This window comes from Meriones unguiculatus, chromosome 5 (assembly GCF_030254825.1).
Source record: "Meriones unguiculatus strain TT.TT164.6M chromosome 5, Bangor_MerUng_6.1, whole genome shotgun sequence".
In the NCBI taxonomy this organism is placed as follows: Eukaryota; Metazoa; Chordata; class Mammalia; order Rodentia; family Muridae; genus Meriones; species Meriones unguiculatus.
In genome coordinates this window covers 40,462,553-40,604,555 of record NC_083353.1, presented here as the reverse complement: position 1 = coordinate 40,604,555, position 142,003 = coordinate 40,462,553, and the positions used below count along the sequence as shown (strand labels likewise).

The window sequence follows — 142,003 nt, the reverse complement described above, 5'->3', positions numbered from 1 at the left end:
TAAAGGAGCTGGGTTCAGTTCCCGGCACCTATACAGCAGCTCATAGCTGTCTGTAACCTCAGTCTCAGGGGACCCAATAGCCTCTTTTGGCCTTTGAGGGCACTGAATACATGTGGTGCACAGACATACATGCAGGCAAAACAACAGGTGTATACAGACAGACAAACAAAATAATCAATTCAGATGTTTATTTTGTTTTATTTTTTACATGTATGGATGTTTTGCCCCCATGTAAAGGCAGCATATGTCTGCTCAGTGCTCTTGGAGGCCAGAGAGAGGGTGCTGAAGTCCCTAGAGCTGGAGTTACTTGCAGAGTTGAACACTAGCTCAAAACCAGCCAGGTATACATACTTAGTGACAGTGTGAGCTGCTTGAAGTAGGTGCTAGAAATTGAATCAAGGTCCTCTAAAAGAGCAGAAAGTGCTATAAACCACTGAGCCATCTCTTTACCCTTATATTTGTTTTATTTTTGTGTGTATGTGTTTTTTCAAGGTCAGAAGACATAGGAAATCCCTTGGGGCTGGAGTTACAGGTATTTGTGACCTGCCAAAGAGAGTCCTAGGATCCAAACTCATGTTAGAGTAGCAAATACTTTCTTTAACAGCTGGGCCATCTGTCTAAACTAGCAGAATTTTGAGCATGATTTGAACCTGAGGGACAGCAGAGACCTCAGCTACAGTGACTCCACCAGCTGCTGTTGTTTATGTTAGTAACACAGCAAGGAAAACACGCAGCATTTGATTACCTCTGCATGGTTTCCCACCCCTGAAGCCCCTTCTAGGAAGGGAAACTTACCTTGCCTTTTCAATGAGGAAGCAACCACAGGCTTTTTCAGGCCACTCTTCCTTAGACTGCTGCTTACTGCATCTTGCGGCATCAGTGTGCTGTCCACCTGTGCACCTGTGTCACAAGTAGGTTACAACACTTAAGACATGCCTAGGGAATGGGGTGCTCTTCAGCTGATGGAGTATATGCCTACCATGCACTGAGCACCTGTGCCCCAAAACTGAGGGTAGAAGTGGCACAAGCCTGTAATCCCAGCAATCAGGAAGTGGAAGCAGGGGAATACATCCAAAGTCATCCTCCACTGCAAGCTAAATCTCAGGCAGGCCTGGGCTTTCTGAGATTTTGTCTCAAGACAAAAACAAAACAAAACAAGATGGAGCTGGAGAGATAGCTCACAGGTTAAGAGCACTGGCTGTTCTTCTAGAGGTCCTGAGTTCAATTCCCAGTAACCACATGGTGGCTCACAACCATCTATAATGAGATCTGGTACCCTCTTCTGGCCTGCAGGCACACAGGCAGGCAGGATTCTATATAAATAATAAATAAATATATCTTTAAAAACAAAACATAACATCATGTCTACAGCCAGGTATGTAATCCGAGCAAATGGAAGGTAAAGGCAGGAGGATCAGGATTTAAAGGTCATTTTACCCACGTATAAGAAAAAATAACTTTGTTACATTTTAATTTATTTTTAAAGATTTATTTTTATCTTATGTTCATTAGTGTTTCTGCCTTTATGTGTGTCTGTGGGAGGGTGCCAGATCCCCTGGAACTAGAGTTATAGGCAGTTGTGGGCTACCATGTGGGTGCTGGGAACTGAACCTGGGTCCTGTGGAAAAACATCCAGTGCTCTTAACTGCTGAGTCAACTCGCCAGCTCCTGACATTTTTATTTATTTTATATATGGTAAGTGGGTGTGCCAGAGAGCACACATAGAAGTCAATGGGTAAAGGCTTCTGCTATCCAGCCTGGACAAAAAAATAATCTTAGAAGAAGTCTGCGAGACTGGGACTAGAGCAATGGCTTCACTGCTAAGACCACTGGCTGCTTGTGCAGAGGAGCCAAGTTCAATTTTCCAGCACCCACATGGGGGCTCACACCTCCTATAACTCCAGTTCTGGGGGATTCCATACTCTCTTACCTCTTCAGGTACTAGGTACATATATGGTGCACAAATATGTATGAAATACATACATGCAAGTCCATACATACAGGTAAGACACATAAAATAATTTTAAAAGTAATTTTTAATTCTATAAAATTATAAAAACTGATTTGATGGTAATTTTTAAAGTATCTGAAACATAAACAGTCTGCTAATATCCAATACAACTTTATAGTTTCTAGAGGAACCGGTATTAACCTTTAACCACAGAATTTTAACTTCTGCTGTTTATGAGAGATTGGGACTGAAAACAGAAGTGAAAAGAAGGATCTAACCCTGTTTTTACCTCTGTGTAACCAACATGCTTTCTGGTAAGTTCTCGTCCATCTTCTTCTCTATGAATATTTTACAATATTTATTTATTGGAATTTTTGCTTTTGATTTTCAGACATGGTAGCCTGAGATGGCCTCAATCTTGCTGTATAGCTAAGGATGACCTTGAATCTTGATCCTCCAGTCTCCACCTCCAAGTGTTGGGTTTACTTGCATATATCACTACAGCCAGTTTATTTACTGTTTGGTGTATGTATGAGGTGGTGGTGGGGTGAGCACAATTGTGTGGGAGAATGTGGTAGCCAGAACAGTATTTTGGGGAGCTTACTGTATTGCTTCCCCGAGACAGGGTCTCTCACTGTACCTGAAGCTCTACGTTTTGGCTGGGTTAACTTGTCAGCAGACTACCAGGATCCACCGGTGTCCACCTCCCAATGCCTTACAGGCACCACAGACATGCCCAGTTTTTATCTAGGTGCCAGGAATTCAAACTAATGTGTTTATACAGCCAGACCTATTACCTGATGAGCCACCTTGTTGACCCCTACTCCAAAAATCCTTGTACATGACCACCTGACCCACTTTTAGAAGGATGCTTCTATAAGCATCCTTCAAATGCTTATAGAAGGAGCATTTGAGAACTACAAATTAATATTTGTATGTGTGTATGTGTGTGTGTGTGTGTGTGTGTGTGTGTGTATGTGTGTGTTTGAAACTTAGAGGACAATTTTATGGAGTCAGTTCTCTCCTTCCAACCTGTAAGTGGGTTCTGGTGATTGAACTCAAGTCATCAGACTTACAAAGCAAGTGCCTTTACTGGCTAAGCCATCTCCCTTGCTCACTGAGAGGTACTTTTCAAAGTGTGTATGACAATCTATATTAGCCATGCTTCAGAGCCCAGATTCTACCTGCTTATCATTAAAACAAAACAAAAACTTTACTAATTTGGTGCCAAAAGTATTATGTTCTAATTTTGAATTTTTAAAATGTTGATAACAACACTGTTTGTTACTGAGTTCACAGCTAGGTCTACTTGTATGAATTAGGTAATATTTTAATTTTGTTTTGAGTCTAGCTATCTTGATTCTTCCCTCCGAGGGTATTTTAAAATTTTCACTCCAATGCATGTGAGTAATTGACAGCATTTCCTTCTTCTTCTTTTTTTTTTTTTTAGTGTTACATGCAGGTAGAATACTGTATAAATAAATAATAAATAAACCTTAAAAAAAAACCCTCAAACAAACTCTATTCCTAAATTAGAGAGGGAAGGCACTAACCATTATTATAAGTTGTTTGGTGCTGGGGATGTTGTACATGCTGTTGTACATGCTAAGCATGTACTCTGCCAATGAACTACATCCCCAATACACAATAGGTTTTCTTTTGTTTGAGACAGGGTTTCTCTGTGTAGTCCTGGCTCTCCTGGAACTCATTCTGTAGACCAGGCAGACCTCCAGTTCACAGAGATCTGCCTGTCACTGCCTCACAAGTGTTGGGATTAAAGGCATGTGCCACTACTACCCAGCTTTATTTTGTTTTTGATACATGGATTTATTATGTAGCCCTGGCTGGCTTAGAATTTTTTAGGTAGACAAGGCTAGCCTCAAACTTGCCTCTGTTTCTGGGGTGTACCAACCTTGGTCCACCAACCTTGGACTTATTTAAAAAAAAAATAATAAAATAAAATTATATATATATAAAAAATTCAAGAAGGGTCCTTTCTCAGGCTGGAGAGATGGCTCAGAGGTTAAGAGCACTACCTGCTCTTCCAAAGGTCCTTTGCTCAATTTCCAGTAACCACATGGTGGCTCGTAATCATCTATGAGATCTGGTACCCTCTTCTGGCCTGCAGGCACAAATGCAGGCAGAACGCAGTATACATAGTAAATAATCTTAATAAAAATAAAAGTCCTTTCTCACAATTCCTCAAACTCAGCAAAAGACAAAAGACAATCTCTAAACACCAAAGAAATAAGTGAAACTGTCTCACCAGACATTTCATCCTTCTTCCTCTTCCGTGGCTTAGAAGCAGCAGACTCACAAGCTGAGACAGATGATTCTGAGTGGCAGCCTAACTGAGGCACAATTATCTCTTTAAGACCTTAAAAAAGAAAGGTTTCTGAATTACCACTACTATTGAAGAGTAAGAATGGGCCCCTAACTAAAGGAAAAGATCTATAAAAATCTGATTCCAGAAAAAAAAAACAAAAGATAGATTAGTTGCTTGATTTAAATAAGGTACTTGAAAGAACTGGGAGTTCAAACATTTTGCTCTATTTAGAAATAGGGAAGTGGCTTTCGAGCTTGCCTAGAATGCATGTAAGGCTCTGGGTTCTACCTCTAGCATCTACACACACACAAAACAAACAAACAAACAAACAAACAAACAAAAAAAAACCCCACATACCCAAGTTAAAAAACAATAGTGTTGGAGTAATGGGATCAGTGGTTCAAAGCACTTGCTGCTCTGACAGAAGAAAACTGAATTCAGTCCCCAGCATCTACACTGGGTGACTCGTGACTACTTGTTCTTCAGCTCCTATAGGAAGTACCTCATGCCTCTGGCCCTTACCTGATACCCACACACAGATACACACTTCTTCCAAAACCCATGTAAAAATTCAGACATGAAAGTGGAGAGATGATTTGGCATTTTAGAGCACTTGTTGCTCTGCAGAGGAACCAAGTTTGGTTCCTAGCACCTACATGCTAGCTCAAAACCACTTATAACTAGCTCAAGAGGATCCAATGCCTTCTTCTGGTCTCCATGGGCAGCAGGCACACATTCGGTGTTCATACATTCACATGGGCACTACTCATACACATAAAATAAAAACAAATTTTTAAGAAAAAAGTCAGATGGAACTAGGGAGATGGCTTAGTGGTTAACAGCACTGTCTGTTCTTTCGAAGGACCTGGGTTTGATTCCTACCATCTACATGGCAGCTCAAAACTATCTGTAACTCCAATTAAAAGTGCTCCAATATAGTCTTCTGGCTTCTGCCGATTACCAGATACATGTGTACATGCAGGCAAAACACATAAAATAATTTTAAAAAGTTTAAAAGAAGGCCAATGTAAAAAGTTAAACATAGGCTGGGTGTGCTGGCACAGGCCACATAGGAGGCAGAGGCAGGCAGATCTCTGTGAGTTTGAGGCCAGCCTGGCCTAGAAAATGAGCCTAGGATAGCCAGGGCTACACAGAGAAACCCTGTCCTGAAAAACAAAACAAACAACAGAAAAGTTAAGCATTAACATTCACATGGTAGCACGTCTGCAATATCATCACTCTTAGTGTAAGATGGAAGGCAGAGAATCCCCTGCGAACTTACAGGCCAGTTAGCTTGGAGTAAGTGCATGAGAGACCCTACCTCAAGAAAAGGGAAGGTGAGGGGGTGCGGATTTAGCTCGGTGGTAGAGCACTTGCCTAGCAAGTGCAAAGCTCTGGGTTCAGTCCTTAGGTAGGGTGGGAGGATAAAGTCAAGGACTGATAGCTGACATGAATACACACACACCTATACAAAAGTAAATTTAAAAAACCAAAAAAGATAAAAACACTTCAACGACAGAGTTCTGAAGAACACTGGTTGCTTTTGCAAAGGTATGGATTTGGCTCTCTGCACCAGCATGGCAGCTCATACCCAGCTACAACTCCAGTTCCAGCAAATCTGATGCCCTTCCTGCAGGCTTCTGCACATAGATGGTGCACAGATACACACTGAAGCATGCACGCACACACACACACACACACACACACACACTTTAAATCAACCAATAAATTAACGCCAGTTAAAAATAGGTCAATAACAAAAAAGATAAAGGTATTTTGAGCAAGGTATCTTCATTTTTGGAGATTTAAAAAAAGTTATAATAAAATATTTTTTCTGTGTAATTAAAAAAATCTAACTATGGGCTGGAGAGACAGTGAAGTGGGTAAGTGCATTTGGTATGCAAGCACAAGGCCCTGGCACTCACATAAAAAGCTGGCATAGCTACAGTGCCTGTAAACCCAGCACTGGGCAACAAAAATGGGTGGACCCTGGGAACTTGCTGGCCTACCAGAACTTGTGAGTTTTTGGTTGAGAGACTCTCTCTTAAAGTGTTAACACAGTGATGTCTTCCCCTGGCCTCTGCTTGTATGCTCATAGTTGTGTGCACCTCACATTCAAGTGTGTGATACTGACCACAGACACACACTTGCTAAATCCATTGTCTCAATAAAAATGTTCAGCTCTCTTAAAAATTAGTTTCAACCATTTAACCAAACTTTTATGTACATATGCTGAGCTTTGAGAATTCAAAGCAGAAATGCTAGCCAGGAGTGGTGGCTCTGGTCAGTAATCCCAGCAAAAGAATTGAGGTTGAGGCCAGCTGGGTTACTTTAGAAAAACACTATGCTTGCTCTATCTATCTATCTATCTATCTATCTATCTATCTATCTATCTATCTATCTATCTACCTACCTACCTACCTACCTACCTACCTACCTATCTATTCATCCAGGGGATTTTTCAAGGTAGGGCTTCTCCCTGTAGCCCTGGCTGATCTGGAACTCACTCTGTAGACCAGGCTAGTCTCAAACTCAGAGATCCACTGATCTCTGCCTCCCAAGTGCAGGGATTAAAGGTACGTGCCACCACCATCCATCTAACACTATGTTTTTTTGTTTTTTAAGATGCACTAGTGAGATGGCTCAATAGGTAGAAGCACTTGCCATGGTTCAATCTGTGGAGCCCTTGTAGATTTATAACTGACACCACCTAGTTCTCCTGAGGTATGTGTGAGGTACATGTGTGCCAATGTACATACATACCTACACACACAGACACACACACAGTTAAAAAACAAAACAAAACAAAAAGACAGTGCTTTTCATCTGTACTATCTAGCACCTGAATCTAAGGATATCAGGACAGTTTCCAAATGCATCAGTGGAATGCCTTCACTGTCACTTTAGAACCGAAGTAACTGTCAATCTTCCCACGTACCGCTGGCATCAAAATTTAGGAAGTCCGAGAATTCCTGAGCCAATGTCTCATCACTGGCAAAGGCACAGAGGCAAGCAAAGAAGTGGATGCACCTTGGTGCTGCCTCAGCCTTGGGGACGTTGGACTTGTGTGACTTCAGAGTCTGGCAGGAGCAGAAGAAGCGGCGCTCCGGCAAGCTTCTTGAACTGATTTTCTGCATGAAGGACGTGTGCAAATAGCCCAAGCTGTGCTTTTGGCTCACCTTGCATTTCACTACCATGATGTTTTTAGTGACTCTCTGTACAAGGGGACCCGTAGGTTCTGTGGCCAACTGCCAGATGGTCTGTTTGGTTTCTGGGGATGCCTGCATAGCATTCAGAACTGAACTCTTCAGGGTCAGAGGGGTGGCCTCTGCCTGGCAGTTCACTGCTAGCTTGATGTGCTGACACTGGTTTTCCACGATGCCTTGAGTGGCAGCTTTCAAACATGAGGGGACATAACACCGACCAGAGCTAAGTTGAGTAATGATTGTCCCATCTACTGTCTGGATTGTCGTCTCTGAAACACCTAGCTCCACAAAGCATCGGTAGTCAGGACCCCGGTCTCTTTGCCGCACAGAGTAGACCTGTAGCTCAGAGCCTGTGATGATTTTGACAGCTTCAATGCTAGGCTGCTTCCGAGCGCCATAGCGAAATATGGTTCCACATGTCTTGTTCTTACAGCTCAACCCACGGGTTCCATTGTATGTCCCACATCGGGGACACTTCCTGATTCCCCTCAATGTGGCCTTCCCCAAATCAGATAAGAAAGCTGGGACTTTAGTCCTTTGAGAGTTTGGTTCCATTGTTCACAGCCCCTAGAAAGAAAAGACCATCAGCAGGAGAATACAGTCTCACAGAATTAACACTGAGAGAAAGAGAGAAAAGGAGATGGAGGGATTTTCATTTATTTATTTATTTTTGAAATAGGGTCTCACTTTGTAGCTCAAATTGGATTGTAAAAATGGTGCTGTATTGGCTAGTTTTATATTAACTTGACACAAGCTAGAGTTACCTGATAAGAGGAAACCTTAATTGAGAATGCCTTCATAAGATGTAGCTTGTGGTGGTTTGAATAAGAATGGACCCCATAGACTCCTGTTTGAATGCTTGGCTACAGGGAGTGGTACTATTGGGAGGTGGCCTTGTTGGAGGAAGTGTATCACTGTGGAGGCCGGCTATGAGGTTTCATATATATGCTCAAGCTCCGCCCAGTGTTGTCAGTCTCCTTCTGGCTGCCTTTGGATCAAGATGCAGAACTCTCAGCTCTTTCTCCAGCACAACGTCTGCCAGCACACCACTATGCTTTGCATTATGACAATGGACTAAACTTTTGAAACTGGAAGCCAGCCCCAATTAAATGTTGTCTTTCAGAAGATTGGCCATGGTCAGATGTCTCTTCACAGCAATAAATCCTCAACTAAGACATGGCTATAAGGCATTTTCTTTCTTTCTTTTTTTTTTAATTAAATTTTTAGTAAGGCATTCTCTTAATTAGTGATTGATGGGGAAAGCTCAGCCCATTGTGGGTGGTGCCATCCCTGGGCTGATGGTCCAGGGTTCTGAGAGCAGGCTGAGCAAGCCATGTGCAGCAAGCCGGTAAGCAGCATCCCTCCATGGTCTCTGCATCAGCTCCTGCTTCCAGGTTCCTACCCTATTTGAGTTTCCTGACCTGAATTTCTTCAATGATGAACAGTAATATGCAAGTGTAAGCCAAATAAACACTTTCCTCCCAATTTGCTTTTTGGTCATGGCATTTTTTCTGCAGCAACAGTAACCCTAACTAAAACAGGAGCCTAGGGTAGTCTTAAATTTTCACAGATCCTTCTGTCTTAGGCTCTCAATTGTTAGGACTAGAGTGTTGCTTCAGCATCACATAAACTGGAGATGGTGGTACATGCCTGTAAACCCAACATTCAGGAGGTAAAGACAAGAGTGTGGGGCCAGGAAAGCCAGGTAACTGGGGAGCCAGTCTGTAGCAAGAGTGAGGTCAACGCATGACCAAATTCTGAAAAATCTCATTCTGAGACCGGCAGGAGTAGAATTATTTCTTCCCTGTTCTAGGCCTGCACGTGCCAGTGCATGTAAACCTTATGATTCCCACCTTGAAGTAGTCATGCAGCGTGGTGGCCAGGTTTCAGGTTAAACTTCCTCTCAAAAAACAAGCCCAGCAAACAACTGAAATTCTTCATGCAAATGAGGTATTCCCAGTACCTCAGGTCCCAGTCAATAATGTACACTTCCCGAAAACCCCTATCCACTCCCCAAGGTTTCTCCTGGGCTCATACCTACTGAGATCCTGCCTAACCCACTCACCCAGGCTAAGTTTCACTCCCTCCAGTCCAGCGCACTGTGCAACTGTGCCTGGATACTGCAAGGGGAAAAGCAGTACTGGGGCAGCAGTGAGGAACATGAATTCAGTGTCATCCTCAAGTACAAAAAAGTTCAAGGACAACCTGGACAATATGAGAACCTGTCTCAAAAAGAAAAGACTAAGAGGCAGGTGGATCTCTGTGAGTTTGAGGCCAGCCTGGTCTATCTACAAGGACAGCCAAAGTTAAACAGAGAAAACCTATCTCGAAAAAAAAAAAAAGAAGAAGAAGAAGAAGAAGAAGAGGAAGAGGAAGAGGAAGAGGAAGAGGAAGAGGAAGAAGAAAAAGAAAAGACAAGATAAAACCAGAGAACAAGAAAGATGAGTTACTTCACTTCTACTGGTCCCCTGAAGCCCAGTCCAATTCCTCCCAGTCCTACCTGTACTAGCTGCCAGGGCACCTGGAGAACAGTGGAACTTGTGTCCATAAGACCTAACGTGTGTTTCATTAGTTTGTGAGGCTCATACAGCACAAAGACAGGCATGCTCATTTGCAGTGAGATATGCCACTTGGCCTATCTGAAGGCTGAACTTTGATGTAACAATGCGGACATTCCATTTTCCCTGGCAAAGCTCCTGCTCAGGGTTCCAGTCAGATTCCAGCTCCTGTAGGTAGAGATCTTGGCAGCCTAAAGCAAAACAAGAGAAGACAGTTGTTATACGACAAAGATAGATCTTTCTACTTAGAAACAGGCAGAATAGGGGCTGGGATAGCTCAGTAGCAGAGCGCATGCTTAGCCCACATGAAGTCCTGGGGCCAGTCCTCAGCGCCAGAACAGCAACATAAGCAACAGCCCCTGTGGGGTCTATATCTAAATTTTTGACAACATTTGAGAAATATTTGAGAGATATTGCTATAGAAATTTAACCTTTTATACTTTCAACAAGAAAATAATAAAGCAACAGTAATGTTTTTATACAGGGTTGACTGGAGCACAAGCCACAGTATAGAATTTGTCAAACACTCCCCTTCCCTAATGGTAATACATAATTTTTTTTTTAGTGTCTTTTTTTTTTTTTTTTTTTTCATTGAAAAAAAATTCATTTGTTTTATTTTCAAGACAGAGCTTTTCTGTGTATGCCTGGCTGTTCTAGAACTCACTCTGTAGTCCAGGCTTTCTTTGAACTCAAAGAGATCCACCTGCCTCTGCCTCTCAAGTGCTGAGATTACAGGTATGTGCCACTACCACCTGACTTTCACTGAATAGCTTAAATTTCATTTTTACATATATGGGTGCTTATGTGGCCTTCCTGTATATCCCTGCACCAGTTGCATCCCTGGTGCCTATGGAAGTCAGAAGAAGGCACCAGGTCCCTTAGAACTGGAGTTATGGACTGTTGTGAGCAACCATATAGGAACTAAACCTGGGGCCTCTGAATAAAAGCAGTAAGTGCTCTTAACTGCTGTGCCATTTCTCCACTCCTCCCCCTTGATGTCCTAGGATGACCTAAGCTTATCTTCCTGCCCCCAACTCTGGAGTATTAGGATTATAAGGCACTCCCCCTCCCCACCACTACCTTTTTTGAGACACTGTCTCATTATCCCAGGCTGGTTTCAAACTCTCATGTTGCCTATGATGACTCTAAACCTCTATCTTCCAGCATCTACTTCCAACTGCTGAGATTACAGGTATGCGCCATGATGCTCAGTTTATGCAGTGCTGAGGAAACAAATCAGAGCTTTGTGAACGCTAGGCAATTGCTCCACTCACTAACCTACTTCCTCAGACTCTTAAGTTCCATATTTATAACACTATTACACTATTTTTTCTTTTTTGAGACAAAATACATAGCCCTAGCTGGCCTGGATTATAAGAATATACTTCTACACTTTACTCTTTTTTTTTTTTAAACATAGGGGCTTGTCTCAAAGCCTGTAGGGTAGTGAGAACTTTTCTTTTTCTTCTCCTTCACCGATTTATTTATTTTTATTTCCTGTAGTTACAGACAGTTGTGAACTGCCATGTGGGTGCTGGGAATTGAACCCAGCTCCTCTGGAAGACTCATATACACTGAGCCACCTCTACAACCCTATACTGGACTCTTAATACTTCTGTGTTTTATATAAAAGAAGGTCCAAAAAGGATGCCAGAGCTTGACAATGGGTGTCCTCAATTGCTTTACACTTTTTTCTTTTGAGACAGGGTCTCTATCTGAAGCCCTGGCTGTCCTGGAGCTCAATAAATAGACCAGGCTAGCCTGGAGTCATAGAGATGTGCCTGCTTTTGTCTCCTGAGTGCTGGGATTAAAGACCTGTGCCACCACACCTGATCAATTTTTTTTTTTTTTAGATTTATGTATATGAATGTCTTGTCTGCATGTATGTATGTGCACTATAAGCATGCCTAGTGCCTGCGAAATTTTAGATGGTTGTGAGCCACTATATGGGTCCTGGGAACTGAACTCTGGTTCTCTACAAGATCAATAGGTGTTCTTTACCACCGATCCATCTCTCTGGCTTTACACCTTAGGTTTTGGGTCAGGGTCTCTCACTGAGTCTAGAACTCACCAATTTGTATGGACTGGTAGGAAAGCAAAGCCAGGGATCCTCTTGTCTCAGGCGCTCAAGCACTGGGATTACAGGTATGCAATGCTGTGTTTGGCTCTGTATGTGGGTTCTGAGGATCAGAACTTAGGTCCTCATGCTTGTAAGGCAGGAACTTCACCATAAGAACCATCTTCTCTGCCCCTTAATGCTTTTTTATTAAGAGAAAAAAAGGCAACTGTTTGTAATTCTTGAAAAAAATATCTAGGTGCAAATCAGAATGTATAATGCACTGCCATCTATGCATAAAAATAATGGACAAATAAACTTACAAACACAAATATACACGAATATTCGTATTAGCTTGAAAATAAACACAATGCCTTTTGGTTTTGTTTCTGGGACAGGATCTCACCATGGAGCCCTGGCTGGCCTGAAACTCACTGTGTAGACCAGACTGGCCTGGAACTAATGAGATCCACCTGCCTTTGCTTCCTGATGGCTGGGACTAAATTCTTAAATGAATGAGCTACTACACTCAGTTATTTAAAATGTTTTCAAATATTTATTTATATATCTTTCTGTATATGCACATGTGAATACCAGTGCCCATGGAGACCAGAAGAAGGTATAGGATCCCCTAGAGCTGGAGTTACAGACAGTTGAAAAGCTGCCTGATATGGGTAGTGGTAATCTAACTCTGCTCCTCTGAAGAGGAGCAAGCACTTTTAACTGCTGAACCATTTTTCTAATCCCTGTAAAATCTTATTTATTTTTTTTAGTGCAGTATTTCAATGTATTGGTAAGTCACGTTTTATTTATCCACTGATCAGCCAACAGACACTTGGCTTATTCCCAAGTTTTTGGCTACAATACATAGTACTGAGATCATCGGGACAAGTATTTGTGTAGACAAATGCTTTCACATAAACTTATCCCAGGCTGGTGACAGTACAGCTAAGTTGTACAGAACTGACTCAACATGCATAAGACCCTTGATTTGGTTCAGAGTAAGAGCCCTGCCCCATGTATGTATTTAGTGGGTACCACATACTATTTCTTTTTTTAAGATAAGGTTTTACTCTGTGACCTGAAGCTTATGTAGCCCAGGCAGGGCCTCAGCCTCCTAAGTGATAGCTAGGACTATAGGTATGGACCACAATGCTGGGCCATATACTTCAATACATGTAAACATTGCGTAATGTTCAAATCACAGTAAACTCGGCTATCTCCTCTGTACATCTAACATTTTCAGAACCTGAAAAACTGTTTTCCAAAGGGGCTGTACCCTGTATACGCCCACAGGCAACGTAAGATTTCTACTTCTTGATTAAAGCCATGACTGTAGTGGGGATCATATGGTACCTTAATGTGGTTTTATTTGCAAATCTTTACTGAATACTTATGTTGAGCAAGATTTCTCATGACTAAGCACTTAAAATAGTACTCCATATGAAAGGAGCTATAGAAATAGCTATAGAAACCCACACATTGTATGATTCCATTTAAATGAAACATCCAGAACAAGAAAATATGTAAAGACAGAAAGACTAGTGGCGCAAGGCTGGACAGAGGAGGAATTTAGTAATGATGGTTGTAAGGTTTCTTCTGGGGTGATGAAAGATATTACACAACTCCATGAAAATTTTTCAACTCTGCAGATTTATAAGATCTCTTCAGCTGTAATTTTTAAAAGGTCAATTTTATATGTATAGCATTTCAGTAAAACGATTACTATCTTTAAAAAAGAGAGGTAGAATGAAATTCAAATGCTAAAGTGGTAAAGAGAGAGGGAGCTCTGGAGATGGTTCAGTGGTTAAGAGCACTTGTTGCTCTAGCAGAGGACCTGGTTTCAATTCCCAGCACCTACACAGCTATGCGCAACCACCTGTAACTTTAGCTCCAGAGGTCCAATTCACTTTTCTGGTCTCAGGAGGCACCCAAGTGATGAACAGACATATATGCAAACAAACATTCAGACACATGAAATAAAAACAAATCTTTTAAGAAAAAGTGCCTTTAATCTCAGCAGTCAGAACTATAAATGACACTCAGAGGTAGAGTACTTGCCAATATGCTTAAATTTGGGAGTTTAATCCCTAGCACTACAAAACAAAGTAAAATTTCAGTAAAGAATATAAGAGATAAGTTATTGCTTATTAACGGAATGTGAACTATTCATTGTTACATTGTTATTGGGCATATATCTCACAAGACTATTAGAAAAGATGTAAATAAAGTATCTATGCAATAAATACTTTGCCTTAGCAATTTCATTTCTAAGATACTTGGCCATTGTGTCATCTTTCCAAACTCCACCCCCCCTTTTTTTTTTGAGATAGGGTCTCACTATGTACAACTGGACTGACCTTGAACTCATGTAGACCAGGCTAGCATCCAGATCACAGAGATCCCCCTGTGAGATTTCATGACTGCAGAATAGGAAAAGGACTTGGTAAAGAACTGAGCAGTGTAACCAAGTAATATGCTACTGTCAAGCCACTAAAAGCAAGTGAGATCTGTGAACTAGCAACTAGTAAGTATCAACATATATTGGGAATGAAGAAAGTGTAGTGCTTTGTGTATGCTATTCTTGGTTTTGAAAATAAATTAAGGGGGGTATCTTTTTTAAAAAAGGTTTAAGGACACAGTATAGCTCTCTATTCCCCCAGCAGTGAGTGACTTGAGACCTGAGAAAGGAAATTTACATTTCTTTTTTACTGTTTGCATTTGAAAACATGTACTACTACCAACTCATTACAGACTTCTTTCTTCCTCTTTCTTGAGACAGGGTGTCTCTGTATAGCCCGGGCTGTCCTGGAATATACCAGGCTAGCTTAAAACTCAAGAGCACCACCAGTCTCTGCCTCTAGCGTTCTGGAATTAAGGAACTGGCCACCACGCCCAGCTTGTTTTGCTTTATTGAGACAGGGTATGCTAAGTAGCCTTGCTGTCCCATAACTTGAGATTCTCTGGCCTCTGCCTCCCGAGTGCAGGGACGACAGGCAGCGCCACCACTGGCTTGCGACTGGCTTAAAAGGATACACAAGGAACGCGACTTGTGAAGGAGCTGCGATGGAAACCTGAAGGGTCTCCGGATGGTCGTCTCTCCTCAGCAAGAGGATGAACAGCGCCTGGCGCTGGAAGAGGGAACCCGGGACGCGGTAGGTTTCGCCCTGGTTCCACCTAGCCGCAGAGCTGGTTGGTGTGGGGACGCTGTTTTGGGCACGTGAAGAGCGCCCCGGGTGAGAAGAAAATACTCGAGTACGCGCATTCATTCAAGGGATCCTGTGGAGATGCTATTTACCCATTTTAGGAATGAAACTGTCGGGTTGGAGCTAAGCGCCACAGCCCGCAGGCCTTTACTGAGTGTGGAATCAACCTGGCTGCTGTCAGACCAGAGTCCGGGCCACAGTCCCACTGTGTTATTTAGGAGAGCGCGCCTAAGCACAGCTTCCGGGAACGGACAGCTGCAAAACGCACTTCCCATGCGACCCGCCTCCTGGCACCCACCGCGTGACTCACTTCCGGTATCAATTGAGCGAGCAGCAGAAGTGTCACCACTCCGCTACGCAGATCCAGGAACATGTTCTCCACCTCGATTCCCGCCCCAAGCCGTGCCCCGCCGCCGCCGCCGGGCCTTACCCACAACGGCCCCCTTACCTCCCTCACATCTTCAGGGACTTCTCGCGGGCGACCACCCTCGCCGCGTCTCTTTCCTTGCCGCGGCCTTTTACAAACGCGGCCAAACTGTTCGCTGTAACGACAGTAGTTATTGGTCAGAGCGGCCCACGTGGGCCAAGGGCCCGCCCACCCTCCTTGGAGTGGCATGACGGGATTTGTAGTGTTTTCAGAGGAGAGCGCCGTCTTTCCAACATAATCCAGGGGTGGAAGCTGCACAGGTCTCCCTAGCTTGACCTAGCGGTACAGAAAATACAGGGCTTTCCAAGAGTCGCGAATACTTCGAGCCGGAACAACTCAGTACTGAAACACAGTTGTACTGGAAATGGAAGCAAAGCTCGCCTGAGTTACTCCATTAGCAGAAGCAACTGATTTTCGACTTTGCTACAAGTTCTTTCATTTGTACGGTTCTTTCCTTTTTCGACTTTGCTACAAATTCTTTCATTTGTACGGTTCTTTTTCTCCTTTGGCACTTGCACATTATTATTTGAACACTTACTCCTTGGAATGAGCCGAAACAACTTTCTGTATATTCGTTCTTTAGAGTCGGGTTTTTGTTGTTTTAGATAAAAACAAAACAAACAACAAAAACAAACAAACAAACAAACAAACAAAAAACAGGGCTTCTCCGTGTAACCCTGGCTGTCGATTTGTAAACCAGGCTGGCCTCGAACTCAGAGATCCGCCTGTCACTGTCTCGTAAGTGCTGGGATTAAAGCAGTGTGCCACTATCACCCAATCATTCTTCGGAATCATACAGGATAAGTTCTTCAGTAATTTTTATTTCCTGAATACTGCTTTTGTTGAGGCCTGTGTGTTGGAAATTTCTCTAGCCTGGCCACTTACTGGTGGTGGCTCTGTAGGAAAACCGATTTACTCTGGCCAAATTTTACTCTTTTCGGTTGAAGAAGTGATCTTTTCTGCGATCAGTTTTTCCAATATTGTTTCAGAAACTGTAAGGAGTTAAAGAGACATTCCCCCTCTCCACAATTTTTGTTGTTTCATTTAAAAACATTAATGTTTATACTTGGATCATCTGGATGATCACCTTTTAACAAAAACATGGCTTTTCTATGGCTAGTTTCTAGCAACTGGCTCAAGTGGTGACCAGAGAACCCCAACCCACATTTCTCTGCCTGGCATTGGGAAGTGTTTCTCCTTTGTTATATTCAATTTCAGGCTGTCAATAGAGACACAGGCAGACATTTTCTTTCCGGGTAGTTTCTTTTTCATTTTCAATGCACCATGGTTCATGAACGACCCTGTGATTCTCACCTCCCTGTCAGAACCAGCTAGCTGCATCCATCCCCACACCATGCTCTCCCCTCTGCAGATTTCTTGAAAGGCCTGGCTGAACCAGCCAGCATCTATTTCCAACTGACATAAAATACTGTATGTCTCTGTGGTATCTGGCAGCCCCAGCTGCCTCCTACCTGGTGGAATGCTTCTTCACCTCTAGTTTGCTCTCGGAGCAGCATATTACTTTTCTTGTGTTAACTGGGCTCCTCCAAAGGGTTAGGAGCTCAGCTGTGGCTGTGTTTTCCTTTACCCTTTTTCCTTCTGTCCCTGCTGTGTCTACACATAGTAGTTGCTTTCTGTACACCTACTACATCTTTGACTATTGTCTCCCCATTAGTCAATAGCCAATGTTTACTTTGTTCCAACCTTTATTAGTTAACAAACCTTTTGTCATTTCTCTTAAAATTAAAATAATTTTTAAAAATGTAGATGGGTGTTTTGCCTGCACATACATACCTGGTGCTTGTGGATGACAAAGAGGGCATCAGATCCTCTGGAACTAGAATTACAGATGGTTGTGAGGTGGGTGCTTGAAAGCAAGAACTCTTAAAAGCTGAGCCATCTCTCCAGCCCCAACATTTCCCTTTGGATCTCTTGTCTCCCACCTGATAATAAACTGTTCATTCATAAATAGGTCAGTGTGACACTAAAGGGTTTATGGGAGAAAAGAGATGGGATTCTATGATGCTGGGTAAAAGCTAAACTATCACAGACATTACAAGGCTTGTTGTACTTTCAGTTACTTCCTATGTGTCATTTAAAACAGTTAAATGTAGCCCAGACCAATGTGTGAGGGCTGGAAGAGCAGAGAGAGGTGGTGTGAAGTCAGTCCCTGGGCTGCAGCTACACATTTTAGGAATCAAATTGGAAGACAGGAGCTGGAGTCCTTTTTGCAGTAGATGAGGGAGCCCAGGGAGGTTAGGACTAACAAAACTCTTTCCAAGCAGGTAAAGTCCTGTGGGGACTGAGGGTTAACCTCCTCCAACCATTGCTAAGGAGTGAACTCAGGGTACCAAGCATGCTAAACAAGGCCTCCTACCCTTGAGCATTAGCCTCCAGCCCCTTTTGTTTTTAGGATTAACATTTTACTTTATATGGGTGTGTTTGCCTGCATGTACTAGTGCACATGATTGTAGGGCCTGCAGCGGCCAATCAGATCCCCCGGAACAGGAGTCAACAGATTGCTGTATATTACCATGTGGGTGCTGGAAACCAAATCAAGAACAGCAAGTTCTTCTAACTGCTGAGCCACCTCTCCATATCCTCCATCTGCACTGGGCTTCTTTAAGAATTCATTACTGAAAGCGTGTTGTGGTGGTACATACCTTTAATCCCAGCACTTGAAACAGAGACAGGCAGATCACCGAGTTTGAGGAAAGCCTGGTCTACAAAGTAAGTTCCAGGACAGTCAGGACTATAGAGAGAGACCCTGTCTCAAAAGAATAATTTATTACTGTACCAAGAAAGGAAGGAGTTATGAAATCTGAAGAAATTCCCTCACTTGAAGGGGGTGGAGGAGGCCCTGAGTGTGCGTGAGTTGTAGACATGGTTATGTCAAGGGCTCCACCACAGATCCACGGAAGAATGGCAAAGCTGTCTCCCAATCCAGGTGAAGCTCAGAGGGATGGCAAAGCCTTCCTTGGGGATCTGAGTGCAAATGGTGACAGCGTGTGCAGAAAATGTACATCGTTAGATCCCCACTCCCATATGTACAGCTTGAAGATTGCTCCCGTAAAGAGACTACTACTGAGGTTACCTAAACCTGTCTCCTTGACCCTCCCTGTAAACCACAAATCCTGCCTTTCTGTTCAACTGCATATAATAAACACCCTGAGCTGCTGGGGTACTAAGATTTCTCCATTAGTCCAGTCCACTAAACAACCAGCTTTTCTGTGCATCTGTATCTGTCTTTTCTTCATTTTCTTGCAACCCCAGTAAGCTTCAATTCTTGGAGCTATGGCAGCACCTCCCTTTCATATTCCTGCTAGTACCTGCTCAAGTTAAGTCAACTTTCAAATAGGAGTAAACAGATGGTAGTGAAGAGTACTTGTGGAAAGATAAACTAATAAAAGTATGGCAGCACAGCAAAACCTACCTACAAGGTCCTTGGAGAAAAGCCCAACAAACACATGCCACAGGGCTGGGATGCAGCTCAGCTGATAAGACCTTATACCTGCCTTTGATCCTCAGGACTGTAGAGGACAGGACATGGAGATCTACAGATCTACATGAGGGCTGAAGGGCACTGCTCTACTTTTTGAGAAACCCACAGATGTTTTTCTAGTAAAAGTATATAGGAAGTATACTGCAAGTATAAGAACAATGCCGTAATTCCTTTCTGACCTTTTTTTTTTTAATTTCAAAATAAGAGTTTTTCTGTGTAGCCTTGGCTCTTCTAGGCTTGCTTTTTAGACCACCAGAGTTCTGGGATTACAGGTATGCATCACTTTGCCTGGACAAACAAACTTCTTTAAAATAGTTCTTTAAAAAAAAAAAAAAATCTGAAGAGACTCAAATGCTCTGATCCTCCTGTCTCAGCTTCTTGAGTACGGGGATTACATATGTGCATCGCCACGCCGAGCTTCTTTCTAAAACACATCTTTCTACCCCACCCCCAAATTTTATGGTACGGTGTTTTCACAGCACGTATGTCTACACACCATGTGTATGCCCTGCAGAGGTCAAAAAGAAGGTGTTGAATTCCCTGAAACAGGAGCTATAAATGGTTGCAAGTCACCATATGAATGCTCCCTTGTAAGAGGAGCCAATGCTCTTAACCACTGAGCCATCTCTTTACCCTGAAAAAGTACCACCTCATACACACACACACTTAACTTAATAATAAAAATAAAAACAGCAACAACAACAAACCAAAGAGTTTAATTATGTGCATGTCTATGTGGCTATGCATACATATGTGCAAGTGCCCATGGAGGCCAGATCTAGAATTCGTGGTCATTCTCCTGCCTCAAATTCTTGAGTGCTGTCATTACAGGCATCTATTACTATACCTGGCTAAAAAGCAGACCTCCTTTACCATACAGTCACATGACTAAGGTCTCAAAGTAAAGGAAAAAAATCCTGTTCAGCTACAATGCCTTCATTTCATTAAGACTGAAAACTCAAAGTTTTGGAAGATGGTTGTCAAACCCTAAAAATAACATTCAGACTACAGTGACTGGAATAGCTCTCTGTGTCAGTTTGAATGAAACTGGCTCCTATAGACTCACATATTTGGTTGTTTGGTTTCATTAGTGAAATGTTAGGAATAGGTGTGGCCTTATGGGTAGTGTGACTTTTAGAATGGGCTTTGAGGTTCAAAAGCCCATGCCAGGCCTTTTCCCTCTCAGCTACTGTCCCAGCATCATGACAACCTGCCTGCCTGCCACCACACTCTTGGCCATGGCAATAATGAATTTAATCCTTTGTAAGTAAGCTCCAATTAAATGTTTCATTTTGTAAGTTGCCTTGGTCATGGTGTCTCTTTATAGCAATAGAACAGTGACTAAAACAGTCCTTTAATCCCAGCACTCAGAAGCAGAGGTAGGTAGATCTCTGAGTTCCAAGCAAGCCAGAGCTACACAGTAAGACCCTATCTCAAAACAAAGTGAACAAAAACAGAAAAGAGAGGTTAGAAAGAAGGCTCGGTGGTTAAGAGCGTGTAACGTTCTTGAACAGTTCAGATCCTAGCACCTACGTCAAGCAGCTCCCAGCCACCTGTAGCTCCAGGGATCCAACGCCCTCTCTTCTGGAATCCTTGGGCACCTGTACCCACAAACACACACATTTTTGATGCACATTATTAACAACAGTTGTAAGCATTTATTTGTATATGTGGCCATGGAGGGAGGCTGCACACATGCTGAGGTAATAAGACAACTTGCTGAGGGCTAGTTCTCTACTTCTACCCAAGTGCGTTACGGGAATCACACTCAGGTCTTCAGGCTTGGTGGCAATCACCTTTACCTGCTAAGGCAGGTTCCCTAGACCAATAAATGAAAGTGTTTAGAAATAATCACTCAAACTGAGCACGGTGGCGGACATCTGTAATCCCAACACTTGGGGAAGTAGGGGCAGGCGGATCTCTGCTGAGTTCGGGGCTGGCCTGGTTCACAAATGAAATCAAAAACAGACAAGACTACACAGAAAAACCCTGTCTCAAAAACAAAACAAAACAAAACAAAACAAAACAGAACAGACAAAAAAGAAATCATCACTCATTTAAAAGGTTTGCTTTTTAAAATTTCCTATAAACATTTTGTTTCTCTAATTCAACTATAATCTCAGCAGGAGGTGTAGCCCTTATTAAGTCTATCTATGCCCTCTGTAGATGCTATCTAGTCCTCTGAAAATGATGGGGACTCTAGTACGAATATAAAAGGAAGGTGAACACAGGGATAAGAGAAGAAAACTTAGACTGTTGCGTCTCATTTTCAACAGGGAGATTAAACTCTGGCTTCACAGTTAGCCAAGTCTGCAGAGTGCAGAGCTTCTGGAACTCAACACAGACCATGGCTTCTGGGATACGGTGAATGAACTCTTAAGAAACACCTGAGTGAGGGTTAACATGAGTACACCAGAAAAAAAAAATCTTAACACACAATAATTACTGCAAAAAGACCCCACAGGTCATAGAAAACATAAAGGAATTTTAATATCCAAACAGTCAGGATAAAGAATACTGGTTCCGTGACCCACTGAGAGTCACTCCAGTTCTTTACAGTACCAGAAGGTAAAACCTGAATGCATATTGCAAAGAAGTTCACTTTTAAAAACCTTCATTTTCTTACCTGATACTTATACCAGGATGAAAATTTTTAGTTTGAGAAATGATCTAAACCAATACCAGCTATGTTCCTGAAATGTCATCAGGAACAAAGCACCACCACCACCTCAACAGCAAATCAATGTGAATTTTAAGATCTGTGCAATAACAACATGCTGCAAATAAAAGAGCTCAGGACTTGAAGGAGTCAAAAGAGAGAAATTACACTTTTGCACAAAATAATTACTTGTGCCCAAAAGATCCTGCCTAAAACTGCAAAAGAAGTAAAATTCTTAAACAGAGAAAAATACTGAGGATGCTAAAATAGAAACAAATCCAGAAAAACTAAAAATATCTTCCTGATGTGTGGGCTTTTTGTTTTTAGTATTTCATTTAAGCTGGTTTTATTGCTTGTCCTGATCTGTAGAAGTTTACAAAGAAATAAAATTTCCAAGTATTTAAAAAATTTATTCATCTTCATAAAGCAAATTTCAATGTATTAGTACTTAAAAATACACAGTGACTTAATGAAACATTAGCACAACTGCATAGAACTGAGCTCCAAAGAAGCACACATTTGTCTTCCTGGGCTCTGCTTTACAAGGGAACTGGCTTAGAAAACAGGTTAGAGTCATGTGCTCCTACCTGGAAGATACAGGCCAGGAAATGCTTCCAATTCCACAGGCCTAAGTAAAATGCTGGGAGCTCTCTGCAGGTCTCAAAACCCACAATTCACAGGGACTCCTTCCTCTCTGTTGTCAAGGAGGAGGTTATGGTCATCACTGAAACCAAACCAAACCAAGAGACTCTGAAATATACTAGAAACCCCAAGGCTAGAACAATGCCAGCAAAGAGAAAACCTCAAAAGTAATAATGTGGGAGCTCCAAGAGATCAGGTACCAAAGAACCAAAGTCACGTCTGTGCTGAGGAGCCTCTTCCTGGAAGGCTACTTAAGGAGGTAGGATTTTTAAGGGTTTGTTTGTTTGTTCATATTTTGGCCTCTGAATATTTAAAAAAATGTTTTGTCTGGCTGATTTTGGAGTTCTTAATGAATCCCAAGCCTGACAGAGGAATATTCTACAGTTTCACAGCTATCATTTATACATATTAAAGTGGATTTACTTTTTAAAGTAAATCTAACTAGAAAACATCAAACTAATATATTCCTTTACATACAACTTTGTGTCTCAAAATTCTTGAAAAACAAGAGCAGATGAGTTTGTATCAAAGACTACCAAAGTATGTATGTGATATTCACATGCAAATAAATGTAAAACCTCTCTCACGTCTACTCTTCATGACACCTATAGGAAGAAAATGACATACAAAGTTTGCTAACTGCTGAAATATTTTAGAAAATAGCACATATAAACGTAGACGTTGACACATGAACTGATGTAGGTGACCACTTATCACATTGCAGATGCTCTTTAGTAACAAATCTCTTGTTCTTCTAGTTCCTAGTACATGGCAAAGTTTATCACAGAAGATAAAAATCCTTTTAAACAAATCCAAAAGGGAATCCTTGAGGCACCTTCTCATATAAAAACAAGATGAATGCAATTATCAGTCCATCTGAGAAAAGTTTGCAATCTAAGTGAACATCATTTCTTTTCATTTAAGAATATTTTACAGAATTTTCATAAGGCAGGACAAATTTGTGAAAAAAATGTAGATACAAAATTATATAAACTAATAATTTACATTTAAAATTTTCAAAGGGATAACAGTGGAGATGGTATAGCTCACACAATGCCTACTCTTTAAACCTAACACAGAACTGTGCTGAAAGTCATAAAGAACTCTTAGACTTTGCACAAGTTTGGCTTTTCTTTTTACATCTATATTACATGTTTTAAATCATCAGGAATGCAAACTAAAACTGCACGCTATTTTAGTGGAAAAAAGTTCAACATTGTGCAATTTTCTGCCTCTTATTTTTTTAAAAAAGTGGCAGCAATCCCTGCATTTGTCTTTGAAACAAGGATCTGAGAAACCTTATCAAAAAAGATAATGAAGGCAAAAATTGGCAGACATCCACCATCTTGTTCCTTTTTAAAACAATGTGGATGAAAAGTAATTTCATGATTAAAAGAATTTAAATAAATACATTGTATCTGGCATTTGTACTGACTGATTTGATAAATCTTTAAGTAAACAACAACTTTCCTACCCTCCCTGTGGCTTCATGCCACTGGCTTCCATTCTGTGGTCTGTTTTCACTGGGTCTCATACCCTGCCACTCGATACCCAGCAGGCTGATTAGGTAGCATGCTGCCATTCTGCCCTTGAGGTGGCTGCACACTGTAATTGGGTCCCATCCACGGTGCAGAAGACTGGGTCTGACTGTTAGAGAAAGTGAGAGAAACAGAGGGGAGAGGAATCCATTGTTAAAAAGTGTCAGGCTAGGAGTGAGTAACAATACACAAGGACATACCTTTTCTTAATGAAATGTGGGAAAAACTGTTAAGCCAGGAAAACAAACATAAAAGTATTTTCTCTTAAAAATAAGCATCACTCGTCAGGTGTGGTGTCGCACGCTTTAAACACCAGCAGAGGCAGGCGGATTTCTGAGTTCCCAGCCAGCCTGGAATATACAGCTGGTTTCAGGACAGCCAGAGCTACATAGAGCCGGGAAAAAGCATCCCCATACATCTATTTGGGTAGCTTTTCTAGAAAATTTTTTGGAAATCATAGCTAAGAAAATCTTATAATCTATAAACATTCATCCCTTTGAACTTAGAAAAACCATCCCTCCACTTAGGCTGAATACACACAGAACAAGCAGCACTCAAGAAGCAGAGATGGCTGGTCTTTATGAGTTTGAGGCCAGTTAATTCCAGAGGCCAGTCAGCTACACCATGGGACCTTGTTTTAAAGCAAAAGACACACACACACACACAAACCTTGATCACCAAGTATAATGAGAACTAACATCTATAATACTCAAGGAAAACTTGAAAGTAGTTTTTAAAAGAATATTTCTTTCTTTTCTTTTTTACCCCCCTTGGTTTTTTTGAGACAGAATTTCTGTGTGGCCTTGGCTAACCTGGACTCACTTTGTAGACCAGGCTAACCTTGAACTCACAGCAATCCACCTGCCTCTGCCTTTCTGAGTGCTGGGATTACAGACATGCGTTATCACACCTCACAAAAGAATATTTTTTAAGGATTTATTTTTACTGTTTTTATTTAAGATTTGTTTTTATATGTTTGAGTCTTTTCTTGGCCTGCATGTATGTATGCGTACCACATGTCTGGTGCCTAATAAGAATAGAAAGGGCTACTGGATCTCCTAGAAATGGAGTTACAGATGTGGGTGGTGAGAACTGAAGCCTGGTTCTCTGCAGGAACAGCAAGTTCCCAGTTCCAGCACCTTTACTTTTTTTTTTTTTTTGGTTTTTGGTTTTTTGAGACAGGGTTTCTCTGTGTGTATTCAAGAGATAAGGAGCTATAGTAATAAGGCTTAGAAACTATCAAGCACTTCACTAGGAAATTGGGTGTGGTGTTGAACCCCTATAATTGGGAAGTAGAAGTAGTATGATTAGAGTTGAAGTTCAAGGCCAGCATGGGCTTCACATGTCTCGAAAACAAAAAGTAGGAACTGGTAAGATGGCACACTGTGTCAAGGTGCTTGCCACTAAGCTGTACAACCTGAGTTTGATCCCCAGGACCAATATGGTAGAAGGATAGAACTTCTTTCCACAAGTTCTCCCCTGGCCACCATGAGCAAATAGTGGTGCATGTGCCACACAAATAAATAAAATGTATTAACTGTATCTAGGCAAAATTTTATCTTAGGTAAAGTCCTTCAAGGTTATCATCATGCTTAACACTGGGGCCACATGATTTACTTAATACTTAAAAGTTTCTTTCTGACTTTTTCCAAGATTAAGAAAGGCAAAAAGCAAGAGGTATGGTGGTGCATGCCTTTAATCCCAGTACGCAGGAGGCAAAGGCAGAGAGGCAGAGGCAGACTCAGGTGGGTCTCCTTGAGTCCAAGGACAGCCAGGGCGCTATTATTCAGATAAACCCTGTTTTGGGTTTATCTTGGGGGCTGGGGGGGGGGGGGAGAAAGAAAAGAAAGGGCAAATGTACTTACTTGAATCCCTGCTGGCTCCACGGCTGGCCATACATTCCATAGGCAGGTACTTGCCAACCATTAGGCACATACTGGCCAATCTGTTGTGCATTTCCATACCATTGGCCCCACTGGCCATATGCTGGTGGGTATCCAATTTGATTTTGCTAGCAATTAAAATTACAACAGAAAATTTAGTATTACTTGAAGTTCTTTATATATACCATACAGCCAAGGCATAGAGCCATTACCACAACTGAAATAATAGGATAGGCCTGGGGAGAACATAGCTCAGTGGTAGAATGAATGCTTACTAAATCTATGTGAAGTCTGGAGTCAATCCCCAACATCACTCTCTCTGTCTCTGTCTCTCTCATACACACACACAGAGAGAGAGAGAGAGAGAGAGAGAGTGAGAGCACTAAAAATAGTGACATTATACTACTGTAACTACATGGTGTTCTAAATAGCAGTCTTTGTAAGGCTCAAGCAAGACTAATGATAAAGACTAAACTTGCTGTTTGTTCCTCCAGATTGAAAACATTAGAAGTCTACATGTGTACTTTAAGGTTTTATCTCACTGGCACCTCTATGCTCCTTTTACAACTCCTTCATAGAAATCTCTGTCAGGTTTTGGATCACTAAAGTTGCCTAGAAAAAAAAAGCAGCAATACTACGCTTACATATATTTATAGCTTTATTTTTTTGTTCAGTTGGATCAAGCATGCTTGTGAGTTCTCCAAATCAATGTGAAATATATCTACCAAGTATTAAGAAAAGATTTAATACCCTGTTAGGTTTGGCGGAGCATTTTAAAATCCACTGTGTGAGCATGAGTCAACTGAGGCGGTTACATTCATCATGTCACCACTGCAATCCATGACACACCATTCCGGAACTATAATACATGTAGGAAGAGCCCTTATATACTATGAAGTGAGCTAGAAACTCGTTAACAAGGTTTATCAACAAGTTTCATTTTAAAGCAACCTCATTACTAGCCTGGCAATTCTATCCCAAAGTCAAGGACCCTCTCACCTGTTGTACGGGATTTATCATATCAAGAGTCTCTTTGCCCCAATAGCATTTCACCACATGCCCTTCAATGGTAGTACCATTAACAGAAACAATCGCATGTGCTGCACTTTCATGGGAATTGAACCTATTGGAAACAATTAAGAATTACTAATACAAATTCTTTTATTTTTAATTTACTTATTTATTATCTACAGTTTTCTATTCTGCCTGCATGCCAACAGAGGGCACCAGATCTCATTATAGATGGTTGTGAGCCTCCATGTGGTTGCTGAACCACCGGAAGAACAGCCCATGCTCTAAGCCATCTCTCCAGCCCTCCAATATAAATTCTTTTAAGCAGTGATTAATACCAACTATTTCTTTAAATTAAGAAAAAAAATTTGAATGTTTAAGGGAAAAAAAGCAAAGCAAGTATGGAAAAAAAAAAAGAGGATTCTGAGCATACCATTAATCTCAGCACTCGGTAGGCAGGTGGATTGCTATGAGTTCGAGGTCAGTCTAGTCTACAAAAAGAGTTCCAGGACAGCCAACGCTACACAGAAAAACATTGTCTCAAAAAAACAAACAAAACAAAACATATCAAAAACCAAAAAAAACCTGAAATAATCCCCATTTACCCACCAAAAAAGTAGCACATCTCGTTTGCTGTATTTTTCAAAGATCTTATAGCTGTGGAAATTTTTCTTTTTCTTTCTTTCTTTTTTTTTTTTAAAGACAGGGTCTCATATAGTCCAGGCTGACCTTGAATTCTCTAATGAAGCCAAGGATGATCAGGAACTTCTGATCATCGATCTCTCAAGTGCTGTGATTTACGGACCTGCACCCCCACACTTGGCATAGGAATTGTGTTTTAATGGAGGACATGTTTTATTGGTATTGTGCTGGAGAGAGGAAGTTATAAAAATGTATCAGTAAGTAGCTTTTAATTCTAGCACTTGGAAGGCAGAGGCAGGTAGTGTTCTGTGAGTCTGAGGTCAGCCAGGGCAGCACAGTGAGATCTTGGCAATAAAAAGTAAATAAAAAAAGATCATACAGCTATATGCTAAAGACATTTTTCTCTCTGGTTTCAGCGTTATCCAGGTAAATATACTTGAGCTGGATCTCAAGTGATCAAGCTGAGACAATTCTTAAGAAAATCACTATATTAAGGGTTCAAAATTATTTCTGAAGAAAAAAGCTTTGAAAGAAACTACCCCTACCGAACAAATGAATATCCTTTATCTGGGAAGACTCGAATTTCCATTATTTGTCCAAATGGAGAAAAAGTTTGACGCATTAGTTGTTCTGTTAGAAAACAAAAACAAAGAACATAATAAGAATTCACAGTTTTGAAAACCTATATATATGAAACTTCTCAGTTTAAGCTAATTTCAAGGTGCCACACAGGTAACTCCCATACCTGTCAATCCTGACGTCACCCCTCCACAGTACACAGTGCAGTTGCTGGGGCTAGACTGACTTACAACCTCATCATATGACAGCTGTTTGGTGTTCGCTGGGGAGAGAGAACATTTTCTATCTTCAAATCATTACCCATATTTGGAAGGATTAACTCATTAACTACACTACTATAATGGCAGTTTTCCTCAATAAAATGCCTATAAAACACATTACATTTAATTTAGGATTAAACCTCCCCCCAAAATGCATAAATATTACCCCATATGCTCTATTTAAGAGGAGACTTGACATTAGAGATAATTATTTAAAATCACAAAAATGAAAACTAAGTACATTTTGAACAGCAGTCTTGATCTCCTTCTCATCTATTTCTGCATTAAGTCTCCAGGAACAGCTCTAACATTTAAAATCTAGTGTATTTTCTCTCCACAATTCCACATTGCTTCTCTTCTCCAATGCACCTACACTCATATGTACTCTTTGGAGCTGGAGGCTTTCGGGTTGCCCAGTTAGTTCTGATTTGTCTTCCACCAAGCCACTGGCCACCCATCTGCTGAATGGCATTTTCTGCATCCTGTTTTCCGCATATTAGAGACAACAAAGAAGCTGCAATTAGTTGACATTACAACAACTTATAGCAATAAAGAACATGTGAGCCGGGCATGGTGGTGCACGTCTGTAATCCCAGCACTCAGGGAGGCAGAGGCAGGCGGATCTCTGTGAGTTTGAGGCCAGCCTGGTCCATAAAGAGAGTCCAAGACAACGCTGTCCAAAACCAACCAACCAAACAAACAAAAAAACCCAACACAACAAAAACCAAAAAAACTCAAACATGACACTTTTGCAGATTTTGAAAAAGGAAAAATGCATTATGAAACACATAATATCTAACAGCTTTCCAAAATTGCAACATTGCTTTTAAGTTCCATTTCCTGGATAACAGGTTTGAGGAATGCGAAAAAGAGGTAAGGATACATAGGTGCAGCAGGATACATTTCTCATAGTTTTGGGGACACCAGCAATTACAAATTGCCAAAAGTACCTTGACATTTTGGGCTTTTGATCTGGTTGTAAGCATGTTTACTTTGCCTAGTTTGAAACATAATTATCAGTATTGCATGTGTTGGGTGGGGCTAAATGACTAAATAACCAAATCTTTTAATAAGAGTATTTTCTAGGAAAGATGCTGATTATCAGTGAACTAAACACACAGTAAATAAAAAGACTAAAACAACCTGAGTGTGTTCATCTTCTCTAGAGCATTGTTACATGCATTTCTGATTGTGCTCACCCATTTGTTGAAAAAGGAGACAAAGCCATATCCCTTAGACTTCCCCGTAGCCATGTCTTTTACCACGCGGGCATCTCTGAAACAGAATCCAACAGAAACTGAGTTTTGTAAACTGTCCTCTGAGCATAAAATGAGAGCCAAATATAATTCATTCTTACATTTCACCTTTACTAACAGTAAACCATTAATATAAATTCACCTTTTATTCTATAAAACTTATTTATTGGCTAATGAGGGTTAATTTTAGACATGCAAATCAGTAATGTCTCAAATATAAATCTGTATTATAAAGAAAGTTTCCCACTTCAAAATGTTTTATGAATATCTAAATATTAAGCATGGTGAAAGCAGATGTTCCTACGAATTACTTAGTAATTATAAGGTTCTTAGGTACAATACATTGGCTTTCTTTAACCATGCAATTTATAATTGGCTTTTTTGGCACCATATGCTACCTAATCATTCAAAAAATTAAAATACAAAACTAAAAACTAAAGGATTAAAAAGCTAAGCTAATTACTTTATTTTCTCAGATGAATATATATCCCCATTCTGGGCTAGGGTAAATTTTGAAAATTTGACATTTTTCAGAAATGCTAAATCATTGAAGAATACACAAACACATTTTACTTTTAAACTATATAAGAAAAGATTTTATACTGAATTTCATAACAGCATTCATATTAAGATTGATTGGAAACTACAAGATATGAAACAAAGTTTTAAAAAGTCAGAAAGTAAAAAAGCACGCCAACATTTATCCACTGTGAACCGTAGCTTGTAGTTAGCCAGGGCAATTCTGTCCATTCTTCAGAGACACTCTGCAAAATAACCAGAGCCCTATTATTTGAGATTGAGTAAAAACCCAGCCACGATAGCTAAAACTCCATACCTCAAAAAACTGGACTCAAATTGTGCTTCACAGGCAATCTATTTTAAATTAGCCAGGTATGTCACAATGCTTGTTCTCTCAAGACACATGAACAAAACAGGCATGTTTACAACAAGAACCCAAGTAAGAGAGCCATGCAATGTAATTGTAAGTATACACAAGCATATTTGAGATCAGTTTAGAAGTAATTTATTAAGTGCAATCAAAATGACAGATTCTGATGATTAGGGAAAGCTATTGTAAGTCACTTCACAGTAACTATTATCTACATGGCACACATGCATTTAATTTGGTAGTTGAATTATTTCTATATCAAAATTTGCTCTATGACCCTAAGCTCAAGAAACAGGAGGGGTGTAAGCTATATAAATTAGGAAAAATAATATTTTATTAAATAATTAATAGACCACCATATACTACACATCTTCTATAAATCAAGCATGGTATAAACTACCTACAGAGACATCTCCTGTAAAAACCCTTCAACACAGCTATCAGACTATTCTTATCCTTACGACAATAAACAACACAAACAAAAATAAAAATGTGTTATGTGTTGCCAATTGCCAAATAACTTTTTTTCAATTTAGGAAAGCTAACTTCCTATATAAGCTAATATTCAAGCATAGATTACCTCAACAAAAAAGCCTTATTAAAAAAAATATGCTTACAATTGTAGGCCCATAAGAAAATTCAAATACTGGGGCTGGGGAGATGGCTCAGCAGATAACATGCTATCATACAAGTGAAAGGACCCAAGTTCAGATCTCTAAGCACCCACATAAATGCTGGGACAGTATGGCAGCTCACCTGTAATTTCAGTGCTTGGGAAGCAGAGACAGGGGATACTCAAGATTAGCTGGCTAGACTAGCAAGATTGGTGAACTCTATGTTCCAGTGAAAAATTCCACGTTAATGTAATTAGGTGTAAAGTGATGTATGAAGACACTTGATAGTAACCTCTTATCTATATACACTTGCACACACAAATACACCTACACACTTATAAAATACATATACAAACAAAAAATCCAGACTAAAAATATGATGTAGTCATATTTAACAAAAATACAGACTAGTTTATAACTATAATGTCATGAAATTACTAAATTTGAGCCATTCAACCTTACCATTTTTTAATTTGTTGGGATTAGAGGCGTGATCCACCACACGCTATGAACTTTCTGAAGATCTTTCTGGTGGAGGATCTTTGTAAAAGTATTTACTAAGAAATTCTTTCCTTCCTTCCTTCCTTCCTTCCTTCCTTCCTTCCTTCCTTCCTTCCTTCCTTTCTTATTTTCTTTATTTTTTTCAGACAGGGTTTTTCTGTGTAGCCCTGGCTGTCCTGGAACTTGCTCTGTACACCATCTTAGCCTCAAACTCAAGAGGTCCAACTGCCTCTGCCTCCTGAGTGCTGGGATTAAAGATGTGTGCCACCATGCCAGGCTGGAATTATATTCTTCGCTGTTGTTTTTTGAGACACGGTTTCTCTGTGCAGGCCTGGTTGTTCTGGAACTCACAAAGATCTACCTGTCTCTGATTCCTGAGCACTGGGATTAAAGATATATGCCACCACCTCTTTTTTTTTTTTTTTTTAACATTTTGTGGGTGTGTGTTTTCAGGAGTCAATTTTCTCCTTCTTCCATGTGGAGTTTTGAGATTGAACTCAGGTCATCAGGCTTGGCAGCAAGCACCTTTACCTGCTGAACCATTTTATCAGCCCTTCAATAATTATTAATAATCTTTGTCTACATCTCAGACTAAAATTCTCATCAGAAAAGGTAATTCAATCAAAAGTAAAAATCCACCAAAATAGCCACTTCATTTGTTCACAATATGAGAAAAAGCTGTGTTCTTTCTAATGCCTCAGAAGTGTCAGCCCTGAAATACACTCAACCCTTCCTTCCTTCTAAAATGACTCACACAGAGAGCAGCAGCCTGGATCAGAACAGAGCACTTAAGCCTTCTGTGACTGTCACTACTCTGAAGATAGAAATGAGACTTACCAAGATTCTCGACACCAAAATGAAAACACACAAGATTCTGCAGAGAGGGGCTTTTAGAGCTTGAGAGAACAAGACCTGTCTACTCTAGACACTTGAAAGCTAACCAACCACTTCTGAAATCCTAAAACAGCTTATTAAACAAACAAACAAAAACCCCAAGAAATTAAAATCTCACTATTTTCTTAACAGTTCTCACAAAAAAAAAAAAAAAAAAATGTCATGTAACAGAAGAGTCTGTTTATAAGCTCAAAACCTGTCCTACCTTCAAGGTAATTCTCTCACCAACCAAGTACTCCTCTCAACTGAAAAACTCCCACAATGTTATGGGCATCTACTTTCCAATCTCCTTACTTTTATCTGCTGTTTGTTCAAACCAGCCATTGCTAGAATTCTCTTTTTATTTTTGTTCTTGGGACACAATAACAAAGGAATCAGAAACCCCACACACTTTCCCTGAACTCAACAACAGCTCCTGTGTAAGTATGGAAACTGTTTGTTATTCATACTGTTAATATGGCACGCTTTTCAGACTTTTAAAGTTCTTCTATGATGAATGCTCCCCTGAATAAATACTGACAAAGAGCCTAAAATGCATGGCTACTAAGTTTGGTTGAAATTTAAGGAAGGTAGTGTTTCACAAAACCATAAAACTATTGTTAAGTTTTAAAGGGGAAGAGGGTTTAAATGTCAAGGAAGAAATATTTAATAACCACTTTTTTAAATCACAACTGTTTAGGTTTTGTTTTGTTAAATTAACATAAAATGCATGGAATCATACAAGTGCCTGAGTAACTCCTTCAGTTAGAGCACACCACCTCTAGGAGTTTGAAATGTACATGACAAGAGCCTGAGGAACTCTTGCTAAAAGATGACTGAACATCAATTACTCATTAGTGGGACTACAACCTCCCATCACTCTTGGATGATCTCTAAACATGGAATATGTTATATTTAAAGTGTTAAATTAAGGCTCCCAGTCACAACAAAGTTATAATTATTACATAAAGTCACTTCTAATTAAGTGTTTTATTTTTCTTCTGTTACTTACGAAATTCTTCCAAATGGTGCAAAAGCTGCTTTGATGTCTTCAGTTGTGATTTCTGGACTGAGGTCACCAACAAACACATGGAAATGATCTTACAAAGGAAGGAGGGGAGTGAAAAGAAAAACACAACTTCAGAACTTAAATACTACAACTGATCCAATAAAGTATTCTTAAAATAATGCACAGACTATATAATCAAATATAAATAAAATACTAACCTCGCTATAAAATCCTATCAATCTTAAACATAACAAATCAAAGTTAACAACACAGGAAAGTCTTCTAAAAAGACTGAGAGCTACCAGAAACTGGCAGTCACTGTCTAGTTACAGTCATTACAAGGGTCTAGGAAACAAACTAGGAACATATAAAAACTTTCAGTTCTGCAAAAAAAAGTAAGACTTAGTTATCATTCTAATAGTAATTATTTACTGTTACTCATTTTATTACTACATCTAGGCTTTATAAATTACAATTAAATAATGGTACTGAGAGTTATGAAGACTAGATTTGCCTTACTTAAGGCAATTTACTGAAGCTAGCTACATGAAATACTTGGTTTAGCCATTATTTTGTGAAGAACAATCAAAGAAATACCTTGCATTGCAACAGTTTGATGTTAAAGTATTTGACAGTTTTCTCAAAAGCCAACAGTTTTGGTTGCCCAGACATTACACCATTCAGTTTATGTGAATCCATGTGCAAGTGAACTAAGACTGAAGGCAACAGAATGAAAACAGTAATCCCTTCACTTTAGATCAGCACCATTTAAAAAAAAAAAAAAAAAGCATTGGCGAGAAATAACCATCCCATTTGTGAAGCTTTGTATTTTGTTTTTTTAAAGACAGATCTCAAAAGACACATTTGAAAAGCCAAACTTGCTGAGGAACACTTTAAAATGGACATATACATTAACTTTGACAAAGTAGATTTGGAAAGAGAAGTTACCCCTATTTGCAGGCCTTAAGCAACACACTGGGTTGCTTTTCTGGAAACACTGTTTCAGGAGCAACTTGAGCACTGGAAGATCTGGGTATGAAGCCCAGGTGACCTCAGGGAAGTAGGGTATCTTGCCCTTTAGGTGGTGAAAGTATTTCTAAGGCATCAGCTGCTACCAAGGGGACAGAGAGCTTGAACTAGCAACAAAGTTGTGGACAAGCCACACTTGGTCAACAATGGGAAGAAGGGAAAAATATTGCCAGAAACAAACAAAAATACTACATTCTTCCACCCCGCTCCCCCCAACCATTATCAAATTAAAAAAAACTTGAGGTGGTTAGTGAATACCCTTTCAAGAGAGTTCATTTTATGTTTAAGAAGATACAATTACCTTGTGAACGCTGTGTGCTGACAACGGTACTACCTGATGACAAAGATTAGATTTGTTCTTAAATTTATTAACACAAACACATTAAATCATATCAGGATAATGATCAAAATATTACTGCAAACAGGTATGATGTTATTTGTTTTACAATAGAACTATGGGGTATAAGACAATAAATGCCCACAGGGCATCAACTGTACTTACTGCTTGTATCTTTCTTTTGACTGCTGGGGGTTGTTGCCCAATTCACTTTGACTTCCTTAAAAAAAATTATATTCCATAAAGATAAAGCTCAAAATTACATTGACACAACAAAGAGAGGCAAAGTGCAGGACTCCTGAGCTCTTTATAATCTTAGCACTCATCTGCACTAGTTTGACAAACTACAGTTCTGCTCTTTAAGATTTCTTTTATTTAAGTGTATAGGTGTTCTGCCTTCATTTATGTCTGTGCACATTTGTTCCTACTACCAGATATACACACCTGTACAGAAGCCAAAGAAGGCAAAGGATCCCCAGGAACTGGAGTTACAGAAGGTTGTGAGCTATCATATGGGTGCTGGGAATCAAATCCAGATCCTCTGGAAGAGCAACAGGTGCTCTTAATCACTGAGCCGTCACTATAACCAACATGCTTTTCATCTTTTTTTTGGGGGGGGGGTTCTGGGGATTAAACATTGAGGCTCACATTGATAGAGAAGCAAGCAATCTATCACTGAGCTGTATTTTTGGCTCTGCCTCCTCTACATTTTATAAGATGAGTCACTAAGTCAAGCTGAGCTTGAATACACTCTTGAGCTTGAATTAATTCTCTTGCTTTAACATCCACACCCAGTTAATGTAGATATGTCTGACAGATCCTAATCTTTGCACATTTCTGGTAATGTTCAAATAACTTTTTTAGCTTTTTGGCTATTTTGTGTTTTCTTTTGGTGTTTTTTTTTTTTTTTTTGTTATGTTTTGTTTTGAGACAGAGTCTCTTCATGTAGTTCTTGTTGTCCTGAAACTCATTATGGAGAACAGGCTAGCCTCTAACTCATAGAGATCCACCTGCCTCTGCTCTCAAATCTGCAATTAAAGTTGTATATTGTTTTTGAGACAGGGTTTCTCTGTATCCTAGCTGTCCTGGAATTCACTCTATAGAATAGGCTGGCCTCAAAGATCTACCTACCTCTACCTCAGGAGTGCTGGGTTAAAGGCATGTGCCACCACCTCCAGCTACAATTTTTTTTTTTTTTTTTGGTAAATCAAAATTACCCATACATTTCTCCTGGATACCTCTCCATTAGTACTCCATATTACTGTTATGTTTCTTCCAAATTTGAGTAGTTCCATAACTATCTTGTGCATAGCAGTTTGGAGAAAAGGAGTTAACAGGCCTCTGGTATCTAGAGACTACGTAGCCTTGGCTGAACTGGAACATGCTATATATATATTGGGCTGACCTTGAACTCATACAGTCGTGCTTGCCTCTGCCTCCTGAGTGCTGGTATTAAAAGTGTGTGCTCTCAGGACAGTGGCCCCCACACCTTGCCTGAGTAGTGAGGTAGAGCTGATCCTGGTGGGCGTGGGAGCATGAGAGTATGAGAGCAGAAGAGCCAATCCCACCTCTTGCTGGCTGCATAAGCAGGAGAGCTGGCCCTGCCCCTACTCTGGGCAAAGCTGGAGAGCTGGCACTAGTGGAGCTGGCCCTGGTAGCTCTGGCAAAGTGGAACTGGCAGGATGAACAACACAGAAACCACCGAGGCTCTTATCCAGGGCCTTGAGTGGTTCCACCACAACATCTACCCCATCTATGAGCTGCTGGAGTGCAAGGCAAGAAGAAAACAAGCTCTCCTAGGACTGGAGTTACACATGATTGTGAGCCACCAAGCAGGTACAAGGCTCAAACCCAGGTCCTCTGGAATAGCCAATGCTCTTAATGCTGAGTCATCTCTCCAGCCCTATCCTACCATTTTAATACAAATACAAATAGCTGACCCTTTGCCACAAAGAGAATAAAATGGTTTTAAAACAGAAACAAGGTAAAATGCAATTTAAAACTTTCTATTCCAAGAGCTGATTATACAGCTCTGTTGTAGAGTGCTGTTCCAAGTCCTGGTTCCACCCCAAGCATCACATAAAATTGGGTGTGATGGCATACACTTGTAGTTCCACCTAGAAGGTGGAGGCAGAAAGAAAAATATTTTCTCCAGTGCAAGTCACCTTCTATAATTCTGACAGCTTACCTTACCCATTATCTTCCTCCCATTCATAGCAGCCAGCGCTGCAGCTGCATGACGATGCTCATGGAATTCCACGAAACAGTATGGGTCATTTCCTGCTGTCTATTGGAGACAAAATACAGAAGTCAATTTTCAGCTTTATTCTTCCACTTAAATTATTTTTCCTCTTCACCATATAGAACTTCAACAGTTAACAGGCCATGAAGGATGACTCGCTCATTCCACAAGTAAATTTTCAGATAAAAAAAAAATTAACATCAAGTATGATTTTTCTGTAGCTCCCTTTCTGTTTCTTTTTGCAGTGCAATGGATAAAACCCAAAGCCTTATACCCACTATATAAATAAAAGCTCTACTACTCCCACCCTGTATATCACTTTTTATTGCTACAAACTCACATATCTTACTGCTTCTAATTTGTGATATACAAACATTTTCTCTCTTTCTTTTTTTTTTGTCTTTCAAGATAGGGTTTCTCTGTGTAGCCTTGACTGTCCTGGAACTCACTCTGTAGAACAGGCTGGCCTCGAACTCACAGTGATTCATCCGCCTCTGCCTCCCAAGTGCTGGGATTACAGGTGTGGGCCACCACCATCAGGCAGAAAATCTTAACTAATCTTCTCCAGCCTGTTCTTAAACTAAGTTCTGGACACCAAATAGGCTCTGATAATATTTACAATAGGTTTTAGAATGTGGACTTATAATTCAAGTTCTTTGCTTGCGGAGAAACATTTAAAAAAAATTTTCCCCTTGGGGGCTAGAGAGTTGGCTCAGAGATTAAGAGTACTTGTTACTCTTGCAGAAAAACCATGTTTGTTTCCCAGCACTCATGTGGTGGCTCACAAACTCCAACCTCAGGGATCTGACACTTTATTCTCACCTGCATGGGTATGAGGCATGTAAAACACTCAGGTTATATAAAATAAAAAATTTTAAATCTGAGAAAAAAAAATCTGTCTATCTGTAATCCCAGTACCAGGAATACTGAGGACATCCTCAGCAAGTCAAAAGACAACCTGGCATACTTAGTAAGAATCTCACTGGGATACAACAAGCAAGATCTGAATCCCCAGTGTTGGAGCCCAAAGCCCAGGGCCTTGTGCATGCTAAAGAAGCACTCTATCACTGAACATACCGCTAGCTCAAAGCAAGATGCAGTCTGTTTATTTATTGACAGTTTTTTTATGGAGCCCTTGGCTGGTCTGGAACTTACTATGTAGCCTAGAGTGGCCTCCAACTTGTAGTGATCCTCCTGCCTCTGTTTCCTGAGTTCTGAGATTACAGGCATGCACTACCACACAGGCTTCAAGATTACGGTAAATTAAAGCAGAAAAAAAAATCTAATAGTCTGGACTTAGCAGTGTGGAATAATAAATTATTTTATAATACATTTAATTTTAAGGCTTTTTAGAAAGTATTAAAGATTATTACTTCAAAATTTCAGAGCATAGAGTAAGCATAAAATTCAATAAACACACTTTTATGCTAGATTCGTTGAGATAGTCTCTATCATCCTTCCACTCAGGAAGCTAAGACAGAACATTTCAAGTTTGAGGCCAGTCTGAATTACACAGACCCTGCCTCAAAAATAAACAGACAATCGCCAGGCTATGGTGGCATTCTATAGCACTTGAAAAGCTAAGGCAGGAGGACTGCAGTCGTCCCAATCACATAACAAGTTCCAGATCATCTTGGATGATAGTATATAACCCTGTTTACTATGTATGCATGAGGAACCACCAATATTAACATCTGGCCTCCACACATATGTCTGTTTACCTGTATACATATACAATAAACTTTGTTTTAAAAACTACATATCTGTTTGCACTGTCTGTTCTTCCAGAGATCCTGAGTTCAATTCCTGGCAACAAGGTGGCTCACAACCATCTACAGTGAGATCTTGCATCCTATTCTGGCATGCAGGCATACATGCAGATAGAGCACTCCTATATATAAAATAAATAAATCCTCTAAAATAAATAAATAAATACATACATACATACTAAATATTAGCCAGGCGTGGTGGCTCACACCTTTAATCCCAGCACTCAGGGAGGCAGAGGCAGGTGGATCGCTGTGAGTTTGAGGCCAGCCTGGTCTACAAAGCAAGCCCAAGAAAACTGGGACTGTTACACAGAGAAATCCTGTCTTGAAAAAACAAAACAAAAAAATAGGTATCATTTAATACCATATGAATATGTTTTCTACACATTAAGGTCTGATAGATATTCAAGAAAACCTTTAGAAATGAAGCTAAAAATGCTTTTCATTGTATAAGTCTACCCCAATTCCCAATCTAATAACTGAATTCGTAAATCATTCAACCAATTAACACTTCATAGAAGATAATTAGGATGCTTCAATAGCTCTTATAAGGACAGTGCATTCCCACACAACCCATCCTTTCTAAAAATGTTTAATTTTCTTCCTTCACTTAGCAAAAAAATTATACTTGGTTGCCTACTAAACAGATGAATTACAAATTCACTAAGAATCTAGACAGTAATGAAGTTCTGCAATTATAACAGTTTTCATTAGTATGTTAAAAAAAAAAAGAAGAAAATGACTGAGTGAAATACCCTTACATCCATAATCATTTTGCAGTTTTTACAAGGTCCAATTTGGCTAAAGAGCTGGAGGATGAGAGCTTCTGTCACATCCCGAGAAAGGTTACCGACGTATCTGAAAGACAGAGGGGAACAAATTATCATCTTAGATTTATTTTTTTGCTAAGCATGGTGCCTCATACCTATAATCCCAACCTACAGATTCAAGGCCAGTCTAATCTACATGCTGAGAGTTCTAGGCCAGCTAGGGTTACAGAGTGAGCTCCTGTCTCAGGAGGAGAAATTCCTTTTCATGTTTCTAAAACTGCTTGTTGAAAAATATTGGTAACACACAGATACATCTTTGACTTCTTTCTTTCTTTCTTTCTTTCTTTCTTTCTTTCTTTCTTTCTTTCTTTCTTTTTTCTTTTTTTTCTTTTGAAAACAGTGTTTCTCTGTGTTTCCCTGGATGGCTGGAACTCTGTTTATAAAGCAGGCTGGCCTCAAACCCAGAGATCTGCCTGTCTCTGCCTCTACACCCAGCTTCTTCGTTTCAAGACCAAACATGCACTTCTACATGCACATAAAATTTAGTTTCCTTTTTCTGCTGTTCAGCACAGAGCCACTGTGACTATGAGGATCCTGTAGGAAGAGGGGAAAGGGAGAAGCCCTGAGAAACATTTAAGGAGTGGGTTAGAAAAGGTGTGCTTGGAAAGACAAGACCATATTCAAATGGCAATTTCTTAATGATGGGAGCTTACTCTCCGAAAATGAGAATTACAAGGGGAAAGTGAAGTACTTACCCTGCCTTTTGAGCAGGAGCTCAGGACAATCAAGGTAGGTAAGCCTTAGGGATTGAGGGGCTGCTACTTTTTATAGAAGAATGCTTGTTAAATAAATGTAGAGCAAGCTTTAACAATGCAGAGTCAAAACTCGCATGGAATTAGACATTTACAATATGATGAAAGATCAAAAATTCCTTGTTGAGGTCAGTCTGGGATACACACAAGTTTGCTTCAGAGAGGAAGGAAGAGAGGACAAGAAAGAAAAGGAGGAGCCAGACAGCCAGATTTATTTGGCACATGCTTATAATATCAGCTCTTGAGAGGCTAGGGTGTTCAAGTGAGTCTGGGACACATAAGGAAACGCTTGTCTCAGATGTGGGGACAGGGAGAACAATGAAATAAAAGGGCAAATCTTCCTTATACAAATAGCATAAGAACTGAACTATTATCTCAGTAAGTTAGTCACTACTGTTGCCCTCAAGTTTTTATAACTAGTGCTGTTTTAAGTCTATTAGCTAAATAAATACTAGTTCTAAAAGTACAAACAAACGTGCAAACTGCAGATCCTTCCTATGTTGGACTAAAAAAGTAAGTTCTTTGGACTTTCGCTTTCCTCTCTCTCTCTAAGACAGGGTCATGATATGTGGACCATTATGTCTTCAAGCTCCCATTAATCCTCCTGCCTCAGGCTTCTGTGAGCTAGCTTACAGGTATGCCCTAACATATCTGGCCTAAGGATTTTATAGTTTATATCCATATTCTTATTTTTACTTACAAATGTTTCTTTAGGCCAGGATGATAGCACAGACCTGCAATCCTAGCACTAAGGAGGCTGAGGCAAGAGAACAATGAGAAAAACCAATTTGGAATACATAGGGTGTTCCAAGTCTTAGTGAGACCCTGAAACAACAAAGAAACAAGCCTGAAGAAAATATATTTGGTGGCAAATAACAATGAGAAGCCTATAAGCAACAACAGGAGCAGCACTGAGGTACCTGACTCCAGTGGAAGATGTGATGGCAATGTCCTTCCAGGGATGGAATGAGATAGACTATGATTTGATTATGAATGTGGGTTAAAAGTGGTAGGGCATGCCTGCAATCCCAGCACTCTGGGAGAGAGAAGCAGGTGGATCTCTGTGAGTTCGAGGACAGCCTGGTCTACAAAGTGAGTCCAGGACAGCCAAGGCTACACAGAAAAACCTGTCTACCCCTCCCCACCAAATCTATCTGCCTCTTTTTCTGAATGTTGGTAATAAAGGGTGTGCCATTATACTTGATTCTAATATACTTTAAATAAATTCCTCATATGCTTACACTACTCAGTTTTTTTCTTGTGACTTGTATTTACTATCCTGACACAAAACTTACTACTTGAGCAGTTAGTTACAAGCCAAGATTTTTTTTTTTTTTTTTTTGTGAGAACTGAACCTAGGGCCTTTGCCATCCTCAGTCCTTTAAAACTAGTTCCGTAATTGTAAGATGGAGTCTTATTAAGTTGCCAAGGCAGGCCTTGAACTTGCAATCCTCCTGACTCACTTTCCAGAGTAGCCAAGATTACAGGCTATACCACCAGGCTTGGCTCCAAGCACACCAAATACCATACTGGCATTTAGTATAACCCTTTTGGGGTCATGTACCAATCTTGTGCAGAACTATAAAGTCAAGACAGGTGTAGAAAAAGCTAACTACTAATGTCAGTGAAGTGAAAACCGCCATCTTTAGACTGTTGTGCTCTTCTTAACAAAATATGTTAGGGTGAATAACATCCACAGGTCGGTTTGACCGATGATTCTGATGGCTGGAAAGCCCAAACATGACAGTGGCATTTTTGAGACTTCTTGGCTGCATCATGTGTTGAAGTGGAAAGGTCACATACAGAAATGCCCCAGCACCTGGGTTGGTTTTGCTGTTAACTCAGTCTTGGAAGAACCCGCTAATCCTTTTCCAACATAGTGTTCCTATGACTTTACAGCCTTTCACTGAAACTCACTTCTTTTGATTTTTTTGAAACAAGGTCTAGACTAGTCTAGAGATCCTAATCTTCCTACCTCCACTTCTGAAATGCTGGGGTTACAGACACATATATAGGACTCACCTCTTAAAGGTCTACCACCTCCTAACATGATCACACAAGGTTCCAAGCTTCCAGGGCATGACCTTTGGGCGAAACCCCACACCCCTTATATCCTGTCTTCTTTGGCAGTTAACACTGTATCTGGAGCTGAGGATGTAACCAAGCTGGGAAAGTTGGCACTACTGGAATCTCTGGTTTTGAGTGTCATCAACACACACACATACACATGCACAGTGTATGAATGTAACCTCACGGTGAAAGCATATTATGGCTACCTAAGAGAAACACTTATTCTTATATAGTATTTGAGACTTAAGTGTCACTACTTAAGTGTCTTGAACAAACACAAACATTTTAATTAAAGAGCAAAGAAAGAGGGCTGGAGAGATGGCTCAGAGGTTAAGAACACTGAATGTTCTTCTAAAGGTCCTGAGTTCAATTCCCAGCAACCACTTGGTGGCTCATAACCATCTACAGAGAGATATGGTCCCTCTTCTAGCATGCAGACATAACATTGTATAAACAATAAATAAATATATCTTTAAAAAAAAGCAAAGAAAGATTAAAATAAAACAAAACAAAAACATGGTTAGCTGGGTATGGTAGCATATGCCAGTAATTCTAGAACTTCAAAGCTAGCCTATCTCAAAATACCAAACAAAGAAGTAGCAAGACAACTCAGTGAGTTAAGGCACTTGCCATCAAGTCTGACCAATTTGAGTTTGATCCTTGGGACCCACATGAAGAACAGACCCAACACAGTGTGCTTTGACACCCCCCCCCCCACATATACTAAGCCATGTGGGTACCACACACAAATAACTAAATGAATTCAATCTAAAAATTTAAAAACCAAACAAAAAAAAAACACATAGAAACATAAATAATGTACAGTTGGCTAAATGGTGGGAAAGGCAGCTAGTTTTCAGTGCACCGTTTTTGTTATTTTTCTATAACTTTTCAAAATGACTATCACCTAACAAGTGAAATTTGATTGTAAGGGCATCAATACTGCAAGTGAAAATGTAAGGACAGAGTTCATTCAACTCAATTTATAGAACTGAAACTAGGATGTGCTAGACAAGCAACTGTATCCGGAGTAATACTGATTTTTGAAGTGGACAACTAAGTTTCCAAATAGTTGAAAAAGCAGGTATGGTGTAGGAACACTCCTGTAATCCCAGCATTTGCGAGGCAAAGGTAGAAAAATCAGGAATTCAAGGGCAGCACCAGCTACATGAGACCGTCTGAACACTCCCCATTCCCATCTAAAATCAAAGTTATGATTCCAAAACTCTTGAAAACATTCAATTTTATTAATACAGCTCTCGACAGTTAATTTACAGAATTTATAAAGCAGAACGTTAGAATGAGTTTGTTTGCAGCTACATCATATTAAAATGTGATTTTATAATGGAAAAACTGAAAATCAGAGGGAATGGCTTAAGTAGATTTTAATTTTAACTAATTTAAATTTAACTAATGATAAAATTCTTTATAAGCAGAGATTTTTAAAAATGTATTAGGAAGCCTGGCGTGGTAGCGCTCATCTTTAATCTCAGCACTCAGGGAGGTAGAGGCAGGCAATCCCTGTGAATTCAAAGTCAGCCTGGTCTACAAAGTGAGTCTAGGACAGCCAAGGATAAACTGTCTCGAAAAACAAAAACAAAACAAACAAACGAAAAGTATTAGGCCACCAGTATCTAGAACAGCAGTTTTCAGTTATGATTCATAACAGTAGCAAAATTAAAGTATGAAGTAGCAATGAAGATAATTTGATGGTGGGTCACAGCCTTAGAAGGGTTGTGAGCCACTGCTCTAGGAGAACCCCTCCTGGACTCTATCACGTGTTCTATAACTGTCCTAAAGAGGGGCTAGAGAGATGGCATTTGTTGCTCTGGCAGAGGACACAAGTTTAATTCTCAGCAACCACATGGTAGCTCAAAACTATCTGAAGCTCCAAACCCAGGGGATCCATTGTCCTCTGCAGATAACAGGCCTGCTTGGGATACACATAATGCAGGCAGGCAAAACATTCATACAAATAAAGTGAAAGTGTTAAAGAAATCAATGATTCCCTCTCCAAGATTTTTTAATTTTATTAGTTCTTTGTAAATTCTGTAAACTTTTCTGAGACAAAGTCTCTTGTAGTCAAGGCCAGCCTTGAAACTTTGATCTTCCCAAGCCTACCTCTGAGTGGGACACCATACCTGGTTTTTATGCAGTGCTAAGAAACCAGGGTCTGATGCTTCTAATCCTTAGAATAATGCTTGAATATTTACAATTTGCTAGAGAATTTATTTTGCCTGATTATTAAACTTCAGGAGAATTTTTTTTAGTTTTCTTCTTAAGAAACTGGGAGTGGCACATGCCTTTAATCCCGGTACTTGGGAGGCAGAGACAGGATCTCAAGGAGTTTGAGGCTGGCCTGATCTACATAGGGAACTCCAGAACAGCCAAGGCTACAAAGTAAGACCCTGTCTTAACATAAAATGACTGGCGGCCAGGGCTGGCAAGATGGCTCAGTAGCTAAGGGTACTTGCTGCCAAGCCTGACATCAGCACTGGAACTCATGTAAAAAATGAGGGAATCTGCTCCACCAAGATGACCTGACTTCTACCCCAATTCCAAACAAAATGTCTTTAATCCCAACACCTGCTAGGCAAGAAGATCACAAGTTTCAGGCAACCTTCCCTACAAAACTGAGACTTTGTCTAAAAAAGAAAGAAAGAAAGAAAAGAAACTGTGAAATACTGGACTAGAATGTAAGCTTTTTTTCATTTTGTTTTGATAAGGCATGAGCCACCATGTCTATCTAATCCTTAACTAAGAATAAACAAGTACAAGGCCAGGGCAGGCTATATAGTAAGCCACAGTCTCAAAAGAAGGGGGGCGGGGAGAAATGGAAAAAGACAAGCCAATATAACTCAACCAAAGAGATGCTGGCTCATAAGGTCAAACTCTCTGGAGAGAAGAGGGGTGGACAAAAATTACAAATACACAGGGTGGTGGAAAAAGAAAGCCCACATTAGCATCAACAATTAATTAGCTGCAGGTTGTTAGTGACACTGTAAAATTTATAGACCTACATCTTAGCAGCCATAATGGCCACATAATTACTACACAGCTATCGAAAAAGAGTAGCCAATTGCATTTGACAGTAAATCACACAAAAGATGTTAGGGTGGATCTGGGGAAATCCATCAGCTAACATTATGTTTTTCCAGTTTAGTACACAGTTTTTAATTCACAAATCCAAAGTTTTAAAGTGACCAAAGCCAATTCAGACTCACTATACATATTTTTATTTATTTTTTATTATGGACAAATTCAAACGTATACATGGGAAGAGTAATATGTGTACATCAACCAACTACTCACTACAAGTGTTTAAACTTAGGTATAGGTTGAATACACCTCAAAATTATCTTGCTGTATAAACATTTGATTTTTCTTACAATATGTTTTCAACGTATCGCTGACAATCTCTAACTTAACAAAGTGATGCTAAAAACTAAGCAAATGAAGATGTTCCCTCTTGAGTAATTTAGGAACACACATGAGAGTAAAACAGGCTACTCTCAAAGTAAAATTCTGACTGACTCTAAACTGTGCCAGATTTTTAAAACATGTGATTACTTACCATAGAATACACTGTGGCTAAGAATATACATTAAAATAGAAAACCCTGACTTTCAGAGTCACTATGTTTTTAAAATGTAAAAACACTGGCCATCATGGTGGTACAGAGGCTGGAGGATTGCTGAGAGTTCGAGGCCAGCCTGGTCTACAAAAAAGTTCAGGACAGCCAGGGCTACACAGAGAAACCCTATCTCAAAAAACCAGATAGATAGAATGGGTGGATGGATAGAAGATAGATAGATCATAAATAAAAAATAAATCAGACCAAAATAAGAATTTCATAAAGAATGGCTAGAGGGATGGCTCAGCAATAAACAGCACCTGCTCTTGCAGAGGGCCTTGGTGTGTTTCCCAGCACCCACTTGGTGGCGCACAACCATCCCTGACTCCAGTTCCAGAAGATCCAATGCTTTCTTCTGACTTCTGAAGATTCACATATATTATTCACATATATATTACATGCAGGTAAAATACTTTTTAAAAAAAATATTTATTTATTCTGTATACAATGTTGTCTGCATGTGCACCTTCACACCAAAAGAGAGTACCAGATTTCATGACAGATGGTTGTGAGCCACTATGTGGTTGTTGTTGGGAACTGAACTAGGGACCTCTGAAAGAGCAACTGATGCTCTTAACCTCTGAGCAATCTCTCTAGCCTGTAAAATACTCTTACAACTGAAATAAAGCTTTAAAAAGTTTTTCAAGTATCTTATAAAGACACCACCAAGAAAGTATAGCAGTATGAATTCCAAAATGCTAAGAGAAAAAAGAAAAAGTTTCCTATAAATATATATAAATAATACAATCTTTCCAAAAACAAAGGGTCATGCTCTAAGTATTGCATCCTTACTAAAAAAGCTCCTTCAAAGTCCCATAAACTACTATAATATTTAATATATCAAGAAAATTGTAAGTTTGCTATGGTGGCACAAGACTGTAACCCTTACACCTGGGAACCAGAGTCAGGAGGACCTTCACAAGCTTGGGAGCCAAAAGGGAGTTCAAGTAGGCCAACAAGGGGGGGGGGGGGGGAGAAGAAGAAACAAAAATATAAACTGGGCACAGAAGACTCAGAACTAGAAATCAGAACTGAAAAATAACTGGTAATTCTGAGCCACTGTAGTTAGCAAGTTCAAGGACAACCTGAGCTACATATAAGGAGACCCCTTTTCAAAAAACAAGATTTCACATATACATTTAAAAAAATGCCAACTTGAAATTGCAAACTGGGGCTGGGTGTGGTGGCACACACCTCTAATTCCATTTTTCAGGAGGCAGAGGCAGGTAGATCTCTGTGAATTCTAAGCCAACCTGGTCTATAATAGTGAGTTACCTGGAGAGCTGGAGCTGCATAGTGACATCTTGTCTCAATAAAACCAAACAAAAGAAAAAAAATTGAAAACTGGGAAGGGGATAACAATTTATCTATACTTTATAACAATTTTAAAAAGAGCCCTAAATGTACATAGCTCTAAAAGTACCAGGGTTCTTGAAGAAGGAAGAAGAAAAGCAGAGGAGGAGGAAGAGGAGGAGAAAAAGTGATGTTAGGAACTAGGTGTAAAGTTAAAACTGTGAGATGATGCATGTTAAATCGACTTCATTTTTGAACTGTGTGCACGGTGCAACAAGCATCAATTTGCAATCTTCAAATATACCGAAAAAAAAAAAACCCAAACAAAACCAACCCACAATCCCTTTAGCTTTTCCTTTTGCCCTGTGCAATCCAACAACGGCGAGATAACCTCATCTAGTGAGGTGGAAAACAAAGAATGCAGAGGCGAAGTTACAAGACAAAGAAAATATCCTAAACTCGAGTTACTTAATACTCACTAAAGATGCTTAATTAAGACTTGACAGACTACGGTTGCTTCATTATTAAAAATGTCAATCACTATTAGCAAATGGTAATTATGGTGGTAAGTATGTTTTAACTAAATCACTTTCCCTCCGTAGATGCATTCCTCCGAGTGGGATTTCCATTTTTAAAGAACAGTTTCAACATCCTTGGGTGTCCAGTTAGGTTTTTGGTCGAGGGTCAGCGGAGTGCTACAGAGGGAAAGCCAAAGGCTTTCAAGAAAGATGTCTGGCTTTTTTTTTTTTTTTTTTTCCAGTTCTCAACTGCAAGAATAAAGTTTTACCTCAGTTTCAAGGATTAAAAATGAAAACAAATCCTACCAAAAGAAAGAGAAAGGAAATTCCAGAAGGAAATGGGAAAAGATTCCTCGACAAGAGGGGGCGGGGAAAAATGGGCAGCAAGCAGGGGCTACAGGAGGATGTGCGGAGTCCTGAGGAGAGCTTTGAATGAAAAGTCCTTCCTCCAGGTCTGGGGGCTGCGGGGCGGCCAGCCGAGGGGCTGACAGGGTCGAGCCCCTCTCCCGCCATCGTCCTCTCGGCCCGTTCTCGGCTCTAAGCATCCTGGCGTGCGCACGGGAGGGAGGAACCACCACAGCGCGGCGTCCACGGAGAACAATAGACTGCGGAGAGGCGCAGGGCCGCGGCCTCCCTACGGGGCGACCACCATCCCGCCTCCCTCAACGCTGCTCCAGACTCACAGAGTCTTGGGCATCTCGTCCTCCATGGCTGCTGCGGTCGCGGCGGCACCTCAGGGTCCAGCTCCCTGCCCTTCGCTACCTCCCAAGTTGTTGAGGCGGCTATGGCTGCGGAAGAGCGGCCCTCCTCGCTTGACTGGAGGTTACTTCGCTTTCTTCTTTGGCGGCAATTACACAAAAATGCCCGGCCCACCGCGAACAATGAAGGCCCGATCCAAGATGGCGGCGAGCCGGACGCCTAGAGCGGTCCGCCGAGTGACCCGGCCGCGCATGCGCACAGCTGGCCTGCGGGCTCGGGCCCCCCCAGCAGCCGGCCTAGGCTGCGAGCCTTGATTCACTTGTTGCGCAGTCGCTCTTCCACCAGGCAAGGGACGGCTCAGACTGCGCAGGCGCAGTGCAATAGTTCGGAATTCGTGTAGTTCCCGAGCGGACTGTTTCATTAGTGATATATGGTGAAATAAAAATCTTCTAGGAGGTTAAAAAAAAAATAAAATAACAGGTGTTCTCATTGCAGGAAAGATTTTTTTTTTTCAAATTATTTTGTTTTAAGAGAGGAAAAAGGCATGCGCCGCCCGGGAATCGAACCCGGGTCGCAAGAATGGGAATCTTGCATGATACCACTACACCAGCGGCGCCCTTGGTAAGCTGCGCCTCCAGAAACCCATAGGAGACGTGTGAGCGCTGATTCCTAGTCCTTGATTTATGCACGTAAAAAAAAAAAAAAAAAAAAAAACCAAAACATATTGATACTTGTGTCTTTTTCGTTGCTCATGAAACAGTTCATCTTTTCTCATCCCAATGCTGTTGACCGAGTTTTCCTCTACTTTCAGAAATATCTCAATTTTCATTTTTAGAAGAGTTTCAGTAAGAAAGTAATATCTACTTGACAATAACCGACTTTTTTTTTTTTTTTGCCAGTAGTAATCGTATTTTCACACTCTAATGTGTTTACATCTGAATTTCTTTTGTATGCTCAGTATAATTGAAAAGCTTGTAAGAAAGCTACCATTGCAAATTGGTGAGAAGAACTTCAAGTCAGTTCTTGCTCAGGGTTCATAGTCAGAGGTCTAGAATGTGGTTCCTGTACTCCTTCTCTTTTCTTATTACTCTTTACACTTACAAGAAGCTTTTCTTAAAGACGTGAAGTTTATGTATCCAGTGTTCTCAAACTTCTAATGCTGCGACTCTTTAATCTAGTTCCTCCTATTGTAGTGACCCTAATCATAAAGTTACTTTTGTTACTACTTCGTAACTGTAATTTTGTTATTGTTATGAATTGTAACGCGAATAGTTTTGGAGCTAGAGGGTTGTGGGGGGTCTCGACCCACAGGTTGAGAACTGATCGTTTATAATATCATGTTTGGGACTTTCTCCCTCTCTCTCTCTCTCTCTCTGTCCCTCCCTACCTCCCTCCTTCTCTCTCTTTATCTCTTTTTTTCATCTTTCCTTTTTTCCTCTTTTCCATTTTTCGAGATAGGGCTTCTCTGTTTAGCCCTGGCTGTCGTAGAACTCATGCTGTAGACCAGGCTGGCCCCAAACTCATAGAGATCCTCCTGCCTATGCCTGGGATTAAATTAGCCATTATGTCCGGCTAATTTTTTTCTTTTCTCTTCCTTCCTTCCTTCCTTCCTTCCTTCCTTCCTTCCTCCCTCCCTTCCTTTCTTCCTTTCTTCCTTTCTTCCTTTCTTCCTTTCTTTTGCTTTTCTGAGACAGGGTTTCTCTGTAGCCTTGGCTATCCTGGACTCATTTTGTTGACCAGGCTGCCCTCAAACCTGACTATTTTTTTTTAACTACATCTAATTATTAAATTTTCAGTACAGATATCCATATGCATTGATCTCTCTCTATATATATATATTTTTGAGACAGTACCTTGCTATGTTAACACGGTTTCTTAAAATTTAATCCTCCTGCCTCAGCCTCCTAAATTTTGGGATTACAGTTGTGAACCATTACACCTGGCCAAAGCTAGTTTCTTTCTTTGTTTCTTTTCTATAACTTTATTTTTGTAAGATAGATTCCTAAACATAGGATTACTGAATTATACATATGTATAAAAATCATAGTAGGCAAAAAATTATGTCCTCTGTGGGGACTCACACATGTAATTCCAGCATTTCAAGGAGTGAGGCAGGAGAATTATTTTGAGAGCCAGCCTGGGTTGCAGAATAATATCCTGCCTCAAAATAAATAAGTAGATAGACATATAGATAGACAGACAGATAGCAGACAGACAAGCAAAACCCCAAACAACCAATCCACAACAACGAAGGCAAAGGTTGTAGCCATCATTCACATCCCACTGAGAATGCTTCAGGCCCTAAGTACCTTCCTCTGCTCCCTCTGTTTTGCCTTAGACTGCGATATTATTAATTTTATTAGTTTTTGCTCATATAAGAAATGAAAATTGGTGTCTCTTTCCACACACAAACACACACTCATACACTCTCTGTCTTACTCCTCCTTCTGCCCCCCTTTTGAAACATGGTCTCACCATGTAGCTTTGGCTAGCCTGGAGCTTGCTCGGTAGATCAACCAGGCTGGCCTTGAACTCACAGAGATCCATCTGCCTCTATCTCCCTGAGTGCTGGGATTAAAGGCATGCACAAAATTCAAAATTGTTTATGAAAATCCTGTTCCAAATATTTCATAGCAGCTGTCATACAGGCCATCCCTTTTGATCCTTAGGCATGCCCAGTGTTGGGGGCCTCTGTGAGGGTTGCTGCCTCTTACCAGAGGCCCTCGAAGGTGGAGTTGTTCTAGCAGCAAGTAATCTCCAGGTGGCGCTCAATCTGCATTACAGCGAAAACTCTTCCCACCAAGGCCCCGGTTCAGAACCAGACCTGAAGATACAGAGAGCCACCAGGCTTGAATAGCCTGGTATTGCTATTTCTGTTCTGGTCTCTAGACTACGGACCTTCTCCTACGAACACTCAGCTCAATGACATGTACGTCTTTCTAGAAAGATCTTAAGAGAAAGGCACAAAGGAAACAGCTCAATCATGTGCTCAAGAACTGTGTACTTGTCCTTCCAAAATCTAGGGCGGGCTTTTGTTTTTCAGACCGCTGCATTTTCTGCAGGGCTGGTTTCTGCAGGGCAGAGCTCTGTGCACCTGCACCGCGATGCTCAAGTGGCAGCAGCCAACTTGATATTCAGTTGCAAACATTTGGACAAAAATTTGCAAAAGTAGAGAGATGAAGCAATGTACCACTTCCTGTCAATTGATAGAACTCTTTGCATTTTTGGTAAAATTAACAACAATTCTACTGATTGATCTATTATAAGAAAATCCTTATTTATGCCTAGTTATTAATGTTTTCAGTTTTAAAATTCTACTCTTGTCTGGGTATGGTTCTAAATCCCAGCATTCCAGAGGCAGAGGCAGGAGGATCTCTGTGACCAGGGACAGAATTTTGGGTCTCTGTGCTCTCAAAGACAAACTTGGCAGTACACAAACTAATAGAGACAAATTTTAATCAATAAGATATTGCAATAGGGAAAGTTCCAGCAACTCAAATTCAATTTGTATAGGGGTGACCAAATATTTAAGGGCAAGAATGAGGTAACGGGGAAGGAGCTAAGCAGAGGATCAGTAAGGCAAGGGTATTAAAAAAAAATCATAGAAAGAAGGAAGTCAGTCCTTGTGCAACCTGTGAGTGTTTGCTAATGGCCTCTTCGTGGGGTTAACTGCCCTGAAGTAACCCTGTCTACAAAGGCTGGGAGGGGATCCTGAACTGCAGACATTGGTTGAAATCAACAGTAAGTTCTTCCTCCGTCCCCCCCGCCCCCCACAGAGTTTCCCTTTATAGCCCTGGCTATCCTAGAACTCTGGCCTCAAGCTCAGAGATCCACCTGCCTCTGCCTCCTAAGTGCTGGGATCAGAGGTGTGCTGACACCACACTCGGCTCCGTATGTTCTTTTTTTTTTATTTTAATTATCTTACTGTTTTATTTTATAAGTACCTGGTCTCTGAGAAGGCCAGAAGAGATCCCCTGGAACTGGAGTTACAGACAGTTACCCTGTGGGTGCGGGGAATCAAACCCTGTCCTCTGGAAATGCAGCAAGTGCTCTTAACCACTGAACCTTCTCTCCAGAGAATTCTTGGTGGCCCTGAGTTTTCTGAGACTGCTTCTTCAGACAACATTCCTTTGAGGGAATGTGTGGTATGTAACCCTACGGTTCCGCTTCATAAGCTGGGAGTGCTGGTACATTTTAGGAACCCTGCACTCTGGGCTGAGACAGGAGGATTAAGTTTCAGTCCTGCCTGGGTTACATAGAGAGATCCTGTTCCCTAAACAGACAAAAATTATGCTTTATGTCTGTGGTAACATTTTCTCTGTTGTTATTTTATTGTTACTGTGTTTTGTTCTGTTGTTATTTAAAAAAAACAAACAAACAAAAAACAGGGTTTTATGTAAAACAGGCTGGTTTGACCTCTTGGTCTTCCTGCTTCCACCTTCCAAATGCTGTGATTACAGAGGACCACTGGCTCATCTGGCCCTTTCTTGGTGTGTTTTTCAGTCTGAGTATCATCCAGATTGTTCTTCCAGAAGGATGAGGGTGTGGAATGGGAGGCCTCTGCTTCTACTTAGCAGAGCACCTCAGCTGCTTCCCACTGAACTTCCTGTAGATTCTTTCACATGGCTTCAGTAGTAGAAGTCAGTTTCCTAATATGACAGACACTAGGCTCAAGGTCAGTAATAGGACCAATCCTAGTCAACGGCTTGTTGAATTTAATGCACTGAACTCCCGTAGCATAATGCACTTTAGGAAACAAAGTAAAAGCCACAACTCTTAGTTCTGTTTCCTTTTCAGTGTATAGATATATGGAAGGAGTACTCTCTAAGTTCTGTGATCCTACCTGCAGCTCTTGCATTTCAGTCCCTAAGCACCTCCACCCCTATCTGGAACTGATCCACCCACCTCTCGCACGCGCGCGCCAGAGCATTCTCTTTGCTTTTACGCTATTACCTACACAGCCTTGCGTCCTCACTTTGTATCAGCTTTTGCCTGAGTTCTATAGACTCAGTGAGGCCTGTCCTGGTGCAGGCTGAAGCACACATGTGGAAGTCAGAGGACAACTTTGTGGTTGTTTCTCTCCAACTTTTGTGTGGATTCAGGGTATAGAACTCTGGTCACTAGGTTTGGGCCACAAAGCATCTTTCCTGGCTAAGCTATGTTGCCAGCCTCAAGCTCAACCTTTCTTTGTATCCAACTCAGTTTCCTTCCATTATTGCTGTTCTTTATGTCTATATGCTGTTTCATTTGTGTTTGTTTTGGGGGGGCAACAGAAATGGGATAATGTTAGAGCCCATAGCTTTTCTCACAGAGGTCAACACTGAGTATTTTCCTCAAATTTCTTTCTTTCTTTCTTTTTTCTTTCTTTCTTCCTTCCTTTCTTTCTTTCTATTTATTTATTTATTTATTTATTTATTTATTTATTTATGCCTTTTTGAGACAGGGTTTCTCTACGTAGTTCTAGATGTTCTGAAACAGCTTGCTCTGTAGACCAGTGTCACAGATCTAGAGGCATGGAACCTGGGAGAATGGAGCTAAAAAATGAGGCGGACTAAAGTCTCATGCTACAGCCAATTTTATTCAAAGCACCAAACAATTTATATAAGGGTTAATAAAAAAAAGTCACATATGGCCAAAAAAAAAAAAAGTTTTTCTACAGAGGCATATAAAGGCTAGTTTAATTGAATAGCAACAACAAGCAATACTTAGTAATTGAAGTAAACTCTTTTATATCTGCCTTATCTGGGAGGAGCATGAAAACACGTTCCAAGAATAATTCCATGCTTTGAAGAAACCGAGGTCACAAGGTCTTGTTTTCTGGGCGTGTTCTCACCTGCACTCAGAATTTCCCTCGCAAGACTCCATTTCTAGACTGTGTTCGGGCAGACCAGGTTAGTTCAGACTCGGAGATCTGCTTGCCTCCGTCTCCTGAGTGCTGGGACTAAAGGTGTACCACCACTGCCAAGACTGACCAGCTTTCACCTGAGTTTTTGAGACAGGGCCTCTAACTAACCTGGGAGCTTGCCAATTAGGTTAGATAGCCTGGCCAGCAAGCCCTAGGGGTCATCCTGTCTCCCAGCATTAGGATTACAGTAGCATGCTTCCAAATCCAGATTTTTACATGGGTTCTGGGGATCTGAATGCACATTTTCATGCTTGCAAGCCTAGCACTTTACAGCGTGAACCATCTCCTCAGTGCCTGCCCTTTTCACTGTACGAGTGTGTTTCATAGCATAACATCAATTTAGGAGAAAGAAAAAAAACTTTTTTCTTCATTTTTATTAATTCTTGTTTAGTATAGACCCATGTAACAAAACCACATTAACAAGAGCAAAATAGCCTAAGTGGTGGCATATCCCTTCAATCTCAACACTCATGAGGTAGAGGCAGGCAGATCTCTTTGAGTTCAAGCCTAGCCAAGGATATATAGTGAGACTTTGTCTCAATAAATAAGAGAAAAACAAAGAGAAATTTGGAAGATGTTCCAGGTAAATAAATGACTCTCTAGAAGCTGTCTTGGGATACAAGATGTCTTCAAAGAATAGTCCAATTTTAGAGAAATGATAACGCATAAGAGGAGGAAGAAGAGTTTGAGTTTCTAGGGCTGGGAACTGTGAGAAGGCAAATAAATGTCACAGAAAGGCTCCAGAGTCAAGTTTGTTTTGTGAATTTCCAGCTGGTGAAAGCTTGTCAGGTCCCAGCACACAGAAGGTACAAGGCAGGAGGATGAAGAGCTTAAGGTCAGCTTCACAGCAAGTCTGAGACCAGCTTGGGTTACTTGAGATTCTGTTTTAAAAACAAGATCTTTGAAAAAAACAAAACTACAGGAAATTGACAAGTCTCAGTTGGCGTCTGTATGCTGTTAGAATTGAGAAGTACCTTGTTTTATAAAAAAGTATAGCTCTTCCCACATCTGGTGGAGAAGCCTGGCTCTCTTGACTGACAAGGGCAGAAGAAAGCGAAAGCTGAAAACCAAGAGCAGACAAGTTTCCAAGTTACTCTCCTTGGGAGGGTTGAAGCAGAGGGGACACCTTTATCTCATCTGCCAAGGAGAGGCATTGGTGCTTGGAGCACTGGCTCTCTTTTCTAGCAGGGCCAATCAGAAAGCTTGGTAGCATGCAACTTCTGCTGTGATTCCTCTTTGACTTGGCATGCTGTTCATCCAGTTTAGGAGCGCAGGCCAAACTAATGGCTGCCTAGGAAGTTTACTTAAATGTCTAAAATTGCCTTTGGTGATAAACCCACATCCCTCCAGGTAGACAAAGAAGGGAGGAGAGACGCCTTGGTCTTTTTGTTGTTGTTCTTTTCTTTTTTGGTTTTTTGAGACAGAGTTTCTCTGTTTGTAGCCTTGGCTGTCACAGACTCACTTTTGTAGACCAGGCTGGCCTCGAACTCACAACGACCCACCTGTCTCTGCCTTCCTGAGTGCTGGGACCACAGGCCTGCGCCACCACACCAGGCCCCCTTGGTCTTTCTGTATATGTTTATTTTTATTTATGTTTGTGTGTGTTCTGGGAAGGTCAGAAGAGGGTGACAGGTTCCCTGGAGCTGCTGTTACAGGCAGTTGTAAGCCTTTCAGAAACTGAGCTCAGTACCTGCTCTTAGCTACGGAGTCACCTCTCCGATCCTTTAATAATTTTTGCTATGCTTAAGGGTGTGCGTTTGTGGGCACCGGCAGAGGACAGAAAAAGGTATCAGATCGCCTAGAGCTGAGTTACAGGCTGGTATAGCCACCAGGATGTGCATGGTGCTGGAAATCAAACTCTGGTCCAGCGGAAGAGGGAGAAATGCACTTAACCGTGAGCCGCGTCTCCAGCCGCCCCTCGTGTTTTGCTTTTAGGAGGAAGGTGGACAGCATTTCTAGTATTCGTGCCTCCTCAATTGTCTCCAACTTGGAAACAGACCTTATATGCGAAGCTCCTTTTGGTGTCTGAATTTTATCTGTAAGGGCGAGTCCGGTGCTCTGCTCCCATTACGTCACAATACCACATCTCCCTTCTTTTTCTTATCACGCAGCTAAGGAGTCCCTGGAACAAAATGCTCACTTCAGAAATATTAGCGGCCGGTTTGCTTGGCTTTCGACGGCGATTGGCAGGGTGCATTCTCCGCAAGCACGTGATTTGGGGGACTGCAGAGGGCATTAGTGAAGAAGGGTGCATCTTCAAGAGAGGCGGGAAGGAAGGGGGAGAGCTGAGGTGGGCCTTAACCTGAACCTGGATGTGGGCTGCCAGGGACAGAGCGGACTTCGGGGACACAGGGTCCCAGCGTTGGGACTGCAAGGTAGGGTGAGCCTGGGGAGCAAAGGACCTGGGTGGGGCGGGTGGGCGTGGTAGTGGGCCCTGGGGCGGGGTCTGGGTGGGGCGAGCGCGCGCAGACGCACAGAGCTCCGCGTCTGCTGGCTGACCCGCCGTCAGTCTGCAGCTGCGGGAGGCCATGGGGCGCGAGTCCGCGGCGCTGGTGGGCCCGCTGCTCGGGCTGGGGCTGCTGCTGTGTGGTCTGGGTAGCTTGGCGAGCGCCGAGCCCCGCGCTCCGCCGGACAGGATCGGTAGGTGCAGGGGATGCGGAGGCGCGGCGATGCCTACGTCCGTCCCCCCGCGGCAGGGTGGAGATCGAGTTCCCGAGGATCGAGCCGTGGGCTCCACGCGTGGAGCGGTGACACTGGAGGCGTGTGCTAATCCGGGATCCCGAATCCCTGCAGCCCCAGCCTTGGAGGCCCTCGACAATAGGAGCTGGACGCTCTCAGGAGCCCGCCTCCGGCTGTCCCTGGAACCGAGTCTGTCTGTCTGGCGGATTGAGGCGTGCAGATGCCGCACAGGGACCTGTCTGGTGTAGCCCCCCTCTTCTGCCAGTCCCCTCCCCCGAGGAGGGCTAGGACCGCCTCCCCGCACCTGCGCTCTGCTTGCGAGGCCGCAACTGCTCAGCTAACCGGAGGACCGGGTCTCTTCTGGCTTTGCTTGCCTCGGGTTTTTACGATCTGGCGTTCCGCTCCCACCTAAAATTGTGTCTTTCGGGATCGTTCCCGGAGTTGGGGCTTCAGGGAGACAAAGAACAAAGCTGGGCGAAGATGGCGGCCACTTTATTTAAAATGCGTGCAGGAGTGGCCCTTTCGTTCTTCCCCCGGGATTGGGCACAGGAGGGTCCATGGATCCCGTGGTGCCTCCTCAAAGACCTGTGAGGATCTTTGGGCATCTTTTGACTCACTGTCAGTTCTTAACTTCATTTACAGCCCCTATTTAGGTACAGGGAATGTGTCTTAGAGAGAAGCCTGCCCTCAGGTTTCCCCAAGTTGTTGGTTATGTCTTGGGTAGTGTATTATTAGTTAATGGCCTTTCAAAAACAAAAGCCACACTGCCACCAGGAGAAACAGACGGTTCCTCTTTTCCCCCTTACAGCAATCGTTGGCGCCGGAATTGGTGGCACTTCCTCGGCCTATTATCTTCGGAAGAAATTTGGGAAGGACGTGAAGATTGACGTGTTTGAAAGAGAAGAGGTCGGGGGCCGCTTGGCCACCATGAAGGTGCAGGGTCATGACTACGAGGCAGGGGGCTCTGTCATCCACCCTCTAAATTTGCACATGAAGCGTTTTGTCAAAGAGCTGGGTATGTGGTTTGGACTCAGGGCTAAGCAGATTTCTGGGTGACTGGCCCTAGGTGTTTCCATAATACAGAGAACTGAGATATTTCTGCTTTGTTTGCCTTCTGTAGAGAAGTTGGTGAAACTTTGCTGTGGGGGTTAGCAGTTGGTACCAGCTTAGCCTTGATCCACTCTAATGAGACTCTAATTATCTGCCTGTCATCAGGTCTCTGGAATTACAGCCATTGGGTGGAGTGAGGGTGGCTGTCATTGTCAGTTCTTTAATTTAAAAAAGTTATATTTTAGCTTTTCATTTTGTGTGGCTGTGGGGGTGGGGCTGTTGGGTGTTGGTCTGAATGCCACAGTGTGTGTATGGAGGGCAGAGGGCAACTGATCTAGTCAGTTCTACCATGTGGGTCCCAGGAACTGAACTCAGGTCTTAAGGCTGGCAGCAAATGCCACTAGGGGATAAACCATCTTGCTGGCCCCCTAATTGTTAGTTCTCTCTCTCTCTCTTTGGTTTGCTTTTTGACACTGGGTTTCTCTGTGTAGCCTTGGCTGTCCTGGACTCACTTTGTAGACCAGGCTGTCCTTGAACTCACAGACATCTGCCTGTTGCTGTCTCCCTGAGTCCTGGGATTACAGGCGTGCAACACCACAATGGCCTCTTGTCAGTTCTCAAACCTTGGGGTTTGGGCTGAAGGATCAGAGAATTTTAAGGTAGCAGAAACCTTAGCCCATTCTGCAGATGAGAAAATGATCTCATTTTGAAGCCTTGGGCTTCAAACACTGTGCTTGAAGTCATTCAAACAGGGTGCAGGATGTGTTCACAGAGACACATAGCATACATTGCCAGCAGGACTGGGGCATGTTCTGAGGCAGTCTGGCAGGCCTCTGCAAGCCTTTTCTTAGGGAAGAGTGTGTAACTTTGGCCTTTTTCCGTTTACCTGAATTTCCCAGTTTTGCAAGGTAATATTTGAGTAGGAATGGGATAGATCTTACTCCTCAGCTTTCCTTTTAATCCAGGAAGCAGGTGCTCCCTTCTCCACTAAAACTAGTGAGTTTAATTTGCTACATGTACCTGACCTCTAACCAGTCTTCTAGTGTGTCAGTTTGTGGATTGAGCAATTGGTAAGTGTCCACACTGTTCTAAAAATAGAACTGCACTGTGACTCCTGACCCTTGGGGATGGCCCATAGGTCACTCAGTCCAGAAAGTCTCTGACAGCTCCCCAAATTCCCTTTTCCTTGGGCCAATGTAGAAACCACTGGCATACCTTTCCTCTGTATATGTTTGTCTTGCTTTATTTTTAAGATTTCTTTTCTGTTTTAAGTTCTGTATCTGTGTGTGTGTGTCTGTGTGTCTGTGTGGGGTATGTGCATGTGAGTGCAGGTGCCCACACAGACCAGGAGAAGGTATCAGGGTCCCTGGAGCAAGAGTTATCAGTGAGCCAGGTGTGGTGGTGCATGCCTGGAATCCCAGCACTCTGGGAAGTAGAGGCAGCAGGATCTGTGTGAGTTTGAGGCCAGCCTGGTCTACAAAGTGAGTCCAGGACAGCCGGGGCTACACAGAAAGACCCTGACTCAAAAAATGGAAAAGAGTGACAGGTTGTGAGCTGCCTGACATGGGTGCCAGCACCCGAACCCAGGTCTTCTACAAGAGCAGTGAGGGCTCTTAAGCACTGAGCCGACTCTGAACCCTTTACCCTGTTTTGGCAGGTCTCTCTAGTATTCCGGCTTCAGGTGGCCTGGTGGGTGTGTACGATGGAAAGTCTCTGGTGTTTGAGGAGAGCAGCTGGTTCATAATCAACATGATTAAGCTGGTGTGGCGCTACGGATTTCAGTCCCTGAGAATGCACATGTGGGTGGAAGACTTGCTGGACAAGTTCATGAGGTAACTCTCCGCTTCAGTTGAAGTTAAGACCTTCTGGTCTGACGAGCATTAGACTGTTAGTTTTCTGGTCTGGTTCTACCCAATCCCCACCTGGTTAGGCAAAATGTTTCACAGGAAACAGGAAGATCACTGCTCCATTTGGGAGGCAAACGTGTCATTTGTTTCGATTCTAAATTGTACTTTGCAAAAGTTGAGAATTGAGATGTGGCATGCCTGACCATCCCATTTAAGGAGCTGACTTCTGTATAGAATCTAACTGTCTGGCAACATTAAAGAAACATTGGCAAAGCACAATTTGGAAGTTGGCTTTGGAAAAAAGACGAATGAATTCTTATGGCAGCTGGTTGTGGCGCCGATGCTGTTGGCTGCTGTCTGCAGATGTGGAAGATGGAGATGTCCAGGTGTTAAGTGTGGAAGGCCACCCACTTAGAAAGTGGTAAGGCTGGAGCTCCCACCCAGGCTGACTCAGTCAGGAGTCAGCCTTCATTGTGCTGATGTAGAGTTACTAAGCACAAGATCTTCCAGAAAGTGTCAACGTGAAGGAATTTGGTTTTGGGTTTTGGTGTGCACGCATTTTTGTGGATATGCATACATTCTCCTTTGTGTGTGCACACACCTAAGTCATAAAGAAGTAAATCACTTCTCTCTCTTTTGAGTGTGTGTGCACAAGTGTGCACACTACATCCTGCATATGGAGGACAGAGGAAAACTTTGTGAAAAACTTTCTCCTTCAGCCTTCAGGGATTGGAGTTGGATCTCTAGGCTTGCATAGCCAACGCCTTTACCCACTGAGCCGTCTCCCCTCAGAGACTGTTTTTTTCCACTAAACCTTTCTGTAAGATTTTTTTTTTTAAATCTTACACACACTTTTTTTAAAGTGTGTGTGTGTGTGTCTGTGTGTGTGTGTGTGTGTGTGTGTGTGTGTGTGTTTGTGTAAGTATGTGCCACAGCCCCTAGAGGTCAGAACAGTGTATCAGATCACCTAGAACTGACGTTCAGGCATTGGGAATTTCTTTTTCTTTTTTCATAACTTTAAAAGATTTGTTTATTTTATGTATATAAGCGTTTTGCCTGCCTGTATGTAAGTACATCACATGCAGAACACCTCCAAGTGGAGGAGAGGGAGTGTGCTCCCGTGAAACAGGAGTTGCGGATGGTTGTGAACCACCACATAGGTATTGGGAAATAAACCCTGGTCCTCCACAAGTGCAGCAAGTGCAGTTTTGTTGTAGTTTCTAATTTTTATTTACTTATTTATTTTTGCCAGTTTTGTTCTTTATCTGCAGTTAGAACAAAAGTTTTTAATCTATGAATTTGAGACCAGCCTTGTCTGCATAGTAAGTTCCAGGCTAGCCAAGGTGGCATAGTGAAACACTGCCTCTAAAAACAAACAAACAAACAAACAAACAAAAAGTAATGACTCAACAAGCTGGATGTGAAGACACACTCTGTTAATCCCAGCACTTGTAAGTCAGAGGCAGGCAGGTCTCTGAATTCAGGGCTACTCTGTTGTGCTACTGAATTCCAGGCCAGCCTGGGCTGCATACTGAGGAGACCATGCCTTTAAAAAAGACAGGAAAGAAAATGAACGTTATTTCTCATCCTGGATCTAGTAGCACAGACCTGTAGTCCTAGAAACTTTGGAGGCCAAGGACTAAGGCATTGTAGGTGGGCAGCAGTGAGGCCAGGGTCAACCTGGACAGCCCAGAAGTAAAAATAGGCTGGGGGGTCAGATTTGGCTCAGGCCTGTAACCGCAGTGCTTGGGAGTGGAGGGAGCCTTGGCTCAAGGTCATGCTGAGCTACTTGAAATGAGGAGTCAACGCTCCCAGTTAAGTCCCAGTTGGAAAGTGGGAGATTGTCGTGCTAGTGATACAGCTGAGTTCCCCAGGACAAGTCTTTTTTCCTTTTTAAATTTTATGTTATGACGAAGACAGCTTTTGTGAGTCTCTTCTCTTTCCACCGTGGGCTTTGGGCATTAAACTCAAGTCCTCAGGCTTGTGAGGCAAAATGATTTTTACCTGCTGAGCCATCCCACCATTCCTGTGTCCTTTTCTTTTAATGTCACATCAGGTATTCTAGACTTTAAGTGAACATATACTGTTTTGGTTTTTGGTATAAATAAGTAGAAAAAAACTTTTTTTTTTTTTTTTTTTTTTTTTTTTTAGGGCTTGGGGTCACGAATATTTTGAAGAAATAAAACTGAAGTGGGTAGATCAGGAATTAATTTTACTGGTCTGGGTATAAGCCCTGTCTTCGGTCATGGCAGTGGGAATGGATTGATGAGAGACTTCAGAAAGCTCCATGAGCTTGCCCACTGGTGGGAGAAAGAAGCTCTGTCATGGTTAACGTGGAGGCTGATGGTTGGTTGTGGTAGGGATGAGACCCAGGACTTTGTGGGAGTTAGGTGAGCGCTCTGTCTGCTGAGATGCACCCCCAAGACATGCACATCTCTTTGAAGATGTCCCACTGGCCATATTGAAGGCCACAGATGTCTTGGGGTGAAAGGCAGAGGAGACCGCAAAGGGCTGTGAAAGGTGAGATTGAGCTGTGCCTCACCTGATGGGTAGGAACTTATGAAAAGGAAACCTGGAAGCTAGTTCATGATTTAAAATATATGTGTGTGTGTGTGTGTGTGTGTGTGTGTGTGTTTATTCTGTATTTATGTCCATGATCATGTGTGTGCCTAGTGTCAAAGAGGTCAGAAGAGGGCATCAGATCTCTTAGAAAAAGGTTACAGATGATTGTAAGCTGCCATATGGGTGCTGAGAACAGAACCCAGTTGTAAATCAGGCAGTGGTGACACACACCTTTAATTCCTGCACTCAGGAGGCAGAGGCAGGTGGATCTCTGAGTTGGAGGCCAGCCTGGGCTACAGATCTAGCTCTAGGACATATGGAGCTATCCAGAAAGACCCTGTATGAAAACTAAACAAGAACTCAAGTCCTCTGCAAAAGCAGCAAGTGCTATTAACTGCTGAGTCGTATTTCTAGCTCCATCTTTTTTTTTTTTTTTTTTAAAGGTAGAGTTTCACTGCGTATCTCAGGCTGCCCTGAAATTTGCAAAGCCTGCCATCAGTTTCATTCTCCTGAGGCTGTTTGTAGCCCCTCTCCTCTGCCCTGTCCTATGTGACATTTAATGAGTGTTTCTCTTTCCCAAGGATCTATCGTTATCAGTCCCATGACTATGCCTTCAGCAGCGTAGAAAAGTTAATGTATGCCATCGGAGGGGAGGACTACGTCAGACTGCTTAACCAGACTCTCCATGAAAACCTGAAGAAAGCAGGCTTCTCCGAGACGTTCCTCAGCGAGATGATTGCTCCCGTCATGAGGGTCAATTTTGGCCAGAGCACTAACCTCAACGCCTTTGTGGGTAAGGCAGGATCGGAGGGAATCGGGGATGGCTGTAGCTAAGGGATTTAGCCACGAGGGTGAAGCAGGCTCTGGATGGAGGAGGCTGGTTTCTTAGTGGCTCAGGCATTTTTACCGACATAGTTTCTGTCTGTGAGTTGCTGGTGGTAGAGGGTCCCATGCTTCTGTTAGTTCCGGTGGTTCTCGCCTGAACGAGACCTTTGTCCCTCAGGGTCATCTGGCAGTGTCTGGAGGCATTTGAAGCAGAATATCTAAGTGGCTGGACCTAAGCAAGGCAGAATTAAAGCATGTCTTTGCTCCTTCCTGACAGGAGCAGTGTCGATTTCGGCTGCGGATTCCAACCTTTGGGCAGTGGAAGGTGGTAATAAAGTTGTGTGCTCAGAGCTTCTTCAGGCTTCCAGCAGCAATCTTATAACTGGAGCCGTGGTGTCCATTGAGGAGAAGACAAGAACCAAGCAGACAGGTGAGGCTGAACTTTAATTGTTCCTGGTCATGCCTACAAAAATGATAGTCAGAGAAATATCACACACACTCACACACACACACACACTCACACATAGCATATGGGTGTGTTATATTGTATGGTATGTCTGTGTACCATAGGCATGTAGTGCCCTCAGAGGCCTGAAGAGGGCATGAGATGCCTGGAAACCATCACGAGGGTGCGGGGATCAAACCTAGGCCCTCTGCTAGAACATTCAGTGGTTCTAGCCAGTGAGCCATCTTCCAGTCCTCCCCCGCTTTTGTTTTTGTTTTTGTAGACAGGATTTCTCTTTGTATAGCTTTGACTGTCTTGGAACTCACTCTGTAGACCAGACCAAGCTAGCCTGGAACTCACAGTGATCCTCCTGGGATTAAAGGTGTATACCACCAATGCCTGACTTTTTTTTTTTTTAATTACTTTAATTTTTTAAAGATAGAGCTTTTCTAGCTAAAGTAGCTCTGGCTGTCCTGGAACTTACTATGTAGACCAGGTTGGCCTCAAACTCCTCTGCCTCCTGAGTGCTGGGATTGGAATAAAGCTTTATGCTGGTGAGGGTTGGGGGAGGTTAACTTTTTACATGGGTGATGGGGATTTGAACTCAAGTCCCATAATTCTGTAACTGCTAATAGTTTCTCTATGATTATAAAAAGTTAAGGTATTTACCCAAATGTATTTCATTGAGGACAATTTTCTACTTAGTAAGAACAAAATGTGGAACATTCCCTTTGGGGATGAGGTTTTTTTCCCATACCCTGTGAGCAGTGGTCATGCTCTTTAGCACAGTTGGGAACATTTCTGCATGAGCGATGTGAAATTCCACTGTTCTGGAACTTTGTAAGAGATGTCAGAAGAAAAGATTTTCTAGCCTGGGGAGATGGCCCTGTGGGTAAGAGATCTTGCTGCACAGTCCTGAGGACCTGAGTTCAACCCCCCCAGTAGCCAGCTCTTTTTTAAAAAAGAGCTAGATAGGCGGCCAGCCTGGTCTACAAAGTGAATCCAGGACAGCCAAGGCTCAACAGAGAAACCCTGCCTCGAAAAAAACAAAACCAACCAACCAAACAAACAAAGAATTAGGTATCCCTTGTGTATGCCTGTAATCCCAGTACTGTGGAGAATATAGACGAATAATCCTGGGGCTTGTTGCTAGCAGGTTCAGTGAGAGATCATGTTTCAAGGGAATGAGGCAAAGAGAAAAGAACAGGACCCGGCCCATGCCTCCTCTAGTCTTTTTGTGCATGGCCAGATGCACACATAAGTAGATATGTATACATACCTGTGTGCGCACCACACACACACGAATTGTTGGCTGGGTGTGCATCTTGGTTGGTAGAGCCTGTCATGCATGAAGCCATGGGTTTGATCTCTAGCATCATAGAAACTAGGTGATGGCACAGAACTTATCCTTAATACTCTAGAAATGGGGGCAGGAGGATCAGAAGTTCAAGATTATCTTTGGCAACGTAGGAGTTTGAAGGCTGCCTGAGCTACATGAGAGGTTGTGTCAAAAATACAAACAGAGCTGGGAAGATATTTAAGAGCCTTTTCAGTAAGCTGCTTGCCATGCAAGAATGGGAACTTGACTTTGATCCCTAAAGGTGGGAAGCTGGAGAGATAAGGGCACTTGTTACTCTTTCAAAGGACCTAAGTTCAGTTCCCAACACCCAGTGTCTTGTAACTTCAGTTCCAGGGGATCTTCTTCTGGCCTCCACAGGCCCTAGCATGTACTTGGTACACAGACATACATGTGTGGCAAATATTCCTATACATATAATAACAATAATAATAATAATAATAAAAATAAATATTTTAAAGAGAGAGACAGAAGCCAAGATGGACAACTCCTGGGGTTATGACACAAGGTTAGCCACTGACCTTGACATATAAACACACACTTGTACATGTACACAGAGAAGACCAAAAATGCTACAGAATCCTTTGTGCCAGGCCTGAAATTGAGTGTCAGAAATGCTAAGAGATGCATGCTCTCCGTGCCCTTAGGCAACCCCACCAAGATGTATGAAGTGGTTTATAAAACAGGATCTGAGACCCATTCTGACTTCTACGACATTGTCCTTGTGGCTGCGCCACTGAACCGGAAGATGTCCAACATAACTTTCCAAGGTTTCAATCCGCCCATTGAGGAGTTCAACGACCCATATCAACACCTGGTGACGACTTTGATTAAAGGAGAACTGAATTCCACTTTCTTCAGCTCCAGACCCAAGGAGCAGTTTGGTCTCTCTGCGATTCTACTCACTGATGACTCCAATATGTTTATTAACAGCCTGTCCATTGTATCTTCTGTAAGAACCAAGGAGGGCCCCGCACCTCCAACGGATGGGATGCATGTGTGGAAGACCTTCTCCAGGGACATTCTCACTGAGGAACAAATTTCAAAGCTCTTCCTATCCTATGAGTATGCTGTCCGGAAGCAGTGGCTGTCCTACCCTTACTATGAGCCTCCTCAGAAGTGTCCCTCCATCATCCTCCATGATCGGCTCTATTACCTCAATGGCATCGAGTTTGCCGCCAGCTGCATGGAGATGAGTGCCATTGCTGGCTACAACGCAGCTCTCCTTGCCTATCACCGTTGGAACGGCCACGAGGACATGATTGACCAGGATGATCTGTATGAAAAGCTTAAAACAGAGCTGTAAATGTAACTGAGCTTCTCCCCAGAGCATCCTGCCCTGGCCGATCAGCGGAGAGGATTTTGAATCTCTACCAGCACTCTTCATGTGGGTCATGAGAAAACAACGTTCCTGTTTCTGGGAGAACTTGTTCTTCAGCCGGAATGTCTTCACTCTTACATTTGGGGGAGGTGCACGAGGAGGGTTGAACCCAAGGCCCCCGTGCATGCTGGGCAAGCACTGTATACCGAGCTGAGCTTCACCCCTAGCCCTCTTTGTGGCTTTTCTTTTGAGACTGGGTCTCACTAAGTTTTCCAGGTAGAATTCTGCCTCAGCCTCCTGAGGCCTGGCTGTTAACTATCTGGGGAACCATTGGAGTGTTTCCCAGGCTTGCCTGGTTTTAAGAGGCACTTGAAACTTGATAAATACCTGGATTTGGGTTCAGTGGGCCTGTGTGGGCCTGGATTTGCTTAGATTGTAATCTTTCTTTCTTTTTTCCTCTCTCTCTCTTTTCTTCCTTTTGGGGGGGTTTGTTGAAACTAGGTCTTACTCTGCCCCAAGGCTGACCTTTAAATCACAGCAACCCTCCTGTCTCAGCCTCCCATGTGCTGGGATACAGGTGTGAACTCTAATTCCTGGCAGTTTACACTTTTCTGATGGAAATCTGCTGAAGCCTGAAGTCAAGCCTTTAAGAATGTGGAGTTTTTGATTGCATCTGTCTTGGTTTTATCAGGGATAGATTCAGAGATAGAAACAGAGATATCCTGTGAAATGGGAACCAAATATAGGCTATTAAATCAAGAAACTGGCATTGTCATCTGAGGCTCTCATGAAGAAGTCTGTGTTTTTCTGTACTGTGCTGGGGATTGAACCCAGGAATCAGACAAGTGCTTTACCGGTGAGCTACAGTCCCAGCTCTAAGAGCTTTAGGACCCACATGTAGAGAAGGAGATTTTCTGGGTTGAGGATGGACTCTTGGCACTGTAGCGTTTGTCAAGTTCAAGTGTCTAGCATGAAGCCAAATTCACACGTCCCAGGTGTGGGGTTAAACCATCTCTAGATAGCTTTGAGTGCCTTAAAAGTACTGAGCAACGCAAATCGTGACCACAGCAGACCTGTGCCAGGGGTGATGGCTGTGTTGCTATTAGCAATGGTCTTCACGGGAACAGCACTAGAGCAGAGGCAGCTTGGGTGACCCCAGAGCAGGCGGCCTTAGAACTGTGTCTTCTTGGCGACTTGAGTTCAGAGGGAAGTTCATCAGATGCTGGGCATCCAAGGTGAGGAGGGGCTGTTGCTGAAATCTTCAGACAATGGCTCTCAGCTGTGGTGCACAAGGGCATCCAGGCTTCTCACTTGTAGCAAAGTTCAAGAATCCTAGCTTTTTAGAAAACTGCTCAAAGGTCACCATCGACTGTCACAGCCACAAGTATTAAGAGAAAAGAAGTAATTTTGCCTGCTTTGATGGTGCCTATATTCTCAGTACTTTTGTGGCAAGAGGGGTAAGAGTTCAAGGCCAGCCAGGCATGGTGGCTCCTGCCTCTAATCCCAGCACTCTAGGAGGCAGAGGCAGGCGGATCTCTGTGAGTTAGAGACCAGCCTGGGCTGTGCAACACTCTGTCTCAAGGAATAAAAACCAACTCCCTTCACCAGATTATAGCATTGTAGCAGTAAAGTGGTCTGAGGAAACACTAATTCTTAAAAATTACTTTTCCCCTGGTATAGCTGTGGGAATTAATAATGTGTGGAGAAGGCAGCCATGATATATTTGATATAGTGAAAGGAATTAACTTCATAGTTTATCAAAAGGTTGCCTTTTTTCTAATTTGTTCAGAGACATTTCTATTTGTTTCTGTTGTGGTTTTAATGAACATGGTTTGTCAGGAATAGAACCCTGTTGTGGATTTGGTACAGTGGTTCCTCATCTGAGGGGAATGTGTTTCATGACCTCAAGGGGCACCCGGAACTGGGAAGCTGTGAGTCTCACATGTTCTATTTCCACATGTACAATATCCTGTGATAAAGTTTTAATTTACAAATTTGGCACAGTGAGAGAGTAACAACAATAATTATAAAATAAAAGAATTATAACAATTCATCATAACGGAAGTCAATTAAAACTTACAATGTCTGGTCTTTTTCTTTTGCGGGGGGTTGGGGTGGGGCCTCACTGTTTCTTTGGCTGGCCTCAGAGTCATAGAGACAGCCTGTTTCTGCCATCTCTGTGCTGCCACCACACCCACCAGCTGTTTCTGGTAATTTCCATTGAGTATGTTCAGATCAACAAAAAAGCAACAGCATCTGCAGGAGGGCTGCTGCAAATGCAGGGAACACAAGATAACTGCATTTCTGCCATTGTGGACTTGATTTGCAATGGGATTATATTTAGGCTTGTAATTTAAAATTTTGCTGGTGGGCCAGAGGGTTGGCTCAGTGGTTTGGAGCTGCAGGCAAAGTACACATACATGTACATTTTAAAAATTAAGAAAAAAAAATCTTTAGCCAGGTGTAACACATGCCCAGTGTTTGGGAGGCAGAGGCAGGTGGAGCGATAGGACTGCAAGGCTAGCCTGGTCTACCTAGTGAGTTCCAGGTCAGCCAGGGCAACACACTGAGCCCTTATCTAATCTAAAATAATAATAGTAATTGTAATAAGTGCAAAAAAAGAAAGTTTGATAAAAAGTTTGAAATGAAAATACACGTGGCCCCATCTTTAGGTAAGAGAGGCCATTTGGAGAAGGTACATGCATTTCTCTGCAGAGCAACCGTTATGTAAATCTGCCTTAAGGCTTCTGAGATGATTATACAGTGCCCCAAGGGGGTACAAAGCCAAACACAGGCAGCAGGACATGGTACAACTCCAGAACTGCATGCTTGGTTTATGTAGTGAGCTCCAGGACAACCAGAGCTATGTAGAAAAACCCTGACTCAAAAAATAGAAAAAAGGGATGTAACCTAGTGAGCATGCTCACTAAAGATCATAGTTTAATAAGGAAAGATAGTGAGGATCGACAACCTTCTCCCTTCCAACAAGCACAGCCTGTGTTGTGAACACAGAGCTGGAAAGATTCCCAAGGGAGGTTTCTACACAGATGCTAGGTGGAAGATTGTAAGTGTTGGCTGCTGTCACCACCATCACAGGGAATGTCAGCAGCTGGAAGGAAGGCCATTCGGAAAGGGTTAGTGAGGGCTCAGAGAGCTGTTGTATGACAGCTTCTTGCCCTCAGGTGTCCGTGACCCTCATCTCCAAGCTTTACGGTAACTTAGCTATTGAAGCTGCCTCAAAGCAGGTGAGTTTATGGCTTTGGGTCCAGCTTGTTCACTCAGGAACTTGACTTGCATATTCTGCCTAGAGCTACAGGGACAAGCTGAAGGTGTAGGAGAAAAAGTACTGAGTTAACCAGAAAAGTGCTTCGAGAGGAGGCAGAGATACAGTGTAAATTCCCAAGTCAACCCCTCTGAAGGAAGGGGAGTTCTTTCATAACAGTTTGGAGTTTGTCTCCTTTTAAAAAGTTTTATTGTCTTATGTGTGTATATGTTTGCATGTATTCTACATTGCGTGTATGCCTGCTGCCTGCTGCAACCAGAAAAGAGCATCAGATCACCTGGAACTGGACTTAAAGATGGTTCTGAGCTATGCAGTGGATGCTGGGAATCAAACCTGAGTCCTCTGGAAGATCAGCCAGTGCTCTGAGCCATCTCTCCAGTCCCTCATCTTTTCAGTAGTCCACCTTACGGTGTCAGGGCTTTTTTTGAGATTGTCCATGTAGGGAACATGGCTATGGGTCATTAGGAGCTAGGCTCTGAATGTTTGTATAAGACATCGCAAGTCACTGGGCTCAGGCTCCAAGTGGTGGTCTGGTTGTTACAGTGTGAGGATTTTTGCTCTACTCTCATCCTGTCCCTTTCCATGGTCCCTGATAGATCAGGAATCAAACCACTGACAAGGGATGAAGCTAATGTGGAGCTCCTGAACAGAGGCACTGAGGGGCCTGGTTAGCCTTAGAGATCCACCATAGAGCTGTGGAACTATAAGGCACAGGTGTTTAATGTGCCTATACAGAAGAATGAGGGCTCCGGGTGTGGCTCAGTTGATAGCTGGCCTAGTATGCATGAAGCTCTGGTCTCCATGGGAGAAGCTCTTGCAGTTGTATGAGCAAGGGCAGCTTGGCTGGTCCCAGAGAAGTCACCCTAAAGCCTTCAGCATGATGCAGAGTGCTGGGCTTCACAGTAAAGTACACAGATGCAGGCCGTGTTGATGTCCGAGGTCCATGCTAGCCTTTAATTCACAGAGATCCTTTTGCCTCTACTTCCTAAGTGCACCACCACAGCGGGGCTCTTCTTTCCCCCTTTATTTAGCTGCAAAACAACTATCGCCCAAAGCCTCTTCTTACTGGAAGTATTTTCTTTTCCTGTTTCTCACCAACTCTTCTGCCTGTTTTTCCTCTGGCTGCTGAGTTTAGTACACTGAGATTTCTGGAAATGCTTTATCTCTGGAACTCCAGTTGTTAAAACTGGAAAAGCCAGCCCTGAGGTGAGCACCACACCCACAAAGCTAAGGTAGGGTATCCCACACTGGTAGGGAAGGCCTTCCACACATACCTGTTTAAGCTGTTTCAGATTTCTTTTTTTAAATCCTTGTGCCAGGCCTGACCCTGACAGCTTTTTGCCACCATCTACAGAAGCACAGAAATATTTCTTATGAATTCACAGCCCTTTAAAGCATCTGGCATACCCTCCCCAATGTTGCTAGGGAACCCTGCCTGCTCTTTTCTCTTTCTTTTCCTTTGTTGTCCTGGGGACTGAACCAGGATTCATTATTCTAGGTAAAAGCTCATCTCTTCCATTTTGTTTGAATTCTTTAATTTTACTGAGGATCAGGACATTTTTTAAAAATAAGATTAAAAATTTTTATTTATGTGTATGTGTTACGGAAACCTTTTTGGAATAAGCACTCCAATGCCAGTGAGAGTGGAAGAGAGATGTATTCACCAGTGGACTAAGGCCAGGATAGCTCCCAAAGGAAAAAGACCTGTCCCAGCTCTGGTTTGCATTCTCAATTTATACTCTCAAAACCATCAGGCCGGGGCTGGGGATTGGAGGTTGTGTGGGGTAGTGTGAACAAGTGAGATTTTACTGGAGTGTATTTGGCAGTCAGCTTTTTGTTTTTAAAGGCATATATTATAGTTGGCAGTGTAAGCTTATGTGGTCAGTTTGTCAAGGGTACTGACCTGTTGTTTCAGCTGTCTCCATGTCATTCTGTTCCAGGTAGCAAGTGAAACCATGTAAGAATGAGCAGTACAAACAGTGCCTTAAGAAAATCTAATAGTCTTTCTACCTTATTCTACTTCGGTGTGTATGCACCATTTATGGGGATGTCCATGGAAGCCAAAAGGAGTTACAGGTGGTTGTGAGCTGTCCATTGTGGGTGTTGCTAACTGAACTCAGATGCTCTGGAAGAACAGCAAACCTTAACCACTGAACCATCTTCTCTAGCTCCTTAGGCCATTTTATTTTATTTTGAGACAGGGTTTCTCTGGTGCCTTTATTCTTTTGAAACTATGTAGACCAGGTTTCCCTTGAACTCACAAAGATCTGCCTTCCTCTGCCAAGTGCTGGGATTACAAGGCGTGCTCCACCATGGCTGACTTTTGACTATTTTTTAAATGAGAAAATATAATTCTCAAATAAAAATTTCAGACTTCTGATATTAGGTCAAGAGATATAAGATACACAGAGGCACCAAGGTGGTTGGAGAGCCCTTTTGTAACTTGTAACCATGCAGAATACTAAATCCAAGCCATCAGGAAGGCCCCTGTGGGAAATCTTAGCTATCTGTTCTACCAATAGCTTTCTATGTTATCTATGGCTAGAGTAAGGTTATTGCAGTTACACAGTCGGAGATTAAGGAAAAGGATGGTCTTCAAATAGGTTGTAGAGGGTAAAAAAGTCTGTGCACACAGTTAAGTACTGGAGAGGCTTAACAGGGAAGTTAAACACACGGCTATTTCTTCAATGGAATGAGGTGCTTAGCTGGGGAAAATGTAGTTTGCAACTTGGTAATCCTTTGCTACCTGTTAAGCCAGGGCCATCCTTATCTTCCAGAATGTTTTACTTATCCCAGATCCTTTCCCCCTAAAATTTTGAGCATCACTTCTAAGCCATAAAACTCATCCTTGAGATGTCATCTGTACTTAGCCTAAAAGACTTCTGTTATCTCAGGGCCAGGCCAATCCTGACACCCACAGGCATTGTTTACCCCAATCTCCCCAGACCCTAAGTCCTAGGTGCTACCTCTGAGTCAACAGTACCCATTCTTAAGAAGCGAGATGTACTTTGTAAAGACTCTCAAGGCAAATGTCTTATATTGTTGTGCACTTGGGACAGAGTTATCAGAAAACTTTCCTCCCAAAAATTGTGCTGTGCATAAATATGACCTGGGCCAGACTAGAAGTCCTGACCCAGCACTGGGCTGATCCTAGTTTCATTCTTACCCTGATCATTTCCCCTGCCTGTTGAAAAGCCTGCATGGATCTTCCCACAATGGGTCATTGAAATATCAACCTAGTTTTAAAGGTAGAAAAATTGCTCCAAAGACCAGAAAAGCAACACAGGAAGCAACCCAGACACTAGCCGGGCACAGAATAACCCTAATAAAAAAAGCTGAATTCAGGGTTCACAACATGGTGGACCACTATCTTTTGAAAACTGGCAAGTGAGTTTCACCCAGATACCAGAGACTGTTGGAAACCCACTGGTTCTGCTTGACATTTTCTCCAGCTGGCCTACACATCCCTCAAATAAAAATCTTTAAGTAGCTTGAGTTTACACAAGGACATTATTCTCAGCTCCTGGCTGTCTTGACTCTATACAGAGACAAAGGTCCTGCCTTCATCTCCACAATAAAAAAGTGGGGAAAGTCTGGAGAGGAACAGAGCTCCAGTTGACTAGAGATACACACTACCCAGGGACCTCGAATGACAAAAGATAGACTTACCTCCACACATGCACTGACATACATATACACCCACAACAAGAATAAGAGTGTATTATCACATATATAAAGTTACAAATAGGAAATATACACGAACTTCTTATTTAAGCTTGGATCCTGTGGTGGCTTCACTGAGAATGGCCCCTTTAGGGCTGCTGTGTATGAGTACTTGGTCCTCAGCTGGTAGAACCGTTTGGGAAGGATTTAGGAAGTGAGGCCTTGCCATTCCCAGTTAGTTCTCTGCCTACAGATACGAGCTCTAAGCAACTGCTCCAGCACCATGCTTGCTCTCTGCCACACTTCTGCCATGATAGTCATAGACTCACCCTCTCTGTAAGGCCCCAATAAACTTTTCCCCCTCCTATAAATTGTCTCGGTTATGGTGTCTTTTTCACAGTAATAGAAAAGCACATGAAGGCAGATCCCATACCAAGATAGCTCATGACATATAAGGGAATATTCTAAAACCTGAAACCCATGTCCCAAGAAATCCACAAAAGGGACTCAACTCAAATTTGAAGTCACAGGAGGTCAGAGACACTAGAATGAATGTCTGAAAGCCATATTTTTGTGGCCCACATGCTCAGTGTTACAGATTTCTTGTCTCCTTTCATACTGAGTAAGAAGCTTCCACTTGAATGCATAAAACTTAAAATAGTTCGACCAGGAACACTTGGTGAGAAAATGCTCAACTTGTACATTTAGAACATCAGAAATGCACTTCTGAGTATCACAAAAGTTTATTTAGCAAAAAGTTTCGTATGAAAATGTACATGACCCAATTCTACATCACAATCAAACAGGTCCTTTAAGGAGGGATGCGGATGCTTCTATTCAACAGACATCGTTTAGACTCTTTCCAAGGCTTCTAACATGATGATGCTGTTTCCTCGTATGACCTAGAGAAAAGTCAGTTGAAAGAATTTCATTCTAAAGACAGATCATAATTTTCCAACATGACACACCAGTGTGGCTTTTCTCAAGCCACAACAACCAAGTTAATCTTTAAATCAAGACATGAGTGAGATATGGTGGCATACATCTTTAACCTCACTAACTCAAAAGCAGAAGAATCTGAGTTCCCGGCCAGCCAGGGCTGCACAGTGAAATCCCATATTAAGGAAAAAAGAAAAAGGAGAGAAAGAGAGAACACCACTTTTCAAGGCTGAAAAGTAATGATTAACTTTGAGATACCGAGTCACTGTGACTTAGCTTTTAGGAACCAAGGGTTACTTGCATGTGCCAACTGACAGCTGTTTCTTTATCTTTAATCAAGGACTACAAATTTTTATTACAGATAACAGCCATTATTATTACTAGTACACTCAGATTCTGAGGTGAGAATATAGGTGTATATCACCACAGTTAGCTCTGAAGTAATACCATAAACTCTGGATCTGAAATTATGTAAAAGAATCATTTAAAACACACAAGCAGGGCTGGAGAGATGGCTCAGAGGTTAAGAGCGCTGGCTGTCTTGGACTCACTCTGTAGACTAGGCTGGCCTGAACTCACAGAGATCTGCATGCCTCTGCCTCCCCTGAATGCTGGGATTACAGGCATGTGCCACTGTGCCTGACTGCAACAAGTCCTCTTAACCACTGAGCAAGGGGCCTGGCGAGATGGCTCAGTGGTTAATAGCACTGGCCCTATCTGTACTTCCAGTTCCAGAGGATCCAACACCCTCTTCTGGACTACACAGACAACAGACATACACATAGTATAGACACAGATACAGGCAGAACACCCATATCCATAAAATAATTAAACAAGCAAATAAGAAACAGCTGAGCTCCTGAAATCTGTACCTTAACAAGATCTCCTGAGGCATCACATGCGTGTTAGAGAATTTTTTTACTGTAGTTAAAGTCTGGCTATGTATGCCCATCTGTTATAGGATAAAGCTCAAAATTGATTTCCAACAGCTAGCTGTTTCAAGACTAATGCTAAGAAGGGCTCTGCAGAAGTGAGATCTTATCTACAGGGACCTAGTATATTATCCCAGTTGAATGTGTCCACAGGTAAAAGGAAAAAGAAAATGTAAAGTCTCAATCTTTTCTATGTCTTTCATAGGGTAACTGACTTTGATTTAATCTGAGGCTCTGACATACGGGAGGTGAAGACATTAAAGAAGATAAGCATCTTTACTTACCACCATTCCTATGTTATTCTGTTGCCCACTAGTTGCCATCTCCACACACTCATCAATCACAAGATTCATAAAGGGATCAAAGCCCCGAAGTATTCCTTGTACATGTCTGCCACCATTTAACTTTACTATAAGAAGGGAAAAAGAAGTTTTAATAATGCTTCAATAAAGTTTCAACCATCTACTAGCTACCCCTACTAGTTGCCTAAGCCTGGGCTAAATATTTTAGCTCTTCATTTCCTACATGTTAGCCTTTAAGAGTCCAGGAAGACATTACATGTGAGTCTCATGACTGTAATTCCAGCACTTGGCAACAATGGAAGCCTGCTTCAAAAGGAGTCTGAGACTAGACTGGACCACAAAGCGAGACCCTGTCTCAATGACTGCCCCCTGAATAAAACCTCCCCAACACATATAAGTAGTAGTATCTTTACACAAATGAACCGAAGTTCCAAATAACAGGGTTCAAAGTTAAGAGCTGTTATATGGCAGTGAGAGATTCAAAAGAAGGCTAAACCCCCTAAAGCCCAAATTTAAAATTTTCAATATACTTTAATTGCATGGATCAGGTTTTCCCTAGTCACAAGAAACACCAAGTGCTGGCTGGCCAATTTCTTGGTTAACTTGTTTAGAGGAAAGGAGCTGATAAAATTTCAAATTTTATAACATAGGAAACTCCTAATTCACGTCAATTCCAGAGAGGCACAGATGACACAACCTGAAGTATTAGCTACAGGCAGTTAGAAATTAGGCAAAGTCTAGTTAGAACGCTGATAAGCCTGAGTAATAAAGATGAATTGGACGTTTTGTGCACTTTAAATTTCTATAACCTGCTTCCAAAGATTATACATTGCTAAGACAACAACAACAAAACACTAAGAAATTGAGGTGATGGCAAACTTACACGATAACTTCTTGTCCATAAATCTGAAAAAGCAAGAGTAAAAATTATGACTTACTTAAAAAATTTTAAGCATAAACAAGCACAGAATCAGTTAAACTAAAAATACTTTGCCGGGGCTGGGAGAAGATCGCTTAGATACTAAGAATGCTTGATGGCCCTCCAGAGGACCCGAGATAATTTTCCAGTATCCATGCCTGGAGATTGACCAGCTCCTGTGAACTTCAGCTCCGGGGTATCCTAGGGCACCTACACTCAAATGCACACACACTCACACATACACATAATAAAAGAAGTCCTGTTTTGTTTTTTCCAGACAGGGTTTTTCTGTGTAGCCCTGACTGTCCTGGAACTCACTGTGTCAACTACACTGGCCTCAAACTCACATGTTAGAAGCAGAGAATGAATTCCTTAAGATGTGTTGACCTCCACAGCTGGCATATGCAGACATATATACAAACTGATATATAAAAAAGTACCTTTAAAATTTGTCCAACAGAAACATAACTACCCCAATACTGTACCCCAAGACGGGGTTTCTCTGTGTAGCTTTGGCTGTCCTAGACTTTGTAGACCTTGAACTCCCAGAAATTACAGGTGTGTGCCACTGCCTGGCTGAAACATAACATTTAAAACAGCAAAAACCCTGCATTGTGTGTGTATGAGTGTATGTGTACCAGGGCAGTTGTCATCAGCAGCCAGAAGAGCATCAGATAACCTAAAGTTGTCACAGGCAGTTGTGACTTGCCCAGTGTGGATGCTAGCAACTGAACTCAGGTGCTCTTAACTGCTCAGTCATTTATCCAACCCCTAAATCCTGTACTGCTGTCATGTGTTAGCATATTTAAACTAATGTAATTACAAAGATTTGGTTACATTTTTGGTTATTCCTAAAAGCTGCTAGGCAGTGATGGCACAGGCCTTAAATCCCAGCACTCAAAAAGCAGTGAGTCTACAGAGTGAGTTCGAGGACAGCCAACGCTACACACAGAGAAACCCTATTTATAAAAAACAAAACCAAAAACAAACAATAAACAAAGCTATATCCAGGGGCTGGAGAGATGGCTCAGAGGTTAAGAGTGCTGGCTGTTCTTCCAGAGGTCCTGAGTTCATTTTCCAGCAACCACATGGTGGCTCACAACCATCTAGAGATCTGGTGCCCTCTTTTGGCGGGCAGGGCACTGTGTACATAATAAATCTTTAAAAAAAGCTGCATTCAATTCAGCAAGTACCTGGCCTGAAGCTCTGTAGCCCAAGTTGACCTCCATTTTACAATCTTGTTTCACCCTCAATCTTGTGTGTGTGTGTGTGTGTGATATTACCAAGTATGCCAATATGCCTGGCAATAGTGTTTTATTTAACATTAAAAGTATTAGGCTTAAGTGTTCAGCATAGACCTCAACATGTGTTAGTGAAATAAGTGCATACTTTAAAACTTTAATTTGGAGAGTATGAAAATCCCATCCCAGAAAAACACATAAGATCATTAAAACATGCTGTCAAGTCACTTAAAACTTTTATTTGTATATCTGCTTGTGTCTGTGTGAATGTATGCTGTTTGTGGGTGGGTACTCAAAGAGGACAGAACAGTGTTAAACACCCTGCAAAAGCAGGAAGCATTCATAAACCACTGAGCCTTCTCTCCAGTACCCAAATCAGCTAAATTTTAAAAACAAAATTATTTTGTTTGTATGGTTCACCATGATGCCAATCAGTATGAAGTCTGAGGTAAACTTCCAGGATTTGGTTCTGTCCTTCAACCATATGGTCCAAGAGGTTTGACTCAGGTCATCAGATGTGGAGGCAAGTGCCTTTACCTTTGGGAGACACCTCACTAGCCTGTCAAATCAGTTGTCTTCCAGCAATAGGCTAGAAAATATGAGATATTTCCTTTCTCTTCTCCCTTTTTTTCTTTCCTCACCATACTGTCCACTGAACCTACAGTCTCAAGCATTCTAGGCAAATGCTCTACAACTCTGCTACATCTCTCTTTAGAGGATATTATAGGCCTATGCCACCAGGCATTGTTTCATTGAGTTTTAATGTATAGAGCATCATAGAATTGAAATATAAATGTAAGCTATAGAGTATGACAGGTGGGAATAGATTTACAAGTAAAATTTATAAAATACCAAGTTTTAATAGGAGTTATTTCATAAAGCAGCAAACAGGGAGCATATTTAATATAAGTCCAGTACCTATTATTACCACATTAAACAGAAAACCAAGGCTCAGTGTGGAGGATTGAATGAGAATGGGCCCACAGGATCATATATTTGTATGCTTAGTTCACCAGTGGATGAACTGTTTGGGAAGGGTTAGGAGGTGAGTCCTTGCTGGAGGAGGTCTCACTGGAGTGGGCTTTGAGGTTTCAAAAGGCAACATTAGTCCTAGTGTCTCTCTGCCCTGCCAGCTGCTTGAGGGTCACATGGAAAGCTACTGTCTGCTTCTCTTATGAAGATCACAGGTTAACTCTCTAAAATGTAAACAAGCTCCCAGTTAAAAGCTTTCCTTTTTTTTCTTTACATATTTTGACTTTATTTTTTTAAATATTTTTTTATTTTTAAATAATTTTATACATTCACTTGTATCCCAGCTGTAGCCCTCTCCCTCTTTCCCTCCCAAAAGCTTTCTTTTAAAAAGAGTTGTCTTGGTCATATCTCTTTACAGCAACTGGACAGTAACTAAGACACTAAAGTTTGGTAATTTTTCTTAGTCTTATACCATCTAAGAATGAGGCTGAAGGACTGCAGATGAAGCTGCTTCAAAGCTGGGCTAAAGCATGGATTTGTCTTTGCAGCAATAGATAAACTACTACATGAGAATCAATCAGTGGTTAAGACTTACTATGGCAGCAAATTTTAAGGCAGTGGGAGGAACTCAACTTTGAAACTACCGAGACATGGGGCCAGACGTGATTAAGAACCACTGAGTTGAGGCCAGGCACGGCAGCCCATGCCTGTGAATCCCAGCACTCAGAGAGGCAGGGGCAGGTGGATCCCTGAGCTGGAGGCCAGCGAGTCTAGGACAGCCAAGGCTAATACAGAAAAACCCTGTCTCGAAAAACCAAAAGAACCACTGAGTTATACTAAACTCGGAGTGAAAAGCTGTAAAATAAGGAAGTGTTTATGAGAAAATAAAGGAGGCAGATCTAACAGTATATCAAAATCCTTAAAATCTAGGTATGAGAAGAGAAAAAGATATCAACTCAGCGAACAGGAGATGAAGCTCAGTGATAGGGTAGCATGTGCAAGGCTCTGCTTCAAACACACACCACAAACAAGCCAACAAAAATGTCAAAACAAAACTAATATGGTCACAATCACTAGTTCCAGTCTCAGAAAGATCCAAGTATATCCATTAAGAATCAAGAGTACAAGACAGGCGCAGTGGTGCATGCCTGTAATAACAGCACTCTGGAAGGCGGATCACTGTGAGTTTAAAGCCAGCCTGTTCTACAAAGTTAGTCCAGGACAGCCAAGGCTTCCAGAGAAACCCTGTCTCAAAAAACAAAACAAACAAAAACAAGTGTATAAGCCGGATCGCTGTGAGTTCAAGGCTCTACACATTGAATACATGACAACCAAGGCTACACAGAAAAGCCCTGTCTCAAAAATCTTAAAAATTCCTGGGCTGGAGAGATGGCTCAATGGTTAAGGAGCACTGTCTGCCCTTCCAAAGGACTTGGGTCCAATTCCCATCATCCACATGGCAGCTCACAACTGCCTGTAACCCCAATTCCAAGGGCTCTGACACCTTCACGCTAATGCACGTAAAATAAAATTATTTTTAAAAATCCTGCTGAATCTAAACAATATAAGACTTTATTTACTAGCTCATCAATAAAACAAACAGGTAAGTTAAATTTCTACATTAAAAATCTCAGCATGACATATGGGACAGGTTCAGGCCAGTCAGAAGTGTCTCAGACCAAAGGGTTCTGTTGAAAAGGTGTCTTACTAATTGATTTTACTGGGTGCAGAATAAAATCCTTCAAAATCTAGCTTCCTCCAATTAGAAAATGGATGTTCCCTCACGGATTTATCACCAGGGTAAACTACTACACAACATTTTAATTTAACTTGAACACAAGAAGGGCAATGAATCAGAAACCTTGGGGCTTGGGGAGATGGCACACCGCTGCGCCAAAGGGCTCACAACCGCCTGTAAGTCCTGCTCCATCGGGCCGATGCCCCCTCTGGCCTCCGTAAGAACTGCACCCACAAACACAAGTAATGTCTGTGAGCATCAAAGGGGAAAAAAAGAGATAAATCTAGCTCTCTAAAAAACGCAACAGAATGTGCACATTTACTGAACCATAACACGCTACTTCATATAAACTTAAAAAATTAAAAAAAGGGGGGCAAGGAAGAGGAGTGGTACTTTCAAAGGCAACATACACAAACGCATTCTCTTTCTGTTTGAGGCAGACCTCACTTTAGCCTAGAGGGGCCTGGGACTTGCGGAAACCTGCCTGCCTCAGCCACCTGAGCGGCTCCATTTCAAGCCTGCGAGGTCCCAGTTCCTCGCAGACAACCACGCGTCTGGACCGCTGCTCTGGGCCCCACCCGGTAGCCCTGTGGCCGCCCCCTGAGGACAGCCCAACCTTGGGGAGGCGGAGGCACCGGTGCTGCGGTGACCATGCCCACCGGACCTCAGAGCCGCTTCCGGCCCCCGCGAGCGCCGGGACTCGCGGCCGCAGCCGGGGCGACACGGGAGGAGGGTCCGCAAGGCCGGCGGGGCTCGACCGGGCCGGCACTACTCACTTCTTCAGTTCCGGAGGGTGGGCCTTACTCATGGCGACTCCTCAGCGGGCTCGGCAGACGGGGAAGGAGCGTCCGGCCTCACGAAAGCGCGCGCGGCGGGCTCGGCGCTGAGCTGGCGTCACCGCCCCGCGAGCCAATCGCCTTCTGGCAACGTCGCCCTTCATCCCGCGATACCGAGAGGGACGCCGGAGCGCGCGACCGGAGCCACGCTTCCGTTCGTGCCGTCTGTGCCTGGACGGAGAGGCGGGGCTCGGCCAAGCCTTCTTTGTGTAAAATTCAAGTGGCAGGCACGGCTCTGGTTTGCGTGTCAGTACTTTTCTTTTTTTTACTACCTTCTTCACTTTACATTTTTTGTCGTTTCTCCTTCCCTTTCCTCTACCTTCTGTTTTTGATGTAATTCTTGTTGGCTTCGAGCTCACTGTGTAGTCAAAGCTGACTTTGAACCCCTGCCTCTTGTGCTAGGATTACAGGCTGCGGCATCTCCCAGTCCTTTGTTTCCTGAACATATCTAGGCGAAGTTGAGGACTCCTGAAGCACCCAAGTAAACGAATAGCTTGTTTGTGCTTGTAGCGCGCAGGCGACTAGGCCGATTCTCTTTAGGATGTGTATCCAGAGCCTGGAGCATTTTTGACAGTTATGCATTTCTTACATTGCATTCAGCACATCACGGTTCATACTGAAATGTGAGGCTTACCATACAAAAGTCCTATGATACTGAGCCTGCCTCTGCCTCCTGAGTGCTGGGAATAAAGGTGTGCACCTTTCCGGGCGGCACCACTGGGCTCGCCCATTAGTTATTAAAATGTCCCCACTGACGTGTCCACAGACCTGTTGGATGGAGGCAGTTCAACTGAGGTTCTTCACATGTGACTAGTTTGGGTTGTTGACAAAAACTTTAACACAAGGAGTTGTAATGGTAAATTCTTCCGAACACTTGCTGTTAGTTGAAACTAGAAAACAAACATGGGTATTAACTATTAACAGCCCTTTTTCTTTTTTTGGTTTGGGTTTGAGTATTTTACACAAGCTGGCCTCAAATAGAGCAGTCCTCCTCCAGCCTTACATTACAGTACTGAGATTAATCCTGGGTATATTTTCAACATGAACAGACTTGAAGTTATGCTATGGCTTTCCCTTAGTGTTTCCCATTTACTGATACGCACTCTCAGGATGTTCTAAATTTCATAGGCATACCGATATCTACCCAGTAGGAAAAAGTTGGACACAATGAAACTTTATTTAAAAACCAAACCACTTGGAAAATATATTGCAGGCTTGACACAGCAAACAGACAGGTAAATCATTGTTTCAAGTAATTGGTATAAATACAACATAGTATACTTATCCAAAAGATAGGTGACATGTTGGGCCAGTAACGCTGCACTACAAAGTCCCAGGCAAAAATGGCATCTGATAACAAGGTGCTTACTTTTAGGACTCCTTGTTGTTAGGGGATTACCTCTATAAGGCTCTGTGAATTCAGGAGGCTGAGTAATACTGGGTTTGGACTTCCATTCTGTGAAATCTAGGTTTTCTCAAGTCCAGTACTTCTCAACAGTTCCTATTTTACTGTTTAATCTCAGCTACTGGTACATAAGTGACTGTCAAACCCTCTTCATGGGGATGTATCACTTGGCTGCAGGAGTCAGTGAAGGAGGCTGTTTCCACACACAGTGTGACACCACCTGGCTTCTTCAGGGGCTTCCACAACGACAGAATTGAAGAAAAGGATATTCCCATCGTGATGGCCAGAAAATACAAGGAATCTTTAGAACTTACTGAAATTATTCTCCCTCCTGTATCTTAAATCCATGTTGTGCCCTTGCACATAAGACAAAACCAAGCAAAATAAAGGTCTGGGAAGGAAACCTTTTCCTCCCTCTAAATTATTAGTTCGCTGGGTTTTGCTTCACAGCAAGGTGGTGTGGTGACACTTGTGGTAAACAGGAGCTTGGCAACACACACACTCTCCTCAAACTTTACCAGCAGGTTGAGGAAAGCTGCCAGCTTGGATGTCTGTGCAGTAGGAATCTAAGCCCTTGGTACAAGGACATCTCTATTATAGAACAAGCACTTGCACACGAACGTTTAGGAGCTAGAATTCTCCTGTGTGCTATCTGTTATCCAAATTTTAGCACCAGCTTCTTTCCACTTCACCTTCTAAAATCCAGATGTAATGGAACCAGTATCGGGCGGTGAGAGGCATATGCCTGGAACTTTCTGTGTCCTGAGTTTTCCTCATCCATAAACATTGCTTAACCCACTAAACTGCCATTCTTCCTCTTAAATAGCCTGCCCTCAGCCTCAATGGTCACTGGCAAACAATTTTATTTCCCGATGGACGACAGAGACTCTTTCATCTTCTTGGTCATTGTTGGGATGAGGTGCATGTGGTCATCCACACACTTGGACACACAGCTGTCCAGCTGTCGCTTCACTTGCACCTCCTTATTTCCTGCATCCATCGAGTCTTTGGCTTTGTCATTGCAGTGCATGGTGCACCGGGCCAGGCGATCCTGTGACGAGAAAGAAGAGAGAGAGGAGAAGGCTGAGAGGTTGGCTCCCATTGTCTGAGTGTTGGTACCATGTTAGGTCTTGGGCTACAGGCTTGATAAGGCTTGACTCTGCCAGTTACAAGGTAATACCATCTTAGCTCCAACAGAAGGCCACGGGGATGGCTCAGACTAAGCACTGTTAGACATCGGAGGAATGAAAAAATGAATTTTATATAAGATGCTAGCAGCAAACAAAAAACTACTGTTACATTTATAAACACCTTGATTCTTCCAATTCTCATGTGTGTAGTGTTGTGTATTTTTAGATATGTGTATTTGTGGATGTGGAGGCCCAAGGTACACGTTGGGAAACATCCTCCATTGTTCTTCCACACTGAGGCAGGGCTCTCAACCAAACCCAGAACTCACTGATGTGGCTTGCTCACCAGCCTGTTCTGAAGATTCTGTCTCCACCTTCTGAGGCTGGAGTTACAGGTGGGCTGCCACACCCAAGAGACAATGGCTTCTGAACTCTGGGCCTTATGTTGGCATGGCAACTGCTTTAACCCTTCCCTAGCAGCCCCCTGGCACACATTTTAATTCTTTACTATCTGTTCTTGCTACAGAAGAATGATTCAAACACCTGTCAAGTATCTACCACGTGCTGGGCTTTTTTCTACTGTGGAATACAGAAATGAACAAAGCATAAGTTCTGATCATATGGAATTTACAGTCCAGGGTGGAGATGTTAAGGAAAGAGCAGGAAATGTGAATTGGAAATTCAGGAGTGAGGTCTGAACCACAGGTCTGAATGCAAGCACTATCAGGGGTATTTAATGGTTTGTCTTCTCTTGGCCACATTGTTATCTACAAAACTCTATGCTCAAGAAATGTAAAGTTACCAGGTGTGGTGTCACATGCTAATTTTAATCCCAGCAGTTGGGAGGCAGAGGCAGACAGATCTGAGTTTGAGGACAGCCTGGTCTACAGAGAGTGTTCCAGGACAGCTAGAACAGAGAAATCTTGTCTCAAAACCCAAAAAACTACCTATTAATCCCCCCACCTACCAAAAAGCAATCACAGGCACAGACACACAGTCACAAGTCTGCAAAATAGGTTTTTTTTTTTTTTTTTTTGCAAGATAGTTTAAATAGGTTTCTAATGTTATGTTGGGGTGAATGTGGCCCACAGGATACAGGTTGAGCACCCTTGGTTAGGATATTAGCAGTCGTGTGAACAGAGACCAGGGCCAATGGCAGCTTGCATACTCTATGGTCAGAGGCTGGAAAGAGGAAAAAGCCCAGCAGAGATAAAAGGCCTGGAGGATGGAAAACCAGGTATTCTCTGGTCAAATGATTAAAGTGCCCGAAGGAGGAGAGGGAACTACTGTGCACACAGGTCAAGGCAGAGGACTGAGCAGTGACGGGTGGACCTAGCTCCATGGCTGCCCTCCTCACCACAACCTTGAGCAGCTCTGCAAATGAGAGTTAGCCTGGAGTGATCGTAAAGTGAAGGGAAGGAGAAGTTTATAAAGCAACTCAAAAACCAACTTTCCAAAGATCTCATCCACAAATTTTTCAGAATAAAAAAATGGAAAAAATATTTTGTTGTATTTACTTCACAATGGCTGTGACTTTGAAGAGTTTTGTACATTGGGGTGTGAAAATGTGTTCTATATTAGGTATAACTGTTAGGGGAATGGAACCCCAGGCTATCAGAAGGGTTTGCAACCAAAGCCCACAAAATACATGTAGAGCCATCTCTCCAGCCCCAGAAAAGGGTATTTTAATTTATCTACATCTTATGTGCCTGTATTATGTCTATGTGTGAATGTCAGATCTTGGAGTTACAGACAGCTTTGAGCTGCCATGTGGATGCTGGGATTTGAACCTGGGTTTCCTGGAAGAGCAGTCAGTGCACCCTTAACCACTGAGCCATCTCTCTAGCCCTGGGAAAAGAGCTTTTATAGTACACTGTAGGGGCTTGGTGTCCCAGCACTTGGGAGGCAGAGAGGAGGATTGCTATGAGTTTCAGGCCAGCCTGAGCCACAGAGCTGAGATCCTGTCTCAAAACACCTACTCTGCAATGCTTTTTATGACTGACCTTCCTATGCCATCGAAGCCTCTCTCCAGGTGCCCCAAACAGGGGAAGCTTTGGGAGGGGTTAAGCCTATAACTACCACTAAGGTCTCGCTCCAGTCTTCACCTTTTAAATTGTGTGTGTGTGTAATTGATGTGTACTATGACATTCCTGTAGAGGTCAGAGGACAACTTGTGGAGTTGGTTCTCTCCTTCCATCTTCAAGCAAGTTCTGGGGATCAAATTTAGGTTGTCAGGCTTGTGTGGCAAGTATTGATCTAGCCACCAAACTGCATCCGCTGCATCCTTTAAAGACTAATGTCTTAGTTCGCTTTTCAGGAAACTTCGTTATTTTAAAAACTCACGAGGTTCCACTCCTAGCTGAGGAAGAACTGGCAGTTAAAAAGAAATAATTACTTTATATTTGTGTTCCTGAATATATGTATGTGCACCATATGTGTGCAGGAACCTGCAGAGGTCAGAAGAGTTGTCACATGTCATGGAATTGGAGTTATAGATGTGGGTGCTGGGAACTCAACCTGGGTCTTCTCTAAGACCAGAAGTGCTCTCATCCACTATGCCATCTATCTCTCCAGCCCTGACCTACTGCCAGTTAAAGGATACTGCAGCAAGGAGAATTGCTTTCCTTTAGTGATGTCACCAGTCAGGTTGCCCAAGCTGCAATAAAAACCCCACATCCATGCTCATGCAAGCCACCTTAATTAAATCCAGAGGAATCATTAATAAAAATAGGAAGACTAGTTTAAGAAAGGGTCCTAAAGAGGAAGCGGGAACAGAATATTATCAAAATACATTACACATATGAAATAGTCAAATAATTAAAATGAATTTAGATGTTTACCTTTTCTCTCTCTCTCTCTACATATATATATATATATATTGGTGTTTCGCCTGCGTATATGTTTGTGTCCTGAAACAGGAGTTACAAGCTGCAATAAGGGTGCTGGGAATTGAACCCTGGTCCTCTGAAGAGCAGCCAGTGCTCTTAACTGCTGAGCCGTTTCTCCAGCTCCATGTCTTCCTTTTTTTTCCTTGAGATTTTATTTTTTATTTTATGTGTATAAATATAGTTGCCTAAATATATGTTCAGCCCCATAGAGGACTGAAGAGGGCTTCAGATCACTCGTGACTGGAATTACAGAAGGTTGTGAGCCTCCATGTGGATGTTGAGAATTGAGCCTACGGAGAAGCAGTCAGTACTCTTAACTGCTGAGCCATCTCTATAGCCCCAAGTCAATATACATTTTAAGGAGTTTTACACTACACAACATAAGTTGTATTTAGCATTCAACATGTCAAATGACAGCCAAAAAGGCACACAGTTATAAAGGCTCTTGCTAACTTCCTTTTACATTACTGATTCCAGGGGAAAATGTGAAGCAATTTAATAGCACTCCCAGGGCCTTTTCCAAAATTTCAAACCCTAGGTAACCATAGTACTCCCACCAGTGTTAACAGAACCAAAGACCAAAGCAGAACAAATGCTTCTCAACACGCACCAAAGAGCTTTGAGTTCAAGGACTTGAGAAGTCTGAGGCATTCCTCACCTGGAACCTTTCCAGCTCGTTGGTGACCAAGGCCTGGGCTTGAGCTAGAGGAGCATGGCAGCGCTCGATGCACTGGTGCACCTGCTGCATAGTTGCTTGGCTGTCCTCACAGCAGTTGGCACTGCACCGGAACATAAGGCCCTGGGGAGCGAGGGCAGAGCCTGGTTAGACTGGAGAGACTACAAGGACAGTCTCCTAAAGACTGCAAGGATTCGGATACCACACATCTACCTGTATGCTCCTCCTTCTTCCCTCCCCCCCCGTTATTATCAGAACTTCATAAGGTTAGCATTTGGGGCTGGGGATATAAGATTTTGGGAGAGCGCTTGCCTAGTTCTAAGACAGCCCTGTGTTCCATCCTGCATCCCGTAAACGCCAGGGTGGTGGTGCATGCCTGTAATCCCAGCATTCCAAAGGTGAAAGCAGGAAGAACAGGGGTTGGAAGCCAACCCGGGTTAAACGAGACCCTGTTGGTTGCTACTAGCTCACGTGCAGCACCCAAGTCTGGGCCGGCAGAAACCACGTTCTCAAAACCAGGTATCTGCAGCAGAGTTCAGAAGTTAGACAACGCCCCACCTGGCGACACGGTTGAGGGTGACTGGGAGGGAAGGTTAAACCAGGCCAGCATGGCAAGGGAGGCGGGGCCCACGGCCGCAGGCGTTCAGGGTTCGTGGCATCTGAACCAGCGCAGGACGGCCCGAAGGCGTCCTGGTCTGAGCCCTCCGGGCCTCGCGCCGGATCACCTCAGGGGCGGCCGAACACGCGTAACCGAGGCCAGGAGGGAGGAAACGGCCCCGCGTGAGGCCCGGGGCTCGGACGTCACCACCCCCGCCCGAGCTTTCCAATCCCGCCTGGGAGCGGGCCCCCGCCGCTACCTGCATCTTCCGAATGTTCTCTCTCTCCACACTTTTCACCATGGCGTCCACAGCCTCCTGCACTCGGAGTTGCTGCACCTCCGCCATGGCGACCCTGAGCAGCGCCGCGACAGCGCCCGCGCGCACCCGCTGCGCCCCGCCCCCTGCGCCCGCGCCGGGTCCGCAAGCCGCGACTCGTCCCCCTCGCGCCCCGCCCCTAGGTTCGCCCCGCCCCCGAGCCATCGAGCCCCGCCCCTTCACACCAAACTCGACCCCCGCCCGCCGGGTCACCGCGCTGCCCCGCCCCCTGACCACTGCGCCGCGTGGCCTCAGTTCGCACTTTCCCCGGACCCTCATTGCCCCCTGGCGTCCAGACTTAGCAACTGCAGGCAGGAGGCGGCACTCCGCAGCACTCCGCAGCTGCTTCTGTGGAGCCGTGGTGGCCAGAGATCTCTTTGCTCGCCTTTATTTCTTCCTCATTCGCTCTCCTTTCCAGTGAGGGTGGGGTGGTAAGCGAATGTAACTGGCAGTTCTTGGGAGTGCAGTCTGATCAGTTACTATCTTGTTTTGTCTTGGTTCCTTTTTGTTGCTGAGTAGACTTTCATTGACTGTACATACCAGTTTGTGCACTCGGTTCCCCAGCTAGTGGACATTTTTGTCGAGTCCCTCGTTTCTGTGAGTAAAAAGTACAGTACTCTGGGTTTGCTCAAGATCAATGCGGGAGTGTGGAGGACTGTAGATATGGAGACTGTAGAGTAACAACGAGCTGTTTCCGAGCTGCACTGGTTCTGTCAGCCGTGTCACACTCCCATTTCTATTGTCTTCTGTGGTCACCCGAGAAACACACGTCCCCGCTGTTCTACCTATGGGCGGGGCGCGGAGGGGAGCGTCACCAGGCTAGGAAAGGGGCAGCTGCAGGCAGTGTTGCCAGAGCTGAGCCGTAGGTGGTCCCACTGGGGAGAAAGAGGGGAGGGTTTGCCTGTTTCACGACAGCTCTCCCGTGGACGGCGAGCTGCATTGAATCGTTGGGTTGAACTAGACGGGCCCCTGCCTGGCAGTGAAGACAAGGAAGCGGATGCCAGGCAGGCTCGGGAAGCTGCAGGGACGGAACAGAAAAGGTTGAAGCTTTGTGGAAATCTCCTGGAGCTGAAAAAGAGATTGGTGTGTGAGTGCTGGCAAGTTTAGGCACTTCGCTGAGACGGGCCACTAGATGGCAGGCTAACTCTGGTTTGAGGGTGGGAAAAGCCCTATACAGCACAGTCCTTTGAGGAAAGATGTGCTCCTCCATAGCTGGGCTCTCCTGCTCCCAAATACCAAGACTGGGGCAAAGAGATGTTCACTACCTCCAGCCAGGCTTCCAGGGGTCTTCCAGGAGCAGCTGGAGTGAGGGCGATGGCAGCGGTGCCTTGCAAGTACTTTGCATGGGGACGTGGCCTCCTCACTGGCCATTTTTCTCCCACTGTGCAGAAAATCTAGGCAGGTGAAGGCTCTGGAACATCAAAATCCTGCCTCCCCCAGCCTCGCTGACACCGGACTGTGAAAAGATCTCTCTCTTCTCTCTCCCCACTCTCTCTCGCTTCTCTCTCTCCTCTTCTCTCTGTGTCTCCTTTCTCTTGTTTTTCTCGAGACAGTGTTTCTCTGTGTAGCCTTGGCTGTTCTGGACTTGCTTTGTAGACCAGGCTGGCCTGGAACTCACAGAGATCCACCTGCCTCAGCCTCCCTGAGTGCTGAAATTACAGGCCTGTGCCACTGTGACTGGCAACCAGTTTTATTTATTTATTTATTTTTAGTATTTATTTACTTGAGACAAGTCTCAGTGTGGAGAGCTTCTTGTTTGGCAAGCTGCTTTGTAATTGGGAATTCAGTGAAAACCATGTTTTCACCCTGACCTTTACCTTGAGACAGAGATAAACAGGATGTTAAAGCTAAGTTCCTTTAGCTTGTTTGTGCAATCATGGACCATTTCTGCTATACAGAGAGGTGGTCTAAAAACACAAGTTTGACTGCTCCATGAACCCTTTCCCTGTATTGATGTGCCTTGTTTTGCTTTGTCTATAAAAAGAAATTGTGGAAGAAACTGTGAAGGGCTGCTGCAGTTTTTACTGACAGTCCTCTGGAGCGGATCCCTTGAGTCCTTCTTTATTCCTTTCAGTCCTCACTCCCCACTCAGGTACTATTCGATTCTGTAGCAGGGCTCTGACATCTCAATATGTAGCAGCCCTGGCTGTCCTGGAACTTGCTATGTAGACTAAGCTGACCTTAACTCACAGAGATCCGCTTGCCTCTGCCTCCTGAGTGCTGTGATTAAAGGTGTGTGCCATCCCAGCCCTGGCATTTTCCAGGTTTTAAAGGGAAACCTTCTTCTCTTCTTGGGGTCAGTCATGTGGTTCCTCCCTCCCTCCCATATATCCACTGACTAAATGAAAAATAGAAAAGGAATAAGATTAGAACACAAATACCAAGACTTGAGCAAGTCGTAGGGTAGAGAGGGGTGTGACTGTCAACAGAACCCTAAGATGGGGTGAATACTCCAGGGAAGGGACATGTATGCCTTTAGAATCCCAGGGTGACCAGACTCCAGAGAGGTGATGGCCACGTGCTGCATCTTGACACAGAGGGGCTCATGCAGCCCCCAGGCACTCCAAGCCTCAGCGTGAGTGGCAGCTGCTTCCCAGCAGCAGGAAGCAGGCAGTGTCTCTGTTGCCTCTGGGTGGAGTCTCTGGTCCCCAAGGCTTTGAGTATCCAGTGTTGTAGGAATTGAAGCAGAACAGGTCATGGTGACACAGACGGCACTGAATTAGTACATCATGCCCAGTAATCATCAAATAACCGTTTTGTGGAAGAGCGTGTGTAAATGTGACACGTGTGGACAGTTGTAAATATAAATTTTCTTTCTCTTTATGATTTTTCTGTGTGTGTCTATAAGTGAGCATGTATGCATATATGTGGATCATATGCATGCAGGCGCCCTTGGAGACCAGAAGAGGGGTATTGGGTCAATCAGAACTGGAATTAGAGACATTTGTGAGTCACTGTGTGTTCTCTGGGAACTAAACAGTGTCCTCTGCAACAGCAAGCAGACACACACACACACACACACACACACACACGCACACATGTGAGTGCAGGTGCCTGGAGTGGCTGGAAGAGGGCGTTGGGGCCTCTGAAAGTGGAGTAGAGGTGGTTGTCAGCTGCCCAGCATTGGTAATGGGAGCTGACCTCAGGTCCTCTGGAAGAGCAGTGCCTGGTCTGAGTGCTCCGCCATGGCCATGTCTGCAGTCCCAGATTATGCCCTTTCACTGTGGATTTTGGTCAGGAGAGTCAAGGAGGTCTGGAGCGGAGGACACACTGTCTGCAGCTTCCATCTTGGGCCGAGCACTACACTGCTCTCTGTGTTCTCAGCCTATGACAATGCGGCCTCTGGTGACAGAGCCACCCTTCCTTCCCCTATAAAGTGTGCATGGCATGATTCATTACTAGGCATGGTGGTGGCCGTGAGTTTGTGTCTGCGGGGAGCAAAGCAAACAGTTATTATTGTCGCTGGGAATGTTGTGTTTCTTTCTCTTACTCTCTTATTAGTGTGGCTGTCACAGCAAGACAGCGATGGTCTAGATAACAGTTTGTGGAGCCAGCTGTGGCCAGCAGCTAAGTTACCAGTCTTGTTGTGACAAAATGCTTGCCAAGAAGAGACTTAAGGGGCTGAGGAGATGATGGCTCAGCAGGGAAGAGCACTGGCTACCCTGGCACAGGACCCAGGTTTGGTTCCAGCACCCACACAATGGCTTACAACCAGTTCTAGGGGATCAGACATCCTCTTCTGGCTTTCTAGTGTACTGCATACCAAGGGGCACAGGCGTACAGGCAAGCAAACATTCACACACGAGATAAGGAGGAGGAAATGTCTTTATTAATATATATATATATATTGAAAGGGTTAGACTAACTTTGTAACCTGTATGTCTTCTAAAGCCTATAGTTTTGAGTTTTAGGTCCAGGTTAAGCTAAAGCCTCTTAGTACCTTTCCAGAGAATGGAGGAATGTGATCCTATCTGTGAGGACAGATATAAAAAAAGGCAAGCAAGCAATGACCTTCACTCAGCAAAAGAAGGACCAGACCCTTGTCCTTGAGATAGCGTTTCTTAGCAATGAACCTAGACTTCTTCTGAGTAGCTTTTGACCTCCAGCCAAAAGTCTGTAGCCCCTAATCTTCAAGGATGAGCTAACCACCCCACCTTCAATTGCAGCTGCATCCACACTTGGCAGGACTGGCCAAGCTTGAGCTCCTAAGACTAACCAATTATCTTGCTTTATATCTTCCTCATCCAATCCTAAATTGCCAAGACTGCAACTTCAAATTTCCCGCAATTTTTCTTTTAAAAACCTAAAGGCCTTTATCTCCCGGTGCCACTCTTTGCTGACCGGCAGGGGTGACCCCATTGTGCAATGGTTAATAAACCTCTTGCTTTTGCAATGAGTCTTGGTCTGGGGGAGTTTCTGGGAAGGGTGCGATCTTAAACTCCTGAGCTGTGAGACCCCAGGTCTTACTATATATATATATATTGCTTTTTGAAACATCGTTTCTCTGTGTAGCCTTGGCTTTGTAGACCAGGCTGGACTTGAACTCACAGAGATCTGCCTGTGAGTTCTGCCTCCCTGAGTGCTGGGATTACACACGTGCACCAGCACACCCAGCTAAAGATGAAGAAACCCTAGAGGAACAACTCAAGGGAGGCAAGGCTCATTTTATCTCATGGTTTTAAAAAAGAAAACAGGGAGGGAGGGGGCTACAGCTGGGCTACAAAGTGAATAAACTCTAATTAATAAAAAATTAATTAATTAAAAAAGGAATCCAGCCCAGAGAGAAGAGTCCACAGATGAGGGCATATACAGCTCTTTCAGAGGACCCAGGTCCGTTCCCAGCACCCACACATGGCTCACAACTGTCTCTAACTCAGTTGCATGTGATCTGAGTCTGTCTTCTGGCCTCTACAGACTCAGAAGACTTGAGTCTGCCGGCCGCACTGCTTGTCTCTGCAGCAGAGGTCTGTCAGTGGAAACTTCGGCAGAAGCCTTTGCCGATGTGCTGGCCTTAGGCTTTCCTTTCTCTAGGACTCAACTTCATTACCTGATATCTATAGTCCCCATCAGCGTTACTCCCCATGTGGTCTATCAAAGAGTCGAAAGCCCTTTGCTACTTGAGAAACATATCCTGAGCCAACTTTTGGAAGTGTTAGAGGGAAGGAGAGATTGATTCCGAGGCTGGGTGAGTCAGTGTTCTGCTACTATAAACCCAAGCTTATCAACTCAAGAGGGAGGGAGGCTTTACTTTGGTTTCAGCCCAAGACCAGTTGCCTGTTGCTTTTGGCCCTGTGGGAGGCAGCATAAGATGGCAGGCCCAGAAGATTTGGCAGGCTTTTCTGTGAAGCAGGAATTTTGAAGGACTGGCCTACCTTGCCTTGCCAACGTTGGGCAGCAGCTTCCCAGTGTCCCGCCTGCCTGCAGTTTGGACAGCATTCTGTCAGTAGTCTCCAGGCCTCTGTCCAGCTTGCCCACATCTGAAGCAAGCTTTAGGTGGAGGTTCTTCTGTGCCCATCTTTGGAGGAGCACCCTAAGGGTGCTGCCAGGAGCAATGTCTCCCTATGATGCAAAGCTTTTTTATTAAAAGTTTTAGATGCCCTGTTCTGCAGATCTCTGAAGTTGTTGAGGACCATCTGTCTATCTAACGTATATCTAAGTAGGAAGACTTGGGTTGTTTCTAGTTACTTACTTTCTGCTTAACTTTGAACTCATGTGCAGGAGGCTAGATAAAGCTTATTCCTGTAATTAACTACATTAGTATTTAGCCAGGCTACAAATACAGTTTGAAGACATTAAAGGATTTGATCATTTATAAGGTGACTGGCTATTAACTTGCATTTCTTAATTATCATTAACGGTTCACAATTATGTAGTTGCTTTCATAAGACTAGGACTTTAGCGGGGCGCAGTGATGCACGCCTGCAATCCTAGCAGCTGCGGGAGGCAGAGACAGGGAGATCTCTGTGGTTTGAGGTCAGCTTGGTCTGGAAAGAGAGTCCAAGACAGCCAAGGCTACACAGAGAAACCCTGTCTCAAAAAACAAAACAAAACAAAAACTAGGACTTTAGGTTTATCCCTGTTAGGTTTGAGCCTTAAAAATTACAAGTTTGAATCAAAGCTCTTTTGATATCAAAATAAAACTTAAAAAAAAATTTTTTTTTAACTGAGACAGCGTTTCTTTGTGCAAAAGAGATGAGGAGCCCAGAGTTACATGACACCGCAATCTAAGTGTTACCATATATGGGTCATAGTATTGGAAGTGATTATAATTTCTTCTGAACGGTTACATGGCTTTCCAAGTTCTCTACAACAAATGGGTCTAACTCGACTAGGTTGAATCCCTTTAACATCGTATTTCTTATGTGTGTGGTGTCAGGATGCATTTTGATGTAAATAGGCACATGTATGTGCGTGGGTACCCATGAAGTGAAGTTGACTCTGGGCGTCTTCCTCAGTTACTTTCCACTTTATTTATTGATACAGTCCTCTTGATGAGCCCAGAGTTCACTGATTTGGCTAGTCCAGCCAGCCGGCTTGCGCTGGGGACCCCTTGTGTCTGCCCCGAGAGCTGGGATTACAGTGAGTCATTTCACCTTCCTGATGTTTACCTGTGCTCGGCGGATTTCAACTCTGTCACGCTTGCCATGCATGACTTTATTCACTGAGACATGTCCTTTAATTATGTACAAATTTTCCCATGGCTGGTAAAGCACTTTCCTAGCATGTTTGAGAGCCGCGCTTTAACCTTAGCCATGGAAACATAATTATCTCAGAACATTCCATCCCAATTAATGAGCACAGCAGAGAGTGAAGACTGACCGGTTCCTGTGAAACAGCAGCTCACTCGACAGCACTCACGATGGTTGTTATTTCTGCTAACAATCGGTTTATCCGAAAATACTCATGGCTCTGTCACTTGCCACTTGCCCGCATGTACCAGCCTGTCAGAGGGAGGCATGGGAAAGGCAGCCCGTGGCAGGGAGTAGCCATGTGGACTTATTTTCCATCCTGACAGGTGGGCTGCTTGCAGTCACAGCTCCCTGACTGTCCTGATAGCGCCTCACGTGGTCGCCTCTGTGACACGTTCTTTCCGCTTGGGTCATAGACGGCTGTTGGGTCTCTCCAGTGTGGCCTATACTGCTCAGAGCCTGTTTGCCAGCCTCCAATGCTGACTTGCTCTGTCTTTGGTACTGGCACTCTGGAGGTTTTCTTCTTACCACCTTCAGCTTGAAGAGAGCACTCTCCCACTCCCTTCTCCAGCTGCCCTGCCCATAGAAAACCCTGGATGGTTTAACAGGGATCTCTTTTTGAGGTGGAACAGAGTGGAGAGGGATGATCCAGAGGCATCAAGACCGGCATGTGAGGAAAAAAAAAACAATTGCCCAGGAAGAAAGGAAACCTCGCCCACCACAGACTGGCTGTATGTGTCGAAACAGCCTGTGCAGAGAGAGAACCCCGCCAATCTCTAAAGGACAGAGAGGAGGATCTATAAGGGCTGGAGACCCAGGCTCAGGGCCTTGGATCCTGGACTTGCTCCTACGCCCTGGTCCCTCCCACTCTTAGGAATGTCTTCTGCTCTATTGCAGTCTCTCTGTTTCAATCCCCCACCCCTGCACAGTGTGCTCATGTGCATGTGCACACATGTGCATGTGTCCAGGTGCCTGCAGAGGCCACAGGTGTCAGACCTTCTAGAACCAGAGTTACAGATAGTTACAGTGAGCAGTAGGACGTGGGTGGTGGGAACTGAACTCAGGTCCTCTGAAAAAACAGCACTCGCTCTTAACCGCTGAGCCATCTCTTCATCTTTCTTAATACACTGTCTCTATTCCTTGACTATCCATTCATCCCTGGTCCTTGCTCCTGTACAGAAATCTCAGCAGGGGATCCTTAGAGACTTAAGAGGATTTGTTCTTAAGGGAGTAACTGGGTTAGGGTAACAGAGGTGGGAAGGCCCAAACTAACTCTAGGTGGGTTCACGTGGCAGGATGGATTTCCAGACTGTAGAAAAATCAGGAAGCAGGCTGAGCATCAGCAGTCAGCCCTCTTGGCTTCCTCACAATGGAACAATGTGACTAGCTGCCTCACGCTCCGGGTGCCATGGCTACCCACCATAAAAGATGATATCCTCAACCTGTAAGGTGAAAAAAATCAGGCCTTCCCTCCTCCCTTCCTCCCTTCCTCCCTTCCTTTCTTCCTAGAGAACTTAATTCCATGGGCACCAGCCACCTTCTGTGGCCCACATGGCACATACAGTGTCCAGGTTCTTGTGGTAGTTGGTAAGCATCACACACATGGTATCATGGGCTTTACCTATCTGTGACATGACATTCTTATCCACCAGCTCTGCCTACTGAGAGACCTTCACGTTAGGTAGGAAGTCAGTGGGCTCATTCTGTGTGGTAGGGATGATGGTATTATTCTTATTCTTGGGTACAGGAGTGAAAGTCGTGACTGGAGGTTGAGCTAGGGCCTTGAGATTTGACACTGATAACTGCACATCCACAGCTGGGCTGGGTTTTGGGTGAGGCCTCCTTTGCTGTGGCTGTGTCATCCTCTGGAGGTTCTGGGAAGGGCTTACTTCTGGGGTGGTGTCCTGTGGCTCTCCCTTGTTTCTGGGGTAATTGGTGACCGGTCCTCAGGAATAAGGGAGCAGAAGCAATGCACTGGGGATTTGGTGGCCTGTGAGCATGAACGGAAATAATCTTCCAGAACCAGCTTTGGGGAGACAGATCAGTTTTATTTGGGGTGAATGAGGGTTACATAGAGCTTTGGGGAAGGGTAGAAATATCAAGGTTGGGCAAAGATCATTGGCTGAAGGGCTAAGGTACCAAGATGCCTCATTAGCATGGAGAGGCATTCCGGAAATCCCAAGTGCTTGCTTAACATGCTCTTATGGGAGAAAGGGAGTTGGTTCTGTAATTTCACTAAAGACTGTGTGATATTTCTCAGGTAGAGGGTGTGGGGTCTGAGATCCCTGGGCAAAGAAGAGGAAGCCTCTCTGACAAAGGGAGTCCTCCATTTTGCATCAAGATCAGGGCTTTCTGGTCATGGCGACTGTGACTTTAGTGACAGGGTTTATCAACAGTATCCAATTGGTGCTGTTCTTGGACTGGAAGGTCTTATTGTAATCCTCAGCACTCTGGATCTCGGCCTGGAATTCGCACCCATCTTTGTCATTTTTGCTGCAGGGGGTGCGTTGCTTACTCTGAGGGCTCTACCTTCCGAGGCCTGCTGCAGGTCATGTTGAGTCACTCACAGATGTGGTAGAGGGAGACACTGGGGTTGGGGGTCAGCTGTCAGAGGCTGGTCAGCTCTGACCACAGGGTCCTGGGTCACAGGGCTGTCCTGGTGACTCTTGTCAGGTCCACCACATAAGAGGAGAAATTTTTCTGGGAGAAGGCCACACCTATCAGCTCGGCATCAGACATGGTCAGGTCAGCTTCCTTGTTTCAGTTGACAAGGAGCACATCAAAGCAGTGCTGAGGCTGCCAGCCATAGACACTCAGTGAGTTCTGACAGGACAAAGCAGTAGCCATCAGGGTTGAAGAAGACACTCTGCAAGGCCCTGGCTCCCCTTCAATGCAGCTCACTACCTGGAACTTCTCAAGGTCCCAGAAGTGGATTGTTCTGTCAGAGCTGCCAGAAGCTAGGAGATACTCACGGGGGCAAAACTCTATCACGATGACAGGCCCTGTGTGACCAGGGAACTCAGATATTATCTTGTCAGCTGTTAGATCTCAAATCTTGACTGTGTGGTCATCTGCTGCTGCTTTGGCCACTTTCCACCAGGGCTGAACCGGAGATACCACACAGCCTGGCTTGTGCCCCCTTATACTGAGAGACACAGCCTTTCCTCCTGATGTTCTATTAATCCTACCCAAATAAGACCACTACCACAATTTTGAGCCAAATTTGAAGTAAACTTTGATTAAATACTGGCCAGGATGATGGACTTTGGCCAAGACCATTCTGCGGTTTCCAGAAAATGGTCACATTGGCTACGGACCCATAAGGCTACAGAGCTCCCTCCTAAGTGTGATCTGGTACAGTAGGGGCAATCAAACTTGTTTAGGGAAGTGAAAATGTGTGTCTTGTTGTCTTCCATAAGCAACAGCCCCCAGAATCTCAGGAAGTATCTGTCCTTTGGCAAGGGGCTTGCAGGTTGCAGGCATTTTTGTTTTATAGATCTCTTAGACACAGTAATTAAAACTTAGACATAACTTTGGCTCTTACAGTCCTAGAGCTTGATGTTTGTGTCCTGCGAACCTGAGGCCACAAATTACCAAAGGGTGAAAATCCAGGCTCCAGATGTTGGCTTTGTTCCCCCATGAGTGTTTGGAGACTTTTGGTAGTTTTAATCCCAGTCCTTGGGAGGCAGAGACAAGCAGATCTCTGAATCTGAGGCCAGTTGGATCTACATAGCTAGTTCCAGGTCAACCAGGGATACACAGGGAAACCCTGTCTCAAAAAACAAAAACAAAAATACAAAAACAAACCCCACCCACCCACAGACACACACACAGACACACACACAGACACACACAGACACACACACACACATCCCAAAGAAAGGATAAAATCGGAATGAAGTAAGGATGGTAGTTTGTTATTTTCTAATGTTTCTAACCTCATTAGTCCTGGGAAGCTGGCTAGGTTTCCAGTATCAAGCATGCCTCTACTTTTGTTGGGTGAGCCTTAAGTCCAGTCAGACAGTTGTTGGTTGCCACAAATATGTGTGTGTACACTTCTTGTGCCCTTGTGCATACCCTGCTGTGACGATAATTGTGGTTCATAGGTGTTGCAGGTGGGTAGGACTGTTTCATTGCTCCCCGTCCTTGGTAGTTTGCATAGTATTTTCTGGAACCAGGAAAGCTAGACCACAGGAAAGAGGCTTTCAGGTCAGATCCATCTTGAGTCACTTGAGTCGTGTGTCCTAAATGTGTGGTGTTTTCAGCAATGGGGACCACTCATGAGAGGGAAACGAGGGCTACATCAATAATCTGTATTGTTTTGGGAGTCACTTGGACTATGCTGTCCAACCCTTTGAAAGGAGGTTTCTTGTGTCTGGTCCTGGGGTTTTTGTTAGTCTGTGGTTTTTGTGAAGAGCATTGTCGGCCAAATGGCTTAACTTTCTTTAAAAATACATTTTATATGTATATGAGTGTTTGTGTTATATTTATATGTAGAGTGCACAATTCTAAGTAAATATAAAATAATGTGATTCTTTGAGGCTTATTAGGCTTGTCTCTCCTTCTGTATTTGTCTTTTTCCCTCTTCCTCATTTGGAACTTGTCTTATTTACTCTTCTAATGCTATGAAGAGATACTATGACCAAGGCAACTCTTATAAAAGAAATCACTTAATTGGGGTCTTCTTTACAATTTCCAAGGTTTAATCCATTATCATCATGGAACGGAGCATGGCAGGCATTCAGGCAAGCATGGTGCTGGAGAAGTAGTTGTGAGTTATATCCTGATCTATAGTAAAAGAAGGGGAGAGAGAAAGAGAGAGACAGAGAGAGAGAGACTGACATGGGCTTTTGAAACTACAGCACCATCCCCCCATCACACACTTCCTTAACAAGGCCACACCTCCACCTGATCCTTCTCAAACAGTGCCACTCCCTGGTGACTAAGCAGTCAAACGCATAAACCTAGGGGGCCATTCTTATTCAAAGTACCACAGAGCCCTCCTCCCTATTATTTTGTTTCCCACTTTGTATATCCTGTTGTTTCCCTCTCAGGCTTCTTCAATACCGTGACTTCTTTGTACTTTTCTGGTTTCTGTGGTTATTTCATGTTTTATAGTTGCATCTGAGAATTTGGAGTTAGGAGCTACAGATGAGAGAGAACATTTGTCTTTCTAGGTCTGGGTTACTCACTCAATATGATCGTTTCTTGTTGCATCCATTAACATGAAAACTTCATGATTAAATTTTTCTTTACAGATGGTTTTCTTTACAGTATTCCATAGTGCATACGTACCACATTTTCATTATCATTCATCTGTTGAACATTTAGCTTTTTTCCCCCCCCCATTTCCTAGATATTGTAAATAGGAGCGCAAGAAACATTGCTTAGCAAGTATCTAGGGAGTAGGATGTCCAGTCTTTTGGGCAGATGCCCAAGAGTGGTATAGCTGGGTCGTATATTGGTTTTGTTTTTATTTTTAGGAGGCTTCTCTATACTGATCCCCAGAGTAATTGCACCAAGTTACATTCCTAGCAACAGTGGTTGAGTGTTCATTCCTCTTTCTGCAGAATCTGCCAGCATTTGTTGTCAGTTGTTTTGTTGATCTTGACCATTCTGACTGGGGGAGACATAAATCTCAACATTGGGCTGAAGAGATGGCTCAGCAGTTAAGTTCACATATTGTCCTTGCAGAGGACCTGAGTTCAGTTCCCACCACCTACAGTGGGTGGCTCACAATTGCCTGTAACTTCAGTTCCAGGGCATCCAGCACTCCTTCTCACCTCTGTGGGCACCCACTCAAAGATGCACTAACACACAGAAACATGCGCATGCATATCAATTAAAAAAATCATCTTGGTCTACAGCCACATCACCACGAATGTAAGCAAGCTCATTTGACCTTAGAAGCTGAGGGTCAGGCCTGGTTAGTACTCAGGCAGATGAAATAATTCACAGCTTAAAGGCTTAAGGGCTGGAAAGATGTCGCAGTTGGTAAAGGATTTACTACCATTAAACATGAGGGTCTGAGTGTGAGCTTCAGCATGTACATGAAATGATAATCATAATGATGTGCATGTGTGCTCTTCGTGCTGGGGAGGCAGAGACCAGTAGGTCCCTGAGGCAGACAGCCAGATAGCCTAGCCAAACTGGTGATCCCCAGCTTCCAGAAAGAGACTGAGTCTCAAAAAACAAGGCTAAGAAGTTTTTATATATACCGGTGTATACACACACACACACACACACACACACACACACAAACAACTAAACACTTTAAAACAATAATCATTTTATTATCTTTTGTGTGCTCTGTGGCCAGGAATTTGAAAAGGGCTCAGTTGAACTGTTCTGACTTAGATGTCTCTTCAATTTAGTAACTAGCTAGGGCTGCACCAGAATGGCCTGAATCACCTGCCTCTCTTCACTGGCATCTTCTGTAGGCTTTCTACAGGGGCTGTATTAGGCTTCCTCACAGAATGCGAGCCCAAGGGCATTGCCACTGATGAAGGTGCAGCAGGACGTCAAGAACCCAGCAGAAGCTAACCAAGCCTTGGAAGTCCCATAGCATTGCTTCCACAATGACCTCAACCCCACCAGATCAACAAAGGGAACTCCTTCTCATGCTGGCAGGAGTGACAAAGCTGAATTGTGAGTAGAGGGCTGGAATGAGAAGGGAGTCCCACCCGCCAAGGCAGCAATGCAATTTGAAAAACATTCCTCAAGAGGGCACTGTTGTCACAAGACAATCAGTCGTTTCAGCTGAGGAGGCTTTGAGGACTTTGGTATTGGCCAAAGGTAAGCCTTGATCGTCTTTACTGTTGCATGGAACTTGTGGTGCATGTCCTAAATGGAAGAGTACCACTCAGTGATTGGCATTCCTGGAAGAAGACTTTTCACAAAGGTTCTACTTTGAATAGGCAACTGGAGCCTGTGTCTCCCCAGACAGAGGTCCACACGTTGGGGAGGATGCACTTTGCAGAAGCTACAGTCTGTAGCACTGTGGCTGGAAGGGACGGCTTGAAAGACCGATGAGGATGTGTGAGTGGATGAAAGTGTCTAGTGAGTGTCTAAAGTCAGAAGGAAAAAGAGCCACAGAGAGAAAACCAGAGGCCAGCAATGTCTGTAGAGCAGATGCTGGCAAGGGAGACCACGAGGGTGTGGCCAGAGAAGTGGCCAGAAGACACAGTGTGAACAGTGACTGCGGCTGAGGGGGTTTCTATGAAGAGGGAGTGTCCTCATGGCCAAGAGTACTTACAATGGAGTGTGGCTCAGTGGGTAGAGTGCTTGTTAACATGAGCAGAGCTGTGGATGAAATCCCCAGTACCTCATAGTAAACGGGGTGTGGTGGTACAATGCCTTTAGCCCCCAAACTCAGAGAAGACAGAGGCGGGATGATCAGACATTCACAGTCATCCTTAGTCTTAGTCTTAGTTTGAGGCCATACCTGGGCTGCATTAGACCCAGTCTCAAAACAACAACAGAAGATCTGAAAGCAAGGAGGTTACTGATGGCTTTAATGATGACATTTGCAGGAAACCAGACAGGCTGTCATTAGTCAGATTACAGGGAAGGATGGAGCCCAGGAAGGGCAAGGTCGATGGGTTATCACCTTTTTCGCTTGTTTGTTTACTTTTGGTTTTCAAGACAGGGTCTTTGCAACTCTGGCTGACCTGGAACTTGCTTATGTAGGTGAAGATGGCCTCAAATTCACAGTGATCCTCCTGCCTCAGGCTCCCAAATGCTAGGGTTACAGACATGAACCATCAAACCAGGCACTAAAGATTACTGTGTTTTAAAATCTTGGCGAGATGGCTTAGTGGGTAAAACGTTTGTTGCCAATAAAGACTAATTGTGTTTGGTCTCGGGGGCTCAGATGGTGGAAAATGAAAGACTCAGTCCTCACGGGTTGTCCTCTGACTTCCATATCTGCATGTCCCCACCCCAGTAAACAAATAAATGTAACTAAAATGTATTTAAAATTACAACAAAAGCTTGGGCAATACTAAGCTTGGTACTCAAGGAAAGGGGTCAGGGTGAGAACTCAAGGCTGGAAGAGGAACATTTGAGGTGCTTGGGAGGAGGTCGGGTTCTAGCATCAGCTGAAGGGTTGAACCTTGGGATCGATCTTCCTTCAGGGAGAGTTGTAGCCTCAGAATAGATGGAGATGTAAGGAGGGTAGCTTGCTGATGCTGAGCCAGGGTGCTCAGGGTAAGCAGGGTAAGCAGTGTAGGGCGTGGGTGACAAATAAGAGTGTTCCAGAGCTGAATGAAAGTCTGTTTCTGCTCAGTCCACACCTAGCCTAGTGCTTATTCTATACTGTGGTTCCACAAAAATTATTTTCTCCTTACAACAATATGGAGACCAGAAGGCCGAGGACCTGGCTTCTTTCTGGATAAGGTCTTTGCTCCACAAGGAGGCATGAGAAGAATGTGTTTGTGAGGGAAAAGGAGACATTGCATTCCAGGTCAGTCCTGAAGCTCAGAGCATCACAGGGCTGGAGCCTTGCTGAGTCAAGTTGCCTAGGAGACAGGAAATAACAGCTTTGATTCTGTGCTGACTGGAAGAAGGGCCGGTATGAAGAGTGTGTTCTGATGCCTTTTACCCAGGGAACAGTGAAAGGAGGATGGAAAGATGGTGGGAGCCAGTTAGGTGTGCATGGGGATTGAGGGGGTCCACTGGGTTGGATGGTGCAGTGAAATGATACGGCTTTGGCCTTTAGTTCATGTGTGTGTGTTTTTCATGTGTATTTGCATGTATGATATGCATTTTTTTGTATGTGTGTTTTCATGTGTGTGGGACATAGATGCATGGATGTGTGGTGACTTGGATGGATTTGGAGGCCCAAGGTTGATGTTGGGAATTATTCTTAATAGTTCTCCTTCCTTATTCATTGAGACAGGATCTGTCAGTCACACCCAGAGCTTACCGATATGGCTAGTCTCCATAGCCTGCTTACTGTAGGGAACCCTGTCTCCAACTTCCTGGGCTGAAATGACAGGTGGGCCACAATGCCCATATAGTCTTTACTGGGATCTGGGGATCTGCACTTTGGTCCTCATGCTTGTATGGAAAGTGCTTTAACTGCTGTGGCATTGCCTTAGTCTGGCCTTTGGTTTTTATTAGCTTTACACTATTGGACAAAACTCTTAACACTGAGCCTATGCTGCTTCCATAAAACCTTGAAGGTTTTATTGAACTCTTACAGCTGTGGAATACAAAGAGACTTGGGGTGCACATGTATATACATGTTTGAAGGTCAGAGGTCAGCCTTGGGAGTTGTTCCAAAGAGGCCATCTACCTGGTTTACTGAGCAGTCCCTTAATTGGGATCCGGAGCCTGCCACTCAATACTCCTAGCATTTTCTGTGGGTGCTGGGGACTGAACACAGATCCTCTTGCTGGGGGCCATCCCCAGTGGTTGACAGGGTTCCTGATAAGGATTCGGCAAAGGAGGAGTGAGTCAGGCACCTGGTGGGAATCTTGTAGCTCTGACTGACTAATAAGCAGGTTGCTTCTTTATTTATACAGGTTTCACAGAACAAACAGACAAATGATTATCCAAGAAGTATAGTTTTTTTTCCCCCTAGACATGTGTTTGATTTTTCATCACATGTCTGGGATTACAAGTTTAGTCAAAATTAGAAACAAAACATATTTTTTAATTAATTAGTTTTGGTTTTTCAAGATAGGGCTTCTCTGTGTAGCCTTGTCTGTCCTTGACTGGCTTTGTAGACCAGGTTGGCCTTGAACTCATAGAGATCCACCTGCCTCTGCCTCCCAAGTTCTGGGATTACAGGCATGTGCCACATGCCTGGCTTCAGATTTTATTTTTATTATCAGCCCTCTAACTCCAATTCAAAGAATCTAAAGAATATCTCTGCCAAAGCAAACACATTTATTACATGACAGTCTTCTTTTAGGCTGGCAGTATTTGCAGTTTTAAAGCACTCCGGACAAATCCCTTCTTATCTATATTGTTTCATCATCTCCATTATTAAGTAGGAAAAGATTATTTTAGTCAATCTAATTTATTGTGTTTTATACCTCCAGGGGTATATCCTGTAAGAGCCCCTATCTCTTTTCTCTTTTTCAAGACAGGGTTTCCCTGTGTGGTGTTGGTTGTCCTGGATTTGTTTTGTAGACCAGGATCAGGCTGGCCTGGAACTCACAGAGATCCACCTGCCTCTGAATCCCCTATGCTCCCCTATCTTTAAGCTACATTATCAGAAAGCTCCAAGTATATTTTAAAAAGAGGCCTTGAATCTGTTACCAATTATCCTGGTCAGTCAGAGTTTGTTCAACCATCTCTAAGTTTACCCTGTTCCATTTATGCTGTTTGAGTTTGCATAGGGGCAGATAACCCAAGAAGATTCCTGGAATAATAGCCTCACAAAGAAATGTCTAGCTTTTTCATGCTTATTATGATCTCCAGGGCACAAGAAAGACTTCCAAATAGGGCTAAAGTTATTTCCATAAAAACTAGAAGTGCTTTCCTAAAAAGGCTCACACATAATTTTCTCAGGAAAAGACATAAAGTGAATCACAATGCAGAATGCAACAAGTAGAAACCTAAACCTAAAAGTGAGAGACAGAATGACAGTGATCACAGCATTCAGCTCAGCTTTGCTGGAACTGTATCAAACAGCTGTGCTGGCTTCATGACTTTTGCTGTTTCTAGTGGCTGTGCCATCCTCTAATGCTTACATGGCAAACACTTTACTGACTGTCTTAATTGCTCTTTTTTTGTTGCTGTGATAAAATACCCAGATAAAAGCAAACAAGGAAGAAAGGGTTTATTTTGTTTTACAGTTGGTATTGTCCTTATGGCAGAGATGTCTAGGAAGCAGGGACTTGAAGCTTCTGATTACATCACCTCTTCAGTCAGGAAGAAGAGAGCAACGAATACCTGTGCTCTTCCTCTTCTCAATGGGGCCTTACTATATATAGGCCTGGCTGGCCTGGAGCTCATTAGATAGACCTTAAAGCCATAGCCTGTCTCCTGAGTGCTGGGATTTAAAGATATGCTCTATTATGGCCAGCTATTTTCTTTTTAAAATACATTCCAGGACACAAACCCAGGAAACAGTGTCAACCATTTTTCTTTCTACTTCAGTTAACCTAATCAAGAAAACCTCTCACAGATGTTCCTGGAAGCTTGCCTCCTAGGTGTTCTAGATCCTATCAAAATAACCAATCATCCCACCAACTGAGTTAAGACCCCCCCACAGGCTTTCAATCAGTGCTCAGTTCTGAAGGTTTCTAGTTGGCTCTTGATTTTGTGTGCGGGTCTCCAATACAATCCTTCCCTGATTTTCACATACTCTTCCCTGATTTTTGCATCTCTGGATCTGGAGAGAAGTGGGGGTAGTGAATGGGCCTCAGGATGGGATCAATGTGGTAGAAATCATGAGCAACACTAGTATCTGTACAAGAAATGGGCAAAAGAGCTTGAAAACTGGTCCTAAAAATGAAAGTAAATGAGATGACAGGAGGTCAGGAGTCAAGCTTGCGTTCCTTCCTTCCTTCCATCCTTTCTTTCTTCCTTTTTTTCCTAGAAAAGATCTCACTATGTAGGCACTGCTGTGTTGGAACTCACCAGATAGTCTAAGTTGGCCTTGAACTCTGAGAGATCTGTCTATCTCTGCCTCCTAAGAGCTGAGATTAAAGGTGTCAACCACCATGCCTGGATATAAGGTTTACTTTTTTTGTGAGAGGGTCTCTTGTAGCCCAGGATGGACTCCAAGTCATTATTTAGTTAAGATAACATTAATTTTCTGACCCTCCTGAACCTCCTTCCTGAGTGCCGGGATACATAGGTGTGAACTACATGCTTAGTTTATGCAGTGCTGAGAACTGAACTTAGGGCTTCGTGCATGCTAGGCAAACACTCTACTAACTGAACTATATTACCCAGACCTCAAGATGCAAAATTTGAAAATAATAATTTTACAGAGGTACAAAACACATATCCTATATGTTGTAGTTTGAATGTGAAATGTTCCCCATGGGTTCATGTGTTTGAATACTTGGTCCCCAGCTGATGGCACTATTTCTGATGGTTGTGGAACCTTTAGGGTGGAGACTTGCTAGAGGAAGTGAGTCTCTAGTCTGGGCCTTGAAGTTTCCTAGCCTCATTTCCTGTCCACTTCCTGACAGCAGGTGTAGTACGGCGAGCCACTCATGTTTCTGCTGCTATGCCCTCCCCACCGTGATGGTCTTACCTCCTTGAACTTTAAGCCAAAACAAACCCTTCCTCTCCAAACACCAATAAGAAAAATGGCTTTTTAAAGTGTGGAATTTGGGGCTGGAGAGATGGCTCAGTGGGTGAGAGCACTTATTGATCTTGCAAAGGACCCAGGTTCTGTTCCCAGCACCCGCACAGCAGCTAACTGTTCATTTCCAGAGGGTCCTGATTCCTCTATAATTAATAAATGCTAGTGATTTCATCCTTAAAGAGGCATCTAGAACAATGATGGCCCCTCTAAGGAAGAGCTAATGGATGACTTAGTAGTGACCCCCAGGCAAAGCCTGTGTATTCATTACTTTCTTATTGCTGTGATAAAACATCATTACCAAGGCAACTTATAGAAGGAAGGGCTTACAGCTCCAGAGGGATCAGACCCTGTCACCACTGAAGGACAGTGGTAGCTGGAGCAGCAGCTGTCTGAGGGCTCAAATCTTAAACTGCAAGTGGAAAGCAGAGAGAACACACTGGAAAAAGCAAAAGGCTTCCAAAACCTGAAAGCCAGCGCCCAGTGACGTACTTTGTCCATTAAGGCCATACACCTCTATACCTACCCAACTGGGGACCAAGTGTTCAAATGTCCAAGAATATGGGGGCGAACCACCACAGCATATATTACACCAAGCAGAGACGCTTTTCTTTTCCTTCCTTCTTCCTTCCCTCCTCTTTCCCTCTTTCTCTTTTTCTTTCTGAGACAGGGTTTCTCTGTGTAGCTGGCTGTTCTGGAACTCTTCAGACTAGGCTGGCCTGTAACTCAGAGATCTGCCTGCCTTTGCCTCCCAAGTGTTGGGATTAAAGGTGTGTGCCACCACTGCCCGGCTCAAGACACTGCCCTTTTCTAATGATGAAAAGAGGTAGCTGGACTGAGTGATGAAGACACTTCACTTGGACCAAATGCAGAAACAGAATGGGAGAACAGATAGGCTTTGTGGCAGGCTCACAGATCAGTGAGAAAGATAAGCCGGGTGTTAGGGATAGAGAGCCGTGGCTATGGAAGAAGGGATGAAAAAGGAACAAAGAAGATAAAGTAGACCTTGTAGATGCTGCCACTGAATCCTCAAGATTCTTACTGTAGAAAATAAATAGAAAGTCAGGGAAACATCTGGATGTAAGTGTAAAGCACAAATCCAGAGGGACGATATAATCAAAACATCTGGATTCTTCCAGGCTCTGGAGCTTGAAAGAAGCCCAGATGGCCAATAGCACTAAGACTTCTTCTTAAGGACCATCATAAGAGGGCCAGGTCTCTATGGTAAGACAGGGAAATAAACCACAGTGGCCTCAGAATGGGATGAATGTCAGGCAGAAGTTCTGAGGTCAGAGTTGTTCTGTCAATCCTGTGATGAGGTATTTGAATTATAGACGCTAGAAATGAAAACCGACACATTTAATTTGCTTTTGTGTACACACATGCAGATGTGTGTGGAGGTGAGAGAACAACTTGTGGGGGTCGGGCCTCTCTCGTACTATGTGGAGCTGGAGGATGAAACTCAGGTCTTTAGGCTTAGCAGCTGAGCCATCTTGACAGTTCCTGTAAGTATTTTTATTTCATTTTTTTTTCTGAGATAGTGTCTAGTGTATCCCAGGCTAGCCTTGAACTTACTGTAAACATGAAGGTGACCTTAAACTCCTGATTTTCTTGCCATCTTTTGAGTACTAGGATTACATGAGCTACCACCATATCTGGTTTATGTGACGTAGGGGATTGAACCCAGGGCTTTGTGCATGCTAGGCAAGCACCCTACCAACTGAGCTACATCCTACTATAATTATCCAGGGTGGATGATCCCATATTATTGGCAATGATGGTTGATTTTTCATAAACCCAGAATGTGGGCAACACTGTTAGCTGATAGTGCTTTCAAATTTCAGGTATTGCTTCCTTTTGCTCTGTACACCATGATTACTGTCTTAGAGTTTATACTGCTGTGATGAATACCATGACCAAAGTGGAGGAAAGAGTTTATTTGGTTTACATTGCTACATCATAGTACGTCACTGAAGGAAGTCAAGGCAGGAACTCAAACAGGGCAGGAAGCTGGAGGCAGGAGCTAATACAGATGCCACCCACAATGGGCAGGGCCCTCCCACATCAATTACTAATTAAGAAAATACCCTACAGGCCTTCCTATAGCACAATCTTACTGAGACATTTTCTCAGTTGAGGCTCCTTCCTCTCCAGTGACTCTAGCTTGTGTCAAGTTGACATAAAATCAGCCAGCACAGTTACCTATACACTATGGCAGGTCATTTCCTTGATAATCTAAGGAGGGGGGGCATTCTTGAATTCTGTGGGAGCCTGAAGGATCCTGAAGGACCACCTGAAGAAGAGGGACAAGGTCAACTCCTTGACACAGCCAAAGAGGCTACAGGAATGCAGGAGGCTGGAGGCTATCCACATGTTCCCAGCACTGAAAATGGGGACATGTTTGGCTGTCTTGGTTAATTTATTATTATTGTTATTATTATTATTATCTTTTGAAGAGGCTAAAGTTGGTGAGAGCACCAAATTGCTAAGGGAGTGCCAGGAAGCCAAAATAAGCACCCAAGCTATGACGGCTACTTTTGGTTGTCAGCTGGACTATGTCTGCAGTTAACTAAACCCAAGAAGCTGGGCACACCTCTGAGGGATTTTCCTAACCCATTTGAAGTGGGAAGACCCATTTTTAAGCAGGCTCTTTTGAGATGGGAAGATCCACCTTTAATCTGGGCCACACCTTCTCCTAGTAGCCAATATAAAGGACATGGAAGGAGGAAGCTTGCTCTTTTTGCCTGCATGCTCTTTCTCTTGTTGGCAAGTCTGCCCCCTACACTGGCATTAGGGCCTACTTTGAGATTTCAGCATATCCTGAAGAACAGCTGAGACATCAGCCTTGTGGACTGAGCAACCTATAGGGTTCTTGGATGTTCTAATAGTAGACAACCCCTGTAGGACTAGCTGGACCACAGCCTGTGCGCCATTCCCCTGTCTTTCTCTGTAGATTATTTATCAGTTCTGTTCCTCTGAGAACCCTGACTAATAGACAAGCCTCCAACATCCTCCATCGAGGTGTCTTTTTTTGGCCCCCTGGAAAGAAGATGCATCTTACAGGTGACCTGTGAAATTCAAGAATGCACCTGAGTAGCCACAGAAGCACTGGAAGCGGAGGTGGGATAGAGTTGGGAGGACACTCAGGGTGGCCTCTATTTTGGTCCCACTGAAGAAGACAGCTTTGTAGATTCAGTGAGGGAGTGTCAGAAACCTAAGCGGGCTCATTGTGCTGATCCCGGGACCTGATGTGTCTAGAAAATAACCGGCTTAATTGTATCCGATTAACTCTTCATTCTCCCTCTCCCTCTCGGATGGGGTTTTGTTTTTATAGCCGAGAGTGACCTGCTTTTCTCATTCTTTTTTAGGGTTTATTTTTCCTGTGTGTAAGTGTATATTTACACCTGTCTATGTGCACTCTGTTTGTGCGGTGGTTCAGAAGGCCAGAAGAGGGTGCGGGATTACAGTTGTGAGCACTATGAGGGCCTCTAAAAGAGCAGCAAATGCACTTAGCTACCTAGTCATCTCTTCAGACCCTATTTTTCCCATTAATTTTTTTTAGATTTACTTATTTGTATTGTTTTTTTGTGTATGAATGTTTTGCCTGCGTGTATGTATGCATACAATGGAGGTCAGAAGAGGGAATTTAATCCCTTTGGACCACACTTTGAAACAAGTGTGAGCCACCATGTGGGTGCTGGGAATTTAACCCCAGACATCTGCAAGAGAAACCAGTGCTCTTAACTCTAGCGGATGTGGAGGCAAGCACTCAGCCCTATTTTTTCTTTCTTTTTGGGGTGGTGGTGGTGGTTCAAGACAGGGTTTCTCTGTGAAGCCTTGGCTGTCCTAGAGCTTCTTTGTAGAGCAGGCTGGCCTCAAACTCACAGAGATCTGCTTGTCTCTGCCTCCCCAAGTGCTGGGATTATAGCCATGTGCCACCATGCCTGGCTATTTTTCTCATTCTTAATGTGGAGACACTTTACTGGAAATATTACATATGAGTATTATATTGGCTATCACATATTGGTATATTTTTAATTAAATTTGAAACAGTGCTCCAAGGGTCAAGAGTATATTGAATAGTAAAACTCAATCTTTGTTTAAGATGTTTCTTAAAAGAGAAGCTTTCTATATTTAATTTATTTTTTGTGCATGTGTGTGTGTGTGTGTGTGTGTGTGTGTGTGTGTGTGCGCGCATGGCAGGGGTATTCCATGACACATGTGTGGAGTCCAGAGAACAACCTGTAGACGCCAGTTCTCTCCTTCCATCATGTGGTTTCTGAAGCTGGAACTCAGGTCATCAGGCTTGGTGGCAGCATCTTTATCTGCTGGGCCATCTTGCCAGCCCTAAATCTGGTGTTTTTATTTTTTTGAGACAGGTTTCTGTGTAGCTCTGGCTGTCATGGAACTCATTCTGTAGACCAGGCTGGCCTTGACTCATAGAGACATACCTGGCTTTGCCTCTAGAAGTACTGGGATTAAAGGCATGTACCACTACATCTGGCTGCTAACCCCACATTTTAATTGTAGAGAGAAAGAATGGTGATAGGATCCCCTTAGGTGCTGCATGGACTTGGGCATCCGATGCCATGGTCAGTGTCTTTCACCTTATTCCTCATTGGTAAAAAGTCCCATCCTGCTCCTTGCTGGCACCATGTAATTTTGATGCTGTATGGTCTGCTAGAAAGGAGTCAGGATACCACACGCATTTGCTCCTGGTGTTTGGGCTGGAGATGAGCCTGTGATCTAAACAGGGCCAATCAGAATCCTTCCTTGGTTCTTCTATGCAGAAGCAGGCCTGAGGAGTCCTTAGCCTGAGGTGTTACTCAGCCAGCTTCAACACCTGCTATGAGAACTGTAAAATCTCTGTCTTAGTCAATGTTCTCTTGCTGTGAAGAGACACCATGACCCACCCTTACAAAGGAGAGCGTTTAATTGGGGCTGGCTTACAGTTTCAGAGGGTTAGTCTGGTTTCATCATGGTGGGGAGCATGGCAGCACATAGGCAGACACGCTGCTGGAGATGTAGCTGAGAGCTCTACAGCGTGATCCGAAGGCAGTGGGAAGAGAGAGACACTGGGCCTGGCTTGGGCTCTTGAAAACCTCAAAGCCCACCTCCAGTGACATACTTCCTCTACCAAGGCCACACCTCCTGATCCTTTTTTTTTGAAGATTTATTTTTATTTTTTTATGTATATGAATACTGTTCTCATGTATAGCAGAAGAGGGAATCAGATTCCATTACTGATGGTTGAAAGCAACCATATGGTTGCTAGGAATTGAACTTGGGTCCTTTGGAAGAATAGCCAGTGCTCTTAACTGCTGAGCCATCTCTTCAGCCCCTTCTGATCCTTTCACTCCCTGGGGACCAAGCATTCATATCTAAGAGCCTACGGGGACCCATCCTAACTCAAACCACTACAACGCCTTTTCACCAAAAGGAGGAGAAGGGACCTCAGGTGGCTCAGTCCCTGATGTCACTCCCCTCAACTCTCCCTTTTAATAAAAAGGAGTTAAGGTTTGGAGAACCTGAGAAGCCACTGATGGCCCTGTTGCCAGCACTGGTGGAGAGAAGGTTAGAGTCAGTCATGTCTCTAGAAGCAGCATTTCTGTGGTACCCTTCACCTGCAGTTTTGAGCCGTGAATTCCACTCTCTGGGGTGAGCTTTTTGTCTGAGGACTACAGCATGAGCGTGTTCTCAGCGCACAGATGAGTGGCAAGGCCCTGCTGATGCTTTACCATGTATGCCATGCTGACAGTGGGGCAGGTTTCCTGACGTGCGTGGGGCATCAGACCCAAGAGGACTGGCAGGAAAATGCTGTGACTCTGGAGGGCACGTGCGAATAACAAGCTTCAGGGGATGGGGGGTAGGGCTTTTAACTTAAAGCTCTCCCTCCCCCTTTAATTGATTAGTTTCCTCTGTGGAGGCTTCTGTCTAATTTTCCATTTTCTGGAGGATCAGGCGCAGGGAATGCATCCCCCTCTCCCCCCCCAAGAACTCTGGCTTCCCAGTTCAGGGAGCAAAATTTATCTTTCTTCCTCCTCTCAGTGAAGGATGAGCTCACTATTGGTGACAAGAGTGGCCTTCTGTCCTTCCTTTTTTTCTCCAAATGCTGAGAGAAGTGGGAGGCTAGCTTGCAAATGTCACAGAAGCCTCTAAAATGCTGACTGCGGATGCCTGGAATAACTGGGATTGCTGGCTTGAGGAGCACTGGATGACGGCTTTCGACACCATCATCCATTGTCCTGCAGCTGCCTTGAACACAATGGTGAGACTGAGGCAGGGAAGTGGAGGGGGCAGGGTGGGTACAGTGACTGGGTGTTTCTTTGCAAACCCTGGCCTTTTGGGGGTGGGCAGAGGAGCAGGGCAGGGTTAGTCAATAGGCATTCTGCGAGTGGGTTTAGAACACCAAAAAAACAGGTGTTATGATCCCAACAACAAAAGCAGAGCCGCCACCGCTAAAAGAGCCAACTTTTTGTTTCATTGATTCTTTGTTTTTGTTTTCTTTTGTTTCCATTTTATTAATTTCAGTCCTTCTTGCCATTTACTCTTTTTGGGTGTTTTTTTCTCCTTTCTGTTCTAGGTCTTTCCTATGTGGCGATAAGTTACTAAGACGAGACAGGGGGTGGGGTGATGAAGTGACGAGGTGATGAGAAGATCTGTGTGATCTGCTGGAGATGGGGCCGGGGAGGAGGAGGAGGCCACATCAGGTGGCCTGCCACAGAGCCGGGGGATGACACTAAGGGACTGGATCTGCAGGAGAGGAGAGAGAGGTGCAGATCTGTAGTTAGCCTCCCTGCTTCCCTGGCTGCTGTGGATGATGGGCTCCGGGTAGTTTATGGCTGACGCAGCTGGAGGAGGAGGTCTGAAGTTGCTGCTGGAAATGGGGGTGGAGAGGACAAAATACACAATCTTAACCAGAACAAAATACAGGAGAGGGCCCCTAGGGAAGCACACACAGGGTGACCTCTCACCTCCACAGTCACGCAGGTGGCGGTGTAGCCACAGGAATAGGTTTGTTCGAGTGCATTTACAGATTCCTCCTATCTTATGGCAGGAGTAAACAGCTCCCCTTACTGTCGCGTCTTTGTGCACCTTTTCCGTGCATGAACACACATCCCTAGAAAACACATTTTGGTTCTGGAGAGATGGTCCCATGGTTAAGAGAACTTATCAGTATTGCAGAGGAACTAGGTTCAGTTTCTAGCACCCACATAATGGCTCACAACTGTCTGTAACTTCAGTTCTGGGGGATCTTTCTCCTTTCTTTTTTTTTTTAACTTTTTATTGATTCTTTGTGAATTTCACATCATTCATCCCAATCCCACTCATCTCCCTATCCCTCCACATCTGCCCTCCACCCTTTTAACCTTCCCCCCAAAAGAAAAACAACAACAACAACAACAATAAAATCTCCCCATTGAAGCTGTGGTGTTTCTCAGTGTGTCACACAGTATACCTTTTTGCCCCAACAGCTTTACTTGCAAATGTTCATTGCAATGAGTCATTGGTCTGGTTCGAGGCCTCTGGCTTTTCCTATACCATCAATACTGGATCTTCACTGGGACTCCTCTCAGATATCCTGTTGTTGTCTTGTGTCATAGAGTTCCTATAGCTTTGAATCTGCAGAAACAGCTCTTTCATATTCTACAGCAGTTCATAGATGGGAAGATGTTGAGGTGGGCCAGGTCAAAGCCCTGGATCTGGGCCTGGGTGGTGGCTGTGTTATTCAGCCCACCAGCTCTCCTGCACTCACACCACAGAGCCAGCTCTCCTGCTTTGCCCAGGTGAGGGGCAGGGCCAGCTCTCCTGCCTGAGGCAGCTGGCAAGGGGCAGGACCTGCTCTCCCTCACTGCCCAGGCCAGGGCAGGGTGGGGGTGGGTAGGGTGGGTACAGAGAGGCAGCTCTCCTGTACCAAAACTGGTGACCAGTGGGGCTGGCTCTACATAGCCCTCAAACTTTAACATGGCCCCAGGCAGCAGCCCAGACCAGCGAAGTCTGAATGGCCTTTGGTGGTAAGAAGTTCAGGGACATTGGCAGGACCACAGACCCAGTCATGGCCATTGGTGGCAGCACAGGCCAGGATATCACCATGAGCTCAGGTGACAGGCTACTCACGACAGGCTGTTCCTTACCACCTAGAGTCTCTTCATAGTGCACAAGGCATTTTGCTTCTCTTACCCTCCCATCTCTTCACCACATACGTGTTCATCACAGAGGTTCATGGTGGCAGGCATGCCTCTCTCTAGGGGATCTTATACCTCTTCTGATGTCACATGCGGTGTACATATGTACCCTTAGGTACCCACATATTCACATAAAATAAATATCAATAAAAGAAAATACAGGTGACAATCACTGTTTTTAGTGAGTGAGCCAGGTGGTGGCAGCACACGCCTTTTAATCCCAGCACTTGGGAGGCAGAAGCAGGTAGATCTCTGAATTCAAAGCCAACCTCCTCTACAGATCAAGCTCCAGGATAGCCATAGCTACACCAAGAAACCCTGTCTTGAAAAATAAAATAACAATAATAAAAAAAGATAAAGAACATGAGATTTATCAGTGAATCATGTCTGTTGCAATTACTTTGTGAAAATGGAAATATTGCCCCAGCATTGTAACAACCAAGCCGTGTGTTGCTGTGGGAAAGGTAGAAACTAGCTCCTGTCAGAAGCGCACTGGCAGATAAGTTGCAGTCTGGTGCTGGTTGTTGAAGCAAGGGAGCTTGGCAAAAGCCAGCGAATGCATGCCTGACTGATGCTACGGAATTCACAGTCAAGACTTCTGGGTGTTGTTCTTTGCATATCCTGTCACCATGCCCTTTATCAGTGAAGCTTATATGCAAACATGCCATTCAGACCATTAACCGTTTAGCAACCTAACCTTGGACTGAAGGAAGCTTGGGAAAAGAACCAGGCCTGGATGGTGCCTGGAGGATTCTTGGCTCCAGGAAGCATGACGTCCCTCACACCCAACAAAACAAAGCACAGACTTCCCTATGGGTTCTTGACTGTCCCAGTTCTCTTCTCCCACTTTCCTCTGGCTCTCATGGTAACCCTCCAGCTGCCTAAGGCCTGCTTTTAAGCCTCCTGGACAGGCTGTCTGGCAGTGTTTTTCTCCAAGGGACCCAGGGCTTCAGCCTTGCTCAGCACCTCAGCCTCTGGCTTGTTTGCAGAAAGGATCAGACAGTTCATCCTCCTCAAAAGGAGCTCACTTCCTTGTGAGTGACATGGTTGGTTAGTGATAGGCAGTGCATTCTGTTTCATCGATAACGGAAGCGGTAATGCTGTACAGTGCTGTGGGTTTCACACACTGTCTCTGTTCCTCACCACTGAGGCCATTTGGCAGATCAATCAGTTAAAGCTGGGTTGGGGTGAGGCTGTCTCTGTGACTACCATGAGCAGCAGGACAATGATCCATGGGAGGCAAGAAGTTAATTTGATTCAACATGACTAAATAGCTGGTTTGCTCAAACTTTGACCATGAACAGTTTATTTTAGGCATATTTCAACACAGCATAATTGGTGAAAAATTTCCTGGTGATAATTGACTCAATCCTATATGCACAATAAAGTGTACATATATTCTTTGAGCCAAATAAAGATCAGACATAATGACATCAAAACTCTTTGTAAAGTACATATGGCACCTTGAATAAAGATGAATTCCATAGATTGGCCTCATGTGACATCTTCCATAAACATAGCTTCTATAGATTGACTGACAAAAAGAAGCTCAAGGTAAGGGTCTGTGGAGGATCCAGTGTGGTCATGGCCACACAGAGAGAGAGCAAAGGTCACCAAGCTGTTAATCACATCTGTTCCCAGACTTCTGGGCAGATAACAGGTCCTTGTCTTTGAAGGAGCAGTCCTTGTGTTTAGCTTTCCAGGGTTCCTTAGTGAGCACAAAGAAGCCCGTGCCTCCCACTCCGGGATGTGGCTCAGTTGGTAGACTGTTTGCCTAACTGTTTCACATTGAACATACTGGGTTCAGTCCTCAACACTGCATAAAAATAGACATGGTGTTCACAGCTGCAGCCTCATCTCTGCGGAGAGGCTTAGAAGTACTTTAAGGTTATCCTTGGCTATGTAGTAAATTTGAGGTCAGCCTTGGCTGTGTGAGACTTTGTCTTAAAAAAAAAAAAGAACTAGAGAGAAAAAGGGGCAGGGGGAAGGAGAAGGAAGAGAGAAATTAAAGTTCAGAAAAACTAATTTAGGGTTCCATGGCTAGTTAAGGTACAGACTGGATTTGATCTCCAGATTTGTCTGACTTTAAAGAAAGTTACAGAAAGCTCTTTATTTATTGATCATTTCTTTGTGTACCGGGGATGGAGCATATGCTCAGCAAGCGCTCTACCTCTGTATTATGCCCCACAACTCAGATTACTGTTGTATTGTATATGGCTTTTCATCTTACCAAAGGTGTGAAAGTTCATTAGCTAACACTTTTATGAAACATTACAATGTAACCGAATTATTTTCATATATAATATCTTTGCCAAGAGAGAAGGCAAATTGCTCTGTTGGAACACATCTCAGAAAGGTTATTAAAAATATAATGAGGTGATGTTTTGTGCAGTAATCATGTTTTACAGGACAGCTACTTGTTGAAGGAAAGCCAAGCTTACAGATCTTTTCCTGCAACACAGCATCTCAGAGGCAGACCCACAGCTCTCAGGGGCTCTCTGAATCCCCCCCTCAGTTCTTTGACACCTGGCCCCACCTCAGGCACTCTAGAGAAATTCTACAACCTTCTGTGCTTTGGCCGAGTTACCACACTCAACTTTGCCCGTGTGAGACCAGCACAGTGAGACCTGTGTTGCCTGGAGGGTCTCCAGTAACTTCTGAATACTGTAACTTGAAGTGATTTAGGGAAATGGACAATAATTAAGATAATGGAAAGCCGTTGTCTTACTGAGTCCTTCCTACCTTCTATTCTCTGATACTGAGAAGCTTAGAGATGAAAAAATGTATTAATACCCATTTTATGCCCCAGAGAAGCTCATAGCTGTGAAGACAGACAGGTAATGTATAATGAAGTTACGAATATTGGATCTTCAGGATGTGGTCAAAAGCTATTGAGAAAAAAAAAGTAAGGATGTAAGCTGAGTGGGACACAGTAAGGTGGGTAGACACTGGAGGCCAGCCCATGACACTGAAGGGTAAATTTAGGCATGGCTGAGGTGGGTGATCAACTCCAAGGTGGCTTGGGCAGAAGCTGGCCGGTAGGTAGAGTTCCTAAGTTAGGAAGCGGGTGGGACTCACAGCATGGAGCCCAGAGGGCGGGTGGTCTTGCTACTCATGATGATGCGTCAGCAGTGGCAGGCTTGCCAAGGGATGAGCTTGTCTGTTTGACTCTGGCTTTGAGACAGTTTGTGGGATCAAAGCAAGGTCAGCAGAGTAGATATGGTATCCCTGGGCTGGGGGGTGGGGCAAGGGAGGAGCCCAGGGCTGAGCATTTGAGTGACAGCTCTGGAGATCATTTTAGTTATGTACTGTTGCAGAATAAACCACCCCAAAGCTGTACATTTTAATACAGCCACTGTTACTGCTTAGTTTTTTTTTTGTGTGTGTATACATGTTTATATGTGTGTGCATGCATGTGCACATACATGCACATGCATGGTGAAGCTTGAGGTGTCTTCTTTGATCACTCTCCACCACAAATATATATGTGTATAGATGGTGTGTGTGAGTATGTGTACATCTATATACACGGATATGTACATTCATGCATATGTATATATTCACATATGTACACATACACACATATGCACACATGCGTATGTATATACATGTACTATCTATCTATCTATCTGTCTATCATCTATCTATCTATCTATCTATCTATCTATCTATCTATCTATCTATCTGTCTGTCTATCCATCCATCCTTTCTTTTCTTAAGGAAGTATTTTATTTTGGAGTCTGAAGGGATAGCTTAGTGGTGAAAACTTCTGCTCTATCGTGAGGGCCAGAGTGCAGTTCCCAGCAAGCATGTCGGGTGGCGCATACCTTTAATCTCAGCATTTGGGAGGAAGAGTGAGGTAGATTGTAGGGGCTACTTTTTAACTCTATTTTACTTGGGGTTCCCTCAAGCCTCTACTTCTACCCAACGTACAACCCTAGAGAGCAGAGAATGAAGGTTAGAAGGGAAAGGGATGTAGACCTCTTTAGACCTCTTTAGACTTAGTTCTGGCTGGTTAGGGTTGTCAGGGTCTTTTGGGTTCTTTGGGAAAATAGCAATCTCAGTTGTCAGGACTGTAGCAGTCTAGCAATAGCAAATGTCAAGTGCAGCAGGACGAACAAGCAGCCTTCTTCTTCCTCCTTCGTCCATCTCCTCAAAGCCCCTTCCTCTCTCTGACCTCTGGCATTTATACTCTCCCAGAGTCCTCAGAACTGCACTAACTCCAGCTGGCAAAGACTGTGCCCCTCACCCAGCTGCACAAATCTGTTATCAGTGTGAATCAACTAAGGCAGCCCCAAATCCCACACTTGGAATTAAAACAAAAACTGCTTACATAACATAACAGAGTTTTTAAAGAAACCAAAGCTTCCACTACAGTAGATCTCTGAGTTTGAGGCTAACCTATTTGACAGAGTAAGCTCAAGGACTGCCAGGGCTATGAAAATAAAAATCATCATAAAAAAGTCTACCAAGGGACCAGCCAACAGCTAAAACCAGTGCCAGATGCGGGGACGGGCCAGGTTGTCCCTAACAGCTACTGCAGCCGCCTTCTGCTATGTGTTCACAGCATTAGTGAGCATGCATATCCAGATCACTCAAGAACTGCATGTAACATAAAAAAACCTTTAAACAGGGTGCTGGAGAGAGCCCTCCAGAGAGGTCCTCAGAATCCAGAAGAGGGTGCTGGACACCCCGGAGCTGGAGTTACAATTGCTCTCTACTTTAATTTTTAAAAAATATTTATTTTTATTTTATGTATATGGATGCTTTGGTTGTATGCATGCCTGCCCAGCATGTGCTTGCAGTGCCCCCAGAAGCCAGAAGAGGGCACCAGATCCCACTGCAGCTCAAGTTACAGATATGTGGGTGCTGGGAACTGACCCTGGGCCTTCTGGAAGAGCAATAGGCACTCTCAGCCACGGAGCCCTTTCTCTGCTCCCTCCACCTTAATTTTTGAGACAGGGCCTCTCACTGAAATGGAAGCTCACGGATTAGGCGCTACTGCTGGGCAGTCAGCTTCAGGGATCCACCTGTCTCCTCAGCACTGGCATTATAGGCATGTGCCAGCTTTTTATATGGGAGCTGGGGACACAGACTCAGGTCCTCATGCTTGAGTGGCACATCCTCTCTTGACTGAGCAATCTCTCCCTCCCGGAATGTGGATTTTAAATTCTCATGGTCACTGGGGCAGAGGGGAGGGCTTACCTGTCTTGCCTTTTGCCTATAAACCTGAGTCCCCTCATCCCATAAATAGTCACAGTAGAGCAATGCTGCTTTCTAGGCCTTCCTTGCTGAGGGCTGCTTCTCTGTCAATCTTGAGGTCCTAGCCTTCCCCCTAGCAAACATGACCCAGGTTTGCCAAGCTCTAGAGGGACACACATACATTTTTCTTCTGATTCATAAGCAACATTTGTTGGAAATTGACTCATATGTCTGGCAGCCAATGAGGCGATACACAACTCACAGTATAGCCATAACAATGAATGAAGATGTGATACATGCTACAATAAATATGGGCAAACCTAGAAAACGTTATTCTGTGTGGGAGAAAACAGTCACAAGGGCCCACGCGTGAATCCGTTTATGGAAGATTTAAATCCAGAAGGGGCAAATTCCTCCAGGGAAGAAAGCAGGCCGGTTGTCAGAGCTGGAAATGGAGTGGCTGAGGACAGCTTCCTTTTGGTGGTGGAAGTGCTCTGCGACGGGCTAGCGTGATGAATAGATGTCCTGGTGTGTGTGATCTGAAATGACTGAAATGGCTAATTTGACGTTATATGTATGTTACCACATAACAAACACAATCAAGCAATCCTGGCTGGAAAAAAAAAAAAAAAAAAAAAGAACAGGCTGGGCATGGCGACACACACCTTTCATCCCAGCCCTGGGGAAGGGAGGCAGAGGCTCTCTGAGTTTAAGGCTACCCTGGTCTACCAACGCAGTTCCAGGGGATCCAGTGCCATACAGAGAAACCGCTGTTTCAAAGAAAAGAAAAGAAGTATTAAAATACATTCTAATGGTAAGAAGAGAAGGTAGGGCTGGAGAGATGGTCAGTGGGTCATTCAGTTGCTGCCAAGCCTGACAACACGAGTTCCATCTCTGGAGCCACAAGGTGGAAGGAGAGAGCAGATGTACCTGAGTCTCTACACTTCTGTCTCGACACATGTACGGTTCTTTGCCAAATAAATAAATAAACGTAAAGAGGGTGGGGGAGGGGGCAAGAAGGAGAGCAGCCTAGTCCGTGGTGTGCTGGGCTCCCCAGTGTTAGCCCCGGCCGGCTGGCCGCTTCTGCCTGAGTGAAGAGGGAGGTCTCCCTTCCACAAGATTCCCAGCCCTTCCGCCTGCTGTCACGCCTCTGCTCTCTGTTGCAGTGGACTCACGGGCAGGACATTTTTCTTGAGCTTTCTGGATGTTCTGATGCACCCCCCAGGAATATCAGAGGTGGCTCTGTCTGTCTCCCTAGCTTGAGTATCAACTCTTGACCTCTACCTGCCTCCTCAGGCAACACAAAAGTGTCTGTGATTTGGTGGAGAAAGACTGGGACCTGGATGTCCCTCTGGCAGAGCACTCCACCCTTATGAGAGAACAGGCAGGCAACACGCTAGTGGCTTGGTTCTATGTGTTCTTGCTGGCATGCTGTGGATAAAGCAAATGAGTAGAGAAGTAGCAGCTGGCTGGCTGGCTCCACGGGGGACCCAGAAGGAAATAGTGGAAAGCAGGCTGCTGGTACAAGCTGTAGCCCAAGAACTTACTTAGAAGCCAGGAAAGCTACCAGATTCCCTGCTGCATTCATTCTGTCTGTATCTGTGAAATGGGTTTGACAGGAGGACCAAGACCTACATATTGGATTCTTCTTTTTACTTAAAAAAACATCAATAATAATAATAATAATAAAATGATGATTATGATGATTTTTTTGAGATAGGGTTTCTCTGTGTAACCCTAGCTGTTCTGGAACTCACTCTGTAGACCAGACTACCCTCAAACTCACAGAGATCCATCTGCCTCTGCCTCCCGAGTGTTAGAATTAAAGGCATGAACCATTTACTATGTCTGGCTGCACATGTATTTTTAATACAGGTTCTAGGGATTGTACTCAGGTTGTGGGGGTAAATAATTTCAGTAGTTGAGCCATTTTCTTGTCTTCATGCTTGGTTCCTTTAAAGAAAAATGAACAATGGTATAAAGTACTTACTCATTGGATACTTACTCTCCTTCACCTCTGCCTGAAGGTCCTGATATAGAGGACTACATAAGATCTGTGTGGTGACACACTAGAGAAATCTCTAGAAATAAAAAGGCCCTTTTGACCTCAGGTAGAGGCAAGGCTCCCTTCCAAAGCTGGTCCACTCGGAAAGCAGATAACTTGAGCAGGAGGAAGGAGCAACCCTCTCCAGCTTGCCAGTGTGTAACAGAGCTTTAAACTCCACTGTAAAGGCTCCTCGCCCTCCTGGGGAGCCAGGGCTGAGGAAGGAGAGCTGGGAAAGGCTACAGCTGCTTTGTTTTCTAAGGTAAGAGGCTATTGAGCTGGGGAAAGGGGAAGGCGTGATGTTCCAAGAGGGAAAGGAGAAGGCCAAGTGTGGGGTGCGCCAGGAGTGGCCTGAGATGACCAAAACTGAGCCTCCTTTCTTGGAAACCTGGCTGTTAGGTGGTGGATGTTTTTCTAAACTCCAAACCCCCGTGATTCAGTGTGGTGGTGTTAGCAATGATCAAAGTAGGACTTTACCGTGCACATAAATGGCCAATTACCTCAAACTGTCAAAAGGACCCACAAGTCTCAAGTCAGGATCAGCTCCCCCAAAGCCAGAGAACAGACAAGTTTTAGGCACGGATCTGGAGACAGCATGGCTTTGTGTGGTGTGTATGAGGTGGCATGGGGTCTTTCAAAAAGAGCAGCGTGACTGGGGTGGAGTTCACATACCCTACAATTTACCCACTACGAGTTTTGAAGTCACTGGTCTTTATTATATGACAGAGCTGTACACCAATCATCATGGCCAATTAAAAGTTGAAAAGAATTTGAAAATTTTATTTAAAATAAAAGATTTATTTATTTATTGAGACAGGGTTTCTCTATATAAACCTGGCTGTCCTGGAATTCACTCTGTAGACCAAGTTGGCCTGGAACGCAGAGATCTATCTAACTCTGTCTCCAGTGCTGGGATTAAAGGCATGTGCCATCATTGCCCAGCAAGACTTACTTATTTTATTTTATGGGTATGTGCGCACTGTGCCTGGTGCCCTCAGAGGCCAGAAGAGGGTACTAGATTCCCCGAAACAGGAGTGATTGATGGTTCTAAGCTGTATTGGGACCACAAACTGGGTCTGTAGGAGTAGTTAGTGTTCTTAACCACTTTGTCACCTCTCCAGGCCATTATTAAAAAAAAAAACAACAACAAAAACAATGAACTATGTACATTCATGTGTCTGTGAGTGGGATTGCACACCTCAGTGAGGTGACCACGGAAGCCAAAAGAGGGTGTCAGGTCCCCCAGTGTTCGAGTCACAGGTGGTTGTGAGCCACTAGAGGGTGCTGGGAACTGAATAGACATGAGTTGCTGAGCTGTCTCCAGTCCCAGACATAGACAGTTTTAGAATACTGCTACATCAGATTGAAATCCCATCACCCCAATACCAATCGTAAACAGCCTATGGATTCTCCTGTTCTGGGCTTTCGTGGGAATGGAACTGTACAGTACGGGCTTCTGCACATGGCTCCTGTCATTCAGAGTAAAGTTCCCAAGGATGGCCCCTGCCGTAGCATCTGTAAGCACTGCCCTCCTTTCTCTGGTTCACTGCTATACCTCTGTACGAGCATCATATTATGTTCACCAATTCACCCACTGGACATCTAGGTTGTCTCTAGCATTTGACTGCTGAATGATGTTGCTATGAACATTTGCCTCAGGAGAGGCTTGATTCATTGCTCTTGGGTCAGATGGTAAGTCCACATGGAGCTGTGTGAGGAATGGCCAGGCTGTTTTCCAAGCACCTGCTCCATTGTACATTTTCAGTAGCAACGCATTATGTGACGGTTCATATTGCTGACTCGACAAGATCTAGAGTCAGCTAGGGGACAGTCCTCTGGGCATGCCTGTGAGGAAGCTTCTGGATTGTGTTAACTGAAGTGAGAAGACTCACTTCAATATGATGGCACCATTCTGTGGGGCTTGGGTCCTGGACTGAATTTAAAGGAGAAGAAAACAGCATCAACATCCATGAATCTGTGCTTCTTGACTAAACAGGCCATGTGATCAGCTGCCTCTTGCCATGCCTTCCTGCAGTGATGGAGAGTACCCACAAACTGCGAGGTGAAGCCAGCCCTTCTCTTCTTATTTCTTTCCCCAGAAGCTTTAGCACAGCCATGAGGAAACCAATACGGAATGCTGGTACGGAGGAGAGGCCGATGCAATAGATCTGAGCATGTGCTGCGTGGGCTTCAGGAACTGGTTTGTAGACAGGGTGTGGACGTGTTTGCAGCCATGGGCTAGAAGAGCTCGAGGGTGCTGTAAGCAGAGGGTGATTCTGTGAGAGTTTGGGAGACCAAATACTGGGCTTGGGGAAGAATAAAGATTAGATGATGTCGGCTTACAGCTCGCAAAGAATGTGGCTTCATTATGCCTGTGTCCAGAGAACTTGATTGAGGTGGAATTCAAAAGCAATTGTACTCATTTCTCTGGTGGAGGAAATTTCAAAACAGGGTGGCATTCAGGCCATGGCATGACTACTCACAGTCTATTCTACAGCCCTGATTCCCAATGTGAAGACCCTTTAATACAGTTCTTCATGCTGTGATGACTGTGCCCCCATCCCCCAGCCATAAAATTATTTTCGTCGCTGCTTCATAACTGCAATTTTGCTACTGTTATGAATCATAATATAAACATCTGCTCTGCAGGATATCTGATATTAAACTCCATTGAAAGGGTTGTTCTACCCCTAAAGGAGTCACAACCCACAGGTTGAGAACTACTGTTCTACAGTGAGAGAGAGAAGAGAGCTGAGAGCTAGAGATGGGAAGTTTGGGGCTGGAGAGTTGGCTCAAGGGTTCAGAGTACAGTGCTATGATATGAGCAACCCTTTGAGCTAAATTCTTGGTCAACTGCCCCAGGGAACCAAGGAGTCCTTCGTGTCAAGGAGCCTGGTTCCCAGGAAGACTGAATCAGGACTCTCCGTCCCACCCATCTGTTGGAGGCTGTAGTGAGTCACCATTAAGTGGCAGTAATGCTTTTTAGGAGGTTTTAGATCCTCTCAAAGGCTTGCCTCTTATCCTGAGTGTGCTAATTTAGAGAATAATGCCATTGGGTTTCATAGCTGCACAAAGTGCCCATCAACAGTGAAAGGAGAGAGAGGGATGGGGGAGGGGTGAAGGGCATCGGCCTTGATGGTTTCTGGAATTGACCCATGACTTAGAAACTGCTACCAACTGTTGTGATAAGTGTTGTGGTTATTAATATTTACTATGGGTATATCTTTTAGCTAAGCTGTGAATATTCCTAAACCAGCTGTATACCCAAACACCATACAGAGACTGGGATTTATTTAATTAACCTAGAGCACAATGCTGAGCAATAGTTACTCCATCCTAAACCTCTAAACCCGCATAGTTTCCTACCATTCAGATTTCACCCATTATACTTGCTTTTAGTCATATCTCAGGTCTGGTTCATCCTTCCTCATGGTTCCAAGTCCTCTCCTCCAGATTCTCTGCTCCTACTTTCCTCCCACTCACTTCCTTCTCTTCCTCTCTGGCCAGGATGTCCCACCGTATTCTCACCATTGCACAGCATTGGGACTGGTTGTTTAATTGACAATATAGAGAATACGTGGTGGCGCCGTTGATGCAAACTTGAGACAGGTGATGCTTAAGCATCACAAGGCAATGTCCGGATGGAAACCAGATGGTGGGGTAGAGAAATCCGCATTTGAATGAACAAGGGTACATTCCACAAGAACATTATGCCAACAGGTAAATCTTTGGATGTGGCTGTTTTACAAAGATCTTTCTTCCTGTCTCTTTCCCCATATTCTCCGGGCTCTTTGCTTATATGTTCTCTTCTTGAGCTCCTGGCTCCCCTGTTCTAGCCAGTCACTGACTTCTCTGCATTTCTGGTTTGGGCAGTAAGGCCTTTTCCCTCATTTCCTCAAGTCACATGGGTTTAGGCATCTGCCTCATCTATACACAGCAGGCCTAGGGCTGGGGCAGGGGCTTAGCCATCCACCTCATCTCTACACAGCAGGCCTGAGGCTGGGGCAGGGGCTCAGCTATCCACCTCATCTCTACACAGCAGGCCTGAGGCTGGGGCAGGGGCTCAGCTATCCATCTCCTCTCTACTCAGCAGGCCTAGGGCTGAGGCAGGGGCTCAGCCATCCACCTCATCTCTACACAGCAGGCCTGAGGCTGGGGCAGGAGCTCAGCCATCCACCTCATCTCTACACAGCAGGCCTGGGGCTGGGGCACAGGCTCAGCTAGCAGGCCTGGGTCTGGGCTGTGGCTGGTCATAGCAGGAACTATGAGCTTGCTAGAATGTTCTCTTTACCTGTTCTCTTGCAGGGTTGGGACTTCTGCCCAGGTCTGGGTCTCTTACTCAGTTTCTTATCACAGCAAGTCAGGCTGATTCATTCTACTCTGCGCATTCCTTATGGCTATTATGTGTTAGGTCTGGGCTTCTATCCCAATTCGGATAACAGCATCCTGTCTCTGGCTAGTAGACAGGTTTTCTTTAAGGAATGAAAAATGAACTGGAAGTAACAGCAGGGGGCTTTACCTAGCCCCTCCCCTTATGAACCCATTAGTGTCCCAAGGTTCTAAAAGCCAGTCAAGTTGCTGGGATGTCTAATTGCACACAGATGTTGCTCTGTTTTGGCATGCTTTTTCATTTTGATTACATGGGGTGGAAAATGAACCCTTTTGATTAAACCATTGCGGATATTAAATATTATCCTTGGCATTCCGGCAGAGAAGTCCACATTCAAGAGAGAGTACAGTTACCTGTAGTCCCTGGGCCATATGAAGCAGTCTGGTGGAAGCCCTCTGCAAGGGATAGGAGGATCACGGGCCCCATTATGGAGCCCCCTTCTCCCGAGAGCCCATATACAGAGAGACAGGCTGTTTATTGGCATGTGTTCAGAGCACACTGCTTTCCACATGTGAAATTTCTCATCTTATGTGTGCTGTGTATTGTGTGTGTGTGTCAGAGGATAACTTTGTGGAGTCAGTTTCCTCCTTCCACCGTTACATGGGTCCCTGGGATTGAACTCAGGTTTTCAGGCTTGCTCAGCAAGTGCCTTTGCTCATGGAGGCAACTAGCGCTACCCTGTTTTTTGGAGATAGGATGTCTCACTAACCTAAAATTCTCCAGAGATCATCCTGTCTCTGCCTCCCCAGTGCTGGGATTACAAGAGTGTCTTACCATACCCATTTTTTTGAAAATGAAAGCATTTGTTTTAAACTTGGGCTCTGAGGCCTGAACTGGGGTTCTCAGGCTTGCACAGCAAAATCTTTACTGGCTGAACTGTTTCCCCAGCCCCACACTTCCCATCTTTAAGTTCCAGGATGGCACTGAATTGGTTAACTGGACCTGTTCTGAGTTGATGTGTTGGACACTGAGTGTGTCACTGTATCTAGATCAAGCTATTGGACTCAGTCTCCCATCTGAATCTGCCATACTTTCCATTGGGCAATGCTTGGTGGCCTGCCATGAAGGTGGCAAGTCTGGGTCATACTGTTGCCTCAGCAGGAAGCAAGGATATCTTCATGTCCAGGTTGAGGAGTCACCTTCCATACCTGCTCCACCGACTTTGCAAAGGAAAGCCCCTGGTGGGAGGAAGAGAGGCTGAATGAGAAAGGTGTGGGCAGTTTTAGCATTTTACTTCCTTGTCCATTGAAACCCACTCCTTCTGACAAAGGTGGACCATGAGGTTGCTTGGCAGGAGAGTAAGCATTTCCTTAATCACAGAGCTGTACTGGTGGGAGGTAGGTAGACATCATGCTCGTTTTCATAAGGTCTGATGAGTCAGCCAAGGTCCTGGAGATGATTTGGATGTTCCCTTGACTTGGTTGTTCCAGTAGGATCTAGGCAAACTTACGCATGTCTCAAGTTCCTTCAAAGAGGGTGGATTTTTTTAATGTGTATGCATCTGTGTGTGGGCTTGTGCACGTGTGGGGTACCCACAGAGGTCAGAAGATGGTGTTGGATCTTCTGGAGCTGGAGTTACAGGTACGTGTGAGATGCCAGACAGACAGACAGACATGGGTGTTGGTAGCTGAGTCTGGGCCCTCTGTGGGAGCAGCGCACACTCAACAGAGAGATCAGAGAGTGATCTCTCTGGCCCTGGGACTGTTTTTTTTTTTTATTTGTTTTGCTTTTGCTCATCAGTTCTTCCCCTAACCTCCACATAGTTCATAACAGATCCTACTCTGCCTATTTTGAAAAACAGCACACACTTGGTTCTCTGTAGTAGGATTCCTGTGCCATAGTTATAAAGAAGAAAGAAAGAAAGAAAGAAAGAAAGAAAGAAAGAAAGAAAGAAAGAAAGAAAGAAAAAACCGAATCAGGAGACAGTTTTGCAGATCTGAAACAGTGGTTGCTGGCATTTTTCTTTGCTTTCTTGAGTTTCCAAACACAGGCAGGCAGCGGCAGATTTCTGTCTGCAGGAAGCTGCTACATGTGAAGAATCTGAAGAAAGTGTGAAGCAGAGGAGGAATCTTTTCCTGTTTGTCTCCAGTGGAGGCTAGTGCCTGGTCTCCCGGCTTCCTTAGGAGCCTCAGGTCCTGAGGGACCGGGTCAGGACAGTGGAGGAGCCTTCCCTTTCGCGTTCACTATAGCCCCTCATGTACCTGGGCTGGCCTTGAACTCAATGTATAGTCAAGGATGACCTTGACCTTGTGACCCTTTTGTCTCTGTTTTCTCAGGGCTGGGATTTACAGGTGTGCACCCCAGTATCTATCACACACAGGGATGAGCCCAGAGCTTGTGTATAGTAGGCAAAGTTCTTCACAAATGAACTCAATGCTCAGCCCTTCTCTTCCCTTCTCTTCCCTTCTCTTCCCTTCTCTTCCCTTCTCTTCCCTTCTCCTCTCCTCTCCTCTCCTCTCCTCTCCTCTCCTCTCCTCTCCTCTCCTCTCCTCTCCTCTCCTCTCCTCTCCTCTCCTCTCCTCTCCTCTCCATTTCTTTTTTTAATTTAAAAGACAGAGTCTCATGTATCCCAGAACAGATTGAGTCCCCTATGTAGCCAAGGACAGCCTTCAACTTCTGAACCTTCTGCCTCCCATCTCTGGGATCACAAGTGTGTGTCAGCACAGCCATTCAGTCTTTGAGCCAGAAGTCTTGTTCCATGTCAACAGATGAAACCTCGTTTTTTCTAGAAAGCCCTCCACCTATTCTGTACTCACACAGGGAGCGCTGTGGAGCACCCTGAGAGAATGTGACAAGGGGTGTAGGCAGTACAAAGGTCCAGAGCAGTACCTCTTGAGTAGTGGGTGGTGACCCCTCAGGGTTGTGTCCTGTTTTGGCTAGTGGACTTTAGGGATACTCACCTTCATGGTAACTTCTGGACCAATGTCCAGCCACACGAGCCCACACAAGATTGTGGGATGGGGAGCATTTTGACAACCCTTACCAGGAATTTCAGAGGAAGACATGACTGGGTGGTTTGGGCCAAACTGCGCCCCCTCTAAAGTCCTGTGCTGAAGTGGGGCACTGGTACCTCTGGATCTGGAGACTCTGAAGAGACTTTGAGTTGACATGATGCTGCCACTCAGGTAGCATGGTTCCCTGTGCCTTGTGACTGGTGTCGTAGCAGGGCATGTACGCTGGGGGAGGAGTGTGTGAAGCAGGGGGGACATCTAGAAGAGAGGCTTCAGAGAAAGCAACCATGCTGACACTCGTGTCTTTGCCTCCTGGCCTCGAGAGCTTCTGGTATTAGGGTGTCCTCACAGTTGGTTGAGCCCCATTATGTGGCTGTGGCAGCCTGGGCAAGCGATGTGACTCCGATGAACACTCCATGTACTCCTGGACACCATGAACTCCTCCACCTTCCTGATCTATAGGAGGCTCCTTTTGTAATTCACAGTGAGCTTGCAACATGTTTCAGTTGGTGGAGGGCTGGCCTTGCAAGCCAGAGGACCCAAGTTTGATCCCAGAATCCATGGGGAAAAGGGAAAGGAAAAAAAACTGACCATGTATGTAACCCCAGCAATGAAGAGCAGACACAGGTGGATCCTTGTGGCTCACCAGCGACTTGGCAAGCTCCAGGCCAGGGAGAGACCCTGTCTCAAAAAACGGTGGATGGCCTGTATTAGTCAGTGTTCTCATAGAAAAATAGCAGACAGAATGAACACACAGATGTTGTTTTTAGCAAAAATCTCAATCATTTGATTTTACCAAGACTCAGGAGCCAGATGATGGGGTGAAAGCCTCCTAGCTCAGAGAGGCAGAGAAAGCACCCAGCTGAGCTTTCTCCTCAGCTGATGTTCCAGAAGGAATGCCCCTCTTCCATGCTGTCTCAAACAACCTCCTTCAAACTGAATGTCCCTCCCTTCTACTTCCTGTGTGTCCTCCTATCCATCTCCTGACTTCCCCTCCCTCTCCATGTTTTTTTTTTTATTAATAATACTATGTTCACTTCTTTGTCTGCTGGTTGCTTGCTCCGCCTCTTGACCTATGGTTGACTTTATTAAATCTTGTTTACAATATTCAAGCAGAAAGGTCTTAGATTAAATGTGTGTGCTAAGATTGAGCCACACTGAAATCTAGGAGTTCACAGTGTGATCCTGCAAAACACACACACACACACACACACACACACACACACACACACACACAGGGGATTTATTAGAATTGTTTACAGGCTGTGTTCCAGTTAGTCCAACAATGGCTGCCTACCAATAGAAGATCCAAGAACCCAGTAGTTGTTCAGTCTAAAAGGCTCTATGTTTCAGTTGGTCTTCAGTATGTACTGGAACCCCCCAAAAGTAGGCTCTAATGCCAGTAAAGGAATGGACTTGACAGTAAGAGCAAGAGCAAGCAGGGAAAGAAAGCAAGTGTCCTCTTTCATGTCATTTGTATAGGCTGCCAGCAGAGGGTGTGGCCCAGGTTAAAGGTGGACCTTCCTACTTCAAAAGGTTGGGATTAAAAGTGGGTCTTCCCACTTCAGATGATTAGATTAAGAAAAAACTCCCCCACAGGTGTGCCCAGCTGTTTGGGTTTTAGTTAATTCCAGAAGTAATCATGTTGACAACCAAGAATATGCATCATGTGTCTCTTGAGGAATGACCCTTGAGGCTGACTCCTGGCCTCCACACATATCACACACATGTGCATATATACCTACACACATGTGCACACGCACACAAGGGAACTGTCCTGTTTCCCCATCAACATTTACCACAGTGCTCCTACTTCACTTTTAAAAATTCTTTTCTTTTGTTAGGGTTCCACTGTGTAGCTCACTGTGACCTTCCTGCCTCATCCCCCTTATGCTGGGATTGCTGGCATGTGCTGTCACGCCTATATTTTTGCCTGGTGTTGAGCCTTCATCCAGACAGCCTGTAGGCCAACCTCCTCCCCTCTGAGCCTTTACGCAGCCTGAGCCAGAGCTACCCAGTACAGAATCTGCACATCTGCTGTGATGGGCGCTGCTGGCCTGTGCACAATTCATCATGCATCCTGGGCCTGTCCTTCGATGATTCACTTGACATTGGAAGCCATCAACCATTTTCCCGGCCAGTGCCTGGTGGTGCCATGTTTTGCTGTTCTCTCTCTTTAATTCTGTTCAGCTCAGTTCAGCTCCATAAACTTAAATAGTTCCTAAGACTTTGGAACCACAAGGGGCACTCGATGTCACAGACAAAAGCTATATACGGCCTGGTCCTGGGCTCCAGGGAGCTCATAGTTTTCCCAGACACAAAAATAAGATCCCTACACAAATGAGCTGAATGTACACAAGACAGATGAGCCATGGTTCCTTTTGGATGGAACAGAGGTTCCAGGATCAAATGGATGACTTCTTAGTCCTCACCGTGGGCTTGACTGGATTTAGAGTCACCTAGGAGATACAGCTGTGAGTGAGCGTGTCTGTGAGGGCATTTCTAAAGAGCTTTAACTGAGCAGGGAAGACCTACCTCCAGTGTGGGTGGCACCATCCCATGGGCTGGGATCCCAGACTGAATAAAAGGGGGTTGGAGAGATGGCACAACAGTTAAAGCATTTCCTACACAAGTGTGGGACCCCATATTCTGATCCCCAGACTCCCATGTAAGTATTGGGTTTGAGTGGCAGCTTGCCTCTAATTACAGCTCTAGAAGGCAGAGACCGGGGACTCCTCGAGCAAGCTGGCTGGCAGGTGAGCTCTGTGTTTGATTAAGAACCCTGCCTCAGTGAACAAGGTGGAAGAGTTATGGAGGATGACTGCTAACGTCTACCTCTAGCCTTCAAATGCACACATGCTTACACATGCACATAAACTCACGTGTACGTGTGCCCACATACATGCCAAAAATGCAACCACACAAGCACACCACACACATACATAAAAGATGAAAAAAAAGTTGAAAAAGGAGGGAAAGTGAGTGGAGCACCTGCATTCTCAGCCTCCCACTCCTGCTGTTGCGGGTCTCACCTTCTCTACCACAAGGACGGTACCCTCACACCATGAGCCAGACTGAATCCTTCTTCCCATACCGTGCTTTGTTAGATAGTTAGTCACATTGACAGGGAAGTAATCAGTTAGGCTGCAAGACTTAAGCCCCAGGGTTGGGGTGGGGAGAAGAGGAGGAGTAAGAAGGGAAGAGGAGGGAGAAGAAAAAGAGGAAGAGGAGGAGGAGATGATCATCAGAGGGGCTCCAAGTTCTGGGGAAGATGAAAGAAGAGAAATGGGTCTTGACCTGTCCTTGGTGTCAGAAAGCAACTCAGGCGACAATGTTCCTATGGCTAATTCAGGCCCTAAAGAACCTGGAGATTTCCTTGAGCCCTTGGAGAAGGGGCCACTGTGTAGAGGGAGGAAGCTCTTAGGCAGGGTAAGAATTAGCCGAGAGAAGATCAGAGGTGGAAATGGACTTGAGCAAATGGCTTGTTTAATTTGGGCGATGTGAAGTAGTTTCTAAATAAGCCTCCCTCCCTCTCTTCACCGGGCAGATTCCAATGCCACCACTCGACCCAGCTGCAGTTACAAGCCCTCTCCTTTCCGCCTAACACCTCCCACCCACCCCCACCCCAGCCAAACGACCATTTCCTTGGCAACCAAGCTGGAGTGCTCTGCCAATGGAGTCAGAGTAAGATTGATTTTGGAGGTCAGCCCCGCTGGAGATCTGAGGGCGATCGTATGGCCTCCTCTCTGAGGAGGTCATAGGAAGGGTGTGCAGAGGCTCTCCTGGGCGAGAATGTAAAACCTCAGAACCAGGAAGCCCTTCTTAGTTAGACTGGGGCCCCCTTTGGATGGAGTCCCTGCTCTCATTTCTCTCCAGGTGGACAGAGATCATGTTGTTTTAGGGGGTAATTGGGATGGTTGACTCACTGAGGTTTTAGGGTTCTGGGTAGAGAGGGATGCTGGTTGAAGAAATATGCAAAATGTTATTGGGGAGGGGCACCAAAAATCTAATAGGAAAGAATTCTCCATTTTCTGTTGCTGAGCTTGGGTACCTCATTAGGAAGAGGTTTGTTCCTCTCACAGTTCTGAAGGTCAAAGGTCTCAGACTGGGCGGTGTCACACCTTGACTACATTGCTTCATGGCATCGTTGTAGGAGTGCGTGCTAGAGGCAGAGACAGCATGGTGGGACAGGGAGCCAGAAGAAAGAGAGATGGGGAGCCATGCTCCTTTCCTCTAGCCCCAGGCCCCATCTCTGAAAGGTCTCACCAGCTCTTAGTACTGCCACACGGGACCAAGTTTCTAACACACAGGCGTTGTTGGGCACACTAACCCACGTCCATCCCGGCAGAGCCCACAGCACCATCATTACCTACAACATTACCGGAAAGAGTCCATCTTCTCTCGGACTGGACATGAGACTTACTGAGGCATTCACTAGGGTGCTTAGCTTGGGAGTCTTGGAATTGGTGCCTTGTGATTAAAGCTCTGAACCCTTTATAAATGCACTCACCAATGGGTATACCTTTCCAAGACAGGTGAAAGGAGAGGAGGGAGGACGTTCCAAGGGAAGATCACAGACTGATTGAAAATTTGGTTTTCTTTCAGCAGCCTGTGCCCTGTGCTGGTGAGGAAGGGGTGAATGCAGTTGACAGCTCTCTTGCTAGGAGAGGGCCAAATAACCTGGAGTCTCCTGAGAGAATCGGGGCTGAGGGTTGTCTTTGTGAAAGTTTAATGAGGGGGGTGGGAGAATATCCCGGTACCATTTCTTTTTCCTCCAGTTTTATGTATGTGGTGTGTTCATGTACACACACACACACACACACACACACACACACACACACACACGGAGGCCCAAGGTTGGCGTTGTTCTCCATCACTGCCCCACCTTATTCATTAAGGCAGGGTCTTTCAGTCAAACCCAGAGCTGGCCGACATGGCTCGCCATGCTAGTGAGCTTGACCTGGAGGTGCTCTGTTTCTGCCTTCTAAATGTCCATCCTGATATATATATTTACCTTTTTTTTTTTTTGAGATGGGATATCTCTATGTAGCCCTGTCTTTCCTTACTTTGTAAACCAGGCTGGCCTCAAACTCATATGCTAGCCCTGTCATTTATGCATGTCCTGGGTATTTGAATGTCCATCCTATGCTTGCACAGCTCCCCAGTCCAAGCCTCAATTCTTCCCCAGTACCACAAATCTAAGCACTATTTGAAGAGCCCGTGGGATGGTATATGCTCATGCCAGCCGATCACTGAGTAACAGCCGACAGCAATTACTGTGAGTGCACCTAAGTCTGATACCCACACCAGGCAGTAGGCTCCCAGCCCGTGACCGTGGGAATACAGGAGAGTTTGCAGTGCTGGCGGCTCACACATATCGCTAGAGAATGTTAAGTGGACACTGCTCTGTGCTGGAAGCTGGTAGAGGAGCTCAGGATTCAGTAGACAATAGGCAATGCCCTTGGACCCTTGGAACAAACACAGAGGGATTTATGTCCAGCAATTAAACCAACAAGGTCATTTCTGATGGTAATGATGGCTTTGGGAACATTTGCCCCTCGTGGAGGAGGCAGCTGCCAAGCCCTTGGCGGCCAAGGCCACCGTGCCTGCCTAGCACACACAGGGCTCCTGAGCCAACCTTCTGGCTGGTCACACCCCACAGCCTTCAAGGTCCTCTGGGATAGAGTGCCTCTGAGTGTGGGAGAGCCTCAGGAGGTATTATTTCCCTCCTCTGGGATCATGCTAGCAACACTTACATTCTGAAGGACTTTGCCATGAATTCAGATGTTTCCATCCTGCTCAATGCTTTCCTGTGTGTCTCACTTGGGCTGGCCTCTTTGGTGTTTGAAGGCAATAATCGCTTGCAGAGTCCTTGGGAATCACATGTTTATTAGTTAAACAGAAATATGCTAACTCTTTTTCCCCTCCATGCAGAAAAGGCATCTCTGGCAATATATATAAGCAGCCAAATATATATAAGCAGCCAAGGCCCAGGGCCTGGGGGTCAGGAGCAGCACAGCCTGCCAGGTCTTTCAAGTTTGATTTGTGGCCATCCAAAGCTGGCATGCCTGAGCTTCAGCTCCTTGGCACAGGAAGCTCCATGTCCCCTGAGGCCAGGAAGTCCACTCTCTCTGGAAGTTACCAGTTACACTTCTGTGGGCAAAATCACTATGGCTCAGGCTCAGTTTCCTTAGCTGCAAAATGGGATGGTTTGAAAGTTATTGTGGAGAGAAAACAAGGGAATGTGGATCTTCTACTTAACTTAAAAAAACATTTATTTTTATTTCCAGTTATGTTTCCATGTATGGGTACGTGCCTGTGAGTGAGGTTGTCTGTGGAGGTCAGAAGAGGACACTGGATTCTCTGGGCTGGAGGGACAGGTGCTGTGAGCGACTTGACATGGGTGCTGGGTTCTGAACTCCAGTCCCCTGCAAGAGCAGTACTCTTAATCACCCAGCCATCTCTCCAGCCCCACTCATGAGTTTTAATTGTTAACAGCCTAGAGTTACTGGAGAGCAGACCCTTAATTAAGAGATTGCCCAGATTAGATTAGCCTGTGGCCTTGTCTCTGTGTGTGTTGGGGGGATGGTCTTGATTGTTAACTGATGTGGGAGAGACTGGCCCACAGTGATGGTACCACTTCCTGGGCAGGTGGGCCCGCCTTTAGAAGGAACCTAGCTGGGAGTGGGCCAGGTGAGCCGCCAAGCCGCATTTCGCAATGCTTTCTGCCTCAAGCTCCTGTTTGAGTTTCTGCCCGACTTTCCTGTATAATGGACTGTTACCTGAAAGTATCATTTAAATAAATCTTTTCCTCCCTAAGTTGCTTTTGGTCAGAGTGTTCTAGCATAGCAACAGAAAATTAATTAGAGCAGCGATGCTGCAAAGCCTCAGTTGAGAAGCAAGCAGGGGAGGGGAGCAGAGCCAGAGATCAACATAGGGCGTGGACTGGGGCTAGAGAGACCAAGAGAGATGTTAGAATCTTAGTGTGCCCTTAGAAGGCTGCTGTGCTTTGAATGTGGAATGCCCCCACAGGCTCACATCTTTGAGCAGCTGGTGGTGCTGTTTTGGGAGGTTGTGGAATCATTGGAGGTGGGGCCTCGATGGCCAGAATAGGTCATAAGGGTAGGCCTTCAGCTCTTATAGCCTGGCACAGCTTCTTGCCCACCAGTTCCGGCTCAGCTGACGGTAGCCCTAGCCACAAACGCCTGTCACCACAGAGCCATCCGCTACACATTTCTTGTGAATTTTGGTCATATTCGTGATTGGATTAGGAATGTGCATATTTGGGTGTGTCTGTGATGGAGTTTTCAGAGGTTAGATCCCAACACCTGGTAGGCAGATTCTTGGTGTGGAGGCACACTTGTGAATTGGAGAGAGGGAGGAGTTAGAGCCTTGTTGGAGGAAGTGGGTTGGATACCTGGAGTATTTCCTGTGTCCCCTTGCTTCCTGTTTACAAGGAAGTGAAGGTCCACCCCATGCTCCTGCCACCTCGATGCCTGCCCAAGAGTGAGGGACCACAGACGAAACCCTCTGAAACCAGGAGCCAAATGTTTCTGTCAGATATTTTGGTCAGAATTAGGTCACCATCCTACTTTCATTTTAGTTGCTATAGTAAAATATTCAGAAAAAAAAATCAACTTTAAGAGAAAGTTTACTTGGCTTTCAATTACAGGTTACAGTTCACTGAGGGGAAGTCAAGGCAGGAACTCAAGCTGTAGTCACAGCCACTAGCAAGAACAAAGAAAAAAATATATATATCCCTGCTTGTTACACAGGTAGCTTTTCTCATTCGGTTTAGGGAGCAGCCCAGGGAATGGAGCTGCCCACAGTGAGCTGCATCTTCCTCTACCTATTAACAGTGAAGGCAATCCCCCACAGATGTGCCTGCAGGTCAGCTCGATGTGCGTGATTCCACATTACGACTCTCTGCCAAGTTGACAAAACTAACCTTCACAGTGGCAGGTTGCAGTTTAGGGCTTCCATCAATGAAGGTAGCAAGAGTGTGGAGGAGGAAGGAGGCACAAGGGAGCTGGGCCTCCGACATGCTTCAAGGTCTAGTCAAATGGGCTCAGGATTGGCCTCAGCTTTCCAGATTGCAGCCTCTGGGATGAAAATTGACCAACATAAGTGAGGAGAATGTGATAACATGATAGTAGGAGCTCATCCTTCTGAGTCCAGTGTTCTCAGCACAGTCTCATATGTATCTTCTAATTTTTAAATTTAATTTTAATCTCCATCACCTGTGCAATTTCTCCCATTTTTACAGACAGGCACAGTGGGGGAGCTGGGGTTTGAAACTGACTTTCTCTGATTCCAGAACTTATGCTGGTATTAAAACTTTCCTAAACAGGCCTGGCTTGGTGATGAACACCTTTAATCCCAGCACTCAGGAGGCAGAGGCAGAGGTAGGCAGTTTTCTGTGGGTTCAAGACCAGCCTGATCTACAGAGTAAGTTCCAGGGCAACCAGGGCTAAAACAGAGAAACCCTGTCTGGAAAAAAAAAACCCCAAAAATAAGCACAAAAGTTCTCTTGTTATCCAGGCTTGGTGGTGCATGCCTGTGCTCCCAGCACTCAGGGAGGCAAGGGTAGGTGGATCTCTGTCTATAAAGAGAGTCCAAGACAGCCAGTGCTATGCAGAGAAACCCTGTCTCAAAAAACCAAAAACCAAACAAAAGGAAAAAAACCCCAACAAAACAACAACAAAAAACTAACCAACCAAACAAACAAAGAAACTTTACTAAACAACCATAAACAATAACAAAACCATGATAATGGCGGGTTGAAGAGACCCCAGGCCTGGCAGTTCTGGGGAGGTGCACATAGTCTGGTCTCTTCTTGGTAGGGTAGGAAACATGACCTGTAGGGAAGCTTGCCTTCTCAAGGTCCCACCACGGGTGAGAGAAACTACCAAAATGCACGCCCACGTTGTCTGTTTATCACAGGTTCTCTTCAGAGCCCAGGGAGAAGGCCGTGACAGCTGCCCTACTGAGCAGTGTGTGCTGGAATAGACAGGCTCGTTCACAGCAAACTAATGTCCCCTGAAGAGCAGCACAGGCCTAGGTTTCTGGTACTTAGACAAGGGCCTTAGCCCATTCAGCCTTCCCTCAAGGACCAACACATTCAACACCCTGTTGTCCCTCAGTCCAATGGGAACTCTGGACATTAAAGTGTCTTGAAAATGTGCATTCTCTGTCTTTGGGAGGCTGAAAATGGAAATGGAGACACAAAAGCTTCCTGCTGCCAACAAGGAAAGCCTGGTTTGGAAGGAGCTTAGACTTCTCTGGAGCACCTTGGAAGGGTGAGGAGCAGCTTTCCACGAGGACCTTGTGAGGGAAGGAGCAGTAGCTGCTGTGTTCCTTGGCCCTGTGGGTATGGCTGGAGCTCATCACAGACAGCCACCGAGGCCAGATTAGCCACTATTCTTAAAAGAAAAATATGTTTTTGTTTTTTTGTTTTTTGTTTTTAGATGCATGGGTGTTTCACCTACATGTATGTAAGTGTACCACATGAGTGTCTGGTGGCTGGAGAGGCCAGCAGAGGGCATTGATCATTGTGAACAGCCATGTGGGTGCTGGGAATTGGACCTGGGTCCTCTGCAATAGCAACAAGGCATCCTAACGGCGGGGGCAGCTCTCCACCCCCTAACCATTATTCTTTAGAGACTTTTTTTTTTAAATTTGTATGCCTGAAAAAGCTCTTGCTTCAGAGTAGTAGAGATGGTTCATTCTAGAGTGATGGTTTGGGGACACAAATTAGATTTTCTTGCACTCTATGCTCCAATGAGGTAGTGATTTCATGTACTTTTTATAGTAATGGAATAGAGAAAGTCATTAAAATAGCACACTTTTCTAATACATAGGTGGGTTGCAGCAAAGCCGGGAAACTCTGTTATTGGCCTTAGATGCTGAGTACATTATTGGCCCATTGGTTGGTTGGACAGGGGTCTGTTTGTACATTCCAAATGATTTACCCAAATGGTCTCAGAAATGTTAGGTCAGGCACAGAAGAGGCAATAAATGGCTGTCAAAGGGCACCCAAAATGGCCCAGGATGATACGGCTGCGGAGTTTGTGGTAGTCCATCTTCTCTGTCCATTCTGGAGTTCCGGTCTGCCATTCAGCTTCTGCAGACGCAGCTTCTGTCCAGGAAATTTTGCTTACAAGTATGTGTGCATACTCTTAGATGTGAGAGCATGTGTTTGTGTGTAGGTCAGATGACAACTTTGTGGACTTGGTTCTCTCCCTCTCCCTTTTCGTGGGCTCTGGACTTAACTTAGGTTGTTGTCAAGCTTGCTGGGCATAAAGTCACCTCAAACAGAAAGATCAGCGAGATCTAGGCCAAGAAAGACCCTGGCTCACAAAACAAGAGTGAGTTTGTTCTCTGGATTCCAAAAAATAGGTGATACAGCTGCACACACACAGACATGCACACAGACACACAAACAGACACACAGACTCACACAGACTCACACAGACTCACTCAGACACACAGACTCACACACACAGACACAGACACACAGACTCATACACACAGACACACACACAGACACACAGACTCACACACACAGACACAGACACACAGATACACACATAGACACACAGACTCACATACACAGACAGACACACACTCACATACACAGACACACAGACACACACAGACATACAGACACACACACACAGATACACAGACACAGACACACAGACTCACACACAGACACACTGACTCACACACAGACACACAGACACAGACTCACAGACACACACACAGCAGATAAGGAAATAAACAGGGAATACACCTACTATTAGCAAATAGTGTGCTGCTAAAAGAGCCGAGCGTCTCTGGCTACTGGTGTGCACGAAGGTCCTAGAGCCCGTCTTGAGTACAGACTGCGGTTTGCATGCCGTGTGAGTAACGGTTCCTTTGGATCATTGCTGTAACGTCCATGTCTACTTCAGGATAGATGTTAATTTTATCACAAATTTACAAGTTTGGACAAAAATCTTTTTCCAAATGCATATCTGGTTCTGGACCCTTTTGTGTGACCCCACCACAGAAACCTACACAGAAAATGACAACTGTCTTTAAAAAGGCTGTAAAGGACAAAACAGAGTAGGATTGGGGCTGTAGCTAGAAGCACAAAGTAAGCAGGAGCCCATGCTGGTGCTGCCGAACAAGTGACCGAATAAATGAAATTGAGACAAACTTCCACTAGAGGGGGTCCTAAATGGTGTGTGGACACGTCACCCTCTCTAAGGTGCCAAGGAAGTCTCTCCGTGTCCCGTGACTACTGTAATCAAGTGGCACAGCTTGGTGACCCACAACAGTAAGGATTTGCTCTTTTACAGTCACCGAGGCCACAGGTCTGCAGCCATCGTCCCACCCACTGGTGTAAGCATGGTGGGAGGCAAGAATCCCATCATGGCTTCTTCAGCGTTCGGTCATTGCTGGTGCCCATCCAATCTCTGCCTCCAAGGTCTCCTTCCTGTCTCCTCCTGATGTCTGGATCACCCTGCCCCCTCCTACAAGGATACTTGTGATTACAGCAAGGATTCATGTAGATTATCACAGTATTCTCCATAGTTCATTTATGCATTGCAAAATCACTACTGGTTCTGGACATTTTTAGGGCTGTGTGATGGTTGTTGTTGTTGTTGTTTTAATGTTCATTGATGTTTTTGCC

The 142,003-nt window shown here is 44.0% G+C and overlaps 5 protein-coding genes, 1 non-coding gene and 1 pseudogene across 34 annotated transcripts in view; 1 reads left to right on the top strand and 6 right to left on the bottom strand.

Moving 5' to 3' along the window:
• Window positions 1-15,845, bottom strand: part of C5H2orf42 (chromosome 5 C2orf42 homolog) — a 35,844-nt gene extending 19,999 nt beyond the window's left edge. For 3 of the 15 annotated variants that reach the window (XM_060383669.1, XM_021634572.2, XM_060383676.1), the window contains exons 1-7: window positions 15,134-15,273; window positions 14,458-14,520; window positions 12,113-12,299; window positions 9,984-10,232; window positions 7,216-8,050; window positions 4,218-4,328; window positions 796-900 (exon numbers count right to left, since the gene is read on the bottom strand). In XM_060383669.1, coding sequence (XP_060239652.1) covers window positions 796-900; window positions 4,218-4,328; window positions 7,216-8,038 — 1,039 coding nt within the window. In that variant the 5' untranslated portion in view covers window positions 8,039-8,050; window positions 9,984-10,232; window positions 12,113-12,299; window positions 14,458-14,520; window positions 15,134-15,273. Of the gene's footprint in view, window positions 1-795; window positions 901-4,217; window positions 4,329-7,215; window positions 8,051-9,983; window positions 10,233-11,121; window positions 11,265-12,112; window positions 12,300-14,457; window positions 14,521-15,133; window positions 15,274-15,395; window positions 15,498-15,751 lie in introns of those variants that run through there. The other 12 variants (XM_021634570.2, XM_060383668.1, XM_060383673.1 and 9 more) reach the window with 12 other exon arrangements.
• A 6,435-nt stretch (window positions 15,846-22,280) lies between these two features.
• On the bottom strand, window positions 22,281-49,041 carry Tia1 (TIA1 cytotoxic granule associated RNA binding protein). Of its 11 annotated transcripts, XM_060383677.1 has the most exons (14): window positions 48,746-49,017; window positions 39,727-39,823; window positions 37,143-37,241; window positions 35,120-35,174; window positions 34,919-34,951; window positions 33,592-33,679; window positions 29,646-29,721; window positions 28,820-28,928; window positions 28,353-28,448; window positions 28,153-28,237; window positions 26,954-27,077; window positions 25,937-26,082; window positions 24,008-24,180; window positions 22,281-22,615 (listed from the first exon to the last, which is right to left on the bottom strand). In XM_060383677.1, the coding sequence occupies exons 1-13, from the start codon at window positions 48,769-48,771 to the stop codon at window positions 24,054-24,056; spliced, it is 1,161 nt and encodes a 386-aa protein (XP_060239660.1). In that variant the 5' UTR covers window positions 48,772-49,017; the 3' UTR covers window positions 22,281-22,615; window positions 24,008-24,053. The 11 variants fall into 11 exon arrangements, 6 of the variants coding, with proteins under 6 accessions (XP_060239660.1, XP_021490180.1, XP_021490181.1 ...); XM_021634505.2 differs by having other exon boundaries at window positions 22,281-24,180; XR_002476342.2 differs by lacking the exons at window positions 22,281-22,615; window positions 24,008-24,180 and adding an exon at window positions 26,705-26,813 and having other exon boundaries at window positions 25,945-26,082; window positions 48,746-49,027.
• A 265-nt stretch (window positions 49,042-49,306) lies between these two features.
• Trnag-ccc (transfer RNA glycine (anticodon CCC)) lies at window positions 49,307-49,377 on the bottom strand. Its single transcript has one exon. It is a non-coding gene; the product is annotated as a tRNA-Gly (tRNA).
• A 7,647-nt stretch (window positions 49,378-57,024) lies between these two features.
• Window positions 57,025-68,827, top strand: Pcyox1 (prenylcysteine oxidase 1). 2 transcript variants are annotated; one of them, XM_060383666.1, is made up of 6 exons: window positions 57,025-57,046; window positions 58,154-58,360; window positions 60,053-60,227; window positions 63,386-63,597; window positions 63,907-64,059; window positions 66,079-68,827. In XM_060383666.1, the coding sequence occupies exons 2-6, from the start codon at window positions 58,273-58,275 to the stop codon at window positions 66,735-66,737; spliced, it is 1,287 nt and encodes a 428-aa protein (XP_060239649.1). In that variant the 5' UTR covers window positions 57,025-57,046; window positions 58,154-58,272; the 3' UTR covers window positions 66,738-68,827. The 2 variants fall into 2 exon arrangements, with proteins under 2 accessions (XP_060239649.1, XP_021490233.1); XM_021634558.2 differs by lacking the exon at window positions 57,025-57,046 and adding an exon at window positions 57,135-57,306.
• A 5,590-nt stretch (window positions 68,828-74,417) lies between these two features.
• Window positions 74,418-81,944, bottom strand: Snrpg (small nuclear ribonucleoprotein polypeptide G). Of its 4 annotated transcripts, none has more exons than XM_060383663.1 (4): window positions 81,518-81,944; window positions 76,755-76,777; window positions 75,857-75,978; window positions 74,418-74,600 (listed from the first exon to the last, which is right to left on the bottom strand). In XM_060383663.1, exons 1-4 carry the CDS (start codon window positions 81,547-81,549, stop codon window positions 74,550-74,552), a joined length of 228 nt encoding a protein of 75 aa, XP_060239646.1. In that variant the 5' UTR covers window positions 81,550-81,944; the 3' UTR covers window positions 74,418-74,549. The 4 variants fall into 4 exon arrangements, with proteins under 4 accessions (XP_060239646.1, XP_021490177.1, XP_060239648.1 ...); XM_021634502.2 differs by having other exon boundaries at window positions 75,854-75,978; window positions 81,518-81,938; XM_060383665.1 differs by having other exon boundaries at window positions 75,854-75,978; window positions 81,406-81,918.
• A 791-nt stretch (window positions 81,945-82,735) lies between these two features.
• Fam136a (family with sequence similarity 136 member A) lies at window positions 82,736-88,694 on the bottom strand. Its single transcript, XM_021634555.2, has 3 exons — window positions 88,534-88,694; window positions 87,659-87,799; window positions 82,736-84,033 (listed from the first exon to the last, which is right to left on the bottom strand). Exons 1-3 carry the CDS (start codon window positions 88,618-88,620, stop codon window positions 83,845-83,847), a joined length of 417 nt encoding a protein of 138 aa, XP_021490230.2. The 5' UTR covers window positions 88,621-88,694; the 3' UTR covers window positions 82,736-83,844.
• Window positions 88,695-96,793: 8,099 nt separating this feature from the next.
• LOC110547178 (katanin p80 WD40 repeat-containing subunit B1-like) lies at window positions 96,794-138,367 on the bottom strand (annotated as a pseudogene).
• Window positions 138,368-142,003: the final 3,636 nt, after the last annotated feature.

Excerpts from the sequence above, each read along its gene's own strand:
- Fam136a (XM_021634555.2), bottom strand. The coding sequence starts at position 88,620 with ATGGCGGAGGTGCAGCAACTCCGAGTGCAGGAGGCTGTGGACGCCATG. Across the intron at positions 87,800-88,533 it reads AGAACATTCGGAAGATGCAG|GGCCTTATGTTCCGGTGCAG; the intron begins GTAGCGGCGGGG and ends CTCGCTCCCCAG. Across the intron at positions 84,034-87,658 it reads ACGAGCTGGAAAGGTTCCAG|GATCGCCTGGCCCGGTGCAC; the intron begins GTGAGGAATGCC and ends TTCTCGTCACAG.
- Pcyox1 (XM_021634558.2), top strand. The coding sequence starts at position 57,195 with ATGGGGCGCGAGTCCGCGGCGCTGGTGGGCCCGCTGCTCGGGCTGGGG. Across the intron at positions 58,361-60,052 it reads GCGTTTTGTCAAAGAGCTGG|GTCTCTCTAGTATTCCGGCT; the intron begins GTATGTGGTTTG and ends CTGTTTTGGCAG. Across the intron at positions 63,598-63,906 it reads TAACCTCAACGCCTTTGTGG|GAGCAGTGTCGATTTCGGCT; the intron begins GTAAGGCAGGAT and ends CCTTCCTGACAG.
- Snrpg (XM_021634502.2), bottom strand. The coding sequence starts at position 81,549 with ATGAGTAAGGCCCACCCTCCGGAACTGAAGAA. Across the intron at positions 75,979-76,754 it reads TATGGACAAGAAGTTATCGT|TAAAGTTAAATGGTGGCAGA; the intron begins GTAAGTTTGCCA and ends CCCTTCTTATAG. Across the intron at positions 74,601-75,853 it reads AGAATAACATAGGAATGGTG|GTCATACGAGGAAACAGCAT; the intron begins GTAAGTAAAGAT and ends ACTTTTCTCTAG.
- Tia1 (XM_021634505.2), bottom strand. The coding sequence starts at position 48,771 with ATGGAGGACGAGATGCCCAAGACTCT. Across the intron at positions 33,680-34,918 it reads CAGCACACAGCGTTCACAAG|ATCATTTCCATGTGTTTGTT; the intron begins GTAATTGTATCT and ends TTCCTTTGTAAG. Across the intron at positions 28,449-28,819 it reads TCCAAAGAGTACATATGAGT|CGAACACCAAACAGCTGTCA; the intron begins GTAGGTGCATTG and ends CTCTCTCCCCAG.